This window comes from Arctopsyche grandis, chromosome 11, assembly GCF_051622035.1.
Source record: "Arctopsyche grandis isolate Sample6627 chromosome 11, ASM5162203v2, whole genome shotgun sequence".
Classification (NCBI taxonomy): Eukaryota; Metazoa; Arthropoda; class Insecta; order Trichoptera; family Hydropsychidae; genus Arctopsyche; species Arctopsyche grandis.
Window position 1 is genome coordinate 11749250 of NC_135365.1, and position 144179 is coordinate 11893428.

Below are 144179 nucleotides of genomic sequence, written 5' to 3' on the forward strand. Positions count from 1 at the left end.
TATTCTGATATTTCACAGCCTCTTACCGAGGAGCTGGGATATTGGGATATCGACTGCCTCAGAGGAGGGGGGTGGCTTTCCTCCTCGGGGGATTTTTCTTCCAGTTTTCCAGTTCAACGCGCTTTCCGATCCCTCCCCTCCCACCCTACGCTTAGCTCTGAGAGGGCGCACTTTGACTGTAAAGTTTAAGTTCTCGCAGACACAGACAGCGGCTGTGAGCTTCACCGGTGAATTGTGAGGGAGATCCATTTAAAGTTTAACCGTTGGTGGGGGGTGTGAGATGGGGTATGTGGGGAGAGGAGTAGATGGGTTCTTGCGTTTGCGCCTCGCCGTGTCTGCAAAGCAATTTCGCGATTAAGTATTTACTTAGCGCGATTCATACTCACAATGTTGGTATGTAAGCTATATATGTACATGTATCTATCTACCTATATGTATGTATATCTATCTACCTATATGTATCTAAAAATTATATTAAAATATACATATCGTAAGAGTAGTAGGGGTTTTATGCAAGACATACAATCTGTAATTCATTACCTTTGAATGGAGAATGATGTTTTAGCTGGTCCAAAGATGCAATAAAAATCGGAATAATTTGGTATGAAATAAATTTACGATAAATTTATGTTAAGTGTTACGTTGCTATGTACTGTCGTTCAGTGTATATAAATAAAATATCGATTTCATTTATTTTTATTTTTTTAAATTATTAATTTAATTTCCCAACTGATTCATTTCATCGGTTTTTAGTTGTTTTATTACGATTTAATTTATTATTAATTATTTTACAAATTTTATTAATATGGAGATGAATTGAGGCAGCCTTTAATATTTTAGAAATAAAACAATTATCCGGTGAACAAAAACGGTTGAATTTATAGAAATGTTTCAATTTGAATGTTTATACTAATATTTGATAAGTGCATAAGTTCATGCCCGTTTACTGTTGAAAAACGTATGAAAATCGGGCATTATCTTATGCATACCTCAAATACAATATGTTTCCAAATCGAATATAGAAAGAAAATTATATTTTATGACATCTATGACAGCCTAAAAAATCTTCGTTATTGATATTTTAGTTTCTAAGTTTTATTTTTTTTACTTTAATGTAAAAAGTATATAAAATAAAATATAGCAGTTATACAAAAGTATAGTTTTCGCCGAGGGTAATGCCAAATCGATAAACGCGCGTTACTTTCGGTCCCATATAAATAATAATGGTCGACCGGTCGGCATAGTGTATTCGGTTCGGCTTGGCACGTGATTATGCCCTGTCCGCTGAATAAATAATGCGACCGGAGGAAACAATCATCTCAAAAAGTCCGTACAAATCAAGTTAACCTGCGGTCGGGATGGGAGGAGGAACCGTAGGGAGAAAATGGCTGGGAGGCGAGAGAAGGCTTCGCCCCATGGCGAAAATGCCACCCCCCTCTCATACACGCCGCCCCTCGGCGATGATGCCCCGTGTTGCCAGGACAACGGAAATCTCCCCCTCCTCCCATCTTCACCCCTTTTTCCTCCTCCAATCCTACCCTCCAGCGAGAAAATGCAGTCGACCGCCCTGCAATTTCAGCGGATATCCGAGAAATCCTTTAAGTCCAAATCCTGGAGAGGATTAGAAACAGAATCGAGCACATGTTCAAGTCGTCGCTTGCCGCAAATGTGCTGATTTAAAAACAGTGTTGATTCTATTCTGTACTTTTAGAACGTATTCTCACTAAAATTCATGAACATTGCGGAAATAATCGTTTTGTATCTGGACTGGTATTATATGCCATTTTGATTATAAATTTATATTAAAAAAATAAGAAATCTCATTCCAAACAATATAAAGGAAAAATTGTACTTATCAACCTTATAAATAAATATATACTATCAATAGTAAAAATAATAATAAATAAATATATAAAACCGATCACTTTTCAATATGTTTCCTTCATATAGATATATCTATTATATGTATATGCAAATTTCCACATCGAGGCCAAATTTTCCAAAATATTTTTAATCTTTGATTTGATGTATCGATTTGGATACGTTTCGATTGTTTCTCCTTTGGAAATATATATTTTATATTTCAAGTGTTCACTCCAGTTCATTCATGAACACATTATTTTGTTCATACACAAGCTATTAGTTTTAATTTAAGTGTCAAAACAGTCAAAAGCTATCTTCAACAGTCAAAATCTATCTTCAAATACTCACCAGTTATCACATGAAACTTTTGGCTGTCAAAACCTTTGATGCGTCAAAACGCCAAGCATCTAAAAGGGAAATCCCATGGAGATCACTTTCCTATAATTCCCGTTTCCGTTAATATTTAAAATATTGCAACCCAGAGTAAGCGTAATATACATATAAGAGGATGGAACAATCGATGAGAATACTGAAACTTATTCCTAATAGTTTGTGTATGAACAAACTACAAATACATAGTTCGTTTGTCAATTTGATTTTTTTCGGGTATGAAAAAACCAGTATATTCATGATCGAACGAAATGTACACTTGGACTGTAGGAGATTATATGGCATTTAAATTTAATTGAAATATATACGTAGGTAATAGTAATGGTAATATATCAATATTTATTAACATTTTGAATAGAGTTATATAATATAAACTAAACATATAACATTTTTGAACCTAGTTGCTCCAGAATATTGCAGCTTTACATTCATCCAACCGTTTTTTTATGTTTTCAATCCATTTGTAGACACTTTCCTGTGACAAAATACACCGTCGATACTGTGCTGAAAGCTCTCACATTTATTTTTCCACCAACATATAAACTTTCATCCCATGAAAAAAAATTCTGCCAAACAGTGTAGGCATGTAAAATAGAACAGCCACTATTCAACTACTCAATATTTTTCCGCTCAAATAAAAAAAATAATTTTGATATAACGTTATAGCGATTCTGTTGAAATGTATCGGGTAAATTTAATAATGAGGTTTGTTTATTTACGAACATAAATAATACAATCGGTAAAATATCCCATGGTGAATTTTCCGACGTAGTAACCGACCGCGTTTGTATGTAGTGTGGCTCACGTGAATATCATTTATCCTAGTCGTCGTCGGTTATCCGACCCTAGGCGCGAATATTGCAGGTGGATAGTGCCAGGGAGGTAGGGGGCGGCTCTAGGGGGCGGCACAGGGCGGTACATTACTTATTGAAGGAGACGTACAGCCTCCGGGCCGGAAAATATGGCCGCAATTTCGGCGCCGGGGCGATAAGACGCTAATGCCTTCAACTTTGCACTCTATCGCGCGCCTTTATCGGAAAAACGCTTTCCCAAATATATACCCGATGATGAAAACTGGCTTGTCTGAGGCAGCGAATCCTCTCCTTCGCCACCTGCCCCATCCCTATTTGCTTTCCTTTCCGTACATTTAAAACAGAATCTCGAATGTGTAACGTGCTTTGAAACGTGCTTTATTTGAAATATGCGACTTTTAGCTATTATATTTCAGACACAGGGATAAATTCGTTGATGTATATTTAAAATCTGGATAATTTTATTATATCTTGTAAATACAAGACACAAACTTAAATTATCATCCTTTCTATGTCTAAAATTTCAAACCATTACTATTCCACCTGAAAAAAATTAAATATATATATGTATTTACATACGACCAATGTTTGCTTGTTTATCAAATCAACAGTTTTCAATTGAGAAGCACCAAATTTAGTATACCATTTAAATGTACTTATATGTATGTATGAATCTACATGTACTTATATGTATGTATGAATCTACATGAATACATAGATTTAAATGTACTATACATACATATGTATAGCTATAAAAAATTCAGTTTTTTTATACTCTTTTGCAATTTTCAGCAGTTTGAGCAAAGCATTCGGCTTGTATAGTATAATCACAAAATATAGATTAATCATTCAAATTTTTGACTTTAATGTGAAAAAAAGAAGAGCGGTATTTTTCTATATAATATACACTCGTATCTATAATTATCTATATTTTATATTTATATTATATATGTATGTATTTACATATTTATAACTTCATATTATGTATGTATGTATATTCTGAGAGTAGTGATTATTTTATATAGTTTCGATTTGTTTTTTGTGTTGATTAAAAGTGATCATATTATTTAAGTATACATTCTAAATCTTTTATTGGCAATACGTTTAAAAGAACGAACTATAAATTAAATAAGTTTACGATAATTGCGACAAGTGCACTTTTTCTAACCTGCCACACGCAGTCTATAATAAGTAGTATAATAGATCTTTAATATATTCAATTTTTACGATAGTAAAAAATATACATACACATTTGAAATATTTAACAGGCTAAAAAACCAACGCCTATTATAATATACTAAGAAAAAAAAAGATCGATAGTAAACCGTAACCAAATTACAGGTAACATTCAACTGAGCGAAAAAGATTAATACTTGATATGTATAAATTATCAATAACGATTTACTAATCGTAGAAAAAGTCGTGATGAACGCTCGTATAATTTATATCGTGATTTGAGATTAATTTTACGCACTGTTGTGCGTAAGTCTAACCAATGATTAATCGTACACATGGAAATGATCAATTCAATTAAATCGATGGAATTTCTACACCATCATCCCTCATTTCGTAGGTGCAGGATTGCGTATAAACTCGTTGTATTATTTAATTAAATTACACGATGCATTATTGCAACGTGCATTATCACTTGTACGCTCGGGCTAATGCGATCGCCTAAATTATAGTAAACGATACGGCGGCTCGCACATTGGATTCAATTCGTTAAATTAATTGACACAGCGGGGGTGGTGGAAATTGGGGGGATGGGGTGGTTTGTTCCTAGTTCAAATCCACCATGAAGTCAACCCTCGAATACCCAAGGGTGACAAATTTGCACGAGGGTAATGCGACCACGCGGCGGGTAATTTGATGGAATCAAACCCTCTCGACTCGTCAGGGTTGTTTTCAACCCTCTCTTGGGTGGTATTTTTCTCACAGATGAACGAATTCATATACTAAAACTTAAATAGTTGAAAGTCAAGCTGTTGCTGAATTTAATTTCATTAAAATTTGATGTAAAGTTAACTGCTGAAGTTTGAGTTAAACAAGTCGGAATACTACTCATATTCTGACTACATATATTGATATAATAAACCGCGTATTTGGTTCTTACAGTATTTTTATTATTGTTTGGAATATTCCAATGTTTCTAAAATGCCTTTCCAATATACATAGATTCAGTATCAGTGTGAATAATCGATAATTGGTATCCGATCGTGGGAAAGTGTCGTCGTATCGTTTTCAATTTTGTGACAGTTTGCGTTGTTCGAACAGTGTTAAAACGTAATTCCCTGAGCCCGACCGATACGAAATTGGGGTACTTGTCAGGGTTGGTCTCAACGGTGTCACCGTTTGGTCCCAAGGGAGGCTGTCGACTTTGACACTTGTCCACGTGCCCCTCAACAATCTCATTTGAGTCGTGGACACCCCTACGATAGGATGAAATATTCTGGAACGAAAGTGCGTTCGCTACTCCACGGCTGAATATTTCAAATCAATTTATAAGAGTCTTCATAATATTATTTAGCTACAGCAAAGAATAGGTACATACATACATGTATATTTATACATCAACTTTGATGCACTCATTCCATTTCCTTAGCTTAAGTAGACTTAATTGCTCATATCCTTACATGAACTCCCCGGTCTATTATTAAGAATGCATATTAATTGACTTCAACATTTGTACATACTGATTGCTATATTGTAAAGTTGTCTTGGGAAAGTTGGTATAGATTCTGATTTATAGATTGTGTTTTAAGTGAAGCCAATTTTATAAACAATTATTTGATTTCAGCCAAAGGCTAAGCTTAGATGGGCTCACATCCTTACAAGAACTCTCGAAGGTTATAATTACAACATATGTTTATTAGTTGATAGATAATTTAAGAAGGTAGGGAACAAATACAGTTTTTGCATATCAAGTATTCAATTTACTTAAATAATTATTCAAATAAGTATGAAATTTGGATGAAGTGCATTTGAGATAATGAATGCCGTTTTAAAATTTAAAACACCACTTTATCTGAAGAAAAAATCTTCGATCGATGTGTCTTGCCAGTAATTTTATTTTATTTTTAAAGTTTGGACCATTGTGGCATTACATCATTACATATGATGTGAAACTTAATTTAATTATTTAATATTGCCTCGAAATTCCAATACCTAATGGACTCAACAAAGTATGTAACGTTTTATGTTTGGCATAACTGGGAGAGATAAAAAACGGAATACGTGAGTAAAAATAAGGGTAGTACATAACATAAGGGTAGTTGATATAATAGAGAGAGTAAAGAGATTGAAATGGTAATGGGCAAGTCACAGAGTTAGAAAAATCGATGAAAGAAGTGATCGAATGATACCTGAGAGAATGTAAAAGGGTGGTTGGAAGGCCGCAAGGAAAATGGGTGGCTGAAATTATAACAATTTGTGGGATGAGATGGATGAAAGTTACGTAAAACAAAGACAAATGGAGGCGTGTTAGAAAGTTCTTAATCCAGCAGTGAAACGTGAAAAGCTATAAATGATGATGATGATGAAATAAATATTTATTGATTTGTTCTTAAGTGTACTAAGTTTATATTTCAGATTTATAACGTTCTAATTTATTTAGCAAGCTTGAACAAGTTCTTTGAAATGGGGTTTTTTGGCAGAGGATGTTATAGATCACATGGAAGGAGCATGTGAGGAATGAAACGGTCCTCCAGCCTCTCCATAAAAGAAAGAGCTTCTTGTCAAGTATCTTCAAGTATCGCCTTCTAAAATCAATAATAGAGGGGAAAGTAGAAGGTAAACGGTGATTTGGGAAACAGAGGCTCTCTTGGCTCCGAAACATCAGGCTATGGATAAGTCTACGTGCGAATACGGATTTGGCATTAGAAAAGAAGAAGAACTTCTAACACGATTTGAATAAAAACCATTTTTTTTTCAATAAGAACAAATCTTAACTGATCAAAAATATCGAACATTAAAATGGTTAATTTAACTTTTTTTTCCATCTATAGTTTTCTACTAAAGGATTTCTATTTATCAAAAATATAATATTTCTAGCTTATTAATTACTTATTTACTTTTATAGACAATATTTTTTGTATTATATGTACCTATGTATTTAGTTCATATTTACTTCATACATATTTAACAATATCTTTAGTATAAAAGAAAATAAATTGAGAAGCTCGATCTGCATTCAGTAGCGTTCAGAATGCAAACTGCTCTTTTGGCCGTTGGTAAAAATATGTGCATACTCGTATGTACATATAAATAAACAAGTGGCAGTGGGACGCGAACGCACTGCAGCACTTGCTGTCGGTAATAACGCGAGTGAACTGTGCGTGAAATAATGTTCTGCGAGTCAATTTATAAAGATATTACAGTCTCTTGTACTACATCCCCATCGGGGTAATCATTTTTGTATCCAACGGAGGAGCGTAATGGGCCTGACAGGGGCCATACCCCCCTGAAATGGGTCCCCCCTCACAAAATCCCTCCATCCCATCCTCCCCCTGGCCATTAACTCGGACTCGGAGCAAATTTTCGTAAAAATTTCGCCGAGAGAAGAACGACTCTTTTTTTTTAACCCCCTGACGTCGCCTTCGGGAGCCAATAATTACGAGCTGTTCTAAAATTATCCAATGCTATTCGAGTGCGTACAGAAGTGTTGGAGAATTCCAGCTCTCTCTCCTAATGACATCTTCGTCAGCGGATTCTTCTCGCGTTTCCTTTTTATTCCGGCTAGAAAGCCACGAGAGTATTTTCCAACGTGAGTTTCTTCTGTTACTTTTTTTTTTACTATTTCTATTTTTTCTTTTCGCCTTCGTGTTATTTATTTCAGAAGCTAGCTAACGCACACAGCCTGCTAATGAATTTATGACTTAAAGATACGACATGTGTGGTCGGCGTGTTGTTCGTGTCGTGATGAACTGATTAAGCAGCTTGCGAAGTTGAAATATTTACTGTAATTACCTAGATTCGTCATAGACAGGATAGACACGTTTTTTTCTCCTGTTCGAATGAAGAACGAGGGCAAATATTAAAAAAAATCAGTCAAAATCGAGAGGCCGAAATTTCCCATGATCATAAAATATCATCTAATGTTTAAAATAACATTAAAAATCAACACAATTAAACATATTAAACATCATTTTAGATTAAACAATCAATCTGCTGATACATAATAAATAAATAGGGGGGACTCAAAAAAACAAAACAATTTTAATAATATACATAACGGACATTTATTTCTTTCAAAATACTACTTGAATCTACTACTATACACTTTTTTCTTTTTAATAAAGGAATCATTTTTTTTTATAAATAACATATCAATAAACTTAGATTACATACATATCATATTGTTCTTAAGGTCTAAGTGTACGTAATCATAGGAATTTATTATTTACAATAAAACAATGTAAGCGATAAATATCGTATGAAAAATATTTACATCTGTGTTTTGTTTCTCTATAAAATTGAATTGATGAAGAATAAAACGAAAATTCCGGTTTATAAATTTTACCAAACATATTGCATAAAATATATTTTTTTAATTAATATATAATAATAAAATTATAATTCTTTGTATTATAAATGTAATAAGGTATTGATAGATATACATATTTAAAACAAAAATCATATTATATGTATCACATGTTTATATAAATATACACTTAATATGAAAGCCTGATTTTTTTTGTTAAATACCATTTAATTTCAATATAATAATATTACACTTTTATTTGCCTAACTATTCAGATTAAATAAATACTTTATAATCTTTCGGTTCATCTATAAGTAATTAGTTTTTTTTTAAATTTATTTAATATTAATATATTTCACATATTATGCCGATTAAACAAACCTCATATGCTTTTAAACTTTAATGAGATTCTATTAATTCAATTTATAAAACATTTAAAGCACTTTTTCAGCACTAAACGTTTTACACGAATACTGAAACATTTTTTTTAATAATATTAATTTATATCACGATTAATACTAGTTTGTTTTAATTAACATTACTGTTCATTAACTTAAGCACTTATCAATTCACATATTTACAATTTTCAAGGAACTTATTTGAAATACATACAGTAGTGTGGTTATGATTTTTATTTTATTTTTTCACTTCAATCAAAGGAACCTTTACGTGTCATAAAACAATCAAAACTTATTATATTATATTCGTCTAATTATTCATAATATGTGGAACTAAAAGTTCAACAGAAAATTAAGTACAATTTTCATAGGATTTTATATGGAGAGCATGACGTTTGTTGTACCGTTCGGAATAATCTGAAAGCCACAACACGCGTCACAAACTCTACAACAGTACATCAATCAATACAAATGCATACGTATGTATAAACTTTGAATCGAATCACATGAAGCTCGAATAGTCTATGCGTGATGGGACATCAGGCGATCGAGCACGTCAGGGGTGCTCAACTTTGGAAACTATCCTTGTTTGCTTTGACTCTAAGTGGGGCTGTGAGGCGGAGGTTCGCGGTCAGGTTCCGATGAAGGGGATGGGGGTTGAGCTGGGGCTGGAGATGCTCTTCTAGGGGGGTACGGCGCATATCTAAGGGCGGCCGCTGCTGGTAAGGGCGGCGGATATAAAGGCCTAGGTAGATGGTGGGCTGCTAGACAAGCCCATTGGCCCCATAGTGCAGGAGGTAGGCCGTATAGGGCTGGAAGGGCCGGAAGTGTTGGTACTGTCGGAAGTAGGGGTGCATATGAAGGGGCTCCACTTCCTGCCGCCCCTGCCGCCCCCGCTGCAGCCGCCGCCCTCAGGAACAGTTGAGAACGTGCTGCTAGAAGAGCCTTCTCTTCTAATGTCAGGTTGTTGTTGTGGCTGTCGAGTTCGAAGGGTCTCAAAGGTGCCCTTAGGTACTGCTGCTCCGCTAGCATTGACTCCATTGTCTCCCTGAAACGGAAAAATATGCAATTAAGTATGCAAAAAGATTATATTAAATATGAAGCTTAGAACATATATATATCCAGATTTGTACGGATATAAATTCACAGTTGTACAAAATGTTTTCATTTTTAAAAGTATTTGTAAAAGTATCATGTATGTACATAGTTTGGATATTTCAAATATGTCGACTAAAATTTTATACTTAATTAGTAATGAGGTGTTTTATTACACATTGTTGAATTAATTGGAAAATCCGTGCATAAATGATGAAGTGTCGTCCAACCATTACAATATTTTATATTCGCGTCAGTCACGCAACGTATTAATCTGAATATTCTATTATATTCTATGTAAAAGTGTTTGTATCCGTGTATGATAAAATTAGCTCGACAGGTTTGAATTTTTCCTTTGACTTTGAAAATGAATGAATGATTGAAACAACACAATAGCCGCAAAACTATACAATTTCATTCTTATTATGAAATAAGTCTGTAATTTTGTGGTTATTATAACTCTTTGAAGCACAGGCTTCCAACCTTTTTCAGGTGGCGAACCTTTTTATAAAACCCAAGTGACCCCAAAGCATTTGAAAAATACATTTTTAATGTATAAAAATATTATTTAAACGAGTTAAGGCGCATTTAAAATGAAATAAATTAGTCAATATTTTTTTTATGTGTATCGATTTAGTTGGTGACCCCACAGAAGACTTTTTGCGACCTTATTTGTGGTCCCGACCCATATGTTGGGAACTAATTTCAATCATATTTTGATGTATTTATTCCGTGAGTTGACCTCGATTGAAAATAATTTATTCTTAGTATTATTTGTTGTACTGCTGGTCAGACTTTGGATATTGGAGACTCCAGGAGTTTATTATCAATTTATCTAATTTCTGTGTTGAAACAGTTCCTCATCAATTGGCAAAAACCATTCTACCCACTATGTCACCATTATTTGAACATGATTTCAGAATTCATAACCTACAGTTGGTCCGCTGAAGGAAGACACTTAGGAAAAACGTATATGCTATCTCTTTCACCATCACAGACAATAGAAAATTGTACGTACGAAATGCTATTGGTCGAGATGGGGTGAAAGGGACAGCAAGTGAATTTTGCCTAAGTGTCTTTCTACAGCGGATGAATTACATAAATTTGTATATGAACAAGTTTAATACCATAAATGTCACTCACGAGCAACCTGATAACGGCATTTTGACAAAAAAAAGTGACATTTCCAATTACTATTTTGTATAATATGTATACATATATTCGAGTATAGTCCAATATAATTATAATTTTCAATACATTTGTCTATACAAACATACATAAATATTTTTGCAGACACAAATAAATATATGATGTAAATCATATTCATCACGTAACTTAGTAGTAGTAATATTTATGTATGTAGTACATGTGTGGAGCTTTTGATATTATATCTAATTTAAATAAAATTTGTTGTATTTCTTTTTCCAGCTAAAGAATAAACGGAAGCTGTGTCTCTATCCATACATTTTGAACCTATTATTGAAGAAAATCGCTTCAGATTTCAAGATCACAATGACGTCAGCCGATTATAGTCAGAATTTTCATCAACTGTTAAAATGACTTATAATAAATGCTATTATAAAAATAAGACTAAAAATCAGATGCTACGTCGATTGTATATTATAATAATATTTTAAACTCGACTAATTTTTGAATTTTCAATATACGATCCACATAGCATGTGATCCACACTCAATGTATCCTTAATCTAATTATATTAAACCTATTTATTTAAATCTAATTTTATAATATATTATATATAATAAAAAGCATAACAAAAATTATAAAGCCAACGATGATTCGTTTTTAATGCTAGTTTTATTTTTAATCATCAACGAATATGATTGTTATTATGATTTTTGGGGTGTTCTTTTTTTTATAGAAATGGAAGGAACACAACTGTTTTGGACTGTTTCTTACTTAGGAAAACTTGAGAGGGAGTCGAACCAGGGAGAGACTGATTGCAGCGGACCTGCGGAAGGCTGCCACCATGGTCGTTGCATCTGCATGAAGCTTTCACTTAAACAAAAATACCACTTTTTTAACCCCCACAAATTATAATCACAATCATATTCAATTACAAACACAAACAAATTCACAAACTGTACAGATAAAAGCGGTATTTTTATTGACGACACATTTCCAGCTATAATGTTGAAGCAAATGATATACGATGTGGGTTGATAAGTCGATTGTGACAAAAAAATGACGTTGGATGTTGAAAAAATTGGATGATTTTGACTAGATGTACTTATATTATAATATTCATAATTTGTCTTGAGTTTATTTGATATACATACATATATCCGTCAGCTTTTTTATATTTATATGGAATACTATTTGAAACCAATCAAACGTTTCACAAATTGAATGATTGATCATTTATTTGTCGAGGCTATAAAATTAATGATTCGATAGATTGAAATGTTGTGGAGTATTTAGAATGGGCTAAACGAATCTACCTATATTAAAATATACACGTATATAATTCTTATGTGAGCAAGCAATAATAATAACAACACTTTTCTACAGATTGTATCTCCAATTATATTAAAACGACAGTAATAAAAATTGTATAAAAATTAGGCCTATTTACTTCTTATTATATTGATCTTATTACTTTAATTTTCAAAAATAAAAATTAAGTTGAAGAAAAATATAAGCGTTAAAAGTAGATACTGAAGCATTGTTATATTATGAGATACAAACTATGTAGTTTATATTGTACATATTCTACCAAATAAAATAATAAAAAAAATATTATAAATATTCACCTTTCGAACTCGGTCAATCTCGACGAATCTCTAAAGCCCTTCGCGAAAGGGTTGCTGTCTATTTTCAATTTGGTTATCTGCAAAGATGGAAAAATAAAACAACCATTAATAAAAACAAAAAAAGAAGAGGTCACAGAATGACCTTTAATCACAAAAAAAAAAAAAAAAATATATATATATATATATATATATATATATATATATATATATATATATATATATATATATATATATATATATATATATATATATATATATATATATATATATATATATTGATCGACGCATCACGAACTGCGTGCATTATAAATAAAAGATGGTCAATCTCTGTCTGGATGGCGGCTACCAGACGACTTCTGACCCCGCGCATAAAACCATTCATTGTCTAGTCGACAGGGCTGAATTTTATCACATTAGCTATTTAATAAAAAAATACAGTATAAAATTATTTATTATACAATTCCCTCCCGGCCTCAGATCGATCCAGTCATTCTAATTCTGCGAAAGTGAATGTGAGAAGCGTGTGGTTGGGATTAAATATTCCAGGTACAATACCGTGTCGGATCCGTGCCAGTTCCGGCGAGGATAATCAACGTCAAGGTGGGTCAAATTCTAGGGCAAATATGGCTTCTAGGGTGGTCTGATTTTGCGTGGTGAAAAGTGTATCCATCTGTCTGTCGTTTGTGAGCGCTAATGAGGTGCGCTAATAAGGTTGAAAAAATATATAAAAAAATTCTTAAGTAGGTTAAGATTTGGTATTTAAGAACTGGGTGTAACTTAACTCTAGCATCACATTTCCATTCATCATTGATGCAAACTTTCAGACAGGTACCATTATTTGTTTTGATCATTAGTTTTTCATTGAAAATCATGATAATTATTGTACATATGTATGTACATATATAAGTCATGTCACGTAGTGAATGATGTAATGGTTAGAGTAAAGATATTGAAATGACAATGGGCGGGTCTCGTAGCTAGAAAAACGGACGATAGATAGACGACAGAAGTGCTCGAATGGTATTCGAAATAATGTTAAAGGGTGCAAAGAAGGCTATAGATGATGGGTGGATGAAATGAAAAAAATGAAATGTGAGGGATGAAATGGATAAGAGTTGCCCAAAAAAGACACAAATGGAAGCATGTTTGAGATGCCTTCATCCAGCAGTGGATAAAGAATGGCTGAGAATGATAAAACTACGACTTAACAAAAAAAAATATTTTCTAACATGTTGCGCAAAGTGAGAGGCGTGGATAGTAAATAATGATGATTCATATTATTGTTCTAAAATAGGTTGAAATAGATTGAAAATATGTATGTTGGTCATAACATAAACACGAGATTCATTAAATAAATAAATAAATGTTTTCGAACAGAGTGGTCACGGGTTCGAGTCCCACTAGAGTCCCGTTGCTGGCCAGACCTTGGTTTGTAACTCCAGGTCGATCATGTCTTAACAGAGTTGGGCAATTTTTCTGATTTTCATTAAAACGGTTCCTGTAAAATTGGCATATCCTGTCCTATTCACTTTTGCTCATATCAAGTTATTCAGCGTCTTGAGGTTCGCCAATTTGATTATAAAATACTGCAAAAATTTCTCCATAGGTGTCACTTTGTGTGAATTCGCTTTGTATAAAATGTGTATGTATTATATATTGATTGTATTGTATCGCTTTGGAGTGATCTGTAAAGGCGACTGTTCATGTTCAATGAAATAAAATAAAATAAAATAAAACTCTATAGTGCGTGGTCACACACACACACATATAAATATATTTTTTAAATTTAATTGTATTCCAATTAATTATCTAACCAGATCATCTAAACCTGTTGGACGCAGCCCTTTTGGTACCGCAGGCACCACTTTGATCTAACGCATACGAATGTGAAGGAGAAAACCGATGTTAGTCAACCTATGTAAGTAGGGACTAGCTAGCGACTGCCGATAAAGTACATATGTATAAATATATACGTATGTAGTTGACAAATTCTACGAGTCGTAAACAATGTGTTCCGCGTATATCAAGAGGTTGCATGGCTCTGATCTAAACTATGTGATGTTACATCAAATAGTATAACTAATCATATGGTAAATCGGACTCTCAATAAATGTATGAGAAATCGCGACGGCCTCGGAATTGTGCCAAGCGGAGTTGCCAGAGCATTGACAGACAAACGACAGTCTAAATAATTTGACAGGTGATTATTATTTTAGAAAAAAATAAACGAACGAACAGAAAATACACCGATATCCCGATAAACAGTACAAAGCACAGTGTCGCTACCGTTTACGTTGCATATACGTTTCGACAACTTGTGTGGGATTCTGGGCGGGCGCCATTCATTACTCGAGTCGACGCCGCTACTTCAAAACACTGTCACGAAAACATTCAAAATACATTCTTCTCCACCTCTCCCCTCGACACGACACTTTCGCCGAGAGCTGGGGTGACATCTCGTTAGCATTTCGGCGGGACCCCGACCGGTCCGCCGATGAGCGATGAGCGCCCCTGGCCCCGGGAATCCTCCCGTCTAATTTATGCGGGGTCACCCCAGCTAGTTAGCGAGACGCGACCTCAGCGGGGGCGCTAGTGACACTTTATATACTTTTTATAATAATTCAAATGCACCTTTCCCTTTATTTATTTATGTATGTCCACCTATCACATAATATTGGAATAAATTTTCAAATGTGTAAATTTTTTGTCCTTAATGACAGATGTAATCGCCTATTTATCTTTCAGTGTCCGATCCCCCTCGTTTTCGATTCATCTTTGTACATCACCTCTCCCCCCCCCCCCCCCCCTTTCTTCTATGTAGTGTAGGATTCAAAGCGGATGTACTGGTTTCAGACTCGATCTGAAGCGATGTTGCTCACTAATTACATCCTGTGTCTATGATGACGTAATCGCACTTACAGGCAGTGAAAATGTACAATATTCATTTTGGCATGCCTATATACATTGTAAAAAATATTATATTCAATGCATAATAATACATATATTATCATATTTATAAAACTCTTTTTGTGTGCTTTTATTTTATTCCAAGGCTTATATATGTTTCACTTCGCCTTTTGGTCTGACACTATTTTATACATTCTTCCAATCGGTTTGAAATGTTGGCATTTTTACGCGGTTTGTTCACCGATAGAAATTTTAATCGCTTCTACCAAATCGATTGTGAAAAATAATCGTAATAAAGCCAATGACAGCTCAGCTCCGCCTGTGGACAGTAGTTTTATATGTTTGACTTTCTGCCACCAAATCGTTTTGTCCGATTTAATTGTTTAAACGCCTATAATTTAATCTTTTTCACACTATACCTTATAAAATTTGCATTATGGGCTCTTAATATCTTTTTATGTATATTTTAATTCACGAATAGGTTATTTTGTTTCAGTGTATAGCAAAAAGAACATGATGCATGAAACACTCTACTCAAGATATGATCTTAGAGTGTTTAAATTTTTGATGAAACGTATTGATTTGCAAAATTATAAGACAACCGAAAGTACATGGACCGCAATTCGCCATTTTGCCCGTTTTAATAAGCATATGATTAGCTAAATTGAAGCTAGTTTGTCATTGTCAATTCGCGCAATCTTATTATTTCGACAGGTTTCTCATACATTTCTTCAAATATGGGAACCACTGCCAAACCAATATTAATACAAGGAAAATATATCACAGATTGAGTTTTGGTCTGGCATCGACGATCAGACGTGCTAGCGTTTTTTTTACATATGCAAAGCTATCTAAAAAAAACCACGTGCCGAGCACCACTCTGTGTGCATGCGTCCTTAACATCTACGACAAAAGATACAGTCGACCGAATGATTTTTTTGCTATGGATGTTTTCGGTAAGAACACACTCCAAAGTGCGGCACAGAACGTGCACATGGACTTCAGTGGTGAGAGGTGTATCTTCACGTCATTATTAGTTCGTACGATCTTATTATATCGACAAGCTTATCCTACATTTCTTCAAATATGGGAATCATAGTTATCGATCACTTTGACAGGATATCTATCAAGAATATCACTCCAGGGGATGAGTTTTGCGAAGGGACGTGGCGGTGCAGATTTGGCGTACAAAAGTACATTTGGTGTATTTTTGTATTCGCAAAACTATCTTTAAAAAGCACCTGCCGCGTACCGCTCTGTGTGTTTTTATATTAAGTCGTTGGACTATACATATGTCCGTAGAACTTTTGTCGTGGATCTAAAAAATTGATAAGAAGCTACGAATTTTTAAGCCTAAAAATCATTGACAAACTCTCAATGATTTGCCTTACAAAAATAAAGTTTGCAAAAGATTTATCTTATATATTATGTATTTTTATTGAATATTCAATACAATTATCAATTAAAAGATTAATAGGCTGCAAATATCTACACAGTCTAATAATATATTTAATTGAATTAGAAGTTTCCAATGCTCAAGTTTCATAATTTAAAAAAAATCTCAAGCGATAACGCGCATTCTTCAGAAACGACAGTTTCAAAACTGGCATTCGCTTCCATCGATCATTCACATCGGTAAATCATTGTGAAATATCTAAACGAACATTCCAACTGACATTTCTTCCATAACGATTCGAAATTCTCTTTCAGACATTTCCATAACGGACAGAACAAATCATTGACAACGAAAACACACACACACAATCATTACGTAGACTAAAAAAATAACAATACACGACACGTGAAAACGGAAGGAGTCAAATCATCACTTCAGCGCCTGAAAAGAGTCCCTCACTTCCGTTTCCGCATCCCGAAATACCATCACATTTACATATTTGATGTACATATGTACATATTTGAATTCGGCTTCCCAGTAGACCGCCTGTCATTTTAGCGCAGAAAGTAATTTCTGACGGGTGAATTAATGTCTCACCAAATGAACGTTGACGTAAAAATGCCTCGTATATTCGGTTTTTTGTCGGGCCCGCTAGTTAACATGTTTTCAGATGTTTCGTGCACACTTGTAATATACACACAAACGAGCCGTTTCGTACGAAATACGACACCAGTAATAAATACGTGCACACTACGCCCGTATTATTGCGCCACACGGACACATTATGGATACACATTTTCGGAGAAATTCTTTTGAATTCGTGACTGATTGCCGCAATCCGTGGTAGGGTGGGGTAGGTAGGGTTTGTGGTAATGTAATCGACTCTGCGCGATTCTGACAGCCGACATTTATTCCGGCTTTTGTGTGTGAACACGCATAATCGTTTATAAGGTCGTATCGTTGATAGTCGCCGGAAAATTACGCATTTTTCAAAATTTACTCACACGTTACGAAATGAAAATGAACTGAATTAAGAAGCGTTTTTTGTTATTGGAAATCTGTATCTATCAAAAATTACGCATTGCGATTCCATTCAATGTCATTCACTCTAATCATTTCAATCTATAGATATGTATGTATAATCGAAGCTATCGTCATCATTTACAACTATTCGCCATCCATTACTGGACGAAGGCGACTTCGACTCTGTTTTGGGCAACTATCATCCATCTCATTCCCAGTGGCGACTGGTCAGTTGCTGTATCTCTATCGCACAGTCTATATTTGCATGTGTGTGAGCAGTATTTCCGAGAGGCTATGGCGCTTCTACTAAACACTCCTCGCACATACGCAACTATGGACTGTGCGATACAGATATGTAAATAAATAAATGTAATATGTAATACTAATATGTAAATAAATAAATATGCTGCAGATACAGCATATTTATTTATTTACATATTAGCCACAGTGACATTACAGAATACTCTAACGCGTCACTGTGACCAGACATACATATAAGCAAAATACAACTACTATATATGAGAAAATTAGTGACAAATATATCTTGTAGATAATAAACTCTAGAAATCATATTCAAATAGTGGTGACATAATGGATAGGATGGTTTTTGCCAATTTGATGGAAGAACCGCTTTAATAATGAAATCAGATAAATTGACAAATTCTGATAGGAAACGATCGACTCGGAGTCACGAATATTCAAGTTTGACCAGCAGAATTAAAGATTATACTCAGAATAAATTATTTTAAATCGCGGTCAGCTCACGGGATCGAACGTGGCGACCTCTCGGTGCTTAGTATTAACACAACCACCGAGCCATGCATATGACGAGCACTGTTTATATCACACATTTTTCTAATTTCATCCACCCATCTCCCATGTGACCTTTCTATTACCATTTTACATTCTCTCGAGTACTATTCGACCACTTCTTTCGTATTTTCTTCTAACTACATGACTTATACAATCGAAATAAATATATTGGTAAATTTATCTATTTATCTAAGGCAGTGTTTCTCAACCTTTTTACACTTGCGGATCACTGAAAATAAGAGAAATATATTGTGGACGACTAACATGAGAATAAAAAATATTATTTATTATACAACATAATACAAGTTGGATTGCCCGTATGTATAGATTATAGAAGTAATTAAATGAAAAATACACATATTTAATTTTCAAAAATTTTATAAAATGTCAATTATATAAAAATTTTCATTCCTTTTGACTTTTTTCAGTTGAGAAACACTGCTCTAAACTATTATTAACAATAATAATTTTTATTCCAGAAGATAGAAGATAAATATAGATAGTAAAAAAATAACTAAATTTAATAATAGTGAGATTTAAATAAATGTAATAACAATTAAAAATACTTAAGACTCATAAAAAGTTTGAAATAATGGAAATTCAATTCGATTTAAATATGATCAAGTCAAGTAAAAAATTACGGATATCAATTCTGTATCTTTTCACCACCTTAAAGTGTTATAATTAGAGGTAGGATAGTCACAGTGCTATCCATTGTTCGGCAAACCTTTAACAATGCATTTACAACCTTTGAACAATACACGGCCCCCTCAGGCTCCGGTGACTAGTTATAATATAAAAAAATTAAGAGCCTTTATTAAAGGACAATGTAAATTAAATTTGAATTTAACAATTTTCAATCTTCAAAATGCTGCTTCTGGTTGTTCATTCTTTTTTAAATTATTATTATGTTAATTTTTTTATTTATATTAATATTGTATTTTATTAACCCTCATGTGAGCTTTCTTTCTGATTAATCGCACAATTCCATAAACAGATGATTTGTATAAATTTCTAAACTACTTTCAATGCCAAAAAATGGAAGAATATATGATTTCAAAAAAAAAAAAAAATCCACATCCGTCAAAAATGACGGATACAAAATCCGTCCATGAATACATATGTACATACATACCCAAAGAAAAATTCTGTCATTCTCACAACGATTAATCTGTCAAAAATGAACATCCAAATAGTAGTGTCAAATATTCACGCTATCTTTGACGAAAATCTGATTCATTGCTACCGGATTAGAAATACTATACGATTCTAAAAACTTGTTTTTATTTCAGCGAAACGAATCTAAAGTTCTAATTAAATATAAACTCTCGCGATGGCAGTAGTAGGATATATTCAACAATATTTATTTCGTAGTCTTTTGTATAACCCAATTCAACTGTTCAATACAGAACTATACTGTAGACTTGTCACTATAGGAAAATTGAACATGGAATTTTCCAACCACCAGAATTTCATGCATACGTTCGATAATCGGGGAAATCCCGAACAAACACCGACTTTTCATGAATTCAAAACCATGCCAAGATATCAGACACGCACTATACCCGACACCGAACAAACTCGTCTAAGTTTTTACACGATATATTCAGAGCCACCCGCATCGAACAGACGCTACACATACACGCTAGTGTGACAATATCTCATCACGGGTGACAGTCATTAAAAGAGCAGCGCTTGTCACAAGACACTTTATGACGCTCGTTTACAAACGTTTCCGACTCGGCTTATATATATTTATTTTTTTCATCTCGTATCTTTTTATATTTATTGTACGTGTGGAAGCCGCAAAAAATCCCCGAAGCTTCAAAAAAATAAAACTATCAACGGAAGACCGACGCAACGTCATCTGAGGTGGGATAGTAGATGCATAGATAGATATATCTATGTACATGGGTATATTTATTATATAGTGAGTTGTTAAAGTGTCACCTGGATGCGGAGACGCTAAGTGGGATGAAATTATTGTCGAACTTCTGTTCCGTTCTTTCGTTTTACGACCGTTCCCGTATAACGAGGATTGCGCGTTTTTCATATGTTGTAAGATTCGTATGGCGACACATTTTATCGGTCCATTAAATATTTTTCGATGGAAGAGTAATTTATGAGACGATCATAATGCGCCACGTCGACATCTTTCGGATTGGATTTTTATTAAATAAATACAGCGAGAAGTGTAGCAGGGCTGTGGAGTCGTGAAAAAAATATACGCCAATTTCCTACAATCGGACTCCGACTCATTCTCTAATATCTCTGGAGTACTTTATTTTATATATTAGTGGAGGGAAAATGTAAATTAGAAAATTTGAAAGCTTGTAATGTAAAGTTTACATGAAATAGTGTAAAAAAAGTAACGTTGTGATATGAAGCTGCAATCTGGTGAATAGCAAGATGTCATCACGTCGATCTGACAGATGATTCCGATGTAATTTTTAATGATTAAATTTCTCTAGCGTAATGTCGGGGCAACAGCATAGCTCTTTGGTTAGCGTGTAATGGTTTCAACTGTGTGGCCAGTGGTTCATTCCCTGGCCCGATACTGTTAGCCAGACCTTAGATTTGTGACCCCAGATTGATAGCTTCCGCAGAGTTATCAAATTTATCTGATTTCATTGAAATGGTTCCAAGAAATTGGCAACCTGTCTTATCTCTAGCAAAAATTCTACTTCATAGCATCTCGAATTTTCTGACATATATAATGCTGTAAAAATGTTTGTCAAATTTATCCATTGATGTCTCTATGATGCTCTGTATTTTCATTGTTGTTTGTAATTGGTTAGGAAGCTATAAATATGTATAAATATGTATATGGCTAAAATATGCAAACGTACAAACGTATGTACATATATGGGTAAAATATCAAAGCGATTGGAAGAGTAAAAGTGATTGAAAATCAACTTATAAAATGTCGAACAGTACATAGAAAAGAATAGAGACATCTATGGATATCAACATTATTTTTATATACAGAAAATTTGCGAAAAATACAATTTGTAGATAGCATATTTTCAACAAAATCGTGATGTTAATGACGATTTTTAGAGAAACAGAGGGGGAGGATACCGATTTATTGGATCCGTCACAACAATAAAGCTAGAAAAATCGGAAAATTATAAAATGACACGGTCGATCTATGTTTTAATAACTACAAGATCTCGCCAGCACCATATTTGATGGGACTTGAACCCAAGACAACACTATTGGTATGCAATAGCTCTACCAATGCACTACGCTGTGACTGCATACATACATATGTATATACAATACTATAAAAGTTACAAATAAAGGGTAGGTGACCAATTTGGTTAAGAACCGTTTTGAATAATGAAATCAGATAAGTCTGATAGTAAACGATCGACAAATCCAATGTCTTAACAGCAACACTGTGCCAGGGCTCGAATCCGTGACCCATCTATTGTTAGCATTATACGCCGACTACTGAGCTATGTTGCTGGTTTAATGACCTTATCTCAAAAGTAGCATGCTATAAAATCATCTGTTTATGGGATGCTATCTAACGAAATATTAGATTTTTTTGCATGAAAACATTACCAAATTTTCATACCGAAAAACGTTGACGAGATAAAAAAAAGCTAGTTCCACTTTCGGCCACCAAAAAATACATTTACAGTTTTAAACGCATTCAACAATAAAAAAAATAATAAATAAAATTCCGCTATTTCGAATTGCACCAAAAGTGCGCATAATTCGAAATTCGAAGCGGCCGCGTCAATCACCTGTCCGACAACTTACAACGAACAGGGGATAATCGTCAAAACGAAAGAAAAAAAATCGACCAAAACAAAACGCAAAACTGAAAAGAAACAACCGACGATGACGACGAAGAAGATGATGATGATGATGATGATGACTGCGGTCAAGTTGATAACGTAACAAGCGATCACGCGGAAATTTTCGACGGTTTGCGATCGCTTTTCGCGCACAAAACACAACCCCACCCATCTCCACTTCTCGTAAACTCTCATTTCCGACAACAATGAACCAACCTGGTTTTATGGGACTCAATGGCGTTCAATTTTACTGCGTTACCGTTTTAATGATCATCGTTAAAACGCGGACACTCGATACTTTGTCCGAAGATGATGTTGAAATGTATAATAAATTAACGTCGCCAGCAGTAAAACGGCTCGCGCAATAGTGGACAAAGTCCGAATTGATTTATAGTTCAATCGATCAATTATTATGAACCAGATAAATAACTAATCATACAAGTGCATCATACAAATTCAACGTTTGAGATAAGATACTGTTTGGATGGATTTAACTCATTTTAACACTAAACGAATCTTCGAATGTATTATTATGGCAAAATTTATAGATTTGTCTTGTTGCTTTTGCTAATAGTAAAATAATACAATCTCAAAGTTCATACCTACAAATCTACATAAATGTCATATTTAGATTTGTGAAGCTTGAAGACCGGTCAAAACCTCGCCTTTGATTTTACATTTGCTGTATTTATGAGTGACGGGCATTACAATTTACTGTGAGTACTTTTCATGTGGAAAAATCTTTGTTTTCCACGAAATTTTCCGTAGCAGAGTTTCATTGATATATAAAGTATAGAGGGAGTTTTCAGGAACTTGGAATGGGAACCAGCAGGAGTAAAAATTAACGGTCATCCCTTCTTGAGTCATCTTCGGTTCGCAGACGATATAGTTTTAATAGCTCGCGATCCAGCTGACTTACTTAACAGACCAACACAGCTGGACAGAGAAAGTAGGAAAGTAGGACCAAAAATTAACGTAAATACGACCAAACTAATGTTCAATAGCCATTGCATGCCTGATAACATCACAATAGATGATAAAATAGTAGAAGTAGTCGATAGTAATTTATATTTAGGACAAATAATAGACATGTCCGGTAGTAACGAAGAAGAAGTAGTGAGACGTATGCAATTAGGATGGAGTGCATTTGGACGAATTATTTTAAATAAAAAATGCCACTCTGCCTGAAGAAAAAGATCTTCGTTCAATGCACTTTGTCAGTGATGACGTATGGATATGAAACTTGGACATTGAACGCTACACAAAGTTAAATTCACTCAATGAAGTATGGAACGCTATATGCTCGGCATGAGGAAAGACAGGAACGTGTGGGTGAGAAGTATGACAAGGGTAGTGGATAGAGTAAAGAGATTTAAATGGAAATGGGCGAGCCACGAGGCTAGAAGAATGGAGGAAAGGTGGACAAAATAAGTGCTAGAATGGTACCCGATAGAATGCAAAAGGGTAAAAGAAAGACCGCAAGGAAGATGGGTAGATGAAATTAGGAAAATGTGTGGGGTGAGATGAATGAGAGTTGCACAAAACAAACACGAGTGGAGAGGCCTTCATCCAGCAGTAGATGGTGAGCGGCTGTAGATGATAATGATGATGATATATATATTTGCTTCGAAGTGAAAATCATATGTACGTATATGAACATAACTACGATCTATAGAAATGCATACACAATTTAACCAATTGAACACGCCAATTTCACTTCAATACAATTCCTATAGGTATCATAAAATACTCCCATACACAATACAATTTCATTAATTTCCTATATTGAATGTATATATGTACATACATATGTAATATAAAGTAGCGATAACGACCCCTGCAGGTAACGATCGGTCTCGATACAAGCATCTCGAAATAAATATAATTTATTTGTTTGCGTCGCAAAGTAGCGTGAATTCGCGCACACGACACCTATACTTTGGGACAATGGGACTTTTTTTGTGGGCGAGTGAATTAGTTCTCCCGTACGATATTATACACCTATAAGCTTATGAATGAACTGTTAAAATAAGCACTTTTTCGGTGGGTATGGTGCAAAAGCTGCGCAACCTCGGTAAGTAGTCTTGGTCACGCACAATCAGAAAAACCGATGAAAATTCGTATAATTCTAGATTCGTGCACGGGTCAGATTCTCGCGTCGATATCTCCGATAAGGGCGAAATGTTACTTTGCAATTTTATTAATGTAATATTTAGCTGCGAATGTAAAGAGTTGGAGCTGTGGAGTGGAACTGAAAAATTTTTGCTGTAAAATATCAGGGAAATACAACTCAAGGGTACCGAACAAGGAAATAAGAGTAAGAAAAGCAACAAATTGCACTTGTTACTTTTTCTATTCATTTTTTCTAATATATAAGTATGGATGTTTATCTGCTGTGCAAGCCTACAGTTTCTGTAGCAAATCTGCAATTTTAAAATCTCATTTTTTCAAGTGTCTCATGTCTTCCAAGAACATTGGCAATTAGAATCTTAAACAAACAAAATTTAGAAAGACAAATTTTCAGATATCCATAGTTTAATTTTTTAACTTTAGCTCATTTGAGAAATGTCTGTCAGTTAAGCTAAATTATACATAAAGCTAATAGGGCATTAAAAATGTATTACCAGCAGCTTAGATTAGTGGTCAGAATGTAATGTTTTCAAACCGAGTGAGTGGTCACGGGTTCAATTTCTTGATGGTTGCTGCTGGCAAGACCTTGGATATGTGTCTACTGGGTGGATAGTTTCCTATCAGAGTTTAACAATTTATCTTGTTTCATTATTGAAACGTTTTTTCACAAAATTGGCCATCTACCTTCTATTTATCACCTCAGTGGTTACATACAATTAATCAAATAATAAATAACTAATACCAAATTTGATGGCTTCGTCGCCTGTTTCTCGGGGCATCAAACTCTTTAACCATATTTCCGTTAACTTGGATTTGTTCAATTTAAAATATGCTGATCGGGATGAGGGATTGTTCAGTTTGAGATCGTAATTGTGTACTTTCGTACTTATTTTTGTATCTTTAACTGTTTTTTCATGTATTTATATATCCTAGCTATAGTGACACCCTTTAGTATATCTATAATATCATTATAGCTTAACTTTAGTAAATAAATAATAAATTAATATGTATGTACATATGTAGTCACAAGTTACAGCTATTGAATACATGTTTTGAAGTCGTGGGTTTAAGTCCTGGCCAGCTTTAAACATAGATCGACCGTCTTCTGTTAGAATTTTATATTTATAATGTATTTTCTCACGGTTTTTTTTTACTGTCAATAGATGTCTCTATTGTATTACATACATGTATGTACTGCTATGTTTAAAAAATTGCTAGTACTTACGTAAAAATAATAAACTAACTATATATGTTGCTGTAAAAATAAAATAAAAAAGTATGTTGGTAAAATATCAAAGTGCTCGGAAGGGCGAAAGTAGTTCAAAATCAACTCACAAATTGTCAAACCCTATCTAATAGACAAGTGAAGTTAATAAAAACCTAATAAAAAGTGAACCAATACTGAAATTGACTATTTCAAATTAAAAAACTGTAAACTTTGACATACTTACATATGTACATATATCTGTACAAAAAGGCTTTGACAATATTTAGCATATCAAAATTGACAATATTATGCACCCGGTATTAGTCAAGTCTTCTGAATCACACTGCGTATGCTTATGTTAATTTTTATGTGTTATTTATTTTAAATATTGATATGTAAATGTGTGAAATTTGACGACTATCACCGTCAGTGATGTCATGGTAGTCATCAGCGGGGTGGCTTCTCCTTATAAATTACCCGAGGAGCGAGTGTCACCATAAATTTGGTGGCTTTGCGGGACGCTATCGGGTGTCTCCATCGATTGTTAAGACCACCTCCACACCGTATGGACATGGTGACATTTCTCGCCAAAGTGAGAAATATACGAATTTATGATCCTTCGCATTCATCTGTATATAAATATTGTACATACATACATATGAATACACATACATATAATGTTTGTTAGTTTTTTTCCAGAAGCTACTACAGAACAGTGTCAATACAAAATACAAACGAAACAAATGATAAAATAATTCCTTACATATTAATTTCATCTTGATGTACTGTGTCAATTTTAGCCGTGTCATGATTCGATATCTATATCGTCTAACTCATTTGTTGAGCTTCTGAGTCCCATGATAAGTTTGAATGACACTGTCACGACTTCTGCTTGTGTGAAGTTATTTGCAATAATGAAAATAATAAAGAATATCATTTTCTTGTCAACTTTTTTTTGTCTGAAAATTTAAGCAATTAATATTTAAATGTGAAATCAATACAGTAGACTTTCGTAATGACGAACTTATGATAGTTTGTTATTGAAAAATGTTGCTAAAATTTTATTCTTTATACTTAAAAATTTCGTTATTTCAGCATTCGTTATAGTGGAATTTGATTTTATTTTTTCGCCTTACAAAAGACATGTAGTATAGGTATATGAATATCATTGAACTTAAGTTTTGAAAAAAAAAATGATCGAACTCTTCTAGCTTAATAATAACAAATTGGCTCTATTTTGCAGGTCATTGACTGAAGCTTTCCAAACATTTTTTATACAATATAAACATTCGCATATTGTGAATCTGTGGTGGGACGACCACCCATGTCGTGACGTCACCGACCCGTCCGGTCTTTTTTCACAGGTGACAAACTGACGGTACACAGCGTGAGCGCAAACACAATTCTATTAAGATTTTTCCCTGGTCAAATATTTTGTCGGACGCCCCTGGGAGAGTCTTTATTTATCGCGCTTTATCACGACCATATTTCCCAGACGTTTCGGCGTTCGGCTGTCCCTTTCGCACTCGATAGGCGAGGCAATGAGTGCGAGCGAGACGCACTGCATTCAACGCACCGTGTTCACGCGAACGCGACATCGCAATCGAATCAATTCACACTTTTTGTTGTAGTTTATTTTAATTTAAATTTACCGCGTTTGTTTGGCCGTGGCTCAGTAGTACAGTTGGACAAGAATCAAAGTGTCCGTACAGTACGAAAATGGCATTCTGAAAGATGAATGGGTAGAAAAAAGAAATGTCGAAATTGACCAATTATGTTAAGTATTCGTAGAATTATATACATATTATATAAGTAAGGTACATCGAATAAATGTTGACAATAGATTTATTGACAAATTTATGATACAGGATTTATGCATAAGCCAAATTCATTGTAAGGAAAATTACTATGTATTTATTATGTACCTTTCAATTAATTAAAAAAATAAACATTACTAAGTACTATATACTATATACTAGCCAGCAGCATAGCTCGGTCATTAAGCTTCTGCCTAGCACCGAGAGGTGCCGGGTTCAATCCCATGAGCTGACCTCGATTGAAAAGAATTTTTCTGAGTATATCTGTAGTGCTGCTGGTCAGACCTGGATATTTGAGACTCCAGGTCGATCGTTTCCTATCAGAGTTTGCCAATTTTCTCTGATTTCATTGTTGAAACGGTTCCCAATTAAAAAAATGGCTAAAAACGTTCCTACCTACTATGACACCACTATTTGAGTATGATTAATGTACAATAAAATGTATGTACAATTTATATACATATATGTCTCGTTAATTTGCGAGTTTTCAGCAACTTGTATAATAAAAATGCTGTATTATTTGTAATTGGCCAGGAAGGCGCATTGGCGTTTACCTGTGAGGCCTTCCTGGTATAACATGTAATAAAAAATAAATTTTTAGTAGATGTCTTTTATATAATATAATATGTAATGTATGTAAATATCGATGGCTTGGTGCACAGATATTGTATGTCCAATTTTGAATTGGTATCGAGTTTTAAGTTTCAGATGCTGGAATAATCCAGGAAGATGTGGAGTTGTGGACTTTAGTCTGAAATCAGAGTCTCTAAAATTTCGAACCACTCTGCGTTTAAATCGCATTTATTAATTTACTAAAATGTATGTATACAAGTCTGAGACAGTGTTTCTTTCTATCTTTGTATTTTTCTTTGTTTAGATCCTGTATGTATTCATAAATAAAAGATACAAAATATTAAAAGAAATAAAAGTTATATACACTAAATGTGGCACTTTGTGATATTCAAAATTAATTGAATGTGAAAAGAATTATATTTTTAAATCGGAGTCGAGGTTTTAACCACTCCACAGCTCTCAAATTAAGTCTCAAATAAGCAGATGCTTAAACATGAAAATTCTGCAAAAAAAAACTATTCACCAATTCAACCGGTCAATGTAAAAATCGCCGAAAATTTTTCAAAAATTAAATTAATATCGATTTTTTAGTACGCTTGTATCGAAAAGAATACAGCAGGTAGGTAGATATTATACACAAGCACACGGTAAAAATCGCCCCTATTGTCATTGAAATTAGCTGGATTTATGTCAGTGGCGTGCGCGCGCGTTTTACTCTTCGCGGGTCGTTTCGTTGAATCGACCCCGCGGCGCGCACCAACCCCGGTCGACGTGTGTTTTATGCACCGTTTTGTCAGTGTCGTCCAACTGGCCATTATCTGGACGAGATATCTGTGTTTCGGAGCTGGGTTGCATTCCAACACTGATGAAAAAGACCCTGCGGTAGCACAATCCTATCCACATATTTACATACATACAACCATCCTACGACAAATGACCCACCTACAGTAGACAATTAGACGATAAGTACATATATAAAAATCAATAGTTAATTGAAACGCAAGGATCCAATGGCTAAACAAAATGTATATACATACATATAGCATTATGTCACAAAGAAAATAATATCATTGATAGATACTAAGTATCCTATATATGAGATATCCACGAATCGCATGAAAATTTCGATACGATATATATTCGTTGAATTTCTGTTTCCAATGTTAAGGTGAGAGGAGATCAATCTGCAGAAAATTTGGAAAGTTTATTTTTTAATTTTTAAAGATCAGCAGCATGTTTGTCAACAGATGAGGCCACTGTTCATAGTACAATACAATCCGTTGTACATTACATGCTGTGCTATTTTTCAAAAAATCGAAATATTATTAAATAATGGACTGGATATATGTATGTATGTATTGATAATCGGGTTGCTTTATTTTTAACAATGAGATTTAAGCTTTTCTATTAAAAATGTTTTTACCAATCATCACCATCATTTTTAGAAGCTTTTCATTAGCTTCACTCTATTAGTTAAGTGACATTCCTGTCCGTCAAAAATTTGTGATCTGATTTTGAACCATTTTCACTCTTTAGATCGCTTTGATATTTGAAGTAAGCTAATGTCTCCGACATGAAGCTAGAGGATTTTAATCATTAACTAACTCATTAAAAATTACAACGGAATCTTGTGTCAGATCGAAGCGATGACAGCTGGCTATCCAAACATGACTTTCTACCGCCCCTTTGTAACTCATAGGCTAAAAACTTAGTGTTAAAAGTTACTTTTTTTTTCATTTATATAGCCATCCACTGCTGAATGAAAGTCTCTTCAACACGCTTCCTCTCATCTTTATCCACCATTCTTTCATTCTTTCTAGCTACGTGACCGGTCCATTGTCATTTCAATATATTCACTCTCTCCACTACCCTTGTACACTTCTCTTCGTTATGCCGAGCATTTTCATCAATATGGTTCTAAAATTTTCCACTTTATACCTATTGTTGTATTCAAAGGACTTGCCTACAGACAAATTTCTCTGTAAGTGCCCACCTTTCAACTTGTGTAAAAAGGGTAAAGTCAGTGAGATTGAGGATATACTTTTGCCTTCAAATAGTCTCAATTATAAATCATTCAGTTGTGCCTCATCGCTTTAGAACTATACAATACCGGGATTTCAAATTTGTCCAGAGATTGTTCTGAAGAAAGTAATCAGATAGCATGATCAGGTTTTAATGGAGCTTAAAAAATGACAGTGATGTAATCGTATGTAGTTATCTTCAATTTAGCTAGTGAACATTTACTTTTTATTCCAGGTGTATTTTTTTTTAAGTTACTAATCATCTAATTATTGCCAGCCCCACCTCTATTATGGTACGTAATATATACATATGTGGTTACATATTCAAATTGAAAATAATTGCTGGGTTGAATTTGGGCTCGTGGCGTGTTGTAAATCGTGGACGCGTGTTGTTAAGTCGGTCTCCGTTTAAATAATATCCGCCAATTCGCAGAGGACTAATGTTTACGTTAGTGCAGTGGTTAAGGCATTGACAGGATACCGGAGCGTTCAATATATCAGGATCAAAGCCCGTGGGAACAATGCCACCTACACATGGTGGAAAATGTATTGGCGACACTTTGTCACACTGTCTGGCAACTCTAGAGAAGGACCGGAGCTCGCTAAAAAGTATAGTGTGAATAAATCGCATAAATTTATCATCAACTACGAATCATATTTTAGAGTTGACTTTCGATAAATATGCATGAGGATTTTTTTTAATTTTCTGTATTGAAATTGATTATAAATAAAATGAAGAATTGATACTTCCGTTGCTAGGTTTCATTTTTCATATAAAAGAAATAAGGCCATAGAAATAATTTGATTTTTTTTTTTCTGTTTTGAGACGTACGTAATGTATGTAAGTTTCCCTATATAATATATGTATGTATGTACATATGAATATGTACATATTTAAATATACTACTTCTATAGGTACTAACTAACCACTCAAAGTACCAACTAGGGACTCCCAAGTAGTACAAAATAAATCGTTTATAACACCCCCCCCCCCCCCCCCCATTTATAATAATAACCTGAGATGATAAGTCTCAAAATAACATAATAACGGAGTCTATGAAAAAAACATAAACAACCATACTAATTAGCTTGTGAAGAGTCTCGATGGTTACAACAAGATGTCTATACCCTCTGGGTTTAAGCACAAATGACCAAAATACTATTTGCTTTAGATCGTCGACTTTAAAAGAGTATTCAGCTAATAATTATATATTGGTATATGTTTAAAATGTATAAGAATTATCAATATGATTTTAAGCTTTTTCCTAATATGCCTTAAGCACTAACATTAAAATAAGAAATACGAACAATAAAAATGATATGTAAAATAAATTATGATCACTGGAACAGTAGCTATTAGAATGTAATTAAGATTTATTGTGAAAATAATATATATATGAACAACTAAAGCTTTTAAAGATCAATTCATACATAATGTATGATATTGATTTAAATATGATGAAATAATAAACGACTGTGCAAGACTATTTTGTATAGTGAATTTTAATAAACAAATATATGTACATATGTACATATATGGGCTTACGAGTTGAAATTAAATTATATGATAGAAAATTATTTAAAAAAAAAAATGAAAATCGTTGATAGTAATGGCCTGAAAGGCTGTAAGGATCCAAATTCATTTATGAATGTTCTATTATAGTACAAAATAATAGCTCTCTCTTCTTGTAAGTATTTTTTTGTACACATATGAGTTAATTACATTTTAAGTATTATATTTGTAAAATTTATATACTTAATTTATTTTTTAATATGTACCGATATGAATATATATTACTAATATAATTAATTCTTCTCTAGAAGGTGTTGGATAATTATTTGGAATGGATGTTAAGCAGAAATATAAGAATATTATCTTTATTTTTTTTAAATAAGTAAGAATGCAGTATATAAAAAAACTTTTTATGATTTATAAGAACAAATTCCACAAAACAAATACCAGAATATCAAAATATAAAACCGTCGTACGTACATATATACATATGATAGCAAATGTACGTAATTAGCTGACTATTGAAACAAATGAAATGATCACTTTATTTGATAGTCAAAAAAATACGAACTTGCCTAACAGTATCGATTTATTTATGACGATCATTCACGCATCAACGACCAATATAAAATCATTAAGAAGTAAATAAAAAATGGAAAAAAATATACCCAAGACGTCAAAATTGGGAGAGCGTGCGTCGGCAAGTGCGCGCGTCCGATTTGTGGGTTACGAAAGTTTGTAACAATAAATAGCCATAACGTGTCATTACACGGCCATTACATTTATATCGTTTTGACGTGCGTTAAATATATAATTAAATGTCAATACCGTGACTGCGGTGGCCACGGTACTTTTTAAATGTCATTATATTATATTATATACGCGATACACTTTTGGCGAGACGAGTCGTGTGTTTCGAATTTTTCCGAATATTTATTTCAGCGTCTCGTTGTCGTCTTCGTTTTCGTGCCATCTCTCGCTCGCTCGTAGAGTTTTATCGCGTGAAAATGAAATTATTATTTTCGTTTGTGACACATGTTTATCGTCGAAAATGATATGTCATCTGGCGAAAAGTGAACGGCTGCTGTCGTCGGCGGGGGTGATTAGTGCGAGACAGAGGTCATCATCTTGTACCCTTATTCGTCATCGCTGAGCACTTTTTTTCGTGTTTTTGTTTTTATTTTTTTAAGTATTGTATGTGGATATGGTGGTCGAGACGACTTCCGAAGAAAGTCGCGTGTTAATTACCGAAAAACGTCGAATGTATCGCTTTTACGACGAACGGTTTAAATTTAACCCCTCGTCGAAAAGATGCGCGTCAATCTTTCACTCTGCTGTTGTTTTTTACAATAAAAGTTCCTTTAAATAAATTGACACAGTCTAGGAATGTTTATGATATAAACATATGTACATTGTTCAGATCTTCCTAGTTTTCAAGTATCTAAATTAAAGTTTTGCTGGAAATTACTTCATATCATTGGTGAGAACTGCATAGATATATTGAAATTTATTGTAAAACCAACATTGGATACTGAATTATATATATTTATAGTCGTTAAAATTAATTAACAACAATAAACTCATGAAGAAAATAATGTAATTCTACAAACTAGATCCAATCCACTAGTAATATTTTGAGTAGTACATCCATATATTCTAACTATACAAAGACTTTCATGAACTTGCAACTGTTAGAATATAACTAATAGAAACCTTGTTAAAAATCGGTACTAATTCTGACTCATTGAATATAATATTTAAAATTGTCCATTAAGTAAAGTAAATTTGATAAAATTTTCATATCTATACATAATTAAATTACTCATTAAATCAATTTTTGTTGGTCAAAATTGACTTGAAATTCTCCTGAAATATGACACGACATGTTCTCACCAAAGCGTAAATATGGCTAATCATGTAAATAGGTATATGTACAATTGCATACATATAATACAATGTTTAACAACAATGATGAGTAGAATGGGTCAATTTTGTATGCATAATGCAACCATCTCAACGAACACGCCAGATAAAATCAGATAAACTCTAATAAACTTGATAAGTTAGGATTTTATAATCATCCAGATTGAACAATTTCATAATTACACCGATTTGGGCCAATGATCTTTCAATAAGGTCTAATTACTTTTAAGCTTTTAATTTTTTTCCGTCGCGAAATTAAAGTTTGCTTCAACTTAACTTTTCAGTTTTGAAATCTGACATCTCTAAATCAAATCATGAGATTAAAAAGTGATTCACACTGGTGTATATATTTATTTATTTTATATTTATAATTACAACCAGTCACAGCTGTGACCTGACAGATCACCGTCCTCTAATTTCATTCAACCAAACTAATGTTGAATCTCATAAAGCTGACCAATTCCTCAACATGACAATTGAATAGATCCAAATGTTTTCCTATCAAGTTGAAAAACCGGACAGACAGCCTCTACAAGAGACGAGATGCTGAAAGCAGATGTTCTCGCTACAATATGTAGGAAAAGTTGACGATGACGCAAAGATTTACATTTAGGAGTTCAGGAGAAAATTGGAAGGTTTTATGTGCTTCCCTTAATACTATGTATAAAGGAGTATTTGGAAATGACAAAAATCCTTCTCTAAGATGTGCATCAAAGCCTCGGATAAAAGCTGTGGGAAATAAATAATACCCATACATTCTCATGTATAGATACCGAAAATATCAACAGGGAGAGAGACTTAAGCTGCAGACCAGTTCAACAAACAAATCCCGAGTCCCTGAAAATCCCGACATAACAAAATTTGTATTTGCACAAAAATGTAAATAGAAATGGTTTGACTTTAAAAGTAACAAATTTCAATCCATTAAAAGTCTTGATCTTATTTAGTATGTTAATTTTCTATGCGAAGATGTCTGTTAATTAAACAAATTTTTACTGAAGCAAACGAGAAAAAAAAAAGGAAATGGACAATATTTTTTAAAGATCATTCCGCTTGCAATAATGTGTATAATTCTAGCCCACATCTATTCAATTCTATGTACATTCCATTGCAATTTAGATTGTTTAGTCTTATGAGTGCAACCTGGAGAAAGGAGAGAAAGAGCTTATTATTAAAAACCGTAGAAGCTGAATTAACGCAATTGTAATGACTTAAGAAAATTTATATCAAGCAAAGCTGGCGAACTGGCTATGTATATTGAAACAAGCTAGAAAAAAATACTTTCAATATAAATTTTTGCATTTAAAACAAAATGAAATTCCTGTAATTGTATCCAATATATTTTAATAGCCGTGATTCTTGTGGAGTATTAAGTCACACATTTATGTACATTATACATATCTACATTATAATTTAAATAAAAAATATTTTTTTCTTAATTTCTTCATTAATTTTTAAACGTTATTTTTTTTTTTTTGATCGTTCGAAGTAGTGATTGTCCCGATCTGTGATTTTTGAAATCTGGCAACCCTGGTGCAGACATACAGAGTGGTACGCGATACGTGTTTTTTTTTTTAATGAAATGAGGATTAACAATGAAATGAGGATACGCCTAAAGTCTACCTAGGCAAGCCGTGCCGTACGATTCAGTGTATTTGCGCCCTTAAGCTTCACCAGAAGTCAATATGTCAGACCTGTACTCTAAAATGTTCCGAACAAGATAACAATAAAGCAACCCAGTAATCCTTGGGTTACGAAAGTAAGTGACATCAACAAGTCTGTCGAAGAAAAAAGTCTGCTTTTTTTTACCCATCGCCGCGAAAATATCGCAATTGGCGTCACGATTGTCGCAATAATTACCGTGGAACACATCGACGATGTTATCCGTCGCTTTGCTAAGGTGTTAAGCGAGTGATTGGCGTCCGTCATCGTGTTGGTGGGCGCGCGTCGAGGTGTGTGGTCGTCGTCGACAGCGCACGCGCAACATTTTCCCCCGTTAAATTGTTTACGTTTCGGTCGTATTAACGGCGTCGCTCGTTAACGGGTCAACGGCTACATGCGATGCGATAAATCCAAATGAAAAAAAAATCAAAGAAAAATCGCAACGCCACTGGCAGATTCGCGACTTCTTCGAATCGACACGTACTTCGTACAAACATATTTCATATTATAATGCTGGGCTTCCCAAACTGATATTACATACATACATATATGAAAGTCAAGAAAAAATTAAAATCAAGATGTCATACGTCTGGTTATTTTTCATGTCATCATCATAATCTTATAGCCATTCACCATCCACTGCTGGATGAAGGCAACTCTTAACCATTTCACCCCACACATTTCCTAATTTCGTCTACCCATCTTCTCTGCGGTCTTCCTTTTACCCTTTTGAATTCTATTGGGTACCATTCTAGCATTTATTCCCTCTACCTTTCGTCTATTCATCTAGCCACGTGGCTCGCCCATTACCATATCAATATCTTCACTCTATCCACTATATCCACTACTGTTGTCATACTTCTCACCTGCGTATTCCGTTTCCTGTCTTTCCTCGTTATGCCAAGCATACAGCGTTCCATATTTATTTGAGTGCATTGGACTTTGTGTAGCAACTTGGCGTTCAATATCCATACGTCATCACTGGTAAAACACATTGATCGAAGATCATTTTCTTCAGGCAAAGTGTCATTTTTGATTTAAAAATCGCATTCATTCGTCTAAATGCACTCCATACTAATTTCATACGTCTCTGATGAGTAACAAAATAAATCGATACAATCCTATATATATATGTACGATGTTAAGCATGTGATATTAGTGACTGATGGTAAGAACACACTCAAAAGTGCGGCAGGGCACGCTTAGGTAGACTCCAGCTGTGATAGGCATGTCTTCATTTCATTGTTTATTATTTTTTCAACAATTTTCTCTTATATTTCTTCAAATATAGGAATCACCATCATCGATCACTTTTAAACCCATGTCAATACAAGGATGAAAATATCACCGAAAACACTTCATGGGGTGAGTTTAGGGAAGGATCGTGACGGTACAGAAAAACGTACAGTACGATACGGTAAAAAAACACGTTCAGAGTATCAATCTGTGTGTGTGCACCTTGAGAGGTCCTAGATTCGACCCCTGTGTAGATCTCGATTGAAATTAATCATAAGTATGATATATCTTATGAATAAGTATTTCTGGTGCGGTTTTCAAACTACAAAAAAAGCACATAGAAAGTACGTTTTTTCTGAATCATATTTTGAATGTAAAATAATAGTCCTCATCTTATTGGTGATGATATATAAATGTTGCTAAATATTCTTTAAAAGGCAAAAGAACAGTTTATTGTGCAGACTTCAGAAGGTTTCTTTGGTGAAAAAAATCTGTGTCCCTGGAAGTGTGCGAGTATGTTGTAAGTTTGGCAAGCACTGTTGTAATATTCGCCTAGTGATATCTCGTTCTATCTAATTTTGCGTTGGGTGTTAGAGCGAGACGTGATGCTATCTAAAATGTGTGTAATAGTTATAAATGACTTACCAATTGGTTCTGATAAGCGGTGACTGCTGTGAATATCGATTCTGGGAATATGAATGTTTTGTGGTCCTCTTGTTCGAGGTCGGTAATGGGTGAATTTCCGGATCCTTCTCGTCTGCGAACCAAGTGTATCCTCGGCTGATATTTGTGCATTGAATTTAACACCAACTGTGAAATCAAATGTAATTGTATTATTAATTAACGTCTAGTTTCAACTAAATGATAGAAAACTTGGAAATAAACTCTACTTTGTAATTAAAGAATTTTACCACTCGTACTCCAAAACTATTAAATTTAAATGACTTTCGTTCAAAGCTCGACCGGTTTGTTCATTTAGTTGAATTACCCCACCACTCTTTCGAGACCTAAGGACGTCATAATGAAACGTTTTATTTGACGTGTTATTAAAGAAGGGCGTCTTTGACTTTGACGTCACCAAAGATGCCGCTGAACGAGTGCATACCTTTTTCTTTTTAACGAGCAATTGTTGGAGTGATGGGAGAGCGAACATGCATATATCAATGCACTTTATTATCGCCCGCTGCGGCCAATTTAGCTCGGAGACAGACCGATAATAAATTAGCGAAGCTTTTTTCTGGATCGACCGCTATTCAAATATGTATTGAAAAAATTCAGATAATAATCACCTGTCCGTTCTTGTCCATCTCGTTGTTGGTCAGCTTGACTTTCTCGAAGGAGACGACTTGTTTCCGGAGCTGGTCCCCGGTGAAGGGTGAGTCTGGATGAGGATATAGTCTCGCCGGAGCTGGAGGATCAGCTTTTCCGGCTACTAACCACGAAGATCGATGGTAGGCGTATCGGTATCTCTTACTATCCACTGGAACGATGTCCAAGAGTACGGCGTACCTCGCCGATCCGGAAACTCCGGAAAAGGACACCCTCAAAGTCGGAAACATGCGTCTGAAATGACAAAAAAGTACACGTTATTAATCTATGCTAAGTAATAAATGCGTCTCAAGTCCACAAAATCTAATAAATATAACATCATATTAAAATATAGTATAAGTTGACTGAAATTTTGACCAAAGATATGAATCTAATTTTATACATGAAAGCACTGTGATATTATTTTGCAATAGAAATTCGTCTAAGCATGGATTAACACTTTCAATATGTCGAAACAAAAGTCACTGGCAAAGAACGATTCGTATCGAATGTTAAGCAACAAGAGAACGACAATCGACAAGCAATAAAGCCGACTTGATATCAGTCACGGTTTTGCAGTTACATTATATCATACATTTTCAATCGACATTTTGCATACTTCAACCATTTTCAATCAACATTTTTTTTACTTAAAAATAAATATCTTGAAAGACGCAGATACAGAGTGCTACTCGGCACAGCTAGAGTCTATGTACACATCCCGTGCCGCACTTTTTGGTGTATTCTTACCATAAAGCTCAAACCGATCTTCTAGATGTTTTATTTTATTTTTAATAAATTGTGCCATAGTGGCTTTACAGTTTCCGAATACCCCACAATATCCAGACATACATATGTACATAATTAAGAGAAAAAATATATAAAAAATAAAATCAAAATAAACAAAAAAATACAATGTGAACACACACTGTACATACATTTAAATACATATACAACAGATGCATAAAAAAAATTATTATTATCATTAATTATCCTACGATCCTATGTATTAAAAATTACATGAATACAATCCTATCATAGCTAGAATCCAACTAAGCATGCCGTGCCGTACTTTTGAGTGAGTTCATACCATTAAGCAGCGTATTCCAAACTATTTGAAAACAAACCGATTTGTACTACCATCGTGAGAGATTAATTTTATAGACTAGAAGAATGCATGCATGGGTTGAAGAATGGTTGAGTTGGTCATCTTGTTAGGCTACGCTTGGCGAGCGATCAGTTCACTGCGGCTCTCCGCCACGTAATTAACGTTTTAAACCGCCCAACGAGTCTCATTTCAAACCACCATCCATGTCTTCTAATAACCACATCCTACAATATTTCAAAATTATGAAACAGCTGTAAGAAAGCACGTCAGAAAGTCGGAAATGACTGACAACCGTGTGTGTATAAAGACTTGTATATAATGATTTATAAAAGACCTTGTAAATGTACTCCTGTGTATCGTCATTATACTTACGAAGGCTCACCCCCACTCTCCAGAAAAGATGCGCATAAATAACGTTGGGGATATGATCATAACGGTGACCAGAAAAATGCACTCGTGATAGTTGCACTCTCGAGACATCCAAACTTTCAAAGATGCTCAAGGAGAACTAACGCAATAGAATTTCACCAAAAAGCGTCAAGAGGTATTTGTAAGATATCCGAGGTATCACACAAATACCTAATACGTAAGTTCTTTTTGAGCGCGTATGAAAATTAGGACTTGTCGAAACTGCGCTACTATTCAGTGCAATTTAGTACATCTTTCCGGGAACCGATCATAACATGCGCATCTTTTTCATATAGTGGGGGTGCGGTTTGGTATATAGAATGACTTCTATTTACAGAAAACCACAAATAGTCCTGTTTCAACAAAAAAGTTCAGAAAATGTAATGTATAGAAAATATAAAAGTACGTATATATGCCATCGGTATTTCTCCTTTATCACATACAGACAGACATGTAAATAGAAATATATGTAGATAGTGGGTAAGATACATGTACCTGAAAGTATATAGACACGTATCTACCCACTTTTGTATGTACATACATATGTATATTTAAGAAGATTATAAATTTTGTTAATAACACTAAACTTCATTATAATAATACTCAAGGGTGATAAGCAAGTTACATACGAATTCTCAAATTTCCATATGTCATATGACAATCCGCTTCGAATTAGGTATAGGTACTACGCAATTAAATCTAAAAGTTAACATGCCCCAAACAAAGCATTCAAAGGGAACATTTGTGACAATGGACTCGTAATATCAGCGAATCGCTACCTCAAGTACCACAATAGTGTCCGTTTGACGTATACATTCGTGAGTATATACGGCGATAACAGAGGCCAATGGCGGTGAGCGGATCACGCGCGCGCCGTTAACCCCGAGGGCTGGGGGGTGTGAGGGGGAGGGCTGGGATTCTATGAGAGTATATATGGGTGGGTGGGTGGGTGGGTGAGTGGGTGGTTAAAAGGGAGGGTGATGCTGTCAGCGGCGGAGGTGACAAGTGCGCCACTCGCGCTGATTGGCCGCGACCCGCGGGACCAAACTCCCCTCCCTCTCTCCCACCCATTCTCGTATATTCTCTCTCTGTTCCTCTCCTCTCCTCTCCCATCTCCCCCTTTTTCTCTCTCGCTCTCTCTTTCTCTATCCCTCACTCTCCCCACCCACAGCCACCCTGCAGGTCTAGCGCTAAATGCGCAACCGATTATAAAGCTGTCGATCCGATTTCACGTGGTACTTAGAGCGTTAAACGCGTGTCAAATCGAATTTTAAACGCGCATAATGGATATTAAAATCGATTCCAATTTTTCCACATTGCATGTGTTGCATGAAGTATGTTGTACTGTAAGTACTTAGATATGTTACTGACAACGAGAGGTATATCGACATACATATGTAAAATGACAAGGGAATTTTACACGTAATTTATTGTGGCTAAGGTTGAATTATATATTATATATTATTTTCATTATTGGTTTGAGATTTATTTTTGATAATATTCTAGGTATTACATACTTCCATATGTTTTAATAAGATTCTGACTGTATTGTTTTGATTGGAATCGGTAAAAAGGCTAATTGATGTATTTAATACTTAATAAAATGTGATTCATTTTGAAATGACAGTGTCTTTACGTTTAAATTTGAATTAATATTTTTAGAACCACTGATTTTGCTCATCAAAGAAATATATGTATACATATACATACATACATACATATGTACATATGAAATAAATGTATATTTAAATCGACGAAAAACACAAATATGTAAGTACAAAAAATATTGATATACATATGTACATTTTTTGATTGTTGATAATTTGTATGAAAAATACATAAGTTTTAAATTTTAAAAATTATCGGCGACATTCATCTTTAGCTTAAAATACAGAGCTTTTACAGAAAAACTAATTAGAAATTACATAAATTTTACGTACATACATTTTATGTTATTTTGGATATTTTCTGAGTGTTAACAAATAATACGAGCATTAAATATTTAATAAAAAATGGCCTGTATTTATGTGGTCAGTAGATTCGTTTGATTTGGTCAGCAAACGATCAGTAAGTTAGTATATTGTCGGTCACTGACTGCTTGACAATTTCTATTTGCCATAAAATATTTAAAAAATGGTCGTTCTTTTATATCTACATATATGTAGTACTAAAATTTCGCTAAAGATACTGACCATTTAATTTTCTGTCATAAAACAATACATTAAATTAAATTTAAATTTACTTTGAATACAATATGAAATAGTGCTTCCTTTTTAAAGTTATTTCTCAGATGGAAGATGGGTCTAAATATGTACTCATTCGGAAGAGGAGGGGCTCCTTAATTAGGCTAAAATACGACAGGACTAAATAAGAAGTCGTTCAACTGCTAGTGGGTACTAAATTAGTTAACGCTCCCTGGTTTCTAAAGACTTCTAAAATTAAAACCTAAATTGTTGAAAAATTTATTTGAAAATACATAGTAAAATATTAACAAGCATTCCATAAGTTAGTATAGAAAATGTAACAGCATATTTCACTCAATTTGTTACGTACATTGGCAATAAATTCTGAAAAATGAACGTTAATTTAACGTTTTCGTGTAAAGTTCAGCTTCAAGTGTCGTCAATTACGAGCAATAGACGTTGGTAGAGTGCATTCGCGTTCGGACACGTAATTTAAACTGGAAACGAACACGAATAAATCACGGTTTTGAGGGGAGCCGCATTTCGATAACGTGCCGTCAACCGTCGGCGATGCAACGAAATGCATTCGAGCAAAATGGCGGCCGTGCAGATAAAACGAATCGAAATACCTACAGGGGTAATAAAGACTCCGATCACGTTGTAGGAATCGTAATTTCCAATCTTCGTCGGAATAACCAGACAAGTGGCTGATGGCAACACTTAAAAGTGGCCGTAAGTATACGAATATTACATTATATCGTTCAGATTTGATCTGTTACATACACACGGCTGTGTAAATTTCGCACATACATGAAAAACGTGGAAAATTTCCACTATGCGCTTATCAATTATGTATGTGGGAATTTTTCACTGAAATGTGATTACAATGTATGTATGTATGACGATGCGTATTTACCAGTATGCACATTTACAAAATTGAACTAAAAAGGCGAAAGATTTATTCGCATCTCGCGATCCAGCTGACTTACTTAACAGACTAACACAGCTAGACGGGGAAAATATGATTAAAAATTAACGTAAATAAGACTATACTAATATTTATTAGAATTCGTAGTGCTGAAATGGTTCGCGAGAGAATGTAAAAGGATGAAAAGAAGTCTGCAAGGGAAAATGGATGGATGAAATTAGAAAAATGTAATACTAATGTACCATATTCATTGCAGTTATTTCCTTTCAAAAGATGCGAGAATAATATCAATTTTTGACTGGTATTCGTCTTTTCATCATCATCATCATCATCTACAGCCACTCACTATCCAATGCTGGATGTAGGCCTCTCCAACACCCTTCCACGCGTCTCTGTTTTACACAACTCTCGTCCATCCCACACATTTTCCTAATTTCGTCTACCCATCTTCCTTGCGGTCTTCCTTTTACCCTTTTGCATTCTATCGGGTACCATTCTAGCACTTTCTTTTGTCCACCTTTGCCATATAGCTCATTTTGGTCATCAATAGATATAAGTAAATGGATCCTCCACCATTACGATTGTGCAAAAATATCGTGTAAGACGCGTTTGAAATTTGAATTTCTGAAAAGTGACTGACGTTTATCCAGTTTTTAGTTTTAAACATAGATGGCGGTAGTAAAGTAAAATTATTGGCATTTTTATTCAAAATAATAATTTTATATACAAATTATTTAGCATTACACCACTGCTGAGTAGGTACACACCTTGGATTACTACCAAGTCAAGATGCGGATGAGAGTTGCGCAAAATAGATACCAATGTACATACATAAGCTTGTTGGAGAGGCCTTCGTCTGAATGACTGTAAAAATAAATCAATTATATGAAACAAATAATTGATTTATTTTTAGAAATATGTAGACATTTGACTAAAGTCTTATGTACATATACAGTCCCTGTGATTACGGACACCTTGCAAAATTCTGCATTTACTAGTATATTAAAAACAAATATGTATTTTTGTTGTAACACGGTTTATTTACAAAATAAATACATATAATAAAATACAACAAAATAATTTATACTTGCACAAAAATTCAAAATGCAAAATTTGCAAAAGAAAAAATTACGGTGTTGTTGAAGAGATAATTAAAAATTTCTACAGAAACGCACATCTTCACTGATCGAATTTCAGGAGCAAACTGTTGTTCCACATTTCAATTTTGTTTCACATTCTTTTGAATAACAGTACTACACAAAATCTTTTTTGTGTGAATAGGGTAGGTAATAAAGAGGCGCATACAACAAAAATGAACCCAAAAGGGGCTGCAGTGAGTAGTTTCTGACCGTTTCTATTGCGCGCAAAAGTTTAAAACGGGTGTCCGTAATTTCTTGGACAGGGACTGTATCTATTTGAAAAAAAATCACAGCGATCGATCACATTGTTAAAACATTTCTTTGATGTTTCTATTTTTCATTTTTCAACAGGAGGCGAACGGAAACGTGCGAGATGACTGTCGTCGTTCCGGGTAAGTTGCACGTGAGGTGTGAGGTGTCACGTCGTCTCAGCACGTCGATCAATCGGAGGAGCGACAATTAGCGGAGTCCGCGAGCCCAGCCAACCGCTCAAGCGTCTTCGTCGGCCATTAAGCGTCGCGACGCCGACGACGACCAAAAGGTCAAAACGAGACAGGGACCGGACCCGAACGCTACTTATTAAACGGCAATTATGCGAGCAACGAGCGAGCGGTCTAAACGCCCGGAACAGATTTATGGCGAGTCCGAGGCGAACCGAATAAGACCCGAGACACGCTCGCGAATTTAACTCTCCTGCTAGCGACATATATACATAGATATATACCATGTATATTGCTTGCCAAGATCGACGACAATTAGGTGTCAGCGCGAGGATCCGCTTCGAATCAATTATCTGCTTCGTATAGTGTATGAATTGTAATAATGACGATGATTATGATTAATTAGCCAAATGAACACTGCATCACGTGTCGGTTTCCTTCTCAAAGCGAACTAAGCAAAATAGACATAAAAAACTGCATATTTTGCGTTAATGTTATTCATTGAGAGGTTCCGGGGTTCGGCCCTTGGTTGACCTTGATTGAAATTAATTTATTCAGGTATTTCCGTAGTGCTGCTGATCAGACTTCGAAATTTGTGACTTAAAGTCAATCGTTTCTTATCAGAGTTTGCAAAATTGTCTGATTTTATTATTGAAACGGTTACTTATCAAATTGGCAAAACTGTCATTTGAATATGATTTCAAATTTATAATCCATAAATTTATATATGTATGTACAAGATTAATACTACATGTGTCATGGTAATATACATAATGATATAAGTCATATAGAAAATCACTTTATTGTACATAATTTACAATATATTTTACATAAAATATATTGTAATAGATACAAATCCAGTGGTCGACATATTTATAATATTGACTGACACTCTCCGCGAGTTTTTTTAGTGCGGGTTAGTGACACTTTCATAGATTCTCCTGATTAGTTTTTTAATAATATCTAAAACAGACGAAATGTTATTTAGAGATTGACATATTTGAAAAACAGTAATCCCTCCCATATCCTATATATGTAGGTTGTAATAAACATATGTATAACTACTTAGTAAAATTTCTTAATGTACAGACGTATGTATGTTATGGTGTCGAGTTAGGGTGGAACTACTCTGGTCTAGTTTGGCAATATGGCATATTTGAAAAAATATTGTATATAATAAATTTTGTATATAAAAATAAAAAAATTGTAAAAAAAATATTATATATAGTAAATTTTGTGTATTTATTGAAATGAAACAGTAAAATTCTTCCTCTATCAAGAAGCTGACAGTAGAGTTAGGAAAAATTGCTGGACTCTTTAAAATCACTTACATATCAATCCAATTTTCTCAATAGTACGAGTAGTAGAAGTTGTTTATTTAATATATTTTATTTTTATACTGTATATGTAATAAGAGACTAACTAAGTTACTCTCGACAAAATGCTAGCGTTATGGGTTGGTTTTAATCAGCAAAACTACGCCCAAATAATAGATATACCTACATATGTATGTATATACGTATGTACATACATATGTGGAAGAACAGCATATTTTCCGCCATTGACTGGGAAGTAAAAAAAAAGCTTAAAATATATCAACTAAGAAATTGGAAAGCTCAAATTTACTACGAGCTTTGTATCGTCATATGTTATACATGTGTAATATATATTTACATACAATGCATTCATGCGTCATAAGTTTTCGCTATCATCGTCGTCGTGTGAAAACACTACATTTTGTTTTGCTGAAAAAAATAATACAATCTTAATTGTCGGCATATGAGGCGATCAATCGTTCCACGGGCATATATTAATCACCGGTTCCCGGCACAAAGGAGCGTCTGTCGTTCCGGCACATTGGAAAAGAGACGCGGCGTCACAAAACGAGACGCTTTCATGCATACATAACGTAAGCAGACTCATTTTATACAACTCTGTCAAAATTGTTAAGTTTGAGATACACCAAGGTGTCGCAGCAGACACCAAAAGAGTTTTGACTATGGAATTTGTCAACTTTTTTCAATCTATGTTGACTTGGATAATCTATTGAATTGCCTTCATGTAAACCAAACTCTCATTGACATTGACAATTGCCTTACTGTGCTTAAAAAATCGTCTAGCTACTGAGCTGGACCCCAAGCGTCCAGTTAAAAATGTCTGTTTTAAGTTAAAATAATGCAAAATCTGCAAGGTTATATCTAATATATAATTTCGAAAGAGACTTTGTATGCATATATGTAAGTATTTTTGGTTGGGAACTTCGAAAACAAAACGAAGTTTCTATGACGACGATTCGATATGAAATTCAATATGATATGAAATCAATAGAAACTAAAATGCATAGTGCTTATGATAGAAATGACCCAGCTGTTGGTCCAAACTCGACGCTTTTTTTGTCAAATTCAAATATAAATAAATAAAAATTACTCTTTCAACAAGTATTTTATTTTCAATTTGTGCCTTAGCGGCAATACAGATATCTGCAATTCATCACTTTGATTAAAAACCAATAACACCATGAAACTTCCTACTATATCTAAACTTATTTTATTCTAATTTGTTGAAACCGATCAAGATCATCACAATGATAATGAAATACATCGCATAGCAGAGCTGTTATATCAGTCATCATACAGTTTATTTAGATCAATCAGATTGTGATCAATTCTGTACCAAAATTTTGATCTTTATGTCATAAATGACACACTCTTATCTTATCTTGACACACACAATATACTCTTTCGCAACGAAACATTTTACAACGCATATACTCTTTCGCAAGAAACAGAATACAAACTCTTTAAGGATTATTTAAGGAAGGAGTATGGGGCCTGTTTGTGGATGGACATCCATCCATTGCCATCTTCCAATAAGCTAAAAAAAAAAAGCACCCGCATCAAAATTTGCAAAATGAATATCTGCTGCTTGGAAGAAAAACCCTGCATCATTATGCACTCTTATAAGGAATGCCTTGTGGGAAAATATCAACGATTCAGATAAATTTGAAACTGATTGTGACATTTCTTACTCTGATGATGATACGTGTATTGTAAATTTCTTTCTTTTCCATAGTAAAGTCAAATACATCTTGACCCACATTTCCGCATGTATGTACACCGGGCTCAACATCCACCGCGATAATAATACACATAACATGACAAACGACACGGGGCTAAAAAGACGTCGATTAAAACCTAGCGAATTTTTCCTCGTCGAGAGGCCGGTAATTTTACACGTTTTTAATAATCCACGAGTTGGGGTTTTTCGAGCGCGTCGGAAGCCGTGCCCTGTAATTTCGAGGCGCGCCATTACACTCGGGGCGTGATGATATATATTTGTGTACACACGAGTATAAACACCGGTATATACACCGCCACACCGTATGTATACACCACTGTATATATCTGTATACATACTTGCATCGAACGAATAGTGTGAATAATTTAATTCACGGCCGTGATGTACGCACCGTGCGACTCTCTCGCTCAATGACTCCATAATTAGACACCCGTGGTCCACACCCCTTCTCCACCTCCCTGCAAGACTGATGTATGACTCAATTGCTACGTCTGGTTTGGTTGAACTTGTGTCTTGGCTTTCTAGTTCGAAAATTGGATTTAAAATTAATTTTTGGGTGATATTTCTCGGTAACTTCTCGTCTGTAGACCAAATACCAATTGACTATTTGAGAGGGGGTATATTTTGCAAATGATGACGTATGGGTGTGAAATTTAGATATTGAACGCTAAAATGTTATAAAAAGTCCAATGCACTTAATAAAGTATGGAACACTGTATGCTGAGCATAACGATGATATGTGGGAAACAGAATACGTGGGTGAGAAGAGTGCCAAAGGTGGTTGATATAATGGAGAGAGTACACATTGTAGTTTAAGAATGGCGGAAAGAAGTACTCGAATAGTACCTGAAATATTGTAAAAGGGTGCAAGGAAGGTCACAAAAGGGATAGGTAAATGAAATTAGTAAAATGTGTGGGGTGATATGGATGAGATTTAAGCTTGCTGCATTGTGACGTATAGAAAATGACTTTTATTTTATTTTATTTCTCCAAATATACTGAATCTTTATATTGTATGTAGTCCTCATCAAAACTTATATGATACGAATTATGCCATTATGAAATAAAAACACTGATCGATATCAACAGAAATAATTATTTTTGCAGGAAGCCCCTTGTACACGTGCCTCATAGATCAACGGTCAGTGTGAGCCGTCATTTTTTTCATTTCTTGCATTTATTTTATATTATTAGACGTTTAATATATGATAAAATTATATTTATAGATAATTACAATAATTAACCTAATAAATTTAGCATTATTTTAAATAAAAATATACATTTTCAACTGGACGCTTGGAGACCAGCAATGTGGAGATTTTTTTAGCACAATAAGGCAAGTGCTAAGAGATGCAAAACAGAGAAGAATGTAAGCATTCTAGATAGGGCTTCATCCAGCAGTGGATAGTGAATGGTGGTACTAGTAGTAGTCGGGATTTATAGGTATAAATATGTCACCATTAAATCGTTATAAATGTTGAAAAGAGCGAAAATTATGCTTTTTAATAGTAATATTTAGTTAAACTCATAACTTAAAGTCTGTAAAATTGCGTTTAAAGTTGTGTGAAAAATGTATGAAATTTTGAATGGTAAGTGATCATTGAAATGCACAAAGTAAAATGATAGTGATAATGATGAAATAATTGAATCATTGTAAAACAGAATCTCTGCTATTTTCTGTAAGAATTCTAAGATAAGTTGCACGTAGTTTGACGTAGATATAAGTACAAAGGGGGAATCTATTTCAGCTCCAGTAATTTTTTCATGTACAATAAACTCATAAATTTACTATAATCATAAATTTCATAAGTTTATGTTGTATGCAAATTTCAGCATACATAGTGGGAATGTTATATTTGTTCTAAGCAGATCTTATCGAATTTTCTGAATATTTTTACGGTGAAAAATCTAGCATGGGATGTTTCTTTAATTTGTTAAAAAAAGTCACGAAGTGAAACATTGTATTCATATATTGTTTTTGTTTTTCGATGCATCAAATTGTAACTGAATATCTATATAATACATGCATGTATATTCAAATAATATAATTGCAATAAATCATTGACCAAATAATATGCTATATTACAGAGTTTGAAAGGAATTATCCTTGATCTTAGAAACAATCTTTAACAGTTTCACTAGACCTGTCGAGTTAAATTAAAGACATCATACATCAACAACTCCTTTTTATTCAGATACTTAAGTATATACATTTTTTGTGTACACGTCTTCTATATTTATTTTCAATGATTTTTTCCACGACATTTAACCTTTAGCAGGCAGACTGTATCTTTGGCTAGTGACAACGTGCAATTATCAACAATTGTACGCCTATTCAAGTGAGACGAATCAATTGACCACGATCGCGAGGCCAGATCTCGAACGAAGCAATATTGACGTGCTGATAATTCAAATAATCGATAGTCACTAGGGTTGCCAATTCGATGAAACAAATGGATAATTTATAGCAATCTATGCATATTATACGATAAAATCATTACATTCGACAAGTAGATAAATTGTAAATGGACTGCTGCAACGGTCAGTATTGAAAATGCCAATTCGAAACATTGAAATTAATTTCTTCACTTATTGTAATTACAATTCGAAGCATTCAGACGTCACAATTCGAAATAGTGCAATTAAAAATAAATAAAATGTCGGCCTTCGAGCGAACGAACGGGTTGAGAATGTGCGGTGAAATCGCCGACGAGAAAAATGCACTTAAATCAAGTCCATCTGACAGATATTGCCGTAATAAATATAAAATAATCATAGTTTAACGTTTTAGATTTACAATTTATTTTGAATAGGACTCGCTTGCTATGTGCGTAATTTTATGTCTCAATTTAGCACGGATAGGATTATAGCTAATTTTCTAACTTAATTACCAAACGCCATAAAGATGCTAAAGACAAAAGGATAATAAACATAATCTTACTATTTTTATGTTATTTTTTTTTAAAATGGACGAAAATTTTAACCACTCTATTTGAAAAGAAGGATTCTCTAATTATTTTGAAGTAAATATATTGATATGTTGAAGTCTCAGATGAGTGTTATTGTTAAACGTAAGAAGGTTTATCATAGGACAATTGTAATGATTATTTATAATATTATAGACTTCAATTAGATCACCTCTCATTTTTCTCGTCTCCAAAGTGTAAAAATAAAGATATAGTGCAAAGATTGAAGATATTGAAATGGGCAGGTCAAGTAGTTAGAAGAATGGACGAGAGCTGGACTAAAAATGCCGGAATTGTACCCGAGAGAAAGTAAAAGGCTGAAAGGAAGGCCTCAAGGAGGATGGTTGGATGAAATTAGAAAAATGGATAGGGTGAGATGGATGAGATTTGTGCAAAATAGTGCTGTAGATGATGATGATGTACAGATTAGATACGATATCTGATTTTTGAAAGTATCTTACTATCTTCCGAAAATTCTACGGTAAAACGATGTATCATCCATATACAAAGTTAGACGTGAATCTCAGGATAATATTCGGTCGTATACGACAGTACCAATTAAAAATCGTGTGAATATAAACCAAAATAAATCTCGAACGTGTCGCTGGTGTGAAATAATATATTCACTCTCTATTATCTTCCTGGATGTGTGACAACGGTGATTCTCTTTGAAACCGTGCGAGAAAAAAGCACATCAAAGGACAGGAAATCGTTTTCATTAATTGGAAGGATTTCAAGCACGAAAGATTAAGCACGTAACTGCACTGCCATTCTGTCATCGACGGTGTTTGAATTATTTAAAAATTTCTGTTAAAAACTATGTAATCTCCAAGATAAATTTTACCATACTAATTTGTATAGACATAAATATGCACACGCTCCGCACAATATATAATTAACTTTCAATAAAATACATCGCAATTCAATTTTATTGCGCTCAATAATGATCGGCTTTAAATAAAAATAACACGTGTTATGGTTATTTATTTCCGTTTTGAATAATAAAGGAGACCCACTACCGTATGCAATGCAAAACGATAAGTGTACTTATTACATTTTAAACGTAATATTATAATTGTGCTTTCCTCGGGCTAAATTCAATGCTCCGTCTATTCAATGATCACATTAACATATTATGCGGAGTAAAATTTAAATGCGAAACGTCGATTGCTGTAATTTAATATATAATATAACGTATTAAGCGAGCGAAAGTGTATGGGTGTATGCGAATTTTTGACATATGGCGTTGTATACATTTTCAGACTATTAATACAATGTTTAATTGGGAAATAATGTGAATACAATGTTTCTCGACAGGAATTTTCTTCTATTACATGTAAAAAACAAGTATTTTTTAAATAAAAAATTCAGACAACGAAAAATTTGAATTAATTCAATGACTGCAGGAATAAATGTGGCACCATAAAAAGTATATGCATATGGATGATTGGCATTTATTGTGTATAGTAAAAATATGCTATACTTATCGTTTAATGTAACGAGCTTGATGTGGCATTTGAAATTGAGGATATAATCAAAGGACACAACATTTTACATTCAATTATCTTTTTTTTTATTGAAAAGTCTTCTATTTTACATTAATTTGGGTGCGGGCAATTTTTATAATCGACGTATTATGATGTATGAAATAAATATGTACATATGTAATGTACAGAATATTAGCATTTATTATGAAATACATTATTATTTAGACAATTTATAATATGAAATTTCATTTATGAAAATTGTCAAGATTAGCTTTGGCTCATATCTGAATCTGGACATCCAAAACAGCACTCTTTACAAAAAGAAATTTCTACACATAAAAAGCATATGAGCCGTTATATTTGAAAGTCTTATTTTAAGTTGTAAAAACACTATTTCTGTATGGCGTAATTCACAAATTGCTATCACTTCTTTTCCATCTCGGAAAAGCAGAATAAAGGTATTACAGGCTACCAGTATTTTTAAATATGTTTTTAAACACAAAAAATTATATTTAACGTTTTGCGAAATATTTCTATAAATGAAGAAAAGTGCACTTATGCCACTTTCAAAGACATATAACGGCTTATATATGTATAAAACTTGGCGAAAATTAAAAAATAATTGATCCATTATATTATTATATGTAAAAAAGACAATCAAGATATACAAAGTCAAAAATAAATTAACTTTTAGGAAATTAAGAAACATAATTTGATGTTGATTTCATTACAAATTGCATCTTCAAATATTTGGTATTTAATTTAGATTAACGTTGCGATTAATTTTGACTAGATGAACCATTGATTAATTGAACAGAACTTTGAGAAAATAACTAATAAATAGAATCATGTAAATAAAAAGCTCTTTAAAATTAAGTGAATGTCCCGATAGCTAAAATCTACTCCATTAAATAGACTCCTATACAAGTAAGATTTTCACTCATACATTATACATATACATATATACATTTACTGACTTTCTTCTCAATATTTAATCATTGTATTGTCATACACTATGGAATTAAATCAACAACTCATCAAAGGACATTCAACTTTTCATACCTTATTTTTAAAAGCATCTCATCTGAAGGCTTACATTTTTTGTAATGCACTTATAATATATAGGTACTATGTAATATAACAAGATCAGCCTTGGCAAGAGCATTGAGTCATAATTATGATACAAATCCAAAAAAAAAAACGGAAATGAAACGCGTCTACGTCGTATTTGTACAAGTCGCTTTTGCAAATTAACCCGTTGTCGACCGCGCGCGCCGCTTCAACACGCTCGCCGACCGAATATGGGACGGCTTTGCCGCGTATTAAAAGGCCGTAAATGCTTCGGGTAATTTGGTACATTCGAGTGGCGGCTTTTGCGGCAAAGGCGGTAATGCCGACTAATGACAACGTTCAATCTCGTATTCATCATCATCGTCGTCGCACCGGATAATGTATGCAAAACGCGGACTCGCTCCAGCCTCAACTTGCGAATACATACACCCATATATTACCTCGATAGGTGTATGTAAATACATCGAAAGATATATCCATGTACCTGCAACTGTTGCACCGATGAGCCAAGGTCGCTATGTAATATGAAAACTGACGTTTCGACTTTAATGCATTTTCCGTATATGGTGTTCCCTTTTGAAAATGACCGCTCATTATCGTCATGGTGTGATGTAAAGTGCAAATTTAGACTTTGCAGATTGATATCTATCATTAAACAACACGTCATTTATAAAATGGCTTATGACTCAGGTTATAATATTTTTTGACAGTATAGATACGTGTACATATCATTTATCATACACGCTACTTTGGTTTATATGATTTTGATTTAACAAGGTCAAATAATAATGAAGTTGATTAATGAAAATTGGATAGTAATGGAAGACTTGACAATTAAATATGTCTTATCGTTTATCGATGTTACAGTACAAGTATTAACTCCGGTTTGTTCATGAACATACTAGTCTATTCATAGACAAACTATCGTTTTAGTTTAAGTGCTAACAGTCAAAAGCTATCTTCAAATAGACTCACCAGGTGCCTCACAAAAAATTTTAGCTGTCAAAACCATTCAGATGTCAAAATGACAAGTATTTAAAATTGGAAGTCTTTTAAAAACTACATTACAAAGTTGCTATAATTCCCATTTCAGTTAATATTAAAAATATTGCAATGGTAAGCATACATATGTACATGCATAGGTACATATAGGATTGGAAAAACTTGTGAGAATACTTAATCGTATGCCTTATACATACATATTTTGTGCATGATCAAACTAGTTATTTTGTGTACACTCAAACTGGCCAGATTCGTCCGCGTATGAACAAACTAGTATGTTCATGAACGAAAGAATTGTACACTTGATAGTAACATCGATATTAAAGATTTCATAATGAGTGGGATGCTTAAAGTCGTAAACTAATAGTCAACATTATTACACTTGCTGCACTGTGATAGATAGCGAATGACCAGGATTTATATTTTATTTTATTTCTCTAAATATGTATACTGAATGCAGGGTCTTCATATTGTATGCATTCCTCGAATTGATTCGAATTATGTCATTACGAAAAAAAAAATTGATCAAAATCAACGGAAATTATTATTTTACACACTCACAGATGCGAAAGAGAGAGAGAGAATTAAGTATGAAATTTAGAAACGGTCAGTGTGAAAATGATATCCGCTATGGAATGATGGCTCTGATTCAGCTGTTATTTTTTTCATTTCTTGCACTTATATTATTATGATTAAATGATTTTGGTAACTAATTATAATAATTAATAGCGCAAATTTAAACTTAAAGCACACATTTTTAAGTGGACGCTTGGCGTCCAGCACAGTAAACAAAGTGTTATAGAATGACTTCTACTTCTTCACACTTTTTACATACATATATACACAAGTCAGTTTGAAATATTTAAAATGTATTTTAATGACAATCTTATGGGTTCTCAGTAGTATATGTATATACTACTGAGAACCCATAAGATATATAGAGAACTATTAGTATAGAGAACTATATATACCCATATATCCATACCGAGAACATGAAATAAAATTATTATTATATTTCATGTTTCATCTATACCCTGCAGCCGACAATAACTTATGTTATACATAGATACATTAATCGTTAAATTGCAACTGTTCAGTGCAGTATTTATATTCAAATGAATATTTTAAAAGCGTTAATATTCCGCTGAAACTTGATCCAGAATTGATTGATTACCCTACGGGGTCCATTATTAACGGCAATAAACGGCCGAAACAATGATCCATTGAAACGCTGCGCTGTACCGCATAGTTTTAACGGTAGCCGAAGCGTTAAAAGTCTCGCAATAACTTATCAAGAGGAGATCAGTACCTGGAAAATCTCGCATCTATGTAAGTACCTATCGAGTGGCTATCGTCGCCTACGTCTATGCAAATTCGCTGGCCGGTACCGGTTTTGCAGTACTGGTGGTCGCTTCCGGCGGAAGTTTCCCCCGTGCTGCGTCAGATAAATCATGGCGGGGCGCGTGGGCGGCAACGGAAAATGTGTAATTAATTCGCGGACGTGTTTGGGAACACTAACGCCGCCTAATGACCCTAATTGGCGGATAATGACGGCCGAGAAACATTAATTGTTATCACCTAGAGACGCCTGAGGCAGGTGTGTCGTGTGCGTCTCCGCTAGGCAGCGCTGCAGTTGCTGATGCGACAGTGGCGACCCCTGGCGTATCGTTATGTGAGGTATGCACTGTTTTCAGTTTTCTTATTAAATTTAAATAAAATCATCCTTTTTTATGTCACGGCGAATTCTGAGAAAAATATAAGCAGTCCACGAATACACAACGATTGGATATTTTGCTATACATATGAGCCGTTATATTTGAAAGTGGCATATATAAGTCCACTTTTCTACATTTCGAGAAATATTTCACAAATTATCAAATATAATGTTTTGCGTTTAACAATATTTACAAATACTGGCGGTCTGTATTACGTTTGTACTGCTTTCCCGAGATTCTGGACAACAATTGGTGAATTAAGTCGAACAGAAATAGTGTGTTTAAAACTGAAAATTGGACTTCCGCCTCTTAAAAATATATCGGCTCATATATTAAGTAAATAGAAAAAAAGGTTCACGCTTAGCAGGGACGTCCCATGGTCTTGAGAAAGTATGGTGGCGCCCAGGGGCGGCACATTTTGTGAGGCGCAAAGTCGAAGTGCTATTTAAATATAATATTATAAATAATTTTTCATTCAAGAATGGTTCGCCATTCCTAAACTGATATAAATGAGTGCATCTCAATTGCTTTTATATAAAGCATATTATATATAATGTAATATAATATACAGCCGTGTATGTTTTAGGCCACTATTAAAAAATGCAATTAATTCTCTCCAGTAGATATTTGAAACAACAGCTACTACCTGCATTGAATCTTACTAGGAACTCTTCTATTGTTCAACCATATTGTTCTTTTTCTTGTTTATTATTATATTTAAAAAAATTTAAATCAGTGTTTTGAGAGATAAGTGTTTATGTAGCGTTATTTTAATCATTCTCGTTTCTGGTTTCACGTAGTAATAATAGATGAAATTTTGTGATCATTAGTCACTGGACCCAGAAGGTGCCGCGTATTGTTCAAAGGTTGTAAATGCATTGTTAAAGGTTTGCCGAACCTTTTTTACAAAGGATTTACAACAATGGAACAATGGATAGCACTGTGACTATCCTACCTCTAGTGATCATGCGACTTCGAGATTTTGACTGATTTAAACTCAGAATCGATCACTGATCACGTTTTCACGGTCTAATTTTTATTGAGTGAACTTTTTTTATTAAAAAAAACGCCAAAAAAACACGGGAATCAAATTAAAGGGACACGGTCTAGATTATTTTAATTAATTTTTAAGGATCATAAATCGAAATTTTGGTCGAAACGACACTCAAAGGATACAGAAGAGTGATTCTATAAATATTCGATCAAAAACGGGAAGAAAAAGGATGAGAACACTGGCAAGATGTCATTTTAACGATTATCCTTTTGAAAATCCCAAAACGGGCCTTTTGTGGTGGCTGGAGAAATGAAAAAGGCATCAAATATTCTACGCATACTGTAATAAGTAGAGGTAGGATAGTCACAGTGCTATCCATTGTTCCATTGTTGTAAATCCGTTGTAAAAAAGGTTCGGCAAACCTTTAACAATGCATTTACAACCTTTGAACAATACGCGGCACCTTCTGGGTCCGGTGACTAGTAATAAGACATCAGATGGAAGCTGAATTACTGGTTTATAAAGCTAAAAAGAATTCTACTTTATGGCTATTTTCCCTAAGAGAATGATTATTATTGTGGTAAATAGAAATTCAGAATCCCAATTTAAATATGTATATACGATGTTTTATTCAGTTAAACTTTATTTACATAGATACGAGGTCAATGAATGTCTGAAGAAAGGTTGACGAAAAAAAAACAGGGTTGGGAGAAATGTATAAAAGTTTGAGAATTCAATATTGGAGCAGGTTTCAAAGATGAGAATTCTATATATGTAGGTACATATACAACAAATTTGAAAGCGTGTTTTCATTTCAAGTTTACTCAAATTATAATAAAAGACAGCACAATGCATAAGTAACATTGTATTAAAAATTAGTCATGGTTTGTATACTTAAAACTTTAATGCCCCAACCGATGACACATTTACTATCGCCCAAACAAAGATCTGTATTTACCCGCGAGCGCACTCACGATTCGAATTGTCAAAGGAGAATGGACGAAAAGTGTCACTTTTTCGAGAGATAAACGTCGTCTGAGAATCTGCGCAAATTTATACACACCCGTTTCGTTAATATTTGCGTATCATAAAGCGGACGTGCGCTCTCTCGAATTTCAGACGACTGATCTTCAAAACGGTAGTAGAATTGCACAGAGGAACCGTTGACTGATATTGTGACACTTTGTTCGTTGTCGCCATATTTCTCAGCCTCGGCTTTCAAAGGGATCGAACGCGAGCGAGACGCAGACGTTGAAAGATAAACGTACACGTCGTCTATATTTGGGAAGCTGTGTGTCTACATATACCCGCTACGTACTAATTATACCCTGCGAACGTCAAACGTTGCAGCGGCGCGGTTTAAAATGATCACATCTCTCGGTGTGGGAAGATAGACGAGCGTCAGACTGGGAGGGGGGCTACAGTGCCACAAGTCACTGTCAGGTCGATGGTGGTGGCCAAGGGGGTTTAAATGGGGTTGGGATGACGACGTCGAGAGGAGTGAGAGAGGATACGGTTTACCCCAAAATTGTAATTTGAATAACACTCCACGGTTCAGATGGCGCCCTTGCACATAATTAATCTCGGGCCGGGTTCAAGCGATATTAGATTTAGTTGGGTAGCAGCAGCCGATATTCTCTCGGTGAAATTTGCCCAAGTCTGATGTGCCTCCGTCAAATATGCATAAGTATAATATTTAGATTTAAATTATAAACCAAGTATCAAAGGCTGAAAGGTCTACACTACATACACACATACATATATATGCAAATGTGGAATATAGAGCTTCTACACATTATATACTTATGTAAATATACATATAAACATATCGTGTAAAAAAATTTTATGATTTTAAATGGTTCATTTTTATCTCTCGACTATTAAAAAAACACGACATATAGACAAACTATAGTACATATAATGCGACTACTGAATGTTGATGAATTGATATGGTAACCAAGTAAACATAAACCATTTTCCAGTATAATTTCCATCACTCAACGATTCAATGGCTTTGTAAATACGTTTTAATGGGGGATCAAATCATTGATATAGCATTATGATAAATCTCTATTATGATTTGCATTACTATGATTTATTAATTTGCTAAAACTATTCCATATAAAATTCACACTATTTAATTTTATTTTATTTCAATTGAACATGTACAATCACCTTTCCAGAGTGTACTAATACAGATACTATATAATAAATACAAGAATTTTATACAATGCGAATTTATACAAAAATCATCCGTAGTGACATCTATGAAGAGATTTTGCAGCAATTCATAATACAAATTGGCGAACCTTAAGATCTTGATTATTTCAGATTTGCAAGAGAGATTGGAAAGGAGATGCCAATTTACAGGAGCGGTTTTAATAAAAATCAGAAAAATTGGCAAACTGCATATGATAGGAAACGATCGACCTGGAGTCACAAACAGAGGTGTGGCCAGCAGCTACTAGCAGGAATTGAACTGTGACCACTCTGCTCGAAAGTAAAATATGCTTACCACTAGTTTACGCCGCTGTTAAGTGGGTAGCATATATATATCCTTTTACCAATATATGTATTAACTATTAACACGTACATATATATTGTTTATTTTTTTAGTAGGTATAGAAACTTGTTAAATTGATATTATTACAGTTACTCCACTGAATTATTATTATCAACTATGTAATATGTATTTAAAACGTAAAAACCAACGTTTAAAATAAAATACGCAAGTTATAAAAATGGGCAATTATCGTACTATATGATTTAAATCTGAATTATTACATGAAATTTTCGATGCAGATAAGGATAATTAGAATCGGTAATTCACATGTTTGTTACTTGCTATATGAAATAAAATTTTAATTTATATGTACATATATTTATAATTCACATATTATAATTTATAATATTCGTTAGAAGTATTTACATACGTACTTTCTGAAAGAAAAACATTGGTATTAAAAAGGGCAACAATTTAAATAGTCTGTAAATTTAGTGATTAGCATACCTAGGCGTTAGTTTAGTGCTCGTCAAATAACAATAGACCTCTCCATTATCGTACAAAGTAGATAGAGTGAAGAAATTCAAATGGAAATGGGTGGGTCACGTAGTGATAAAAATGGATGAAAGGTGTACAATAGAAGTGCTAGAATGGTACCCGAGAGAGTGGAAAAAAGGTGAATGAAAGGTTGCAAGGATATGAGTGGATGCAATTAGAAAAATGTGTGGAGTGAGTTGGATGAGAGTTACGCAAAACAGAGACGAATGAAAGCTCGTTGGAGATTCTTTCATCTCACAATGGATGGTGAGTGGCTGTAGATGATTACGATGACGATAGATAAAAAATGAACGATCAGTAAGACGCTTATTCTTTTAAGAATTTATCGACAGACAGACAATGGTCAAGCAGGTGGTGACTGATAATATAACTTTCTGATTATCTATTTACAGACCAAAACAAATGAAATTACTGTCTAAATATGTACATAAATAGAGGTCATACTAAAAATATAATTTTATATTGATTCTGAAAAAAAAGTGTTCAATTCAAACGCTCTTTGATATTAATATGAACGTAATATTATATGAACACTTAAGATATTTTAATAAATTAAATAATTTAATTCACGATATTACATTAAAGTTTTTGAGGCTAAATGTATAAAGAAAGTAAAGAGAATCACTCTAAATACTTAAGCTGGGTACTTCAACGCTTTGTCAAAAAGCACACAGCAGGCGTTGAGATGCATAATTGAACGTCGAATTATTTTTTAACTTTTATTAAAAAACTTTTCAAGAATTTTTTTCCAATATCGAGACAAATTTCCTACAAAGTATACCCCTCGAAAAATCAAATTTAAAAACGCCAACTTCCAACGAATTATAATATGATATTTTCCTCAACCTTTACCTACTTACATACCTACATACATACATGCACACATACGAAGATAATAATAGCCATATTTTTGTAAAATATTTTAACGACATTCGAGGGTGTGAGAAATGGCATACTTCACCAAAACAGTGTGACGATTTGGACAACTTCACTAATTATGCGGTGTGCGCGTCCCGTTTCTAAATTATTGCCGAGCCGACTACCGACTGGGTGGTCCAGAAATTCAACACCATCATCCGACACGTCGTTCAATTAAAATATTATTCCGATATAAATACATTTCGATCGTATATTTAGATTGTGTGATATGCGTGTGAATAATTTGGGGGTATTGAGGAGACGATGGGGGCACGTCAGAGTCCTGTCCGCGTGGAGGCCCCGGGGGCTCCTGTCTCCTGTCGCGTTACTAACGCCCTCTACATATGTATATATATGCCACCAGAGCCTACGCCCCTCGGGTGTCAGCGTATTGTAGTACATGACGACTCCTGTCACATCTTATTACATTTGCTTTGTGCGTCATTCATTCATCATCAAAGGAACGAATTTGAATAAATATGTAATACTTAAAATTGATATCCAAATAATTGAATTTCATCATAGCAGATTTGGCTTACGGTTAAGATAAATGAAAAATGGAAAGCTTCACAGTGAGATGAGCTAATTCTGTTTTCATTGATTATATTAGATCATACGATGTAAATAAGATTGCCAGCGGTGGTATTTAAATCAACTCTAAGCTACAAGTTATTAATGCAAAATTTTAGTATGTATTTAGTAGTAGATTTACATTTTATGTAAATTGAGAGGACATCTTGAAATATTCTAATCATGCCACTTTAAATATGAAAATACAGTTAATTATTTTTAATTCTTATTATTCTTAGATTCCTATTTTTTTTACAAAAGATAAAACTTTTTAATTAAAATTTTCATATGGAACTTGAATCGAAGTACTAAAAATAAATACAAACGAATAAATATGACAACAAATTTTCTTCTTACGCTTTCTTGTTATCAAGTATACAATATTTCTATGTTTTACATACGAAAAAACTTTTTAGTTCAAATTCTCAAATGAGACTTGAATCGAAGTACACATGTACCTACTTGAAACGATACCAACTAATAAATATGAAAAAAAAAATTATTTTCTTCTTGAGCTTTCTTTGAATCAAATATAAAAAAAAATACTTTTTCAATTTTGCATTGTATTTAATAATTAAATTACACATGGTTCATTCAATTTACATAGCTATGTTATATTCTACTTCGATTATTAAAATTGCATAACACTTTCCCAAATCATCTAAATAAATTCATATATCATTCACCATCCATTACTGGATGAAAGCCTCTCCAACGAACTTTAATTCGTCTCTGTTTTGCGCAACTCTCATTCATCTCACACATTTTTCTAATTTAATCCACCCATCTTCCTAGCGACCTTACTTTCACCTTTTACATTCTCTCAGGTACCTTTCCAGCACTTCTATTCTCCACCTTTCGACCATTCTTCCAGCCACGTGACACGCCCATTGCCATTGTACATACATAAATATCATATATCATAATAAGCGTCATAAGTTGGGCTTTAGTTATTAAAGACGCAATAAAATGATCAATTAATTAACAAGTCGGACTAAGTAGGCAAAACGAATATATATATATATATATATATATATATATATATATATATATATATATATATATATATATATATATATATATATATATATATATATATATATGTACATACATATATTCAAACTTCATATCAACGTCACATCTTATAACAACGCTACACACCATACGTCGAAAAAAAAATCACTTCATCCACCCATCACTTCGCACTCATCCCACACACAAACATGCAACACTATATGTATGTATATATGTATATACATACAAGATAGAAGCTTTCGCGTTCGCATTTTATTTGGTTTTACGGCGGCGCGAAACACGTTAAATAATATATAACGTGGCCGGAGATTTTCATTAAAACGTCCTCGGCGTGTCTGCGCGACGCGTTGTTATATTATGCAAATTGCGAAAATACGTCAAAACCCCCGCAGACGTAATGGCTGCGAGACCCGACGATAAAAGCTCCAACCATGGTGGAAAACCACCCCTTTTCACCCCTAAACCACCCCCCCCCCCACCGAGGCAATAAAATATTAAGGATATCCGCAAACTTGCGCGCCGAGAGTTTTGACTCTGTTAACGTCAAATTAGGGCGGGCGGGTTACGCCGCTCGCATAACGAATTCCACCCCCTTCCCCACGCCTCGTTTTTGAGGCGGTGGGAGGTCCGAGGGGGTAGAGCTGTTCTGAAAATTTGACGCAAAGTAAATTTAGAGAGGGATGGTGGTAGTGGGTGTCGAATGAAACGGCCGTTTCACCGGGTGGCGGCCAAGTGTCGCTAACCCTTTCGCCGCCCCCTTTCAAACATGTTCGCTCGCCCGTTTTCGTCACGTCGTAAACGAGGCTGTGTTTTTTGCCTCTCTGAGACTTTCTCGTTTCTTTCTCTTTGTCTCTCTCTCCGTTTTTGTCTTAGGACTTTATTATGGTGGCGTCGAGCACTCAATTAGACAAATTAACGTTTTCGGAAAATTTTATGTCTGCCCCTCGCTGCGTTTGAGATGATGATAAAAGTTTGTGTTATTTTGGTGAGAATTGTGAAATATTTTATGTTTTCGCCGTCAAATATTATAGACACAAACAATGCTGACGCGTTAACAAGTAATTTGAATGACATTGATTAAAATTTTGTACAAAATATTCACATAAAGTTTTAATAATATTTTAGTTGGTCGCTAGTTCGAGTGGTCGTTAAGTGAGTAGTGTCTGTATTAATATTATACCTATTATTGTTAACTAGTGGTTTTACCCGGCTTCGCTTGGTATTTGTAATATAAACCGCTTAAACATGACTAATCTAATAGTACACATTTTATTAAATTTATTTGAATAGTTTTATTCTATATAAATTGATTTGAATACTCATTTGTTTTTTTTTTTATTAAATTGACTGTCACGAACAAACAAACATATATACAGTCTCTTTCAAAATTATATGTATACCAGAATCCGGTGCCTGCGCCCCCGGAGCCTTTGCCCCCGGCGCCTTCGCCCCCGGGGACTTCGAATTCTTTTGAATCGAAAAACATCGAATCGGCGCCTATGAATCGAAAAAATAAATAAATCGAATGTGTTGTCTACGAACCAACGAACGAAGGTTACTTACATACATACAATATGCAATGTCTCTTTCGAATTTATATATTAGATATCAGTTTTTCGTACATTTCCACTATAGTTTTTTAAAGTGCGGAATTTTAATTATAATACATTGATTAAAATGATTTTAATTTGATCATTAAATAAATTCGTGCCCGATTTTCATACGTTTCTTAAAGGTAAAAAGTATGAACTTCTAAAATCATCTAAAAATATGTTTTATCAATCATCATGAGCATCATCTACAGCCAGTCACCTTCGGTCCATCGGTTTTGCCGCCTTTCCAGAGTAGTCTTAAATAAATAAATGTTTAGGTATATCGAAAACAAAATATACTTTTACTTTGATGAAATCAATAAAATGATATTTAATGCTACAAAGCACATACATTTATAATGTTTTATTTAATAAAAGTCAATAGAAATTTGAAACGAATTCATTATTCGGCAAACAAAATAATCGACAGTACGACACAGCTTCACACAAGCACCGAGACCAAACGATGAATATTTGAGGGTTTCAATTTCACTAAGAACTCGAATAGTGAGAGATATTTGACGTAGATTGTTTCGTTGCGTCGGGAGTTATTTGTCAAAGGAACCTTTCACAATAAAGTAATACAATAAGAGCGCACAGAGCGACTCTCGAGCATCGTGATATATATTTGCTGACACCGAAATAAATTATTCGCTCACTGAAATATCATTTCGTGTTCTCGAAATCATAAATGCCCGCGCCAAAAGCACACAACATAAATGCTCGATATGAAAATTCGATAATCGCTACGTTCTCGCGCTAGTTATATGTATAATGTGTACCTATGTACTTACGACGGAAATATCGCTTTCCACGGGTCGAATTCACTTATGATAAATTACGCTAAAAATACTCAGAGTACGAGCGAAATTCGAGGGCAATAGTTGGCACCAAGAAATGGTAGATAATTGCGGTTCTCAAAAGGTTTATCAAGTGGGAGTGTCACCAGCCGTAATGGCCGCCGCGGCGCCCCCAATATAAATCTTTCGCCGCGAAGTGCCAACTTGTTATCTGGCTACTATCGCAGACACCCCCCCAAACCACCTATTTCGTTTGCCGAAGCCAGTCCTTCCCAATCTGGGTTGTATGTTTCAAATTCTAATCAAAAATTTCAGATTATGATATAAATTTTCATGTGATTTCTATTGATACAGTTCAAATTTTGAACATTTGCTTCACACAATCCTTTGACACAAGACTTTTCAGTGACTATCATACATATTTTATTTCATTAGATGGAATGAAAGTACAACGTATGATTACAAAAACAAACAAAAAGTTAGTTAGTCGGAAAATTTACTACAATTTGTCATTCAAAATATATACTGAAAGGTTTACTTCAGGTCTTATAAATTAGAATGATACTGATTATAAGGAGTATATAAATTAATTATAAAAATAATCGAATGCATTTTTCAATTGAAACGAATTCGACGAATGTTTGTATGTAATTTAAATGACTCAAAATGCGATAAAAATCTAAAAGGAACATCAATTAAAATTGTGGTATTCATTTTGAAAAGAAAACTAGTGAAAAACTACATCATGGCTATTAAATATTGATAAATAGAGTATAAATTAAGATTAAAATTTGATCTGAAATACATACATAGTTTTAATCCTTGTGAATAGTAAATGTTAGTTAAAAATGTGAAAAATTTGGTGTTGATTTTTTGTATATTTTAAATGAAGTTTTGGTCCACTTTTGCGCTCTACGATCTATGTAAACGTTTAAAGAGAAAATAAGATTTATCAAAGGAGTTTATAAAGCGTCGTTACGACCCTATTTTCTCGGGTTCGACCATGCGCATTAAAACTACTCGAGTCGTAAAATACGCACGAAAAAAGGCTGAGAAACGCTAAAAAAGACTTTTCTTTTTATATAAGTACAAACTTATACGTATTTTTCCGTGAAGGATGTGAAAAGCTACAGAGAAGGAGAACGAGAAAAAGTTTCCTGCAGCACGCTGAAAGTTTACGGTTGACACAAGCAGTTTGCCGAAGATGAAAGTTCACCAGCAACGCCGAGATTAAAACGTAATTTATGTTCACGCCGACGAAGAAGGAGAAGAAAAAAAACCCAGAGTCTGTTTACGCGTGAAGATTTTCCGAATTTCCCGGCACGACCTAAAAATCGTTATATGCAACGGCGAGAGGGTTCTCTGTTGACGGTTAAATAGTTTTCCGCGCGAATATCCTACGGGAAATCCGTCGGCTATCGGCAGCCTATGTGGAAAACCCGTTTTCTCACGAAGATGGATTTTTCCCCGGAGGCTCCTGGATACCAGAACGGGTATCTTTAACCAACCGTGCTTCGTATTTTCCGCAAAAGGGACCCGTCGGTGGATTTTCAGATGATATTTACGGCGTTTCGGGTGCGTTAAGTGCTCGAATCGCAGGTAGGCAGATTGATAGGTACCTGTGCCATCCTCTCGCCTAATAATCAGGTGAGGTGTTTAGCTCGAACGAACGTACCAACTGATTGCGATTACCATAAAGTTTGGTCAGCGGGGATTGGACCGCTCGAATACAGGTAATTTGTTTCAATATCGATGGCTTTTAATAACGGACATTTTGTATGAGAGATTTCGCATTGAGGCGTTATATTGACGCGAACAATCGGTAATTGTACGGTGTGCCTTTCGAATTTTGTTAAAACAAAAAAAAATTGATACGTAATCGCCGATTTTAGATTTATACGATTCGCTCGCCTGTGATCTCATTCTTTGATAATTATATATAAATTGAAAATACGTTCCTGAATATAACAATGTATAATAAACCGATTATACCATCATTACCCTACTTTTCACCTTTTGTATAAGCAGTTTGAATATAAATGTCAATTTTAAGTACCGGGTTTCGTACAAGCCTTTTACTAAAACGATTCTGAAAATTTGAATAATCTAAGATGTATTCTAATTAATCAATATAACTATAATAACGTCAGCCATATAATGATTCAATTTCAAACAAAAATCTATTACATGTGATTATAGATAGATACTCAAAAGGTGGGAAAATAACGAATTAAAATAGATTTCTTGCAGGGCATAAGACTATTTTTATAACTAATCAAACCAATAAATAAAACTTGCTAATATTCTTCAATGAACAAAGAATTTCATATGATTTTGCATGCACATATTCTATGTACATATGCAGGTATGTATATCGATATTGAAAGAAGAATCATAAACTATAACAAACTAGATAGAAAATATTCAGTTGCTTTTCAAGTCAACAAAACATATATTATATGGACGTTTACATACATATATGACGTTACAAAATCATTTAATCACCTACGAATTTTTCAATTGAGATGTAAAGGCTTTTTAGAACTTTTAGATACATAATTGGTTCCAAATCAAATGTACAAATATGTTTATATATGAACTCAAACTGACATATATTAAAGGTTGATTACACAGATAAATATACATACACTATACAGTAACTGTAAAAAACATGTTTCCACTTTCAAATTTCAAACAAAGCAGAATAATTATTTTGGTGCTGGGAGTTTGTTTAAAGCTTTTTTTTAATTTTATGAATAGAATCTACTTCTAATAATATTATATAAGTCAGTAAAGCAGTGATTATTGATTCATTAACATAGTTCACGTGCTATAGCTTTGCCAAATCATTCTAAACTGACCATGGCGCAAAAATGGCAAATTAACTATTTGGCTCCATACCTATACATACATACTTATATAAATATAAATTGATGCTAAAATTTATCTAGATAGATGTATAAAAAGCATATATCAAGTGAACTCTCACATAAACCGAAACTCAATTCGCGTCGAACACGACGGTAGTGCGAGGCAAGTGTCAAAGGTGAGAAATGAAATCGTGAAAAAGTACCACGTTTATGCCCCACACAAAAGGTTGTCTGAGGCCATATTCTTATTGGGCCACTGTTGAACCACCCTGAGGCCACCCGGTGGCAAAGACGTGCCACTGCCGGCAGTTAATAATGTCACAAGTCTTCGCCGAGACGTGCTGTATAAAATACTGTTGGAATGAAGATGTATTGCTCACACGAGACCGCAATGACATTCCGCACACCTCGTCTCCCAATATGTGCTAAAACCATTATTATTTTCGTTAATTCAGTTTTGTGTACTTTAGAGCACAGCGGGCGAATCTGTATTTGTCATGGGATGATGAGATGGTGACCTCATATATATGAGGTAGTTTTCATATCATGAAGTGTAATGTATAATATGTATGTAAAAATGCGGCACCCAACCGGCTAAACTTGGTGTTTTCTTTTTATTTCATTTTTTCATGGCAAGCTATGGGTTATTTATGTGAGACATACACATCTGAGGCACATGTGTGGCATAGTGATTTAATTGGTGGCGAATCTGACAGCACTTGATCAATCACGACTGTAGAGCGAGCGTCGATGGCCGACAGTATAACTGCCATTTTGTCAAAAAATTTAGAAGGATTTTTTTTCATACTTATTATGAACTGTGCGAGTAATAGATGACTTTTGGTGTATTTATCAATTTTCGAAACGCATATTTTTAATATATGTAGTACTAACTTTTTTTGTAGTGAGTGATTTTTTAAATTCGATTGTATTTCTTTGAATTTTATATTTAGATTAGATATCCATATGTATGTAGTCATTTAAACGAAACAGTTTGAAGAAGCTTTGGTAGCATTAAATTGATAAACTCGTGTTTTCAGCCGCTAATGACGCTGTACGATGCGCTGATGCCATCTTTCATGGCGTCATCACAACTTCCAATTTCGTCTCGACGCCAAATCATTATATTCTCCTTGCAAACGTTCGCTATTTATTATACTTTCTTATGCCGTCACAGTATATACATAGTAATCAATTTTAATTTCCTTGCGACGAAACTTTGACGGAAATGCTCATTTTGGACATCAAAAAGCCTAAATTGACCATTTACCAACTATCAACAGTTTTTCAGAGTACGGATGTACAGTACATCCTTACGGATGCTCGTAACCGTTATAATATATTAAATAATTTAAAAAAATGTTATGTGAAAATGACACGGCAATATATCGAGGAACTTAAGCTTTATAAGCTTCATAAGCATAGAAAGCATACTAAAAAAAGTTTTAAAGTAACTATAATTTAAAAATATTATTAATATTGAAAAAAAAACCACAAATATATACCTTAAGTTGCGGATTGACTGATTTAACATAAGTGAGAATTGTTTAAAAATACGTATATGTACATATAATATGTATGTTGAAAATAATAATTTGGGCAATAATTATTGTAATATTGTAACACTTCAAATTTAACATTTTACAAATCAAATTTATGATTAAATCACTTAAAAATTTAAATTAAACAATGCATTCTTTAAAAATTCATTTTTTATGATTTTATCTCATAAAGTTTACGATGATTCCGAATATTTGATATGTAAATGTGACCTTTAGTATTAAGACCCAATAAATACATTTTCATAATTTTGAACTAATTTTGTGTTTAAGTTTAGGGGTCTTACATGTAAATAGCTTAGGGCCTCACTACGTCTAAATCTGGCTCTGTTTACTAGCAAGAAATTTTGAATTTTTTAATTAAAATTGTATTAATTCAATATTATATTTAATAAAATCAAATATTGCGTGAAACAAGCCACGTATCAACTAGGTACATATTTTTATATATTTTCCATCTATATGTTGAAGGATTGTTAACCTGTTCAAAGATGAAAATTCAAATCCTCTCAATGAACTATTCAGCTATCTAACATTTCATTAAAATGATCAGTAAGTAGACAGACCCATAATAAATATGAATTAAAAATGTTTCAGGCGTATTATAGTAGAATCACATTGATTCGTTATACTCTCGGATGTGTAATTAATCTAGGCTTTTCAGACGAAAATTTTGATTTCAAATTATTAGAGGACTTATTTCAAATTTCAATCCACAAATATACACATTTCGCTCGCTCATTCGTCGCATTTCCACTATCGTAAACACAAAACACATGAATCAAGTTCAACCGACAAACAGCACACGAATGAATTGTCGCGCACACGACTGCGTACATTCAAATGAACGTGTACGCTTTCCATGAAAATGCATTTAGTTACACGCGAATCTACCGACCTTTTTTCAACAATACGAACAAAGAAAACCCCAGCAATAATTTCGCATCAATCCAAAATCGCACTGGAGCCAGAGAAGGGCGTGGGGGGGGGGGGGGGAGATCGTGTGCTCTCGCAATCGCATGTCGCGTTCATATTAAGGCTTTTATTTATGGGGTATCGTTGAGAAGAGCGAGCCAAACCACCATGTGATTTGTTCGATTCTCATATTACGTTGGCGGGTTCCAATTAGCCTCATTAGGCAATTAGCCTCGTCGGATTGACGAGCGACCGTGGCGAATGCGACAAAACTTTACGACCGTCAACTCAATATCCGGATAACGAGGCGATGCTATCGCTATCTCGTAGTACATACACACACACACAAGCATGCTTAAATACCTGGATGTGCATTGTGATCCAGATCTGAGATAGCGAACAAATGTGCGGCGATGAGCTCTGATGTTGGACTCGCGTGGTACTGAATTGATGGCGATGCTCTCGTTTGACTTTCTCGCGGATGACATGTGTCATCCCAAAGACAATGTGTGGTCTTTGGTAATAATCGTCGTGTTGAAATTCAGTAAATAGCATTTTGAAGGGTTTAGTATAGCTTGGTGTTGAATTGGAGACTGCGACTTTTCTTTGTGGATTCATACAGCGATTGCATCTTTACACAAAGCTACATATAACTCAATCAACGCTTTTCTAAGATCAAAAAGACGAGGAATAATTCAATGATATTAAGATTTCATTGTCAAAGACAAGCCAAGGACTTGAGATATACATATATAGCTTTGAATCCATGCATGGCACGATTTGAGCATAGCATCCATCCTAGGACATTAGAAAATGTGCGGTCAACGGTCAGCATCCACGACGACACACGTAAACAAACAATATAGCACATAAGAGCTCAGCCAGGTTGGCGCTTTCAGAACATTAGCATGGCGGCGAAGCTAATGGGTGAGTCGACTACTAGAACCTGCCCCTTACTACTACTATACAGACCTATAATATATGTATGTATATATGTGTACTTACGAGTGCAGCGGTTGCACAATCGATGCAGTTGATATATGTACGTACCAGTATACTTAATATCCGTAATACTGTAGATAGGTAACACTGCAAGCGAAGCGAAAATCTTACATAAAACTTTATCTATATCTGTAGCTGATACATATGTACCTTTAATCATAACGGAAACGTGCATAGCTGCATCGTATAAATGCCTTGTTTAACTACAATAATTTAAGTGCTTGATACCTGAAAGAACGCAAGGAAGACCACAGCGGACACGGATGGATGAAATCAGAAAAATGTGTGGAATGAGAGGAATTGAAGCGTGTTGCAGAAGCTTTCATCCATTAGTGGATAGCGAATGACTGTAAATGATACCTAGACTATGCTCAATATTGTTTTAGGCCTAAGATCAAAGTTAAATTCAAAGAATTTAAATGTATGAAATAACCATATGAAAATTTATATGATATATATCAATACTCTTGATATGTATAGACATATTTATAAAGAATGGATCCAGGGGAGATCCCATGTTTGGAAATGAAATTTCGGCGGGTGGATAATTTTAAGAAGCTTCCATATTTTTGTATGCATTTTAATATATTATATTTTTATCCCATATTATTCTTTCAACTTCCATTTTGTAGATAAATAAAGTATTTATTGTATTTATTAATTTATTTTTTCAAAATATCACCTCTCCCTTGAAAATTTTATGAACCCGTCTCTGTATCTAAGATAGCTTATAAATAATGTATGTAATTTCATACATGGCAAATATGATGTAAGGATTGAATTGGCTGTTTTATCAAAAAGTTTAATTTTTCATGACTTTCAAATAAATTTTAGTTTAAGTTCCATAATAGTATATATATTTTTTAAATATTTAGAAAGTAAAAAAATCAATTCTAATAATTCCCTAAAAAACGTTTACAAAGTAGACTGTTTTGTATTAAAGTTTAGATTTACAGTGTTTCCGCAAAACGTGTTTCATTAAAAAGTTTCATACTCAAACTAGCTTTATCTCAAATACTGTAAGTATTACACTAATGCAGTTCCGCTTAAGATTTTGTTTGAGCAAAGAGTTCTGTATTAAAAAACATATCTAAACACAAATTATACACACTTCCATCTTGATGCACACACGCGCATCAAGATATGAATGCATAATGCACTTGTTACATTGCAACAACTCTAATTTGACGACGGACTAAGAACACAACACACACAAAGCGAGCAAGACCATCTGCTGAAAAAGCATACGCACGTAATAACAACCACAAAAATAATTTATCACCGAGGCGTTTCGCCTCGACAGAAATAGATCGCGAGCATGCAAATATGATACACACTATAATATATACACAAAGGGTAGGATAGAGTGGGAGATTTGCAGTACACATCCTCCCCAATCCAAATTCCCTAAATGGTTGTTTTGCGATCGAACCTGTTATTGTTTGTCGTGCGCCAGACACACAAGTGCATGTAAAACAATCTGCGCAAAACGACAAAGCCGTGGAGCGCATATACACCACCCCATGTGTTTACCCAGCGGCCGCCCCATCAATTTGGAGCGAGGGTTGGTGGGGTGGGTGGGAGGGTGGGTGGCGGGAGACACATTTCATTATGTTAATCTGGCCGTTTAAAATGGCCTTAATGCCCGCTGCACCATCCATTTTCGGCGGCCGACAGATAATGTCATAACGCCCGCCCGCCCGCATATTTGAACAAATTAGACACGGATTAGTGATAATCCGTTTTGTATTGAATATGTGGACTGTTGGCTGCTTCTTTGCCGCATATTATACGTGCAATATGTATGTGAATATGCGAGACGAGGATTTGCAAACATCGCCTAGAGTTCGGTTTGTATTCCATCGTACAGAGATTCGAACAAATATTTTATAGTCCAAAGATATGTACAAACATTCAAATACGAATTCAAAGGCCGCTTTAAGGGTGAAAGAATTCGACCCTTAAAGTCCTCAATATGAGGTCACCACCTTCCCAACTAAATTTTAGAATATAATTAAAATTTAATTGTATGACAGCCATCCCGAAAAGATGCGTGGTTAATAAATCTACAGTATTATATGTAACAGTAATTAATAACTGGTCTTAGGCGGTCGATGGATGCTTTTCAAATAACAATAGACTATTCCATTAGTGTTTAAAGCAAGAGAGTAAAAAGCATAGTTTTTCTAAGAAATTGACAATAATGAATCATTTTTTGTGGCAAAAGCATCCATCGAACGCCGATCTTTGGCCAACATTTACAGCCATTCGCCATCCACTGTTTAGTGAACGTCTCTTCAACACGAGCTTCCATTTGTCTCTGTTTTGTGCATACTCTCATTCATCTCATTCCACACATTTCATCTATCCATCTTGTGGCATTCTCTTGAGCACCAACCGAGCACTTCTTCTGTCCATCTATCGTCCATTCTACTAGCTTCGTGACCCATCCATTTGCCAATGTAAATTATTCAAATGGTGTTTCAAAATATGTATAAGACCTTTACAAATATGTGCATATATATTAATAAATGAATAAGTAGGAAAATAATTAAGGTTTTTGAAATTTTTTTTATCGAAAATATATATTTAGTAATATTTTATCGAAAGGTTATTTTAAATGATAAATTTTCATCAAATGTTTAAAGTATATAAATACTATTCTATACCTATGTATGTATATAATGAAACCACAAAACGAAATATACAAAAAAGGTGTAAGTTAATTTAATAAAATAAATAAAAAAGGTACATTCAATGTTCAACTAAAAAATTTTTTCTTGTTCATTTTTATAACGCTCAAATTACATTTTCAAGGTCGCCACAATATGTAAAAAAAACTGTTTTAAGGATTTCTTTAAATTCAAGAGTATAAGAATTTCTATAGAATATAAAATTCAATATCTTTATGTAAATAAAAATTTTCTTACAAATATGTATTACGCATATTTGATATATACATATACATAATTATTACACCAATTACTATTGTTTTTGTTTCAAATAAAATAATTATACACCGAGAATTATTTATATTTTTTCACTACGCGATACAATAAAGCTCAAGAATTTGATACCGCTATTACGCGCGAGATTACACCGATCTTTGATCACAACAGTAATAATTGGCGGAAACTGTCGACGTGAAAATAAAAAAAAACAATGAATCTACACTTTCAAACAGATACGATTTACATTTCGCTTTGAATTTTAACGCTGTAAACACGTTATTAAGACGTTATTTCGCGAACGCCGAGAATAATTTGCATGAGCGAATTCACTCATTCGAGTGCAGCGTTTTATTTCCATTTTTTTCCTCATACACATACAACAATTGAAATCGCACTATTCGTATTAATTTAGACGTTTCGACGTAATCAGCATCGGACGGCAACAACACCTAGGCGTACCTAATAAATGTGAGAATTTCGAATCTCGACGGGAAATAAGAAGAGGAGGAGGAGTAGCGGATAACGATCGACGATTCGACACGTTGTTGTGTTTTAAAACCGCGTGATTTTATAATCTCTGTGATAAATAAGCTTTGGCTAACACACACTACGGCGGAAAAAAAGTTCATTACAAAAGAGAAAAAGATAAGCTTGATTTATATGGCAAAACGTTGAGCGATTTTCCATGGGCATGGGTGAAGCGAATCGTTCGTGGGGCAACCGGGGAGCTTCCCCATGCTATAAAACGACGATTACAAAACTGTGGGCCGCGACACGTATAAATAGGTTCTCAAAAATATAATTGCATACAAATAAATAATACATATATATTTAATTTAAATTTAATATATCAATTCGCTTTTCAAATATCTTAGTAAATAAATGGACGACTACAAAGACCAGCAATTTAAAACAAATACATATGTTAACTAGCATATTATTACTTCAATTTGTTATATTAATTATATTTAAAAAAATGCTGTGCATAAAAATCTTCTTGCTATTTAATTTATATGTAAATCAATTGTTCTAATCAATGAAATTATGTGATTGCATAAATTCGTGCCCGTTTAGTTCTAAGAAACTATAATGAAAATCGGGCATCAACTTATGCAATAAACCAATCTATATTACAATAATCGTTATATTAAAAGATAATAACTAAAATCAAAGCGTCTTCTGTTATTTATTTTACTTCATCTATATATAAAAATGGTACTTATGAAGTATTATATTTTTGATGCAAAGAAAAAGGTATGATTAATGTGATCAAACTGCAAAGTTGGATTTGTACTACAAAATAATAGTATCAATAATGGTATTTATTTCTTTTGTTTATATTATTGGCCATTGGTTGCTTAACTATTGTCTGTTTCACGAAATACTTAAAACAATAAGCGGCTTACTGACCGTTCTTTTTTATTTACTTACATATGTGTATACATATATATAATATTCAATTATCACAAAATATTCTTTAAATTATTGACCATTTAAAAAAAAAACTAACTGTTTACATATTTCGTTCCATTATTTACTTAAAAAATGTTAGTTTATAAAGAAAATTATAATACATTGCAATTGATTATATTAGCATCAAACTATCATATCACCGAAATTTGACTATTTATTTTGGAAGGAAGTTGTTTTGAAGTTGCCTGATTTGAAATTATAAATTTTAAGTACTTCTACGGCCAGTTTTGTAGTAGAGAGTGTGTCGCGAGTGATGTTTAGGAAGCGCAGTAATATTAAATCTGAGTACACACATACACAAAACGAGCGCTAATAACAGAACGAGATCGTGATAGACTAAATTTTGATATTAATCGTGCGCGTTAAATTTAATTTATACGGCGCAAGATCGAAAAAAGCCTCCAATGACGACCGTTAAAGTGTCACAGGAGAAATTTTTACAGCGCACTCACTTAAAGTCGTAAACGTTTTAAGAAGTGTTGCAATTTTTCGCAGCGCGCAGAATTCGGCTCCGACAATGCAATTTGCTTTTGATTGATCGTCGATTGTTGCCGATCGGCGGCTGGACTCATTGTCGAGCCGGATAATAAGATTCCAGTAGCACTTGATTTACGATTGTTATATAGTTAAAGTTGAGCATTTCTCTCACCTGCCAGTCTTGGTGATGATCATTTCGGTGCCTAGGTCGTTGAACTTGTCCCATAGATCTTTGGTCTCTAGGTGACAGTGCACGTGTCTAAGCTCCTCGCAATTGCATCGCTCTAATAAGCGGGGATCTCTGGGCGCCACAGGTGGGGAACCAGTGGCTCTGGAGCCTCCAGCTTCGGACGTAGACGAAACGTCTACGGGCGATTCTCGCCCTTCTTCTGAACCAGTCACCGTTATAGGAGGTGATGGTGATCCGCTTGCTACTGAACATGAAGTCGTTTCGCCGAATTTTTCTGAAATTAAAACAAAATCAATGTTGAATTTATATGCACTTTTAAACCATTTTATTACAAAAACATAAATTTTTCAATGAAATACATATGTATGTTTAAGACTTGAGTCATTTTGAATTGTTAACTGTGTGTAATATGAGCTTTTGATCATTAAGGTCAAAATAAGTATAAAATTATTCAGTAATACTAACTTTTTATTACTCAAGAAAGTATCTAGGCATGAGTATAAAATAAATGAATTATTCCACATTCAAAAGAAACGACAGCTCGTTTAATACTAAAGTAAATAATTCATTGTGTTATTATCGTTGCATGTAAAGTCAATGTCAAATGCCACGGAACGATGAGAAATCGTCAATTTATTATAGAACTGTTGCGATTGCATTTTGCCATTGAAGTGATGCATTATAAATCGAAAGCGAGTTGGAAACGAAACAACAAAAAAAACAAAAAAACAACAGAATTGGTAAAATACACGTCGTTACTTTGAAAAGTTCCAGACAAAACGTGTCAGCTCAAAAATAGCTTCTGCCAATTTACTGACAGTTAAACGAGCTCAAAAATACAGGGGTGCATTTTTATGACAGCTTCGTGGTATTCGCGGATTGATTTTTTTTTTTTTTGAAAACGAATACGATATATAATATATGTAAATTTCAGTTAAATGCAATAACAATATGTCAAACTTCTAAAACGAGCTGAACTGTAAGCTTTTACGTTTTTGTTTTAAATTATGACAGTATTATATCGGATTACAACTTTTATACTGAACGCCTACTTGGACAATAGTATTAGGCACATCAAAATAAAATAAAATATTATAATTCACCTAATGGTAATATTATAAATATGTACATATATATTATAGAATAGAAACTAAGATTATAGCATCAAGTTTATAAATCGACAGTACGATTTATGAATCGCGAAAAATCGTTAAGTTTAAATAGTCTTTGAACAATAATTTATAAAACAATAAAAAATAACTTCATTTTGGATTAACTGTTTTCATAATAGTTCATTGTGCCAAAATTTGTGGAAATATTGAAAAAATACGATTCATATTATTTACACGTCACATTGATTTAAATTTGCTCCAAAAAATACAACCCTGATTTCAAGACCATAAAAAAGTTCGCGTGTCTTCCACACCAGACAGTGAGTGAATCACATGTGGAGCTACTGCCTAAAGATATCAGCTCCCCACTTATTGTGTTCGTGAAAAATAAATACATCCTTTGTTCGTATGTCAAGGATTTTTCCATCGCGTTCATCATGACATGTGTGATGTTTAGTTTAATCATGGTATAAGTCCAGTGTCAAAAAGGTGTATAAGCGAGTGATGACAATGATAAACAAAATATGAAGAAAATTCTCATTGAAGCTACATACCTACATATTATATTAGAAAGTAATTATTATCTGTCTTTTTTTCATTCACTTTTAGATGGATCGTTTTTCATTTGTGCTGTTTAATTTTATCATTCATATTCTACACATTCTTTGGCACATCCTTTCTATCTCATATCATATTAGGTAGATGTAAAAAAAATTCTCTGTGTATCAATATATAATATGGAAATAATTTTGCCTAATAGAATTAGCCTATAAAACTATTATTTTGTCATCCACAATTTCTTGAATCTTTTCGGAACAATATAAAAGCAAAATGATAATCGTAAACATTTTTATAATATGTACTTTTGTTGTTGTTGTTTGTCGTTTATGTTTTTATATTATCCAGAAAAGGATAATGAAGTTATTCGAATAAAAAAATATTAAAAAAGCATATAATAAGCAAAACTATAACCGCGGAAAATATTAAAGAAAATTCAATAACAACTTCATGATTGTATTCTGATTTTTATACAAATTTTACCTGTGAGCCTGTATTTATTTGGTCAATAAATAATGAATGTTCGCAGTTATATTATCGGTCAGTGAGTGCTTGACTATTGTTTATTTTGTCAAAAAATACTTAAAACAATATGGAGTTTACTTATCGTTTATTTTTATCTAAATATAATACTTTTATATAATTTCGAAAAAGACTATGTATGTAGCTATTGTTGGTTCGTAGAAAAACATAAGAATATTCAAATAAATTTAAATAACATAAAACTATTCAAATAAATTTAATAAAATGATTACTTTTAGATTGGCCATGTTTAAGCGGTTTATATTACAAATTCCGAGCGAAGCCGGGTAAAAACACTATATAATATAAAATACTATTACCAAATAGTTACTGACCATTTAAATTGTTATATTAATTTCCGTACCCTTTAAAATTTAATAGACTTAAATTCAAATTATTGACAGCAAATTTTAATACTTTTCAGTAATGTACGAAATTATTAAAAAAAAATAATCTGTATATAATCATAATTGCATTGCAAAAAATTTGTATAATTGTATCTTTATTTTCCCTATAAGTTGAAACATTTTTATTCTGTTTTAACCATCTACTTTATAAATACTATCTTGCGGCTTACACTGCACTCTGTTTATAATACGCAGTGAAAAGCGGACACGATGTACCAATTTTCCATCACGTCCACAGCGCTCAGTGAACACCCACAATGGACAGAGCGAATTTCCCGCATTTTCCACCTCGCGAAACGTACTATTATATTTCGCGCATTGCGGTCGACGCTACACAGATATAAACTACACACAAAGATGTATTAAATATAAAGAGGAGAGAGAGAGAGAGAGAGCTTTGGTGAAAAACGTCCGAGCTTTTGAGCCGGTCCTCTTAGGCGGGTCCGGACTGGGCATGAATATTTGATACGGGCGCTAAGTGCGGCCAGCCGAGGTGTTAAGCTCCGGTCACCGGCTCTCGCTCCGGCTAATGTTCCCAGCTTCCGGTTGGGGGGACCGCCCCCCACCCCCCGTCGATTTATGGAGCCCGACGAGGTGAGCTTCCGCCCTCCGATCCCCTCCCCCCGTCGAAAACCAGGTGCAAACTCTGGTGGGGATTTTAAGCTCGACGCTCGAAGCTCGGTTCGGTTGTGTGTTTAAAAGCCAGCCTGAAACCTTTGGACGGCCCTGTTCGCGAATTATTGCAATGGACGCCGTGTTAAATGTTCCCCGTGCTAATGTGGATGCAGCGTCTAATTGTTGTCGATTAGGCGAACCCTTTGCTGGTGCCGTTGGAATTGTCTTTTGGGAAATTTCGACCGCTTTCGATAAATTGGCTTTTTTTAGTTCAGGGCAAGCGGGTATAAACAAGCGTTCGCTTAAGGAACTTAAAAATATCTTTGTAAGCTAGTTTCATAAATATTTTATACAAGCTTAGTCGAGAAATGAAAGGTGATAAACCTATTAAAGAAAATAAACAAACCACTCTTATTGATACACAATTTTAAATAGTTTTTTGTATAAACAAAAAATATGTATATATATATATATATATGTATTTACTACTTTTATTTAAAATTATTTAGTAAAAGAGTAGACGTGAAAAACGATGTTTAAATGAAAATTGATGATGAAACTGAGATGCGCCAATACTAGCGTTTGAGGTACACGTGACAAAGTTTCAGGTTTATTTTCATACCTTAGCAATACAAAAAAAACATCCCGTGTGAGATTTTTTTAATACAAAACCATTCCATTTATATGATGAGGTAAATTGAAAAAAATAAACTAGTATAGCGGTGATTAAATTAAAATATAACTTTTGAAAATTGGTAAAATTTACGATTTTTACAAACTTTAATTGACTGACGTCAATTAAATAAGGATTGCAATTAGTGCAAATAAGGATTTTAGAATTTTATACTGTACAGAACATCTTATCCAATTCAAGCTGTTTTCAAATTCCAAAATTCACTGTTTTCAACTACCCTAATGTATGCACATACATATTTTCTCGAAATACTCTTTAAAGTAAAGAATAAAATAATAAATAAAGAAATATATTTTAATAAAAAAACATTCACATGAAAAGGTATTCAAATCAAATTTTTTGTATTTAAGAAGGTGTTTAAATAACGACATTTTAATTAAGTAAAAATTTAACTATCTAAATATGTAGGTACTACAGCTTTAAGCTCAAGACAATTTCATTTTTGGCATAAACTTCTATAATAGGAATATACAATGTTGAAAATTACAATGCAATGGATACATAAAGTTGCAACTATCACAATATTGATTTGAGATAATTCTATCAGCCAAAACTACGTTCAATAATCATGGAATATATCCAACGAATATTTTTAATTAACATATTATTACTGCATTTAAAATGGTAGACGATTTGAATTGATAACAATAAACTATTCTATCGACCAGTTTTCAACACTGTTGCACTTTAAGTTTCGCAAAGCCATCACACCAAACACTAATTCAAATCGAATTCGCTGCCAAACGACATCAAAAACGGCCAATACTTAATTAAATAATTATTTATTCGACGACTCACAATAATTCACGAGGCTCCGAGACTCAGCGGGTGTTCCCCGAACACCGTAGGCGTGTATTTATTTAACATACACACAATATAAATACGAAGCAGTTGGGAAACGACTGATTAATGCGTCACATATCGTTTCACGCTTAAACGGTTGCCAAAATGTCACCGGTCGGTCTCGTCGTCCACAATGTAAAAATAATAAATAATAAAAAAAAAATGGAAACATACATGGGAATCCGACGTAAACTTTCTCGATTTTGTATTATATTAATTAATTAACGAAGGAAGTCGGCTAAATGGTGGTTTCGTTGAAACTTTTTATGCGGACGTAAAAAGTCACTCTTCTCGGCTATAAAAATATAATTAATTCAGGCGAAAAATTGTGTACGCGACCACAAAAGTGCGATCTAATCGTTTATCTGTCCGGTCGATCTACGGACTAACCACTTTCCAGTGTTCCTCCTGCATGACCACCACTTCCTCTCTACACCCAGATAATATCTGAAGAGTGTGCCTATATAATATCATAAACGAAAATATGGCATTCCTTGAATGTGTACGATTTCGACTGTTCGTAAGACATTACACACTACATAACTCAATGTGTTGTGTTTTTTTTTGTTTTTGCGGGGTTGGAAGTCGGTCGTTCGAATCGAATGTATAATTAAAACTGCCATGTAAACTAACAGCTTAATCATTTTGATTAAATAATCATGGAATATGAAGAAAAATTTGTGATATTTTAAAATATTTTTTTAGCTCTGACTTACTAGTTCTATTGATAATATATTATATTATAAGTGAAATTATTTATATTTTAACGATTTTCTAATAAATCTAAATTATAATTCATAATGTTTCTTTCCTAAATAAAAAAATTAGGAATTGTTGGTTGAATTATTCTAAAAATCCTTGAAATGAGCGGCATAGCCGATGGACCCAAAGGGTATGTCAATTATAATAACACAAATATATATATATATATATATATATATATATATATATATATATAAAATATGATAAAAATAAAAAAGAAAAACTACAAAAACCCATCAGTTTTTAGGAAATCATCAAGTTTATTTTTAAAGAGGTGTAGGTTACTAAAAGTTACTAAATCATTTGGTTCTACATATTATTTGGTTCGACTATTTCAAATTTCAACCACTCTATTTGAAAAATAAGATTCTTTGATTTTATTTTTGTAAGAAATATCTATTTGGTGTTTTTGCTAGGATGTTTATTTTGAATTCTAGTGGTTATTTATAATTTTGTAAACTTCGATTAGATCCCCTTTCATTTTTCTCGTCTATAATGTGGATAGATTCATTGTTTTCAATCTCATATCGTATGAGAGTGATTTATTTTCGAAATGCACTTTTGAAACTCTCCTGTGAACCCTTTCCTTTTTAAATGTATCAAATAAAGTTTATTGTAATATTGTGCTTAAGCCTTATGTCAAGTGTATTTGGATAATCTGATTATTAAAATTTACATGTATTATATGCATCAAATATATTCCTATCCATTAAGTTTGTTTGTAAATCATATCCTTACAATTATTAATTATCTTTTGATTTTTATATAAGGTTACAAAATATTTTTATATATAATTCATTTTTAATATGAATTATACATGTACAATATAAAAATAGTTTTTTTGTTGATCACTATAAATTTGACATTTAAAGTTTCTGAAATAATTTAATACATTTTGAAATTTATTTCAATATAATCCTCATTGATTTTATAACATAATCAATCAATTCATGTTGCGAAAATGCAAGTTATAAATATGAACTAGAAACTTTTTTCGACATATTATGTATATATTAAATCTCGATAGCTAAACTATTACTGATTTATTTAAAATTAAATTAACAACCTGTTGTAATACAATTATTAGAAAAAACATATCTCCGTATACTAATGAGCTTTTATCAAATCTATGATAATATATACAACGCAAATTAAATGCAGTATTTTTTACTATTAGAATAATATGTCGTAACGTTTTAAATTTGCATCTGATGAAATAATTATGCAAAAGATTAGGTGTAACAGGACTCAATTTAGAGTAGTAGGTTTATAAAATCGAATCATAAATCTAATACGTAATTAAAATATATTATAATTAAATATCAAGACGTATATAAAAAGCCCCTAGTATACTATGTATGTACATATATACAATTTTCATAGGTATATTGTTTGGGGAAATCGATATTTTAATTAATTTTCAAATGATATAATGTAAATTAACCGTAAAATTTTCGAACACAGTAGCGGACGTGCTGGCAGTTATTGTTTTTCGGTCTGTTGAAGAATTAACAGGCACAAAAGGCGGCTCGCCAACGCGGCATTTGCATAATTTGGACACATTTTAAAATCCAGCGGCGGCGCGCCGATTCGAAATTAATCGTTTCGTCGGTGAATAATAAATACAATTATTTCGGTCGGCGCAATAATTTCGATTCGGCTAATCCTGCTCCGGATTAGAGCCGGAAAGTCCGGACTTTGGTTCGGAAACGACGATTTTTTGCGGCGTCTCTCTTCGCCACGTTGACAGCGTCCGGACGACCGGTTTTAACCGGACGCGTCTCTCTCTAGATTTTTGCCAACTGGAAATTTATCAGATCCGTCGTTAATGTTCATTTTTTTTTCATATATTTGATTTGGAAAATTCGTCACGGAAAATATTTATTGCGCGCAACGCAACGTGCGGAATCTAAGCCGAGTAATAAATTTCATATAATATATTGCTTTACTTTATAATTTAGATATTTTGATATTCGTGTTCTTCTACTCTTTGATTCACATTATTATATAGGTAGAGGTACCTACTCTTCCTACTGTTCTTGGTGATTTATTGCACAATTTCTTTCGTGAGCTGAAATGTTTTTAATTTCCGTTCTGCGGTATTATATATATTTTTTAATTGGAACACACGTTTTGAAATGCAAAATAGCGCAAGTAACAAAATGTGATACCAATATTTAATGCTAATTTAAATCAAACTCAGCTTGTACTAAAGCAATCGTTACATTTGTACGCTAAATACGACCAAAACGATATGAACAATATTTCCCATGTCTATTTTTTTTTAATTACTATTTATATGAATATTTTAATCAAAACGTACATATATAAAATGTTCATATAAGTTTTATGGCAATTAAAAAAAGCATCCTTTTTAAGGTATTAATTTAATATACTTAGGTGTCCATATATATTAATTAATATATTTCATTCAACTAGAACACCCTACGAATGTTTTCATAATACATGTACATATATAATTCACAAACCAATAATCATTTGAGAAATATATACACCTACACCTTTCATTGTTCTTTAATTTCACAGTTGTAATCTTTGCAGGAAGGTAAGTACTTGAAAATAATTTTATTTCAAAAATATATTTTCATATTTTCAATAAACAATCAATACATTTTATATTGTTTCAAATTACAACGTAGATTTTTATTATAAACACATTCAATATCTCAATTTATGTACCGTCGTAATGGAATTTTTTACTCTTATTATATATGTAAGGCAACTGAATCAAATCACAGAAAAGAAATTGAAAATTTCATCACCTTTTTTCACAAATGATATCACATACCAATTCTAAAATTATTACATTGTAAAAGATCGTATTGCGTATTAAACTCTTTACACTCTAAGTAAACAAATTCATAACAAGTCAAAATCAAAAGAATTAAAAATTAATATAGAGAATTTTCTTCAATGAAAACTTTAGCAGTAAAAATCACGCTGATCACTAGATAACTTAAGAACAAACCAACAGCATCTATTCCTAAATCTCATCCAATATTCCGAGACTTCATTTAAACATACGTATACATATGTATCTACATAGCTTTTACAGAATTTAAACCAATTATTTTTCTATTTATGTAACTACTGTGTATTCACATTTGAACAAAATTAATAGAACACAAACACTACAATAAATATATTTACAATAATAAATTAACTTCTAGCTCGTTGATTATATATTTTCATCATTGAAACATCAAAGAGAGAACGCCGTATCATGAACGCAATCCACAGACAAAATACAACATTTACAGATTGATCTAAAACACTTCAATGAAGGATGCTAAACAAAAACAGCTCCACAATCTTGAAAAGATTTTTAACAATTTTTTTGTCGATATAATTTTAATCAATTTTTACTGTTTATTATTTCTATCTTAAAATCATCACAAACTACCTTCAAATATAATCTTAATATCATATTTAAATGTTTTTTTAATACACATTAATATCAATTTACATTTTATTAAAAAAATATCTATGTAAACAAATATACGAGCGGAAGTTGACACTTTTCTGCATTTCGAGAAATATCTCGCAAAACAATAAATATAATATTTTGCATTTTACAATATTTAAAAATACTGGTGGCCTGTAATACGTTTACTCTGCTTTTTCGAGCTTTTGGACATATCGAATCAAAATAAGTGATAAAAATTTGCGAATTAAGTCAAACAGATATAGTTTTTTTTGGAACTGAAAATTGGACTTTCAAATATAACGGCTCATATTATTTTGAAAAATATTAAATGATTTCTTATATATATATGTACATATGTATATATATGTAGACAAATAAAATTGATCATTTGATTTAAAAAAAAACCAATAAAAATTATAGGTTGTTAGACGTAACTATCAGTCACTTTATGTGAGTAAAATGACATCTGTAAAAATTTTAAAAAGGTTTTTAAGCTTTTTTTATTAGTTTGTACACTAACATTAAAATTGTAACATATACATACATACATACATACAACTTATAAATACTAAAAAAAATATATAAAATGGAAAATGATCAATAGATCTACCATACATATTAGTATTTACATATATAGTAAATATTAGAATAGACGTATTTGTATGTATGTAAGTATTGTTGGTTGGGAACTGTTGGGAAAGTTTCTATGACGACGATTCGATATTTTTTTTTTCGATTCAAATAAATTTAATAAAAAAAAAACAAATGAATATTTACTATTAGATTCGCCATATTTAAGCTGTTTATATTACAAACACTGAGCGAATCCGGGTAAAACAACTAGTATAATATAATTTATAAACAATAAAAAGCGAATCAAAATCAAATTCAAATGTACAACATATGCATTTGCGAATTAATTATATTATATACTAGTGCTTTTACCCGGTTTCGCTCGACATTTCTAATATAAACAGCTTAATTAAACATGGCAAAACAATCTAATAGTAAAAATTCATTTATTTTTTTATTATTAAATTTATTTGAATCAAAGAGTATTAAAAAGATATCGTCGCCATAGAAATTTTGATTTGTTTTCGATGTTCCCAACAAACTTTATATACATATATACATAGTTACAAATTATTTTTTCAAATTATATATTAGATATGTATCAGTATCAGTGGCGTGCGGTGAAATTCTTTTTCTTTTTCAGGAACAGGTTGTTCCCCCTGTATCCTGCTCGCGCACATTTACTAACGCTGTACGACGAAAAGAGAGAGAATTTCACCGCATGTATATGTATGTACATATCAATCGAAAAAAGTTTTATAATTGTACAAAGCCCAATCATGACAATGAATTATGAACTTGTCACCATGGCCCGCAGACGAGCCTCAATTCGGTTAAAAATTTACAGCTGAAATTAGACCTACCGTAGTGGTCATCATCCCTCGGCCTCCGAGCATGTCTATCCCGTCTCGCCATGATGGCGGCAATGGAAAAGTCGGTGGCAGCCGGCCTCAACGAACGGCACTCCTCGGCCATCGGCGGGCCACCACCAGCACGGCACCAGCGAGGCTCGCCCTGCAACAACATCAATGCCACGATCGCACTTCACCAAAACCGTCATACACAAACGAATTTTTAATTGAAAATTTTCAATGGAGAAAACAGCGCGCTATTGACGACACATGTCATCACGCGAGAGCACGCCTAGTCCGACACGGCATCGACATATTCAACGGAAACACTATATTTATTATTATTATGGTTCGCGGCGTGTTTTTGTTGGGGGGTCGGGTTGGTGGGTGGGTGTGTGTGTGTGTGTGTTACGGCGTGTTCGAGTGTTGCGGCCGGTGCGCCGCTTTCCGCGTCTTTCGAGTCAATGGGTGTGCGGCGGACGACACGCAAACCACGTGGTCTGTTTCCCCCACTCCGACGTAGGCGGTCACCGTTTCTTAGCGCAAGCCCAGCCTTCGACCCGCCCACGTGCCCACCGACGCTCCCCATTGGTCGGCTGTGAACCGCTCAGCCGCTGCACCGCTGTGAGTATTGTTTGCATTCGGTGCCAAGTGCATTGCATTCCGTGCGGTGCGATGCGATGCGATGCGAGATCGACTCCCTCTTTCCCGCCCCACTCTCTTATTTTTCTCTTATGATAATGTGCAGGCGATTTATTGTTTTTTTATGACTTTCCCCTCATTGTGTGTGTGTGTGTGTGTGTGTGGAGCGTAATAAGATTTGTCAATTTATTTTACATATGCAAGTGAGTGCACTTGATAGTAAAAAGTGAATTATTAAAAATCATATTGTACGCTGCAGTGTTCGCCAAGTGAGCTGTTTATATTTTGAGTTACTATTGAGACACTTACTATTACAATTCAGAGGACTTTTTATCTCTTGTTCGATCGTTTTCACACTTTGCCATATTGCTCATTTTGGTCATCAATATATGTACATCGTCTGCCATTTCGATGGTGCAAAAATATCGCGTTTGACAACGAAAATGTGTTTGACGTTTATTCAACGTTTGTTTAGACTATTCTACTATTATTTTGGACGTAGTTTATATTTTGGGTGTGAACCTTTTTATTACAAACCTCCTTTACGTTTCACTTACTATTACAATTCAGAGGACTTATCCGATCGTTTTCACACCATATTGCTCATTTTGGTGATCAATATACGTAAATGTATCGTCTGCCATTACGATGGTGCAAAAATATCGCGTTTGAAAACGCTTCCACGAAAATATGTTTGACGTTTATCCAGCGTTTGTTTAGACTATTCTCACTATTCTACTATTATTTTGGACGTAGTTTATATTTTGGGTGTGATCCTTTTTACATTCCATTGCATTTCACATGGCTTTCGTGTTAGTGGTCATTTTTTATTACAAACCTCCTTTGCGTTTCACTTACTATTACAATTCAGATGACTTTTTATCTCTTATCCGATCGTTTTCACACTTTGCCATATGGCTCATTTTGGTCATCAATATATGTACATCGTCTGCCATTTCGATGGTGCAAAAATATCGCGTTTGAAAACGAAAATGTGTTTGACGTTTATTCAACGTTTGTTTAGACTATTCTCACTATTCTACTATTATTTTGGACGTAGTTTATATTTTGGGTGTGAACCTTTTTACTACAAACCTCCTTTACGTTTCACTTACTATTACAATTCAGAGGACTTATCCGATCGTTTTCACACCATATTGCTCATTTTGGTGATCAATATACGTAAATGTATCGTCTGCCATTACGATGGTGCAAAATTATCGCGTTTGAAAACGCTTCCACGAAAATGTGTTTGACGTTTAATCAACGTTTGTTTGGACTATTCTCACTATTCTACTATTATTTTGGACGTAGTTTATATTTTGGGTGTGAACCTTTTTACATACCTCCATTGCATTTCACATGGCTTTCGTGTTAGTGGTCATTTTTTATTACAAACCTCCTCCTTACCTCGTTTCACTTACTATTACAATTCAGAGGAATTTTTATCTCTTATCCGTTCGTTTTCACACTTTGCCATATTGCTCATTTTGGTCATCAATATACATCGTCTGCCATTACGATGGTGCAAAAATATCGCGTTTGAAAACGCTTCCACGAAAATGTGTTTGACGTTTATTCAACGTTTGTTTGGACTATTCTCACTACTATTATTACTACTATTATTGTGGACGTAGTTTATATTTTGGGTGTGAACCTTTTTATTACAAACCTCCTTTACGTTTCACTTACTATTACGTTTCACTTACTATTACAATTCAGAGGACTTTATATCTCATCTCCGTTCTTTTTCACACTTTGCCATATTGCTCATTTTGGTTATCAATATACGTAAATGTATCGTCTGCCATTACGATGGTGCAAAAATATCGCGTTTGAAAACGCTTCCACGAAAATGTGTTTGACGTTTATCCAGCGTTTGTTTAGACTATTCTCACTATTCTACTATTCTTTCGGACGTAGTTTATATTTTGGGTGTGAACCTTTTTACAAACCTCCTTTACGTTTCACTTACTATTACAATTCAGAGGACTTATCCGATCGTTTTCACACCATATTGCTCATTTTGGTGATCAATATACGTAAATGTATCTTCTGCCATTACGATGGTGCAAAAATATCGCGTTTGAAAACGCTTCCACGAAAATATGTTTGACGTTTATCCAGCGTTTGTTTAGACTATTCTCACTTTTCACCATGTCAGATTTCAATTGTTTAAACGCCTATAACTTTTTATTTTTTCATTCTATATTTTTTTCGACTTATAAACGACGAATACTAGTCTAGAAATTGATATTGTTCTCGCATCTTTTGAAAGGAAAAACTGTTATGACTAGAGGTAGGACCTGAGGCGTGCCGTTCATTATTAATTGTTCACTGTGCTTTGTTCAATTTTATGAAGAACCTTTTTTTTGCACTCTAGCTTTATACATAGACCCAAAACGCCTTGATTCCTGGAAAAAGCACGCTTCCGGTCCGCCCTTTAGTTATGACTAGTCTTCGACGGTGGAGCGTGCTTTTTCCAGGAAAGAGGGCATTTTGGGGTTATTTTCCAGGAAACAGGGCAAACTACAAAGCTAGAGAGCAAAAAAAAATGGTTCACCATAAAAATGGTCAATGGTGCGCAGGATCGCGCCGGCCTATGGTTATGACTAAAGCCCGGACCCAGAAGGTGCCGCGTATTGTTCAAATGTTGTAAATGCATTGTTAAAGGTTTGCCGAACCTTTTTTACAAAGGATTTACAACAATGGAACAATGAGCGGCACCTTGGCTATCCTACCTCTAGTTATGACTAAAGATAGGCGGTCGGTTTCTATTTGGACAAAAAATTGGGTTCAGTATTGTCAATTTCTATTATGAACCTTTTTTTCTCTCTCTAGCTTTGTAGGACGATAGTAATAAACCCTCTTTCCTGGGAAATAGAACCCGAGTCTGGTAATGATTCAATAGGATAATCCTAGAAAAATTAACTTCGCCCAAATATAGCTCTCGTGGCAATCAGTGGTATAGGTACTATCAATTTTACATAAAATGTTGATATCGCCATTCACCCTTTTTCTATTCTCGATGCTTGTTTGTGTCCAATGGCCATTTAATTGCATAGTCTGAATTGTTCGATTGAGTTTCTTTTGTAATGTTTTATAATTTTTAATATATTAAAAAACCGTTCAACACTCATCACCGTTATAAGCAGAGATCGGCGGAGAAGTTGCTTTTGTCCACAAAAATTGGTTCAAAAATTGGTCAATTGCTATTGTCCTGTAAAGCAAGAGAGCAAACAATAGCAACGTGTCCGCGATTTCTGGTTTTAAGCAGACATCGGCGGCCGGGATTCTTGAATGTAAAATTAAATAATTCTGGCCGCCGATCTCTGATTATAAGAAAGGTATAAAATCATTTTTTATAATATAAAATCATACATATATTTAAATGACAATGTATGTATGTATATAAAATTCACTTTCTAACAGGGCTGTGGAGTCGCTTTAAAATTTACAGACTCCGACTCTGACTTTATCCTATGATTCGACTCCAACTTGAACGATTTTAGTGATATGGAATTTTCTTGTCAACTTATAAAATTGTTAGTAATAAAAATAATAGATAAAAATAAGGAATTAAAAAAATAACTAACAATCGACGTGAAACTCAATTTATTAAATCATTGGTAATGTTTAAGTAAAAAATAAGTACATACATTCATAGTGTTTGTATTTTTTTCATACATAAACAAATACATTTTATAAACAAAATGAGAATAAAAAAAAGTATGAGACGGAGGGAACAATCAGTTTTGACCACAACACATCAAATTAAGTACAATTTAATGATTTTATTTATATCTTACATTAAAATACATGATTTTTATGAAGATATTATTAAATTTCAATTTATAAGTGGATTTATTTCAATAAAATTGGAGACAAAGTTGACGCACGCCGTAATACTATTAATCGAAGAATACAATAAAAAGAAGTCAGATTCGGTTGATTTTTTACGAATCCGAAGCAAATTAGTATTTTGTATTTACATATGTATATAGAAGTATGTATGTATATAGAAGTGTATTACTCGAGTCATTTTTTATTAATTTTGATATTTTTAAATTTTACGGTAAATTATATTGAGTGCATAGAAATTTGTGCCCCTTTTTAAGCTACGCCACTGACTTTGTCAAAGGATAGGAAATTTGGAAAAAAAAGTGATCAGTGTAACAAAAAGATAACTGAATAATATATTGAGAGTTGTTTTTTTTCAGTCTTTATAATTATTTACATACGTTTAATCATATAAGTTCAGATTCAAAAAAATGGTATAGATAATGCGTAGGTAAAGAGAAAATAGATAAATTTTAAAATAAGCTACAGAAAAGCTAACTACTGGAATATCTATGTAAATATGTATATTTTTACATTCGCATACGTCAACGTTGATCTTTGTCAAAATAATGCAAACATAATGTGCAAAATCTTAATATAATGAAAACGCCAATTTTAAATTGGCTATTTTTTTGTAGTTATGTATATTTTAAATATATGTAGGTATGTATATGATTTGTGCATAAACGTCTTATTTTTTGGTTTGATTTGTGGAGCAACAAGAGACTGAGGAAAAAGGTACGTGACCCGAAAAGTCAAGAAGTGGAACCGTTTTTTGCAATCGGAAACTGGTATTAATAATAGGAATTGATTCAGGATCTTATAGGAACATTTTTGTAAGCAGTAATAAAAAAGTCCTTTGCTGTTTATTTTTATTGGCAATTTTGATGTAGGTATCTAACACAGATCTTTTGACGGGAGAAATGCTGATTGCGATCCAGATTAACAGGAGTTGTGGTATAAAGTGAGCAATACAATCAATAAAATCCTGTCACGAACAAGATGTTTTGATGATTCTCAAGAATGATCGCGAATACAAAAATGGAAAAGATCACTCACCCCGAGCTAATTATCGAACTTAAATATTGTCGCTTTTCTTATTACCTACCTCTCTGAAGATACGTAAACGAGAACTCAAAAAATTATCTGGCCAAATGGTGGAGTTGAAAAGAATTACAAAACTTCAAAAGACCGTTTAAAAATAGAATACAAGAAAACGTCAACATTATCTTTTCGAAAAATCAGTGTGACGAAAGAAGCCTTTTATAAATATAGATATTATTGCTATAAATTATAATCCGAAAAATATTTTTCTTTAGATTTATTGAACGGAATTGATACAGGTGGAACTTTCGTAATTAGTACCGTGAATGATTTGATTACCTCTATTAACTAGACCTTTTTACATTACATATAAATATTATATAATGCGTATAACATAATTTCACAGTCTATTATATTAGTTACAATTTTTCGATTGGTCATAATTGGTGAAATATAATTATGATGCTATTAAATATAATTTTAACATATAAATGCCCGTTTTTATTTAAGCACATTTGAATGAATTAAATAACGTAACTTATAAACGAATTCATATAGAAATGTGTGGTGTTTTTTTATGAAATACATGTATATATATATACGTGTATCAAAAAATAAATATTTTTAATCTGCAAAGGAACTTCATTGACTGTAAATAAATTAAATTCATTTTTCCCAATTGAACTATCTTAATGACTATGCCGTATTAGTAATTTTATAACATCCGTAACTTTATGAATCCTTTTGTATAATATAAAAGCAAACGTATATAATTAAAAATTAAATGCTGCTGTTTCACCACTGTTTCTTGCTGAGTAAATATTATGTAGCAAATTTTGTTTAAGTTTGATTTAATACTGTACAAAAAAATTTAAGAAATTGAATATGCTAAAAACCTCTCAATAGGCTGATGATTCCTTTCGACAAATCTACATCAGTAATAAAATTATATACAAAATAAATATTATATTATACAACAGGTTTAGTTAAAATGTATTAATTAATTAATTAAAACTTAGTTTTCGATACTGAAAAAGATTTAATTTTTTCATATGTTATGCAGATATTTCACGTACCATTACCATTAGAATAAATCCAGATGGTTTGATTTTAAATTTAAACATCACAAATAAACCATCGGTAGAATTAATTTCATCACGGTCACTCTTCAATAATCTGTCAATTTGCCAATGAATTGAAAATTTTCAATGATACTCATTAAAATTTAATGTTCGCAATGCGAAACAGTTCAAATACAAATAAAAATATATAAATATTTGATATCGGGCCAAAAATTCCAAATATTTTTCCTCAAGCTCGACTAGCACGTTAATCTACTAGCGAAAGATTAAAAAGAAAAATCGCACACAATCATCACAAGACATTTACAACACAAACAAACACGAACACGGCCATAAATCACCCACACACTGCAAAATTGACCCATCCGAAATTAAATCATTTCATACGATTAATTATTCACCGGCGGAGTAAATCGACCGTCTGGAATCCGTTCAAAAAATTTCCACCCAGATAAACTCAAGACCCTATTTTTTATTTAAATACAAACGATCAATCAACCTCGCACATTTTGACACCAGATACGTGTTGCAGAATCCAAACACTCACCTAACGTCAATTTCACGGCTAAATTGGTCATCGTAAAGCCATTTCAAGTACACACGAAACAAATTATCGATACGAAACGTAGTAGGTACCATAAATAGTTATATAGCATATGCATGATTTGTACGAATCGTTGTGGGTTTGCGGAAGAAAGGGGGTCGCACGGAAGGGGCCATTACATCTTATCTTCTAGGGGCGGTCTGCGGAATCTGTGGATTCATCCCTTAGCGCACATGTGTCGTGATCTGGTGGATAGGTATGTGTATGGGGTAAGTGAGCGTATTTTGAGATTTATGCGTGCACTGGTAGCAGTGTTATTATTGATATTGGGAAGCATTGGGCAGTCGGCTCACGGCCGCCCCACGTATCAAATCAGTTCGGGACAAAACTTGGGGCCCCATCGTGCTTCGGCCTTTTCCAATTTTGGCTGAGTTATGTGTTACGAATATTGACCGGGGGGGGCCCAACAATATCGCGACATTGCCGACTGTAATGGCACCCCCTCTTTCCCCTCCCCTCGATATGAATTGTATACAAACGAACTCTCGTTCTGATTTTACCCTTCGCCTGTATGTACCTAATGTGTGTGTAGGTATTGGAATATCTGAAGGGATGATCGTATGGAAATATAAAATAATAGTTCAAGTATTGTTTTGTATGAAAGGCTTTAAATATAATTAAAAAAGTAAATTGGGAAATATTTACATTAGATCTGATTTGAATTTAAATTGATACGTATTTCTTTCTAATAAAGTATAAACATATATCTATTGTATACACGTATCTACTTAATGTGCTTTTTTATTATTTTATAAGATATTATCCGTAAGATTGTCGTTCATTAATTTGACTGTTATAAATATGTGATGCATTGAATACGTAACAAATTTTTCATATTGTAAGATATCAATTATGTATACTTATTATTTTTAACGCCCTATAAGAGGTTTTTAATAAAACACAGAATTAAAAACTCACATATGTATATGTATACTACATATATTTATAAAGAAAATAATTATAATGAATCAAAATATAATACAAGTCGGAGCCAAGTCGGAATTGAATCCAAACTCACTCCAAAAAAGTCAATCAAATTACCATACTCATTGTCATACCTAATCAATCTAGAAATGAAAGAATGTAGATAATAATTTTGAAAGAAATACTATCACTTACAATTAACTGCAAAGATCGGAGAAAGACAAAGGAGAAGTTGAAAAAAAGTTGAAATAAGTTGAAAAAAAGTTTAAGTTGAAAAAAAGATTAAAATAGATATAGACAGTCAACAAGAGAATTGACAATTTTATAGAAAAAAATCAAATCATTGACCATCCTTCTACCGTGAAGTTTATTAATTTTTAAATAAAATAAAAGATAGTCATAGTTCAATGAAAAATGAATTTAAAAAATATATTTTAAAAACTTAGATTGGACTTTTAACAAGGAGATATGTAGAATGATTTTGAATAAAAAGGAAACTGTGGAATTTTTATCTAACTTACTCCTAAGAAGTGAACAAATTATTATAAGCTTTGAATTAAAATTGAAGCTAATTTTAATTTGAAATTATTGAGTAAATACTAAATATTTACTTAAATAAAAAACCATTCATAGATGTTTGACATTAAATTTGTATTCAAATTCATACAAAATTATATAGATTTGTAATCCATTAAAAATATTTGTTACTAAAAAAAATGTTATATTATTTGAAGCAATTTCTATATATTTATGAAGCATATTCTGATGACTATAAAAGTGGTCCAATCTTATTGTTGAATATCCACAAAATTATATGTACTATACATATGTATGTACATACATTCACTATTGTTTTTGTCATCATTATTTGAACAATTGTATCACAATTTGCGTCAAACTTTGAATACAAACTGATTTTTTACATTATTTTAAATGAAATACCAATTTTATACTATTTTTCATGAACAACCTTCATAATCAAATACAAAGTCATTCAAAAATAGCTTTTACCTATTATATTTTACTAGAATTTTAGTGAAATTGGATTGAAAGTCTCATCATATAAATAAAATAAATACATTACAACCATTTCCTACGCATATATGTATACTCAAAATATTTGGATAAAATTGTCAGCTATTGCAAAATGAACAACTCCTATCTACGTTTTTTGTACAGAGTCAAACATTCCATTGTTCAAAGTCTCAAAGCGTAACAGCATTTCTCAAAGACAAAAAATATAATTATTTCAAAAGGTACATCCCTCGATGGCTACCGTCTTAGGAAAGTCACGATCTGAAAATATTTTCAAGACGCTCGTTGCGTTCCAGGAACGTGGCGCGTTTCGGCGAATAAATCAGGAAACTTTTAGCGAACAACTCGATCCACCCAAACTACCCCAACCCCGTCAATATACACGCCCACCCCAAAACCCCCTTTACGGTTATTGTTTCGGACATCGGGGACACGTGTTGACCGGAGAGAGAGTGGGAGAGAGATACAGAGGGCCACAGAGGTCCACGTGTGGAACTCACCTCGACGATTCCAATTTAGAGATATGCTATGACCCCGAATGCTCTCACACTCTCATACCCATAGACCCCAACCCCCTTGACTTTATTGGACGAATTAGTGGGCTGCAACGACGCGCCGTTAGTTTTTATCAGGACGAAGGCTCATATCGCACCGACACTTCCAATTTCCCGCGCAACCGAATTCCAAACTTATTGGAAAACGTCGAATTTCGAAAAATAGGAAGGCATGGAAAAAAATGTAAAACAAGAGATACCTACCTCTGACAATGTTGTTCCAATACTAAAATTTGACAACCCCCTTACAAATAATTTTGAAATTTAAAAATCAGACATTCAAATATCGATTCAATTTATATATTGTGTATTCCCATTCATTGCCTATTGATAAGATTTAGAATAATAAGATCGATTATACAGTGTTAATTTATTAACATAACGGCTGTTGAGGATCTTCAATATATTATTCTAGTAATAAAGCGATTCAAAACAATAACTTGATTCACAAAATCATTCCAATGTTATCATTTCAAGAAGCATTTAATCATTATTAAAAACTTATCAATAGCTCCCAAAACATTACAATAGAAATGCATCGACTTAAATAAAGATCATTTTGCAGATAAATATTCATCGACAGATGTTTTAATTTGAATCTTTTAAAGTAAATAATCTAGAAAATTAATTTGTAGCGCAGTTCTTTGGACCGAACTTAAAACCCAAAATGTATTTATTTATTTTTTACATTGTATTTGTCACAGTTACATTACAGAATACTTTAACGCGTCTATAATTTTATGATTGCATCCGAACGTACACATGTATCTGTGCGATGGTCTTCTGACTGGTACCCGAGGCAATCCGACCCTGCCTTCGTTACGACACCACCAAGTAACTCCCACGTTTTAATCAAATTCAAAAAGGCAAGTGGAAGCCTTCGTATGTGAGCATTTATTCTGTCAACAAAGTCGTCCCGTTTTGGAGCGTGGATTTTTCGTCGGATTTTATGAACCGTCTTCGCGGGACGTGATTCCATGATTGAGTCGCATTTTCTACAAACCCAGCGTAGGTACCCAGAATAGGTACTGGGATGGTCCTCGGGTGTGCCGGGATAAGGGCGCCTTAACCGGAATTCAATTAGTGAGTGCGTGATCCGGCCCTTAAGGGCTTATCCGGCACGTGTGTGAGTGTGCGCGATCGAGCTCTTCGAGTGGCTTTGACCACTCGACCAAATCTACCACAATTGTACAATATATTATATGTAGGTATGTATTATTAAAAATAAATTTGTACTAAAATGTCCTTGATGTGTAGGTATATTAATGATGTATATTGGAAAGAAAAATTTATCAAGTGTATAAGCAGAATTTGTTTAAAATACGTAACAAAATGTATAGCATATTTAGATATCAATATTTACATACAACCATTCATCATCCACTGCTAGATAAAGACCTCTCCAATACGCTGCCATTCGTTTGTTTAGCGCAACTCTCATCCATTTCATCCCATAAATTGTTATTATATCATTCACTCATCTTACTAGCGATCGTCCTTTCACCATTTTATTCTCTCGGGTACCATTTCAGCACTTCTTTTATCCACATTTCGTCTATTCTTCTAGCTATGTAACCCACCCATTGCCATTTCAATCTCTGAATTCTCTCCACTATATCAACTATCCTTGTCATACTTCTCACCCACCTGTTCTCTCGGGTACCATTCCAGCACTTCTTTTATCCACATTTCGTCTATTCTTCTAGCTATGTAACCCACCCATTGCCATTTCAATCTCTTCATTCTGTCCACTATATCAACTACCCTTGTCATACTTCTCACCCACCTATTCCGTTTTATATTTCTCCTCATTATGCCGAACACACTGCGTCCATTTGTTATATACAGCATATTTAATAATCAAAAGTTGTCTCTACTTTTCAGATATAAGCACAAATGACCAAAATATAATTACATTAGATTTCCGACGTGATCGTCTTAGCATTAAAATGTAATTACAAACACCAATAATAAAAAGCTTGCAAAAAATCAAAATATGTGCGAAATAGATAATAGTCACTTGACCAGTTAGGATATAGAATAGACCTTAAACGTATTGTGAACATATGTACATATATTATATGTATATTAAAACATATTTAACTTATGAAGAATAATAAAAAAATAAATAAAAAGCAAAATCATTTAAAAAAATTTGACGAAAATATATTAGTTACATATATGTAATATTTCTTCCTTTTTGGATTTACCATATTACATATGTACTTTTGGGTAGATGTGAATGCGATATTTATCTTGAAATTAAAATAAAAAGATTTATTTATTGAAACGTTCAATTGACACGTATAATTAATGTAATAAAATAAAAACGAGTCTTTATATAAAATCAACAACAATAAATGTCACAAAGAAAAATTTAAATGGCGAGGAAAAAATTGGCATTAAGTTGTATTGCATATTGATTGAATAAACAAATTTATTTTATGTTGTATAAAAAAAATATGCAGCATATCTTTCAAATAATCTATGCTGACTATCGTAAATTTAAAATTTATTAAAATAAATACTATGTATCTATATCTAAAATACATTTATTATATAAATCATTGTTTATATGCATATATGAAACCATACTTATTATTTATAAATTAAAAGGTCATATAGTCGTTTAATTTTTACCATTTTCTAAAATCGTATCGGTAAATAATTGTTGAACGTTTTCCTTTAGGCTGCGATACATGATATTTCGGTAATTGGTCAATTTTTGAACATTAAAAATCATAAAAACTGTCGTAAATTAATATCGTACATTTTCTTAACGATATTAGTGATATATGTACGTATGCATGTATGTATGTATACTCAAATAAAATTGCGCGTCATTACAAACACAGCATGATGTGCAATTTCGGCGAAAGTCACGGATGCATGAAATCATAACATGCACACACCACACCGAAATCACGACCACCACGGAAACGGAAAAGCGACTAGTTTTTCCGGCTATCTCTAGAGTCGCAACACGGCGATACCGGGCGCCGAAACAGACACATACAAAAAAAAATAGAAACGGAAGAGGAAACGTTGGAAAAATCGAGTCTCGACCATACATATATCGGTGTGAGGGAACTGCGCAAAAAGAAACGTGAATAAAAATAAAATAGGTCGTAATTCTTTGTCAGGGGGCCGCTGTGAAATATCGCCGCAGGGAAGATTACATTACCGGTGGGGGCCCCAGCCAGCATCACACTATACTTTATGCTTTCGCGCCACACAAAAGCGTAACAGATTAATTGAAGTGAAATATCATGGCCGGGTATCGCACCTAGCCATTCGATTCGAATCCATCCCCTTTCCCATACCCATGGATACCCCATCAAACGGTATCGTCACGCCATATTCAAATTGACCCTTCACGGCCGTGATACTTTAAGCCGGCTCCGTATCTGTACGATACGCACGACATGTGATCAAAAAGTGGGATGATTTTAAACATCATTGAATTTAAAAACAATTCTATACCATTATTCTAATTGTAGGTATGATACCAATTTTTTATTAATTTATTAAAACATGCCGTATAGTTTGATCGCACCTCGCAGTCAGTAAGTACCATTAGAGTCACAACAAACATAAATCCGTCAAAAAAAACCTGTTGGTTGACGTGTCATCGTTTATATGTATGTATGTATCTAACGAATTCTAACCAGTGCAAGTATTTTAATTATGTTAAATGAATATGTAAAGTACACGTGTTTTGACACGCGGTGACGTATCACATTTTCGTGTCTAAAAGATTCGTTCGAGTATCGATTTATGAATTATTCATACCACAATATTCGTCTTCTTCACTACTGCTGATTCACATCGACCGTAGGATACATACGTACATACATACATTCGTATTATGATAATAGTTTTAAATAGTGAAACGACTCATTTGAAAGTGAAATGTTGATTTGCATAAAGGTGGCCGCGCGTACAAACAAAAACGCCCCGCTTATAATGTCATTTACAATTCATAAATGGTATTTTATTTATTTGAAAAAAATATGTATATAATATATGCAATTACAACAACGCACTGAGTCACCTCTAAATGTAAACATTTTGAACTACTACTCACTATTCACTACTGTGTTGGAAGTATTCGGCACTTAGTTGTATTTTGTAAGAAATGACATGTATAGATCACTATTAATAAAATAGCCCGCATTGTTAAATTGACTGACAGAAAATGCAACAAAATAAGTCAATGCAATAATAATTTGTATATAAGTGCTTCTCAAATAGTGGAACGTGAAAGATTTGAAGCAGGACGCGGCCGTATAATCTATACATAAGCAAATAAGCAAAGGATTTCAGCTGCTTCTGCTTGAAAAATTGTAATAAAAATGATTTTTCAAGTTTTCATGATTTAATAACAAACTTAGTGATGAAAAATCATATGAAATATATATCTTTTATGATGATTTTTTAATTTAACAAATGAAAAATAATCAATTTCATTAAAAATTCTCAAGCAAAAGCAGTTGAAATCTTGCAAATATTTTATTTTTTTTATTTTTTGCCTGTTTATAATACGGCACCTCGACAATGCCGCATAGAGCAAAATTGAACTCATATATATATTATTTTATAGCTAATAAAATTAAAACAAACTCATAATGAGACATCGGAGTCACGGCTTACGAAGTTTAAAACCTGTTTTCGAATTTTGAAAATTTAGTGGTTTTAAAAACCGACAAACCCAAGTAAATTTCTATCAAGGAGCAGTCTTGCAAAACCGAACGGATCAAAACGATCGGATAAGAGCCAAAATTTTTATTGAATTGTAATCGTAAGGCAAGGTAAGAAGAGGTAAGTAAAAAATAGCGCTATTCTGTGCGTGTGTGATAAACTGATAACGCTCGACGATCATAAATAAATCATAACAACCAGAAAAGTGTTTTTTTCGAAATATTGGTAGATAGATAACTTATTTTTTTAAACTATTTAATTGACCAACGCTCAATAAAACCGTCCGATGATATATCACCTACTATCATTAGTATATATGTACATATGAAGACATTTTATTAAATAAAATGATACTTTTGAATCAATAAGAAATCCGTTCGTCACCAAAATTCAAATATTTCCAAATGATCTCTAAAAATACAAAAAAAGAACCACTATAATCGAACCGATCTAGCGCGAGAATTACCCCCCACTCGACCCGCGATGGCCAATTACATTTCGTTTCAGTTTCGCATTGCACTTTGGTCAAGAAATACAACATTGTTTGTATAATTTGACTTTTATTTTTGAGTTCGTGTTTTGAAATATTTACATTCAACTTTAATTTTTTTCCCAGTAAGCTTCCCGGACATGCATACAACAAATCTTGAAAGTTCCATCGTAATCGGTTGAGTAGTTTAGGAGCCTATACGAGACAGACAGACAAACAAATTGACATTCAATTTTATGTACATATGTATATAGTTAGATATGTACTAATGGATGTGAAACTTGGACACTGAACGCCAAAATGCTACATAAAATCCAATGCACTCAAAGAAGTATGGAACGCTGTATGCTTGGCATAACGAGGAAAGACAGAAAGCGGAACACGTGGGTGAGAAGTATGACAAGGGTAGTGGACATAATGGATAGAGTGAAGAGATTGAAATGGCAATAGGCGGGTCACGTAGCTAGGAGGATGGCCGAAAGGTGGACAAAAGAAGTGCTTGAATGGTACCCGAGAGAATGCAAAAGAGTAAAAGGAAGACCGCAAGGAAGATGGGTGATCGAAATTAGGAAAATGTGCGGAATGAGATGGATGAGTGTTGCGCAAAACAGAGACGAGTGGAAGCGTGTTGGAGAGGCCTTCATCCAGCAGTGGATGGCGAATGGCTGTAAATGATGATGATGATGTACTAATGATTTTGTCAGAATTGTAGGGGGAGACAATTTTTTTTAAGTAGGTATGTATGTATGTATGTATCTTGGTAGTTTGGAAACACTTCAAAATTATAAATGTTGGAATAGAACAAAAATAGTTTGGAATACCATATCATTCTCCACGGGTGTGTTCACTCGCGATTTTCCCGAAGGGAATTTTCTCCCGGCTCTCCTTCGTGTTTCGTGGTATTTTGCGAATGTGGATTCAAAGTAGTTAGTCGTCGGCTATTTTGTGTGTTGCCATAATCGATTGGCCATGGCAGCCTGCTATCGGCCGATAATGATTTGTCGGGGCGGCGCTTGGCTGGACCACACACGCTGCGACCGCCTACAACATCTTGATGGATTACATATTGTTCGAGACGACAATGCAGGGTTGCCACAACACTGGACACTTACGTAGGCCGTCGTTTCCCAACGTTCGTACAACCCGTTTTTGATGCCGCCGATACGTGTCTACTTTGATTCGCACGTGTGACGTGTGTGGTTTGGTAATCAATCAATGCATTGTTTGACAAGCTCTCGATGATTTTTTTTAATGAAACTTGTCGAAAATGTATAAGCTTTGAACTGATTGTGTGTACGTACGTAATCTACGCCAACTCGTATAGTTTGTTATAAAGTATTAAATAATATATGGATAATGGCATATTGTGAAATTGACCAATACAAAGACAAAAATTCAGATTTCATTAACCGTTATGATATTACAAATAGATAAATGGAAACGTTGGGTAGTTAACCCTTTCAGTCCCAGTGCACATTGCAATGTACAATAATTTGAACGTTATTTTTCATTTTATTATCACTGGGACCTATTTCACATCGTAGTGTACACATTATTTATTCATCTGGTGCTAACAGTGCTACCATAAAAAAAATTTGAAATTTTAAAAAATTAAAAATTAAAAAAAAATGTTTCATCTGTGTTTTCCCACTTCTATAAAAAATCTAGAATTCTATAAAAAATATTTTTTTCATCCAAAGATAAAAAGTCAAGACTGAAGGGGTTAAATGAAAAAAAAAATAAATTTTTTAAAATAATATCTAAAATAGTATACATACATAGACCGGAACAATAGGCAAATCAACACGTTCAATTCTAATATTAAAAATTGATTGATTTTCACTGTTATTTTTATACTCAACATACTGAAAAATTTTCATTTATATACATATTAGAATTTTCTTATTTTATTTTGGTTATTTTTGAGAGATTTCATCCTGGCATGATATTTTGCGTCAAAAGAGGTAATTTGACGTCCTTCTATTTCATAAAATTCGTAGTTTTTTCGAATATTGTTCTTATTCAAATTAAAGATATATACTCAAAAAAGCTTTTAACGAGTTTTTTTATCAAAATAATCACGGAAAAATCACAATTTTCTGAAAATAGCGCTGCCTTCATACAAACACCCATTGCAACATTATGGGGGACTTTTGAATGAATCGGCGACTTTGAATTTTCATTAATTAGTCAAAACTTTTCAAAATTGATTCAAATGAACTTAAATAGATGAATATTAAGCGTTTATTTTTTATAAATAGTGAAAAAATCGAAACTATTCTTGAAAAAGAGATACCTACTTTTTCGATAATTTTGTCGAGTTAAATCGACTGGTTGGACGCACAGAACATTGTTTAAAATCAATGCAAATTTTTATTTAACGTTCCCTTGATACGTCGAAAGTTTTCCAAAAAATCACGCTCTTCGCACCGGCCTAATTTTCATGCATATAATGATGTCAATAATATTTTATTATAATTGTACATATGTTGGTTCGGCAAAATTTACTAATTAAAATTATATCATACATATGCATTTATTTAAAGTATGATATATTATTGTTTTTCAACTAAAATACTTCTAAAACGATTTTTAGAACAAAAAAAGTTAATATGAAATTAAAATATTTATGAAAAATTTATCAAAATACAATACCTACGTTTGTAAATTTAAAAAAGTTTCTAACATAGTGTTAATTAATACTCGTTTAAAAATTTATTGTTAAAGTTAAGATATAATTATCGCAACTTTTTAGTTTATCTTTGTACGTAGTAACAATATATGAAGTTTTGTGATCATACGAAAATTCCTCCTCCATTTTTATTTGCAGAAAAAAGATACATGTTATATGTATAAGCCGTTACAATTGAAAGTGGCATAAGTCCACTTTTCTTCATTTCAAGAAATATCTCGTTTAACAAAATTTAAAAATATATGTACCTGTAATACATTAATTGTACTTTTCCGAGATTCTGGACATATTAAATTAAAATAAGTGATAATAATATTAAATTAAATTAAATTAGAATAAGTGATATTAAATTAAAATAAGTGATAATAATCAGAAATAGTGTTTTTTGAACTGAAAATTGGATTTCCGCCACTTTCAAATATAACGGCTCAAATATTGAACTCACAAGACATACCTAAACGATTCATTCAAGCCATATAAAGGAAATATCACATAAAGTATCGACCCGGATTTGTATAAACATTATACACCTAACCGCAATAGACCCACTATTCACCTATTCATCGCAACACGCCCGCAAAGTGACTACTGTGAATAAACCAAAAAATAAAATAAAACAAGTGGCAACCATGAAGATTTTCTCGCGTGCAACGCACCAGACGCGAACATCAAACCGCACAAAACGCATCACACTAATCGCTCATACATTGTAGGTACGAAAGCGCACTCACTCTTGAAAAAAAATACCCTCACAAAAGGGGTAGTCAACTTATAAAAAAGCCGATTGATAATTGAACATCGAGTATTTCAAAACCGCAATATTATAAACCACTTCGTACGTATTTGTATACAGCTGGATATTCGCAATACTGTTCGGTAATCGAAACTGACTATTCGCAGGAAAGACACACGATACATATGTACATATCAAAAAACATATTTTTTGATATATTCAAATCCAGTCCGAGAAAGAACACGGTCAAGCATGGACATTTGTCATAAAGTTCTCGTACAAACCGATATGAAAGAGATAAATGTCCACAACTCACGAGAACGGAATTCGAAGCCCGCAGTTTGTCTACAGTTCGCCTACAATAAAATAGTATTCCACTACGATTTCGACAAAAATAAATTCAACCATATCATAAATAACATCCTAAAGAATACTTCGGTTGAATTTAAGCGTTGAAATATTATTTTAATATAATATTCTTACATTTTGTCGGTGTGTACTCGTGCGTGCGATGTTCGAGCGCTCCTTTTCGGGTCGCTTGTTCTGTAAATCGGGTCTTGACCATGGGAAGTCCAGCGAAGCAGAGACGATATACCATAGCAATGACAAATATTTGCTGCATTACTGATGATGATCCATTGTTTTCATCATGTCACCCGGGATATGCCGGACCTCCTGCCTGGTGAGGCATTCGCCCGCTCTGTAAACCAAACATTTCATTACAAGATTAATTGCCAACAACAACATCAAGAATACGAGAACGTATTACATATTATAATACTATACATTCGTGGAGCTCTTTTTTTTTACTAAGACACGTATAAAAAGTTTCCACGATTTAAAAATGCATTTTTTTTTCGTCTAAAAAATCGTATCTATAATTTATTGCGGCAATAATACTCAACCTGTTACATTTACCTTTACATAATATTACATATTTTCTTACGTATATTGTAAATACGACCTCTGACATTCATATGTGTATTTAATAAAACACGCTCAATTTATGAGTCAAAATGATTAACCCCATTTTGAGAATATTCCACTACTGATATAATCCATCAAATCAATAGATACTTTCAATCATATGGATGATCGATCGAAGTTTTCCTTGATCCAAATGTGTACATTATATATCGAACTTTTATACATAATAGTCACATCTAATGGTTTCAATTTTTAAAATATTTGATAATTCAAATGAAGACTCACATCTCAAGTGATCTTATATACATTTGATGTTTAAGCTTCATTCGTTGCATGGAAACTTATTCTGATTTACATTACTTTGACGTCCTACTTGTATAACATTTTTTTATGATTTATGGACCGAGCGTGGCGCTTAACAACAGATATGCTTTCATGAGCGTTTCAAGCTCGTAAAATTTTCAAAATGTATAACAAACAAACCGGTCAAATGAGTCCTATTAGAGAGCCGTCAAAGGGGACCGTTGCCGACAAGATAGGATACCAAACCGCATACCGGCTGGATCTTGCCGACAATTCATCAGCCGAATATTATTATCTCGGATCTCGTGTATGTGTGTCGTATAAAACCTTGCGTGGATGTGAAAAAGAAGAAGAAGGAAAGGAGAAAAAAAAATGTTAAAATGACGAGCGGATGATTTGAGACAAGCAAGCTCACGTATTCTACGGCAAAAAAAGGATCGTGACGTTCAAGTAGAGGCAACGACGTGTTGATTTTTTTCCACTACACGTAAAATATCAAAGTCCATTACTGGAAAACTTACCCTTAAACTATTGCTTAGAATACTATTAAGATGCAAACACACAGAGTGGTACGCGCCACGTTTTTTTTTTTTATAGTTTTGAACATGCAAAATAAAATTCTGTGTCTTCTGTGCAATCCTTTGCAAAACTCACCCCCTGGAGTGTTTTTGGTGATATGTTATTCTTGTATTCACATAGGTGATTACTATATTTGTAAAAATGCAGGAGAAACTTGTCGACATAATAAAATCGTATGAATTAACAATAACATGAAAACTGGAGTCTATCGAGGCGTGCCATGCCGCTTTTGAGTGTGCTCTTACCATTAAACGATGACGTAATTCAGAAATTAACACATTTTTTTTTAAATAATAAACTTCTCAAGTACGTTCTGATGATTTTAAATTCTTTTGGAGGTACTTGAAAGTATGTATTTGTAAATATTTTCAAATCTTACAAAGATTGTATAAAACGTATAAGGTAAAATTTTTGAGCCCCAGAATTCCTTGATCGAGATTTTGGTGACGTGTGCGAGATCGACATGTGCAAAATAGTCACCGAACCGATAATAAAATAAACAAGTCATGTTCTTATTATACAATAGCTTAAAGCATATTAAGTACTATACTAATAACAATTACATAAAAAAACTAGTCCATACATGTGTGTAGATCTGACACCATTTGCTTTCAATTGAGTCTAATTTAATACACGATGAATAGTTTCATACACAGAAATACAATATTTCATATGATTTTTACTTTATCTATGTTCTAGCTGAACCCGGCATGCGTTGCAATGCCACAATAACGCATGCAATTCCCGTTCCTATTTGTAGGAAAAACACAGGCAGCGAACACATTTGAAATTATTGCGTTGCAATGACATTCATTCCCGTTTTTCCCGTTTTTTTTTCACAGTTATCTTCCCAGACATGCATACAACAAATCCTGAAAGTTCCATCGTAATCGGTTCAGTGGTTTAGGAGCCTATTCGACACACACAGACATTCCTTTTTATATATGTACATATGTATATACATACATAGATGGACGTAGTTACAATAGATGAAGTTTTGCAATCATGCGAAATTTCGAATTCCAGATTTAGACTAATTCGAACTTAGAATCGTTATGATCTAGAAAATAGTAGATGTGTTTGTGTATTTTGGGGAGTTTTTTTTGTAAGAAAATCAAAAATTCATCTCCTTAATACGTTTCTATGCATTTCTTTACAATTTAAAGCCTGCAATGAAATACATAAAGCATTCAATTATACCATTATAAACATGTATAGGACAGAAATCTAGTTCAAACCGTTTTCTAATGGCCACTTTCAGCCCACAATACATAATATGTAGGACGAAACTTTTAATTGAACTGTTACGACAGCGATTTTTATTTACTATTCGAAACGTCCCAGCAAAATGGAGACATGTTTAAGTGCAACATGGGTTTTGGCACAATAGGTGCGTGCCCACCGGTCAATTATCATCTGGACCGGCGACAATTACTGTCCACTTGGACCTGGACAACAAAAGCGACCACACAATGACGACGGAGAATTATTATGCGATAAATTACGCGGGCACGCACCGTTTGAGAACCACCTGCCCGCAGACGGCCGGATTCTGCGGAAGACGATGGTGGTCCATTTGTTTGCCGTGCTGTTGATCTGTTAAATTGGCTATTGATACCTTCGACTCGAGACTATCCATCATTGTTGGAACTTAACAAACAGATAGGGGGAACAACACCAAGAAACCAAACATACCCGAACAAAAAAAAGGATAAAACAATTTGCCATTGTGTGTCGAGAGTGAGATTCTTTATACGCGTTTGATCGATAATACTCGATACGTAATGTTTGATCGATGTGTGGGAAAACGATTTTGTGTGGATTATCAAAAAGGGGGGGGGGTTCAATTATATAAATAGTTTATTAAGATGGATGTGTGATCATTTTCCGTAATGGCAATCGAAAACGATACGGTCCACTCGTGTGTTAAATTATACGCATTTTTAAATGAATGGATTTGGTTCGTGGTCTTGGACATATACAACGTGTCTGACCAACTGTCACCGACCACCCTGACGTTGGTGTCACTTCAGACAATCGGGGCCAACACGAACTAGGGGGGTTGTTGTAACAAACCAATGTAAAGTGGGACAGCGGGGGGTGACCGTTTCACAAAATGTCCATGCATAAACATATGAATGTATGTATGTATGTAGGATACGAAACGGTTGCTCAGATGTGGGCAACCTCATTTAAAATTGTAAATTTTTATGGGTAACGTTCTTGTTCATATAATAAATGTTGAACTATAAGAGATAGCAGATCAAATTAAATGATTATTAACAACATTTAACTGTTTCTTTTACTCAGTATTGATAAAATTGCATGCCGTACAAAAATACTCGTTGAATTGTGTATGAAAATAAATTACTTTGGCGAGTTAGGTTGTTCATTAATCTAGTCTATAATTTTTCTTTTGAGAATATCATTATGATTGAATTTTAAGGTTGAAGGTATTTGATACATTTTATTCAAGAATAATTTTTTCAATGAACCAAAATAGTTGATGTTGATGATTTTCCCCGAAGCTTTCAAAGCTAATGTCATCTTATTTTATTTATTACATCATGAAAAAGATCTTCAATCAATATGTCTTATCAGTGATGAGGTACATATATATTATACATATAAAACTTGGGCATTTAACGCCAGAATTTTTCATAAGGTCTAGTGCACTAAAAGAAGTATGGAATGCTGTATGCTTGGCATATGCTTGGCATGAGTGGGTCATGTGGCTAAAAGAATGGATGAAAAGTGAACAAGAGAAGTGCTGGAATGGTACCTGGGAGAACGTAAAAAAGTAAAGGAAATGCCACAAGGAAGATTGGTAGACGAAATTAAAAAAAATTGTGGGATGAGATGGATGAGAGTTGCTCAAAACAGGGACGAATGGAAGCGTGTTGGAGAGGCCTTCATTCCACAGTGGATGGTGAATGGTGAATGATGATTAATGATGATGATATCTAGCCTAATCCAATAGATATCTGAGAAAAATTTCAATCCTATCTCTTCAGAAATTTTCAACGCACTTTTAAGACAGTCTCCGTATAGAAAGCCCAAATTCATATCATACAATAGTCTCTATGATTTATAAAACGGAATATATAGGTTCTTTTAATGTGAGAAGTTTAGGTATATTTTATATAAGGCTAACAAATTTGAAAACAACTTTTAATCAACAAAAACCTTTAGAGTGGATTCGATTGTATAATATATACTGTTTTGAATACGAATGAAGAACCAGAAACTGTAATAAATATTATAATATAAATCAAAATAAAATAAAATAAAAAAACCCATATAAAAACCGCCAACACAAATGTAAAAAATTCAATCATACTCTGAACAACAGTAATTCATATTCTGAATAAAGTTTATCTCATTTTTACTGTTGCGTAAATGATGCCTTGCAGTTTTACATATGTTTGTAGTGTTCTGCCGTTATAGCACATTACAAATGCATCCAAATTTAATACAAATGCTGGATGCTGCACTCCATATCCATACCAAACGCGAGAGCAAAAAAGGTTTACAATCCCCCTGATTTACGTTGTTGGCAATCGATCTTTTCCACTTCATTATTGCTGTGTAAACGCCTCGGACGGGCAACAAACAATGCCCCGAAAAAGTGCATCTTCACGATTCACCCCGAATGATATTGTCAAAATATTGACGCCGAAATCTGAAAACAGCATGCACTTTTGCCAACAATGCAATCCGCCGAAATTGAATACGCATCGTTACCCGAAACTCTACACGGCAATTATCGACCTCTATATTTACCTATAGGTACGTCAAAATGGAGATCGAAAACGCTAGTCATCGTCCCTGGTTTGTTCACCATCGTTAAATTCAACACTTCGAGGATGAGCATATGTGTATATATTAAATATGCGTGTGTATGTATTTCAAAAGCTCGACGTAATTAATACGTTTAGTGCGAAAGGCATAAAGAAGTCAGCCGTTTAAACATTAACGATTTCTCGCGAATCCTTTGATCGTCGTAAAGCGATACATTTCCACGTTTCTGAACTTCCTTTTGCGGTGCAATTACGATGAGTATTTAACATGCAAATGACAAATATATTCATTTCAGCGGAAAAAGATGTGCGGTTAATTTGTCTCGTATCCCAGGGCTGGTTGACGAGATAAACTATTAAAATTTTCAAGCAAAATTTTAAACGACCATTTGAAATATTATAGTTTAACGTTTTCCTGTAATACCCAAGATATGTAGTATGAAAAGTACGGAAACATTAATTGTACGATTGGAATGTGGAAAATATATTATTTAATTTTTAAAAGTCTTATCCCAAATTTAGACCGCACACTCCAAAAGACCTATTGACCAAAATGTGATCCAAAAGACTATAAAATTATGCGGACTAAATTAAAACGATATTTGAGCGATATGAAACGAAATACAAAATAAAATACTAATTATTCGATTTAATCAGATAAATTTAATAAACCACCAGCGTGGACTATTGGTTAGCATATTATGCTTTCGAGCAGAGTGGTCATGGTTCGATTCCCACTAGTTGCTGCTGGCTAGACCTTGGTTTGTGACTCCAGGTCGATCGTTTCTTATCAGAGTTTGCCAGTTTTTTTTGATTTTAGTATCTCCTTTCCAATCTCTCTTGCAAATCTCAAATCTCGTCTTTTTTGTATCATAAAATGCTGCAAAAATGTCTCCATAGATGTCACTGTGGATGATGTTTGTATGAATTCGCATAGTATAAATGCTTGTTTTGATTGTATTGTATTTGTATTAGTACTAAGCTTCAGCGCGACCTATCTATGGTGAACATTTCTATGGTGAACCTTTTTTTTGCTCTTTAGCTTTGTAGTTTGCCCTCTTTCGTGGAAAATAGCCTCAAAACTCCCATTTTTTTGTCCAAAAAGCACGGTTCCGCGCCAATCTCTAATTAGTACACTCTTCGCTTTGGAGCAATCCGTAATAGCGGTAGAAATAAAATAAAATATAAATTAAATTGAATAGTATAAATGCTTGTATTGATTTTATTGTATCTGTATTAAAACACTCGTCACTTTAGAGCGATCTGTAAAGGGCAGTGTACATATTCGATTGAAATAAATAAATAAATAAAAATAATAAAAAAAGAAAAAGAAAACAAAATACCTTACTGATATGCTTTTTTCTAATAATAACCCAAAATTTGCAATTCTTAAATATTGTGTCTGATTTATATGCATTCATCACAATATGATTTCAATAGAAAAAATTGTAGTAGATATATGATGTATTTTTATGGTGAAATTTTTCCATTGAGCACTTGGAGGTTTAAGACCATCCTGCACGTCGTTGAAATAATTTTACGATCGGAACGCGTGCCTGCTATACTTTGACGTTTAATTAAACGCTTCGGCTTAAATCCTTTCTAATACCTACCCTCCGTCGGAAAGTTTTACAATCAAACGAAAAAGTTTGAGCTTAAACGAAAAAGAAATTATATACAACAGCGACGACGACGACGAAAAAATATACCTAATTATTATTACGAGGCATGGAAAACGGTAGCGATTAAGCCAAAGGAGAGGAGGTGGAGCAGTAGTTAAAAAAAAATCAAAAAGAAAAAGTACTGAGGAAGAGAGTAGAAGAAGCCGCTCGCCAGATGGGACCACTTCAAAGGGCTGCCGTTGGGTGTATATGCACCGTTGTATGGAGAGCTGGGCAGGGGGGTGCAGGCGCCTAAACATACATATCTGTTGGGCCATTAGCCAGGGACCGAGATGATGACCGGAATGGGGACCAGCCGAGACAACAGAAGGGCCCCGGGGTCCTTAAACGGCACTCCTTATCGCCCGAAGCTTCTGGGGAAACTCCGGCTTGATAAGGATTAGTTTTCGTCCGACGATTTGCGACTGAGCGCGAAGAACGAAAATATTTCATACCAGAGGAACAAAACCTTGAAATATAACTACTACGTGTATGTACATATATAGACATATTTCACAGAAATCCGCAAAAATATTGTAAAAAATATGTTGTAAAAAAATATGTTGCACGTTTCCAAAAATTTCGTACCCTTAAATAACCGTTAATATTGCAAGGAAATTATAATTTTTTTTAGAATTTAACAAAGTTTTGAAGTTGTAAAATTAACTAATAAAATTATTACAAATTTTCCGAAAAGATTTTCTCGAATTATTTTCAATGCAAAAATTATTTACAACTGAAAATTTTTATTTCTTTTTTTAAGTAATATAATTTTCACTGGAACGTTCTTTTGTTTAAAAGAAGAAAATTAAACAATATAAAAAATTTATATAATACAATATTGTATTTTACAGTTATTTTAAAATAATTATAATGAAAATAATAACACAAAGTGATTTTTTCAAAAAAAAAATCAGTGGAAGGACAAAGCGGGCCAAATCATACAATTTTACGAAAATGACGGGACGAACGCATAGCACGTACATAAAATACGAACCTGTCCCAGCCAAAACGGGACGTATGATCACCCTAATTATAGACCCAAAATTTTGAAAATGACAATGGCTTAGCAGGTAAGCCCCTGGTCAATTATAAACAAGTTATGGAATGTTTCACAAAGCGTCATAGAGATATCTATCGATAAATTTGAGAAACGTTATATAAATCAACGAAAAAGGACAAGGTTGCCATTTTATTGGAACCGTTTCAATGAAATCAGATACATTGGCAAACTCTGATAGGAAACGATCGACCTGGAGTCACATATCCAAGGTTTGGGCAGCAGCACCGGGCAGGGATTAAGCCCGTGACCACTTAGTTGAAAGCATTACACGCTAAGCACTGATTTATGCTGCTGGTATGCTATGTAATTGATTCATGCAATTTAAAACGCTAGTAAATTATTATTCATAATGCTGTATTTACACGAGGCCAATTGTTAAGACATTGCACTAAGCCAAGCCAATATTGTTCTCGTGTATTATTATTTATTTAAGTTTGGACCGTTGTGGCATTACATGAATTCCTAATGCGCCACAATGGTTGAAAATATAATAGAAATATAATATACAGACAAAAATACATGAATAAATAATCATTAAAAACAAAAGCATTAATAATATCAAATATACAGAATATAAAGTATGGAATGTCTTGCATTTTACAGCAAGCACCAATATATGTATAAGAACCGGCTGTAAATACAAAACATCCCTGCGAGGCCCAAACGGAAGAGAGAAAATCAAAATTCCAGTCCTACATCACAAACAATTATAAAAATAAAGATTGCGCATGAGCGAAATGAATTTTAATAATATATAATATGTCACCGTTCAAATCACACCAGCTTTCAGTTTTAATGTACATATTTATCTAGCAGTATGGCTTAATGGTAGCGTGTACGTTTAGCACCAAGTGATCAGTGGGTTCAATCCGCCATACTGCTGGTTAGATTTGGGGGTATCTGTGACTCCAAATCGATCGTTTCTTATCAGAGTTTGCCAATTTTATCTGATCACTGTTGAAACGGTTCTTCAAAATTGGCAAAAAATCATCTTTCCTATTGTCACAAATTTTCTGTATTTATAGTGTGTATAATTTGTAAAAAATATGTACAAAATCTAAATCCATATATGTCTCAATTGATTAATTCTGCAATTAATTAATTAATTGTTATTTCGCGTTCTTCAGCTTCTGGAAATACAGTGATTTATGTAATAATAAAATGCTGCATTGTTTGTAATTAATTGTCCAGGAAGGCGCATTGGGGGTCTTCCTGTCAAGCCTTCCTGGTATATATAATATAATATGTATCTATGTAAAAATAAAATAAAATATAATATGTATTATATAGGTATACTATATGTACATATATGATATGTACGTATGCATACATTGAAAGTTTGCAGAATTCATCGGCGAGAGATAGCACTGCATTAACATAAGCTTTCGACCGTTTCGGATGGGCGAGTCGGAAAATTTTCGAGGGAATCTTGGGAAATGTGGTAAAAGGGTTGAAACACCGTCTCCCGCAGGAAAATTGCTCTTCTACGCTCTCGCGACTTGTCCACTTCCAACTTTAACTAGTTCAACTTCCTTTCGCTATCCCTATTAAGGCTCTTTACTGCCGTCTGCCCAGACTGCGTTATGCTCAGACAATTCCACCAACTTCCTTTGCATTTTAATCACACGTTTACCCAAATTGCCATCTCAGACATAGCGCTCCCGAAGCTAAATGTATGTATATAAATAAATATACGAACGCTCGTCACTTCAGTCGAAGCGCACGCTTCCGCCATTAAAACGCTTTTAATGGCGATAAACGTTTAAAAAATGAGTGTTTTATATTTATGGTACGCGATATCTGGCATCCTCGTGTATCATATTTTTTTCTCGCGCCGCATTATATGCATTTTAGTGGTAGTGGAGACCCTCTTTGATACGGGCTTGCACCGACCGACCAATCTCTGTGCACTTCTAATGTTAGGAACTTTCTCAGATAAGAACTAGCGCACCCCGTTTTCAGCGTATGCATACAATGTATTATGTTTCGTTGTTAAGTGGCGGCGCCTAGAAGATGAACACGGTCTTAAAAGGTTAAAATTCTCGAGTGTAAGACAAGTGCATGCGCTTTGAAAGTGCACCGTATCAGTAGACGTTGAAAAAAAATTACGGTAGTTCGACAAGTGGTGTAGACTTGTAAGTATGCCGGATATAAAACACTAAGTAGTTTAAAATTTTAAAGTTTTTAAAATGGAATCATAGCCATATACATACATGTTACAGTGAAATCATAAGAGTAGCGAAATTATAATTTCATAGACGTTTCAGTCATCCATATCCAATCATATCCAATTACATTTTCACTGGGTGTAGTTATGTTTTCACTGCGGAAATTACATATTCACTGGCCCTATTAAATTAAAATTTGACAGTTGGACACGAATCATGCCTCCCCACGTCACAAACCCCGCTCTTCTCCATCCCCACTCACACGCTCTCCTCGCAACCCCGCTCCTGTCCATTCCCACTCTCCTCATGGTCCACTATCTATTTAGATTTGGCTTTTCTTGATGCCGCATGTGTGGGACTGAATGCGGGAGCAAACATACCATAATATCTTAGGTTAGGTTAAGTTAGGGTTGGTAGTACATTGTAATTCGAACGAATGGTGCATTAGCGTTCGAATTACAAATCCACTGACATCCGTACATCCGTACCCACTGATTGCCTAGGTCCGTGATCGTGCTCGTCCATGATGAGTGATTTCTAGCCAGGACGGGTTATAATAATTAACAGGACGGGTAACTGAAATCATTTTCTACGCTTGTATCAACACTTATTTTGAATTTTAAATTTTCACCGCAAAAAAGTATGAAAAATAGTCTAAAATAACATTAAATTTTAGAACATACCTTTGCAATGTTTTTTATCTCAATCATTTAGAAATATATCTAGCAAATATTTACGTATATACGGAGTTTATAGGCACACATTTCATGTTATTTTTATATAATCAATATTATATTATATTTTAAGTAAAATAATTACATACATATATTGTGTTACTGATGTTGCGCTTCGACTGTTAGGGGTTGGAATGAGGTCGTTAAAAATAGTGTAATTTGTAATAGTCTTGAGTTGATTGCGCATTGTACTTTTTTTATTTCTGTTTCGATAATAAGGGTGGCGTGAAAGGGTTGTATAATTATTAAAGGGTGAGAAGAGCTAAGCAAAGAAAGATACAGTATAGCGACTCGTCTGGGGGTGACTTGTGCCTTTTTGGCCTGTCGCTGCTTAAATGAATTGCTTCAGAGCATTGAATTAATTTGATACTAAACAGAAACAAGTCTCTCACTGTGTAAGACGAAGCAGTGGCGGCTCGAGAACGACCGTCTTAAATTGCAATTAATTCTACGAACGCTTCAGTATAAAAACAACGCATAAATTATCACGCACACAATGAATTTTCCCGCCGAGCATAGATATAATTTAACACTATGCCAAACGTGTATTATGATCCAATGATAAATTTGACGTGTAATCGTACATATATGGATTGAATCTTCGCAAAAATTCGAAGCAAATATATATTTATTATAGTGGGAAAATAATGGTGCGCCATTGTTGTGACGGGTGAGCGCCAAGAGTCCTGGGGAAATCATTAGGAGTTATAAGGATTATCAGGCGCGCCGTTAGTCATCCCCCAAGGACTGTTATCCTGTGGGATGGCAAGCAGCAAAAGTATCGAGGAGGTGATGGGAGGGCTGTTTGGGGTGGGGATCCACTCCCCCAAACGGCTATTTATTTTATTTCCCATGAAATTGGTACGCTTTTCCCGTCTCTTATTTTCTTCTCGTCGTGTCTACATTTTCAAATAATCAATTTATTGAAATAAGCTTAGACTTTCATTTTTTCATATGAACAGTTCGCCAGGTCATGTCTTCTATGTAATGAAATACAAAGTTTAAACATTATTGTTCCTCGATATTTTTATTACATACATAAGAAAATGTAATTTAGTATGAAAATACATATGTAATACACTTATGTATATACACGCCAAAGAAAAATAGCATACACATTGTATTATCTTAATTGAAACAAAATTGTGTGAAATAAAATAGACGATTGACAACTACATTGGATAGGATTATACATAATAGTCAATTTTTGAAGATAATGACACCCCGATGAACCATTAACAAGTTACGATAACCATCGCTTTCCTTAGCACACTCCATGGAATCTGTTAAATTTTCTATAGAATGTTATTCTTCTACTTATGAAGAAAGTGAGTTTAAATACAATACACTTTCTTCATCAAATAACCCCACCGAAAGAAATCGCACGCTAATAAATCAGACAAGACAACTTCTTCGAAACGAAACATGACATATTTGCGAAAATTTTAAAATGGTTTTTCTTTTAATAATTCTTTTTTTGTTATCACTTTTGTATTTAATAAAACTGTAAATTTTCCTAACAAAATAAATAAATAAATAAAATTTCCCAAACAGCTTACATGGAAGTTCATACAATGCAAATCTATCCATTATATATACATACATAGGTATTATAGTTGAACGCCGTTTTTAAATTGCCTGAATAAAGCTACTTTGCCTGAATAAAACATACATAGATAAAAATCTTCGTACAATATATTTTGCCAGTGATGACGTATGGATGTGAAACTTGAACATTGACATTGAACGCCAAGATGCTACACAAATACAATGCACTCAAATAAGTATGGAACGCTGTTTGCTTGAAAAAAAGGAAACGAAATACGTGGATGATAAGTACATATGAATGTACTTATCATCCAAGTCACGTAGCTAAATTAATGGACGAAAGGTGGATAAAAGAAGTGCCGAAATGGTACCCAATAGAACGTAAAAGGTTGAAAGGGAGACTACGAGGAAGATGGGTCGTTGAAATAAGACAAATATGTGGGGTTAGATGGATGAGATTTGCGCAAAACATAAATGGGTAGAAGCGTGTTGGAGAAACCTTCATTCAGCAGTGGATGGTGAATGGATGTAAATGATGATGATAACAAGAGATCGGCGACCAGGATTCCTTCAAAAAATACTTCAATATTGTCCTACAAAGCAAGAGAGCAAAAATTAAGGTTGACGATAGTAATTGACAATAGTGAACCATTTTTTGTGCACAACAGAATCCTAGCCGATAGTAACATGAGCTATCATCTCTGATGATAACTGATCTCTGATGATAATGGTTCCGCGACAGATCACTCACGGACTCAAATCATATAGAGTTGTGATCACTGCAATCGTTTGTAAAAGTCAGATCAGTTATTTGGATAAATCTGCGGATTTTCAAAAGCTTTTGTTTAGTTTATAGTACCGGTAGTACCAAAAACTTGTTTTCGGTCAAATACTGATACCACTGGTATCGGTACTTTCGGTATTGTAATCCTTAGTAACGACAAAAGAGTGTATTACCCATATTCGTTTTTTTGACAATGCTTTATATTGAGTGTAAATTCCGTGAGTGATTTGTCGTGACACCCTTTCTATGAATATGATATATATTTTACGGTTCGGTTATTATTACACAACAAGCGATCTCACGCACGACACTAAAATCTCGATCACGGAACATCTGGCACCCAAAAACTCCATCAATCGAAAAGTACCCACGCAAAATATTGTACTAACGAGAACTCGAGTGCCAGATCGTCGTGCGTGCGATCGCAATAATCCTTTTACAATATTTTTCAATCAAATCGGTATATACATACATACATATGTATGTACCGATATCTACTCTTTATGTTGTCGATTTTAATTTATACAACTTGGACACAAGATTGCGTCTCCCTTCCCTCCTCATCACACGTGTCACTCTCGGAGCAAAATATATCGAATTCGGCATCGGAATAGTAAAGCAAACACACATCGGAATGATGGCGAGCGCAATCCATCGCGCGACGGTTGTTCGATTCAATCAGGGGTGTCGCGGCGATGGGTCGCGTCGCAAATCCGGCACCCAAATTAAAAGCAAATGGTCCGAAAGGGCGCTAGGACCACCCCCAACCACCCACCCAACCACCCCGTTATTTATCGACACGACGCGCGCCACAGTTTCACAGCGAATTACCGCGTGACTGGTGACGCTTTTACACATCAAACCGTGAAATGCGACCGACGATGCATTTCGTCCTACTACAACCACCCCCTCAGACCCACCCCTCAACTGTGATACGGATTCGGCACGGTACGGTTTAGAAGCGCTGATTTATAGCAATTTTTATCTGTGTTTTTATTTTTATCTTTTTCAAAGTGTGAAATTATAATCAGAGCGTGAAAAATTTTGGCATTTTGAAAACTCACACGCTATCTTTCATTTGAACGGGGATACTGGGATTAACATTAGAAGTATTTATAAACTTAAAGTCACCAAACAAACTTAAACATTCGAAATTCTGGAATTAATAATAAATTTAGCCAAGTTATCTATGTACATATGTATATGTACATAGTAGGCATATATGTATATGTAAGTATCTTACAGTTCAAATGTACTTTCATGCATATACTAGTTTGTTCATAGTCGATCCAATCTGGCCAGTTATAGTGTACACAAAAGAACAAATTAACAAACTAACTATATAGTTTGTTTATGCAAAAACTATTACTCTAAATCGTTTGCTCAAGTATCCATTATTTGTTTTACATATATAAAAGTTTCATGCGACACCTGGTGGGAATCTATTTGAAGATAGCGTTTGACTTTCAGCACTTAAATTAAAACCGTGTTCGTGTATGAACAAACTAGTATGTTCATGAACGAACCGGAATGAACAATGTGCTTGATTTTTAAATGCTTTTCATTAATACTAAATTATGTTCACAATACATCTTATACGTGTATATTTTAATAGCTACTGATCTAATGATTATTTTTAATTTTTTTTTTGTTAGTACATAATAAATAATACTAAATTATTTTAATGTTAATGTACAGCATAATAGGAAAAAGAGATCAAAAACCTATTTACAATCTATTATAAACTATAACCGATTTCAATACAAGATGTGTTTCTTTATAATAATTAGAATGAAGTCAAATTGTTTCCAAATTTTCTGGAAAATTCAAAAACCATCCAAATTCACAATAGTTGATTGACGTTATTATAATATAGATAAAATAATAAGTCTACAAGTACATAATTGACCCGAGTTCCAAGACCTCTGTACTACTTATTATAATTATGCATAAGAGTGTGCTATATTGTATGTATGTATGAATGAGACAAAATTTATTTTCTAGCACAATTTTTCAAACTTCAATGTTGATAACTATAATAAAGAAATTGATAAATAGATAATGGGCTTAAATTTCGATCTTAAATCCAAATTGAACTTCTTCTACATATTCGTTCATCCCCATTTTCAACATATTGAGCGGGATTTTAAGTATGCCGACAACGAAATCAATCGGCAACAACTTGAGAAACACAAGTAGAAGCACCGACGAACATTATGAGTTCTGAGCAGAGATGCTCACATATTTTTTTAAAGGTTTCTCAAGTGTGTATAATTACATATTTCACTTGTGTTTACGTAACACGTGTCCTCTTTGCAATATGGCGGGCCTTTGATTCACATCGCATCACATGCAGGCACAGCTTCTGTCGCCGCTGACTTCCGTGAACGAGCGGCGATCTCAAAAGGCGCCTCGGCCTCGTAAAAGGCGCATTAAAAGCTCCAATAAAAGCTCTCAGTACCACAGATACGTACTATCCAAATCCATACGAATTTCTAACATCCCGGTCCTTCGCAGATGCCACCGCCGAACATCGATACATATCTACGTATATGAATAGATATATATACATATGTATATTTTATATTATACATACATACATATATGTATACTTTATTCCAGTTAAATAGGCAGTAGTCAGAGAAATACACAATTGGTATTGATGTAATGTGACGCATAAACAATACTATGTACATATGTATACACTTGCATGACCAAATCATCCACATATTTGGTAGCAAAGAAGAGGAAATAAAAATACAAATAAAATTAGAATGGAGTGCATTTTGGTGAACAAATACCGTTTTTAAATCAAAAATTCCAGAAGAAAAAGATCTTCGATCAATGTGTTTAGCCAGTGATGACGTATAGATGCGAAACCTTTCGATCAAATGTTGTACAAAGTAATATGAAGCATTGTATGATCGGCATGACGAAGAGAGATCGCACGAATTAACATTGACATGAGGACACGCCCATCACAGCTGAAATCTACCTAAACAAGCCGTTCCGTACGATTCAGTGTGTCTGCGCCTACAGGAAACGGAAAAAAAATGTTGTATTTACTTCATATAGTAGACAGTAGTAGTAGTAGCTAAAGTACAAGTAGCTAAAATCATGGACGAAAGAAGTGCTCGAATAGTACCAGAGTAAATGTAAAAGAGCGCAAGGAAGGTCAAAAGGAAGACGTGTAGATGAAATTAGAAAAAAATGTGGGATGAGATGGATGAGAGTGGCTCAAAACAGAAACGAATAAAAGGGTGTTGGAGATGCCTTCATCCAATAGTCGATGGAAATGGCCGTATATGTCATACAATTATTATTTATGGTCCACATAAGTAATCGTATGTACAATGCCATTTAAGTAAGTTATTGACATATTGCGCAGTGTATACGTATTGAGCAGTATGCTGCATTTACACGAGGTCAATTGTTAAGACATTCCACTAAGCCAAGCCAATATTGGCTTCGTGTAAATAGGCATTCCGAGACTATGGAATGTCTTATCGTGCATTCACACGAGGCCAGCACTGGCTTGGCTTAGTGGAATGTCTTAGCAATTGGCCTCGAGTAAATGCAGAATTATATAACATAAAATTACAGAGCGACATCTGATCTGACCAATGGGAGCCGAGATTCACGTTTCGCCTACTGCCTAGTAAAGCGGGATAGCATACATATGTATATCGTGTGCATTAATTGAATCAATCGGTATGTGTGTTGTGTTGTGCACTTGACTATATTATTATTATATGAACACGGTGTCATTCCCCGACGATTAGCGTGCCACGTGTCGATGCTGGCGTGTGCCACGTGGCACGCCACGCGTTGCAGCGGCCCTGTGCCACTCATCCGGTGCATTCGTATCGCCTTACGAGAGATGCACTTAATAAATCAATGATCACGCCCGATACTAGCGCACCGTTTCGACCCCATGTCTAGTATATATCTCGAACGAAAATACCAAATCGTTTTTAATTATCGCACAAAACTACAAACGCACAAAAATCGAGCGGTTTTATATTATTGCACAAGTTGTATAACTACATTTGTCGTGAGAATTGTTTTAGGATTTCCATTTTAATATTGTGAAATTTCGGAAATTGATAGAGCAAATATTTTCTAAATATGTAGGATGATTGGTGTAGAGAAGATACATAAATATAATTTAATGGAAATATAGCAAAAGTGAGTTAGGTGAAATTCCTAACCGTCCGAAACTTGTGAGCTGATGAACCACTTCCATTCTTTCTATCGCTTTATTTTTTTTACCAACATACGGAGGTTAGCTCTCAATTAATTAAGCAAATTTTTCTGATATGAAGCTGAAGGAATTTAATCATCAACGAAATCATTAAAAGTTACATCGGAATCACCTGTCAGCTCGATTTTATGACAGCTAGCTATCGTAATGCACCTTTATACTGCGCTTGCGCAAATCACAAGCTAAGCAGATGAACGTTTATAACTAGAAATTGGCTAGCGATTGGGGCAGAGGGTTTTTCTATTGTTAATTTCGTAGAAAAACCTTTTTCACTGTATTGCTTTTGCTTTGAACGCTATTGGAAAGGTGTGTTGTTATTTGCAATTGCACTAAAGAACATCCGATTAACTAATTTCGTATAACACTTACTTTCTTCCTAACTTACTATTACAAGGTTTTACACTTTCTCATATACATGTTTAATTCACTAATAAATATGTTATTTAAATAATTGTTCTAAATAAAATCAAAACTTATCATGAAAGTATTTATTTGTTTATAATTACTATAACTATTCAAAAAATTTAAATTTAAGATCATTAAAACTCCAACGGTTATTTTTTATGGCTGGGTATTTTATTAAATGCTTTAAAATTAAATAATCGACGGAATTATAGCGCCTACAAACGAAACGATTTATCGGTTGTAAAGGTAGATTTTACTTCTCCAAATCTTCTAATCGTTGGATAATTCATTTCAGAGAATAATTTTTAAGAAAAAAAATTGTTAAACCCAACGTTGAAGATAAGGTAGACAATAGACTTCAATTTTATTAAAGATTTATATTAATTATTTATATCAATTTAACAAAGCGACAGTTGCTTAAATATACGAATACTTTTAATAAAAATTCGTCTACCGAAAATTTGTTTTAACTTTTAATTATTTGAATATATTCTATCATAGATACATATGTAGATTCAGTATTTCATGATAGTTTTGCTTAGTTCCTACTTAATATAAATATTGCTCTTCTCTTGATAACATTCCTGCACATATCGATTAATTTTGTTGTAGTATTATTTAATAATTTAAATTCCTAATATCCCATTTTTCCAACTATTCAAAGCTTTTTTATTTCATACATAATTTAAAAAAATATATTTTCTATTTTAAGGAACTTTTTGTGTTTAATTTACATATGCATATATGTATGTAGGTAGGTATATATTGTAATACTGTATGTTCCTATTTTATTTTTAAATAAATGTTCCTTTACAGTGCGTTATCAATTTGATGTGATTCATTCATTTGAAAGAATTGTATTATATCTATTTAAAGATTGTTAACATATTAATTGTTGAAGAAAATCTAAGATTTATGGGCGCTGTTCACTTTTGATAACAATCAGGTTTTTCTGTCGCACTAATATGTACATAATATATATGAAACGCGAATCTCTTAAAAAGTTTCAATGCAAATAACAAATAATTCATTTTTCAAAATGTATACTTGTAACACCGAATTACTATTGAATCGAATCCCAATTCCGAACACGTTCAAAATTTAATCACATTTTTATTATCCCGTCGAAAACCAATACAGAATCGCTCTCGGGGGCGACGCGATGCGACATACCAATTGAAAATAGTGGGGCAAACGTCATTTATCACGATTTAAGTCGCGTTACGTATTGACACTTTACGCCGAGTCGCAAACTCCCGGGATTTCTCGTCCCGAGATCGCACCGAGGGGGGGTAATACGGGGAAAAGAAGAGGGCAAGCTTAGCGTCTGTCGCCCCATAAGATCCCCCATGGTTCCCCTCCATAAATTACGGACAATGTGGTCGGCGATTACCGACGTGATTGGTCCAGTCATTGATGTGTCTAAGGGATGGATAGATACATATATAGATTCCGTGCTTCTGCTGGTGGCAAATCTTGATCGATGATTGATCGATTGTGAGCTCGGGAGCAAAAGTTCAAATCATCGTCCGACCACAAGCATAATAATAATACATTGTACAATATATCATCATTATTTACCGGGGGGCGACACTTTCGAACTTTTTGTTGTTGTGTGTATAATATAATATGATATTTATTTATTCAGCGTCGGGTGGATTGTTGTTGTTGCGTTCGGTGTTTCGTGATTGACGCTCGGAAGGCGAAGATCGACACCGAGATAAACGCTTAAATTTGTAATCCCCATGAGAGTATGCATAATATTTGTGTGTGTGTATATATGAGTGTAGATTCTTTAAAGGTTATGTGTGTTTTTATTGTATATATTGTGTGCAGATTGGAGATCAAAATTTTTGATCACAGGATTTTTATGTTTTTTTTTATTGATTGGGATGCGTGTAGGCAGTAGCTGATTGTAGCGAAAATTTAAATTCATTCTACATACATATATGAAAGGAATATGTATGTATGCCTATTTTGAACGTACATATGTCACACTACTGAATTCCCATCCAATTAAAGAGTATTCAATTAAAATTTTACCATTGAATACAGAGCATGGTTAAATATTTCTCAGGAAACTTCATTGCATAGGAAAATATAAAGAAGATCGTCAATTAACCATTTATTAAAAAATAATATAAGCGTCTTTATGTGCCCATAAGCGTAGCATTTTTTTGTTACAATCAGTTTTTCAATTCATCAGTTTAAATTTAATTTAAACTTAATGCGATCGTAAATATGTATGTATTTATGGTGACCAAGTAAGGATTTGCCTTTTATGGTTAAAGGACTTCTTAATTAAATGCTAAATTAATTTGAATCAATATACAATTTGTGTCAAATTAAATAGAATAAACTATATATATATATATATATATAATCAAAATATTGTAAATTTACATCATCATCATCTACAGTCATTTCATATCTACTGCCGAATGAAGGCCTCTCCAAAACGCTTCCACTCGTCTCTGTTTTGCGCAATTCTCATCCATCTCACTCCACACATTTTCCTAATTTCCTCTACCCATTTTCCCTGCAGTCTTCCTTTTACCCTTTTGCATTCTCTCGGGTACCATTCTATCACTTATTTTGACCTCCTTTCGTCCATTCTTCTAGAAACGTGACCAGTCCATTGTCATTTCAATATCTTTACTCTATCCACTATGTCCACTACCCTTGTAATATTACTTCTCACCCACGTATTCCGCTCCCTGTCTTTCCTCGTTATGCCGATCAGACAGCATTTCATACTTCTTTAAATGCATTGGATTATGTGTAGCAACTTGGCGTTCAATTCCCAAGTTTCACATCTATACGGCATCACTGGCAAAACGCATTGATCGAAAATTCCTTTTCTTCAGGCAGAATGGCATTTTTTATTTAAAAACAATATTCATTCGTCCAAATGCACTCCATCCTTATTTCATACGTCGTAAATTTAAATATTTTCATATAAATCTGAAGAAAAGCGATTCAAACAAGCCAACGCTCAACGGTAGACCTTTGTATGATCGACGATTGTAAGCTTCCAAATATTATTTTCTACTATTTTATACATCCTTACTATCTTCCTCTTTAGTATCTATGATCTTTATCTCTGAATCGTCCCGTACATCAAAGGGGACAACACACAATTTAATGAGTACAAGGCGGTGTCGGTCGTTTGGCGAGCCATTTCATTGAACAAACACACTTGGTCGCCGTCCAAAGAGTCGTGTTAATATCGCGCCCGGTTTTATCCGATTTATTTATCCGGAAACCGGCCAGAAATGCGGTCGCGTTTTCCCCAAGAATACAATGGAAAATATCCAAGGGTCTCACGGCGACCCCCGGAACCATTTTCATATTCGACCATTAAAATAACAATTACACAGCTCGCATAGCGAACTAGCCGATTATATGCACACATACACTATGAGCACATATTTGTTCCAAGTCAACTTTTTTATGACATATAAAGTTCCAAGTCAATTATTTACATATACATATGTATGTATATGTAAATAAATCTATTTTAGACTATATATTATATACGAAAATAAGTCATCTTAAAATCGCAACAAATTCCAAATCATCCCCGCTTTACAATAATGCTCATATCATATTCATGGGAATCTTATTTTGGGCCAATTTCGATTTTGGACGGCACATTGACGGTATATTTTTTTCTTTATTATTTAGCCACAGTGACGAATTGGACTCTGTAATGTCACTATGGCAAAATTGTAACAAATGAATAAATATGAAATATAATACAAAGAAATTTTGACAAGTTGATTGAAAATATAAATTCAAATATAATGTGAGACTACATATGTATTTATGTAATGTGTGACTATTGTTTGTTTATGTCGTGTGCAAATATGTGTATATTTTCGACATTGTGCGGCGCCAAGTCCGACTGTGAGCGCGGTTCCGTTTTCAATAAAATAACTTTTTATTGGTTTGCTTCTCGTTTGATCTAAAATAGTGTGCGGTCAATAGAAGACGTTTTTGTATCATTCGGCAAAGCGAGGTGATATTCTTTTATGATTTATTTAATGTAATAAAAATATATCAACAACATTTTTATTGTCTTTTCACGATCTATTATTGCGTTGAATTTGTATACCTACGGATTCTAAGCCATTTGACGAATCGAATCGCTGCTAAACAAAAGTTTAGCACAGATGTGAACAATCAAATCGCATTAGAACAAAAATCTATTTAATTTTTTATGAAGTACATATGTGATGTGATATATTCTTCTCTAAAAAAGGAATCAAATGTGGAAACATATGGAGGTGAATCGATGAAATGTTTGAAGAAAAATGTCTTTTATCAGTAATGACGTGTGTATACGAATCTTAAACATTGGCTTATAAATTTATCACTCAAAAAATTATGGAAACATTGCTTATTCTGCATAGTTTGCATAAATTGACAAATTGACAAACATCTATTGAAACTAACAAAATGCTTGTAAATATGTCAATAGCAGTGGCGTGCGGTCCATGGATGCGGTGGATGCGGCGCATCCCCTATAACTTTAAAAAGCCAAGAGTATTTTTAATAAATATTTGAATTTCGCTTCGATGTATTCTTAGTGATGTACGTGATTATGATGTAGTATATGATATATATTTCACATATCACGTGTTTTTTGTTACATGATGCATTATATAGGATCTTTTGATAATTTTTATTAAGGATTCGCATAGGCCGCATTCGCATAGGCCGGCCACAGGCGAGTGACGCTGGCGAGTAGACGCGCGCGCGACTGAAGTGCGCGCGCGTCATGGATTCGGAGTTCGGACCGATCCCATTTGCGCATGCGCACTATGAGGCTGTCATATTCGCGCGGACGCGTTGACACTTGTTTAACCTCTACGGTGGATTCGGTTTCTCTGTTTGCTTATCTATTGAGTTTCACTTGGAAGCCGCTGTTGATCGATATTTCCGCACGCTACGCCCCAAGTTATTTATCAAAAAGCTAGCCGATTCATTTCTTTAGACGAAGTTAATCATTTATACTGTAAGTTGGCTATTTTTTACTTTTGAATTAAGTTTTCATTTAAATTAGTTTCGTCTAACTTTATTTTTAGTTTACTGTTCCACTACTTACGAGTTTTCATTATTGCCTTTAATATGGATATCGAAAATAACAATGAGAGTGGACTTGTCGTCGAGATCAATAATAATTGCAATTGTTTAATTGAAAATGTGCTGAAAAGAAGATTTGCTTCTCTCCCATTTAATGAAAAGGAGATTATTGTTAAGAGCCCCAAACCCACACCAATATTAAATATTCAGTCTAAAACAAAAACATTTAAAAGGTATTTTAACACAGAAACATACGAAAAAATTTCATGGATTTGTGGATGTGCTCACTTAACGAAATTATTCTGTTGGCCATGTATTTTATTTTCTCAAGAAGTGAATGTCTGGAGTAAATTTGGATTTTCTGACCTAAACAATTTAAGTAAATCGCGCAAGAGACATGAATGTTCTCAAGCTCACATATGTTCTGCTGCTCAATTTAAAAAATTTGGAAAGGGACCTCGTATAGAAAATTTTTTAAGTGCTCAATTTAAAGCAAATATTGAAATGCACAACAAAGAAGTTACTGCAAATAGATACATTTTGTCGAAATTAATAAGCGCGATCTGTTTTTTAGCAAAACAAGAACAACCTTTACGAGGACATTTTGAGCACCAGGAATCGGAAAATAGAGGGAATTATATTGAATTGCTGTATCTGTTGAGTGAATCAGACATAAAATTGAAAACTCATTTAGATAACTCTACGGTGTTTACTGGATTATCGAACCATATACAAAATGACTTGGTATCCGCAATATCAAAAGTCTTGCTAGATGAGATTAAAACTGAAATACGTGCATCAAAATTTGTTTCCATAATTGTGGACGAATCTACAGATATCAGTCGCAAAGCTCAGCTATCTACTATTTTTAGATATGTAGATGAAAACAATGAAATTCAGGAGAGATTAGTTGGATTTGTCGATGTTAGTCCCAATAGAACAGCTAATTCTCTTTTTCAGCACATACGTGAGACCTTGGAAGAATTTGGTTGTTTGGACAAATTAATTGCACAAACGTACGATGGAGCGGCTGTAATGTCCGGGGAGCATAATGGAGTGCAACGAAAAATTCGAGATATTTGTCCTAATTCTTTATTTGTCCATTGTTACGCTCACAGATTGAATTTAGTTTTGTCGCAATCTGTTAAACATATATCCGGATGCAAACGTTTTTTCAGCCGTATGTTGTCATTTTCAACTTTTTTTTGTAAGTCTTCAAGAAGAATTTCCCTTCTCGATTGTCAAATAAAAAAACGATTTCCCACTGCTGCCCCTACACGATGGAACTACAATAGCAAAATTTTAAATATGATATTAGAATATCAAACAGAATTAATGGAAATATTTAATCAAATAATTAATGACGAAGACGAATGGGATACTGATGCTGTCATAAATGCTGAAGTCCTTCATCGTTATTTAAAAGAGTTTGAATTCAATTTCAATTTGCATTTATTTTCTGCAATATTTAATTCGGCAGATTTTTTATTTGAAATTTTACAAAAAAAAAACCTTTGACATATCGTATTGCGTAAGTGAAATTAAAAAATTTGTAAAATATTTAGATAACAAAAAAGACGATTTTGATTCATTGTGGAACAAAGTAATAACTAAAAATTTTAATAGAAAAAGAAAATATGCTGAATGTGAAGAAGATGTGAAAACAACGTATAAACTTCACTATTCTGAAATTTTAGAAACTCTTTCAGTAAATACAACCAATCGATTTCGAGATATCGAAAATTTAAAATTTCTCGAATTTTTTAACGTCAAAAAATTTAAAGAATATGAAAATAATTTTCCAGATTTCCTATTTAAATCACTCCACCTAACTTATGGAAAATACTTTGATTTTATGAAATTAAAAAGCGAATTAATTTACATGTACTCAACGCAAGATTTTCATTTGAAATCTATAAATGACGTAAAGGAATTAATTGTGAAAGATGATCTAATAGACGTTTTGGAACAAGTATTTAGTTTAATACAATTAATTTGTACGATACCTTCCACGAGCGCATCGGCTGAACGATCATTTTCGACTATGAAAAGAATTAAAACGTTCACCAGAAGTAGTCAAAGTGAAGAAAGACTCTCTGGTCTTGCTTTAATTGCAATCGAAAAGAAAATAATGTCAAATTTAAAAAACAATAAAAAATTCTATGATGCGGTTATCGATGAATTTTGTAAAAAGGAACGAAGAATAAAATTAAATTTTAAAAAATAAATTGGTCGGTTTTTTTTTTCAAACAAGGGACAGCATCCCTTGTTTGAAAAGTCACCGCCCGCCACTGGTCAATAGGTAGGTCACGTAGTTGGATAAATAGACACGAGTATAAAAACATTCACCCTTCAACCAGCAGTGAATGGATGGTGAAATGATAAGAGTAAGCATATGATGCATTCAACTGGGGGGTCATGGTTTCAATCCCTGGCCCAGTGTTGCTGTCCAGACTTTGGATATATGTATATACATACATATATCCAGGTCGATAGTTTCCTATCAGATTTTGCTAATTTATCTGATTTAATTGTTCCAACAAATTGGGACCATTTCTCGCAAATTCAAGTTTCTAGCATCTCGAATTTGTTGATTATTATAAATATGCTACCCACCTACATATTCTGTAAAAATGAATGATTTCTGGCAAAAATTTGCTGGATATCGAATTTGTCCATAGATATTTTTTCCATATAAATTTGTCATATGATATCTATTGTATAAGGTTCCGAGAAGAATGCACTGAATTGCACTGAATAGTGGCGCAGTTTTGAGAAATCCTAATTTTCAAAGGCGCTCAAGAATAACTTACCAAATAGAATTCCACAAAAAAGGGTTAGCACCCGCGGGTAACATACAAATGCCCCTTGACTCTCTTTTGTGCAATTCTATTGCGATAGTTATTCTTGAAATTTTGGATGTCTCGAGAGTGCGGCTTTCTTGAGAGCATTTATCCGATCACCATTGTATAAGTATAATTTTTAATATTTGTATTGTAAATAATACTATGAGTGAACTAAAAATATATATGAGAGATAATGAGAACCTATAAAGCAAATTTTATAAAATATAGAGTGAAAAAATAAAAAAGTTATAGGCGTTTAAACAATTCAAATCTGACATAGCGAGAGGGTGGCGAAAAGGGAAAAAACGTTCGGAATAGTGTGGATAAATCCAGCAATGTGAGAAAGATAATGAAGTATTTTCAAACGTGTCTATTACGATTATTTTTCACCATCGTAATGGTGGACTTGATTTCCACACATATTGATGAACAAACCGAGCAAAATGGCAAAGTTTGAAAAAGATTGGATAAGAACCCAAATTTCGACAAAATCAGACGTAAAAGTCGAAAGCAAAGTAAGAAGAGGCTAGTCTATATATCTTTATATGTATATACAATTGAATATCTGTGTGTGTGTGTCTCGTATAGGCTCCTTAACCACTGAACCGATTTCGAAGGAACTTTCAGGATTTTTTTTATGCATGTCCGGGAAGATAACTGTGAAAAAAAAACGGGAAAAAACCTCTCAATAATAATATTCGTAATTAAGATTTTACTGACACGAAAGTAAAGCTATCTCGCCTTCAAAGCATCAGGCCGCGAGTGTGACAATAATCGCGCCACGCCTACCTCGCACTCGAACGTACTGACCATTCAGGGCTGTACCTATACCTTTATATAAAATTGAATGTGTGTGGAACGGGAACGGGAATTGCACGCGTTATTGTGACATTGCAACGCATACCTGGTTCAGCTAGTAATAACTAAAAATAGGTTTACCTGTAATGAAATTAATCGTTTGCAAAGTGAAACATAGAAAAGCCTTGTAATAATAAAATAGAATAATGGACACGTCAGAATTATTATTATTTTTTAGAATAGGAATTTAAATCAACATTGTTCAAGTATCTCTCAATACTATTATACAGTATCGTTCAAAATGCTTCTACCCAAACTGGACCGAGAATCTGTATATCTAATCAAATTAGTGGCGTTGTCAACGGGGCCGCAGCGCGGGTGGCGCACGGGAGGGGTCACCAAAGGGGCCCCGACGGGGAAGAGGGGGTGGGTGGGTCAAGGGGGCGCCATCAATCATCGGCGGCCGTCTAAGGCGCCTCCGCCCCCTTTCAGGGCTAATGGCGCGAAACAATCAAAGGCGGCCGCCACTGGGCGCTCCTCATCGTCAAATCAATTAGCCGAGCCCGCGGATCGTGACTCGCTCGCCCAACAGATTGATGGCTCGTCGGATACTCGACCATTACGACCAGCATCCGTTATTGCGCTCGTTACCGATTAACTGGGCGAATGGGAGACTGTGGCGCCCCCGAAGGCGCCGAATTCGCGCCCAGGGGATGTTTTGCGATTCGAATCGCACGAGCTGTGCCATTCGCCGTTACAACATTTGTGCCTGTGTTATTAATATAAATCAAAACACAAATATGTGTTCAACTCAGTGGTTCTCAGTTCGCGGTTGATGGTATTTAATGTGGCATACATAGATAGACCTTTGAAAAAATTTGAAAATTTTTAAATTTTGAAAAAATAAAAGTGCGTCAAAATTTACATATTTATGTAGGTATATATCCTTATATATCAGACAAAAACACATTTAAAAAAAATCATGTGCTCTATTTTAAATTTTTGGAATTGAAATTTATCACTTAAGAAGTTGAGATGGCAATTTGAAAGGAGTCAGATAGATACGAGGGAAATTCTGAGCCAATTCGAAGTACGAGTATATCTACGTCTTCAGTTAGGTAGTATAGATTTTATGACAGAATCACTAATAACCATACTACTAACACACTTGTGAAGTGTCTCGGTGATTACAACAAAATGTCTATACCCTTCAGGTATAAACACATATTACCTAAACACAATCTGCTTTAGGTCATCGACTTTAGAGAGTCTTTAATTAACATTATGTATTAGATGTATTATGAGCATTTATAAGAATTGTAAATAGGTTTTTGAGCTATTTTTCCTATTATGCTGTACATTAACATTAGAATAATATAATACTATGATTACTAACAAAATTAAATTAAAATTGTAAAATAGAGAATGATCAGTAGATCAGTAGCTATTAAAATAGATATAAGATAATAAAAAGCATTAAAAAAAAGAAAGTTAGATAGTATTCCATATATACGAGTAGTTAATCGAAACGTAACATTCAATTTTATATCGTAAGTATAGGGAGACCATACGTCACGTTTTGGCTGGGACAGTCTCATTTTTCGTGTTTTGCGTTCGTCCCGTTTTAGTAAAATTGTTTTATTTGAAAAAAAATCTCTTTGTGCTATTTAACATTATTTTTAAATAATTGTACAGTTACAGTTTACAATATTTAAATACAACAGTCAAAAACATTACATTAAATTTTTTATCTTTCATTTTCCTTTTTTAAATAAATTTACGTTCTGCTAAAAATTATATTATTTAATAAAAGAAGAGATGAAAATTAAAGAAATTAAAATTTTCAGTGGCACATAATTTTCGAAATGAAAAGAAACCGCAAATATATTTTTAGAAAATTTGTAGTTATTTTATTTGTTTCAGAAAAAATATCAACCTGTGGCGCTTGAACATACATATTTATTTATTATATTTTTTTAATATTATTTCTATTTTCCTTGTACACAAGAATTGCATTCCGAAAATTATAATTCCATGATAGGTTTGAGAAAAAAAATTTAAAAAATTTTGACGTGCAATACATTTTATATATAAGGAAAGGGGATTATAAAATATTTCCAATGACTAAACACTATTCAATATTTAATTTAGGGGATAATTATTTATTTATTTAGGGGATATTATAAAATATTTCCAGTGACTAAGCACTATTCAATATTTAAACTTTTACAGAAGCGTTGTAAAATAAATTATTTGTTTTTTTAAAACGGATAAATTTCTTGACTCGTCCCGTTTGAGTCCTGGAAAAATGGTCACCTTAAGTAGTAAGGGTTTTTACAATGAAATTGATCCATAAAAGCTTTCATAATATATACATACATAATCATTTACATCCATTCACCATCCACTGCCGGGTGAAAACCTCTCCAAAACGCTTCCATTCATCCCTATTTTGAGCAACTCTCATCCATCTAAGCCCACTTGATGAATGAGACTCATTTTGACTGAAATAATCCTTCATGAAATAATAAAATAATGACTGCATTTTGACTGAAATAATCCTTCATGAAATAATGAAATAATGACTTCATTTTGACTGAAATAATCCAAAAACGTAAAGGAAAATTGTAAAAATCCATACTGCTTTTTAAAAATATCACTCACAATATCAATCACATTTTTAATCTCTTGAAAATACATAACAAAAATCATTTACTTTTCAAAATTGTTCCACACTATTTTTCTACCATCTCAGTTGCACTGCGATTAAATGAAATCAATTTGAGAAACACTGACCTAACCTATAATTTAAAGCAACGGAAAATACACATTCAATAAACAATAATTAATTCAAATTATACATTTTCAATAACTGTATAATTTTATATTGATTTTTTCCTTGCAACATAGCACATACAAACCATAGATAACATAACACAAATTAAAAATAATATATACAACGAGATCTATCTCGAACGCATTAGATACATACATATAATGCGATTTAAATTAAAAAATAGAGCTTGAAAAATCATTAATTTGACAGGATATGCGAAATTGAATATTATACATATCTATATGTAGATATATATATACACTCTAACAGCGCAAACGGAATGAGGCGTTGCACAAAAATTAAACTCACCTTAATGAAATTAGATATAACCGTAACTAAACCAGATTTAACAGACACGTCCACAAACTTGCTAATTTTCAATGGACTAATCGATCGATTAAATATATAATATTAGCAACACCCACAGATACACTACTTACATACATACATACATACATACACAGGTTAATTAATACTAGCCGATGTTCTTTTTCAAATTAAAAAATCGATTATAACATAAACAGTGGCGATTTCCTACACAACTCAAATTGAATATTAAGAAAAGAATATGAAAAAAAAAAAAACGCAGATTAGGCAGATATTAAATTTAACCGTTTAAGCGCCCGCCGCAACCGTAAAGACATTGAAATATGGACGCGCTGCCTAGTTAAATTACGATTATCAATTACATTGTGAATTAAGGCTAACGAAACGCAATATATATAAAATATAAATATATATTTTTTTGTGCGGTAATTTGCAGCACATAAAGGAGCTTTGTTTTGTTATTTAATTTTCCGAGGTATTTTATTTTTTCTTATTAATATTTCGGCATATCTATGAATATATTAATCGCGCACGTACAAATTTGTAATGTGGGCTCGCTTCGTATTAATGGGCGGCCGGGTCGCGAGTTCCCCTGTTATTAATTTTAATTGTTACGAGCGCTTATTTTTCATAAGAAAATTAAATTAAATGTCTGACACGTTCGTACTCAATTCTAGCACACGCTCCCGTGAATATATTTATATATATATTTATATCCGTTCGTCGTTAAGGTGTTGTTTTCTTCGCGTGAATTTAATTTATAATAGTTTTTCTCGTGCGACCGTTCGCTCGTTCGGTCGGTAAAAATCCGCTTTAACAGCTCTTTCATTATAGACGCGTTCGTTATATACGAAAATTGGAAAAAGCACCCACCGTGTATAATGCATCCGTGTTTACGATCGTAATTTGCACCTTTAAGACTATTTTTACGTAATAAAAAAAACGGTACTTTACTCCCTGCTATTACATTTCAGCGCTTGAACTGCATACATATACATACGTGGAGGCTAATTAGGGAAATTGATCCGTATATACTTGGCACGTGATTGGTTGAAATATATGACTAAACTATGCATAATTTATTATGTATGGGTAGAAAAATCATAACTTCATACGTACATATTTTACGTAGTTACAGTAGATGAAGTTTTGTGATCATGCAAAAAATCGAACTCGAGATTTTGACAGATTGGAACTCAGAATCGATCACTGATCACGTTTTCATGATCTAGAAAAAATGTGTGTGTCTGTGAATTTTGGGAATTTTTGAACACCATTCGTCCTATCGAACTAAAAATTGATATCGGTTACTGAAATTCTTATCCATACGACGAAAAATTTTTGTTGACCGGAAATATTACCTCCCCTTATAAGTTTTTGAATTCAATTCAAATCAGTTAAAATTTTCACAAAATCTCAATCTGTTGTTACTACGTGCATATGTAGATAAAGTATAAATGATAGTATTAAATTCTGAATATATGCAAGTATGAGTTGCTATAGTTTATATACTATTTAATTATTTTTATTTCAATAGCCTTAAATATCTACATATTTGTTTAGTGCTGTATATAAATATTGTATTAATTAGATATAAAATAACATCATTTTCTGAGAGAAAACTGACTTTATCATTAGGATATCGAAAAATTTGAAAATATGCTCTTCCTTTACAGATTTTGTGGCTTAAATTTGTTTTGAAACTACTTAATTTACTTTAACTAATAATTTAATAATATTATACAAGTTATATAAAAATAAGCAACTTTTTGAAGTTGACTGTTAAGATATTTGATTTTTCATACTTTATTTCTAACATTAAATGTTTTAATAAAGGAAACGGATTTTCTTAAAGGCGCAAGAATTTCATAAAATAAAAATATAATTTACCATATTAACGAAGAATTTATTTACAGTTCTAATTTATTTATCGAAATCGTATATATAAGTCGATGCAAATTCGATACAAATTCAATTAAAATCGATACGAATTCATATAAATTACCATACGAATAATGTTAAAATTACTCTCAGAATACTTTTAAAAACAAGCTTTTTATTAATAATAAATTAAATTGAAAAAAAAATGTACTTAAATGTAAAAAATAATAACGGCCCAAATAACTATCTTAGAAGAATATCCATAATGAAATAAATATAAATGTATTTACATGCGGCATAAATATTGAATAGTAAAAGCTATACAATTTATATTTGCAATAAAACCATACGATACGAGTGCACTCAGACCGAGTCTATTTATTTGATGACTCAGACGTTGCCCTTGACGAAACAATGTCTAATTACCGCCAAAGTGACAAAATAACCAAACTCGGTCTGAGAACACTTTTATTGTGTAAACCCGGTATTAAACATGAATATCTTAAAATAATTTATTTTATGAACAAATATAAAAGCTTGGACATACCATTCATACCATACATGTATATAACCTTTAAATCGTGTCCTTACGCCACAAGCTTATATAATGTATTATAAATCTATTTATACATATACGTACGTATATGATAGAAACAATATATGAGTCGTTATATTTTTGAAAGTGGCGCAAGTCCAATTTTCACTTCCAAAAACACTATTTCTGTTTGAATTAATTCCCAAACTGTTATCACTTATTTCAATTCGATATGTCCAGAATCCAGGAAAAGCAAAATAAACGTATTATAGACCACTAATATTTTCAAATATTTTAAAACGCAAATGTCATATTTAATGTTTTCCGAGATATTTCTCGAAATAAAGAAAGTAGACTAATACCACTTTCAAATATAACGGCTCATATAAGCAAAAATGTATGTAAACAAAAAATACATACATATACACATTCTAACATATATAACAAAAGGGTCAATTAGACACGACCCTTAAAAGTGTTATCGTGCAAATTACTAATAAGGCAAAGCTCAGATCAACATCGCGCGGACTTTTCCCGAGTTTCCCTCCCTCCGAGTGCCCTTCTCACCGGAAGTGGATCCGGATATCTCTCTTCGATTGACAATCCGGTCGCCGGATTTGGCGCTAGTGACGCGTGAAACCGGGCCCGGTAAGCTACTCCGGACCGGGGATAATCCGACCCGCGTCTCTGTCCGACCCCCCGATTGACAGCCCCTGCGGCGTCTACACTTATTGGCCGGGATTCGAACCAGATAGGGGTGACTATACAATTTATAAACAGGACGAACGGCCAATGTTGTTAAAATAATCCTTTCGTCATTACCGACGCGTCCGGTCTTATCCGTATATTGTTAGTTTTGGGAGAGCGAACATCAAAAACGATCCTACATAGATTGATGGAAATATCTTTATACGATTTCGGTCGGATTATTTATTATTGTGAGTCTTGTTTCCCCACAGACGGGATGTGGCTCACGCCAACAATCTTCTGATGGTAGGCAAAAAAATCGCATAAAATATTGTATACTGTATTGTATAAGCAGAATCGATTTTAGCAGTCGCTTCCAAGACCAGATCTCTGATATGGGAGGTCTGAAAGATCAGATTACATATCAGTACAACTAAAGACGATTAAATAGCTATTATATCCGATTGCAAAAGGAGACTAGAAATGGTCATCAGTCTTTCACAAAAAATAAACGATACGAATCAATCAGTTCAAAACACTTATATTAATAATATAGTGAGAATTGCGCTAAGTATTTAATATCTTAGAAGGATTTATAAGACTAATAAAAATTATGGAGATTTTGATCTTACACAAATCTTTTTATTATATAAAAAAAATGTTTCACGGTTCTTTCTAAAAAATTTTTTATGATAAATGAAAAAGAAAATGTGCATCTAGTTTGAATTATGGGACGTATAATACTTAATAAAAAATAAAAGACAGAAAGTGAAATGTGTGTGACAAAAGTAACATTTGACATCTAAGCTGAATGAAAAAATACTGAAATAATACCCAAGACAATGCAAAAAGAACTGAGATACGCAAGTGAGTGATATACATACATATACATATGTTGAATAATGGTAAGAAAACCAGAGATATTCTACACATCTCTTAGAAAGGACATGTTTTTACAAGAATACTGTACTCGAGTGTAGCCGATATCTGGCAAGAATACACTCAAATGTAAGGCACGGGATGTGCTCGTGGTTTTCAGCTGTGATGGGCATACATATATTCGTGATAACAAGGATAGAGGTGCCCAACCAGTAGCACGAATGACCTAAAAAATGCTCAAACCACTATCCAACTATTTTATATATGTAGTAAGAATACACTTAAAAGCGCAGCACGGGATGTGTACGTGGACTCCAGCAATGAGCGTTGTATTTATAATTTGACGGTAAATTGTAATCCCTAGTCGTCATAGTGGGATTTCAAATAAGCTGCATAGAATTACATAAAACATGAACATCAGGACATGTTTATAATACAAATAACATCTAAATGTAAATGGTCCATATTGTAAACCATGCTACCAATCGAACTATTTATCCTTCGCACGGAAACAAAGAAAAATAAAGAATACAAATATAATTTTTCAGCTTGATACGTTCAGGGGTGTGGACAGAATAGTGACCACAACATTTTTGATATTTCTAAGAGGAAAAAATCCCACTTTCGGTTTATTAAATTTAGTGATTTTTTTTTCATCACATTAATATTCGAATTTATTCGTGAAGAGCACACATGCACACATTACAAACTTTTAGATAAGAAATTTCAGTTCAATAAACTAAAAGTTTCTGAAAAAAACCTCAATTCTCTAGAGTAAAAGTACTACTTCCGGTTCAGATAAAAATATTCAAAAAATTTCATTATAAAATTTATAATTTCTATTACATGTAAAAAAAATTAAGTCAAATTTAGTCAGTGGTTTGGGAGATATTTGAACTCAAAAACTTAAAAAAGGGGACACCTATAAGGGGAGGTACCATTTCCGGTAAACTTAAAAAATTTAGCGTCGTGTTGATAGCAATTTCAGTAACCGATACTAAGTTTCAGTTCGATAGGACTAACGTTGTAATACACAAACACACACATTTTTATAGATCATGAAAACATGATACGTGATCGACTCCGAGTTCGAATCAGTCAAAATCTCGAGTTCGAATTTTCGCATGATCACAAAACTTCATATATTGTTACTACGTACATAGATAAAGTAACAATCAAAAAAATTTCAAAATGCTAAAGCCTATGTATGTACTTCGGAACTTCTGTATAATTCCAACTCAAAACAATTTCACCACGGGATGTGTCTCAAACTGGGTACAAACATACATACTATTATACGTCCTCTAAAAATCCTTGCCAAACTTGCAACATTTCGCTAAACAAAATAGAAAAATAGACGGAAATCTTTAGAAATTTTCAGCAGTGCAGTGAGTGGGTGGGTGGTATACTGACTTATGTAGTCTCAAGTCGCATTTTGCTTTGAATCCGAACCGAAAAATCGACGTGTTTACAAAATTTACACGGCGGAACATACGCTCGGACAAAAGCCGTCAAAAAAACACATCTCAGACGGTGACAAGATAGCTCAGGTTTTGTGTTTGGAGCGGCTCACAGCTCAAACGGTTGCATTGTTTCTTGACACAAATTTGACCGATGGCATCACGGGTCCGCGTTGCGGCCTGTCAGACCTCCTTTACAACATCTCGCCACACGTGAAAGCCGAAAATATTCATTTTTTTCTCAATCCCGTAACCTTTAGTTTAGTATGATAGATCTAGGATTGGGATCTTTTGTATGAGAGAGCCAACGATTTTAAAATTCAACGAAAAAATCACACAATACATTATGCCAGAAAAGTATTAGACGTAATTCAAATTCATGTTAAGCATCTTTTACTTATATGCATTCAATAGTTCGGATCTAAAAATAAACTTTTGCTATCACTCTTATTCATATTAGTGTCATTTAGATCTTTTTAATCACATCAAATTTAATTTAAGAGATGTTTAAATCACTTTTAATCATTATGTACGTATAATACAATCATACAATTATATCCAAATTTTAATCCAAAATACATGAAGTTGAAAGTTTGTCCGCTATGCAAATATACAGTTTTTAATTTAGAATGCTAACTCCAACCATAGATTGTTTTTAGGTCTATTATTCTCATCTTAAGCACATTGTAGATTTATACATACATACATACATATGTAGGTTGGAAATATGTCTTTATGGCTACTTATTTTTCACCATCATCATTTACAGTCATTAGTCATTCACTGCTGGATGAAGGCCTCTCCGGCCGGCTTTCGCTCGTCTCTGTTTTGAGCCACCGCCCATCTCCATTGTGGCCTCCCTTGCACCCTTTTACATTCTCTCGGGTACCATTCGAGCACTTCTTTCGTCAATTTATCGTCCGTTCTTCTAGCTACTTCACCCGCCAACTGCCACTTTAATTTCTTTACTCTCACCATTACATCAACCATCTTTGTCATACTTCTAACCAACGTATTCCGTTTTCTATCTATCATCATTATGCCTAACATACAGCATTCCATACGTCATTGAGTGCAATGGATCTTATGCAGCATTCTGGCATTTAATACCCAAGTTTCACACCCATACAAGGCAAGACACATTACATATTAAGCATTTGTAATCCGTTTTTTTTATTTTTTTTTACAACTTTCATTCGCCCGAGCAATGCCAGGCAATATAATAAGTAATAATATAAACTTTAATTCGACAATTTGTTTTATAAAAAAAAGAATAATATCTAAGGAATCCCAATCATGAACAACTATGTATAAAAACAAACCGATCTTGAAGAAAATAAGGAATAAGATCTGTTTTTGAATTTTATCCTATTTTACGTAATTGTATATACTCGAATTTATTTAATTAAACCTCGTATATACGCACACGCATCATCGTCAATCATCCCGGATAAATCAAAATCATTATAAACAAATAACGGAGTGTATAATTCGACTAATATTCCACACAACAAACAACGGTATAATGGACGTGCGTATCTTTGGCGTATCGCTCACAATTACTTCCACAAATTTTCTATATATTTTTTTTATTTTTATTATATCTTAAATAATATTTGAACTAAAAATTTGAATTGAAAAAATCGTACGCTTACCGAGAAGAGCTTTCAAAAAGCGATCACTCATCTTCCTCGACAGCTACGAGCTTGGCCACCATAGTAGAATTGTGCAATGATGTAAAAAAGTGGCAGCTCGTGATAATAAACCGCGACGTTCACCTATAAAAACAATGATAATTGAATTAAAATTTGGAGAGAACGAGCATATAAAAGTCATAAAATAATATAAAATATACAAAAATAAATTTATTCAAATATTTCGACAACAAATGTGCATATACATATATGTATATATATACAGAATGAAATCTTTGCATATTTTAATTGAACTAAAATTCAATCAGTAATATTATAATAAAAATAATGTATGATTTTTATTTAGTCTTACATATTTGAAAGTGGCGGAAGTCCTATTTTCAGTTTCAAAAACACTATTTCAGTTTGACTTGATTCATAAATTGTTATCACTACTTTTAATTCGATATGTCTAGAATTTAAGAAATCAGAATAAACGTATTACAGGCTACCAGTAGTTTTAAATATTGTTAAACGCAATTCATTATATCCAATGTCTTGTGAAATATTTCTCGAAATAAAGAAGAGTAAACTTATGACACTTTCAAATATAGCAGCTCATATATTGACGATTATAAAAATCAATATAAATAACAAAATTAAAAAAAAAATCAACATTAATATTATGCAAAACCATAATACGTTTCAGTGTACATATCCAAATCGTTCACAGCTCGAGACATTTGTTCGACAAAATGTAAATAATATCAAACAGACACCTTGTATGTATTCAGTAGCTACAGACAACGAGACAGAACCGCCTTTTCACAACCCATCTCTTTCATTTATATTGTAAATACACCGCGAATGAGCGAATCCATCCACGAAAAGCGTCACCGCCTTTCGCGTGCATCAATCATTTGCCGTTCAAATACGCAATAGAAACCCGCTTTTGTGCAATAAAGAGGGTTGAACACCCCTAAATATCACTGCAAACAATGCGATGTACGTTAACCGCAACGGTGTCGAAAAAAAATCATTATTTAACACGTCAACTGCCACTTTTCCGCGCACACATAAGCCGAGGTATTAAAAATTCGTTTAAATTTACGATAAATTTTAATGCATTGTTTCGAGAGTGAGAGTACCGGTTTATGAAGATGGAAAAATGCATTCGGGCGTGTTAGCGATGCATAATAAGGTGTTTTGCATTGTCAAAATTTGCATTCGTCTCGTGCAATCTTCCTCCTCGCCGTGGCAAATCGTTAATCGTTACGCGCCCCAATATTCAACCTTTTCACGCGAATTAAACTATACATACAATATGAATCTATGAAATCACACAGCTTTGATCATTTTTAAAATAAAATAATAATAACAATAAAGAAGAAAATTTTGACTTTGTGTCGTGCGAAAAAAATCTGTTTATATTCGTGTGTTGCAAATGTTTGGCGTCGCTGAAAGGTGTGCGTCCACTCTTTAGGATTCGGTCCTGACATCGGTGTCATAACATGCTTTCATCTGTCACTCACATGTCACGGGACAATATCTGGTCAACCGTAACCGGAACTGACGGCCGTGTAAAGCTATTATGACTTTTATCATATAAATACAACACATTTTTTCTTCGCATTCCGCATATGAATTCGAAACTATGTATACTTTCATGCATTTCATGCAATTTCGTGTTCTCAGCCGTTTTGCGACATTAAATAAATACAACCACCTATAAATATGAACAACTGAGGGGTCTGGGAGGATAAAAATAATTCCAAATGTGAAAATTTTCTGTTAAATCCACTTTATATAAAACTAGCTGTATTACCCGGCTTCGCTCGGAATTTCTAATATAAACCGCTTAAACATGACTAATCTATTAGTAAACAATTTATTAAATTTATTTGAATACTCATTTGTTTATTTATTAAATTAACTGCCACGAACAAACAAACATATATAGTAAGTCTCTTATAAAAAAATATATGTACACCCTCGGCGTCTGCGCCCCCTAGGACTTCGCCCTCGGCGTTACTTAGGGCTCCGCCCCTGGCAGCTGCACCCCCTAGGGCTTTGCCCTCGGCGCCTACGCCCCCGGGAACTTCGAATCCTTTGAATCGTAAAAAAGCTAATCATTTGTTTGATGACGTCACGGATCTACGAACGAA

General features: G+C 33.6%; 1 protein-coding gene across 1 annotated transcript; it reads right to left on the reverse strand.

The window, feature by feature from the left end:
- Nucleotides 1-9189: 9189 nt before the first annotated feature.
- On the reverse strand, nt 9190-76349 carry LOC143919452 (T-box protein 12-like). The gene is made up of 6 exons (XM_077441771.1): nt 76064-76349; nt 38131-38404; nt 37487-37651; nt 12812-12888; nt 11958-12056; nt 9190-9990 (listed from the first exon to the last, which is right to left on the reverse strand). The coding sequence occupies exons 1-6, from the start codon at nt 76084-76086 to the stop codon at nt 9543-9545; spliced, it is 1086 nt and encodes a 361-aa protein (XP_077297897.1). The 5' UTR covers nt 76087-76349; the 3' UTR covers nt 9190-9542.
- Between the last annotated feature and the right edge of the window lie 67830 nt (nt 76350-144179).

What these genes read in the sequence shown, in the direction of transcription:
- LOC143919452 (XM_077441771.1), bottom strand. Translation starts at nt 76,086, where the DNA reads ATGATCATCACCAAGACTGGCAG. An exon ending in ATCATCACCAAGACTGGCAG is followed by an intron (nt 38,405 to 76,063) that starts GTGAGAGAAATG and finishes TTGTCATTTCAG; the next exon opens with ACGCATGTTTCCGACTTTGA. An exon ending in AGATTGACCGAGTTCGAAAG is followed by an intron (nt 12,057 to 12,811) that starts GTGAATATTTAT and finishes TTTTTGTTTAAG; the next exon opens with TGAAAGCTTCATGCAGATGC.